Source organism: Phyllobates terribilis, unplaced genomic scaffold (assembly GCF_046119375.1).
Source record: "Phyllobates terribilis strain yellow unplaced genomic scaffold, ASM4611937v1 Scaffold_1__5_contigs__length_1240528914, whole genome shotgun sequence".
NCBI classification, from domain to species: domain Eukaryota; kingdom Metazoa; phylum Chordata; class Amphibia; order Anura; family Dendrobatidae; genus Phyllobates; species Phyllobates terribilis.
In genome coordinates, this window is record NW_027362761.1 from 198,072,521 (window position 1) to 198,216,699 (window position 144,179).

Consider the following 144,179-nt stretch of genomic DNA (forward strand, 5'->3'; position numbering starts at 1 on the left):
TGTATCTGCATCTAGCTCTGAAAAAATATTTCAGCTTGTAGCAGTGTGTGGGACTTGTTCTATTAGTCCATCTATACTGACCTCCTTCAGGTTGCAAATTGAATATAATTTTTTTCTGCATCTAGCTCTGAAAAAATATTTGGGCTTCTAGCAGTGTGTGGGACTTGGTCTATTAGTCCATCAATACTGACCTCCATCAGGTTTCAAATTCAATATAATTTTTTTCTGCATCTAGCTCTGAAAAAACATTTCAGCTTGTAGCAGTGTGTGGGACTTGTTCTATTAGTCCATCTATACTAACCTCCACCAGGTTGCCAATTCAATCTAATTTTTTTCTGCATCTAGCTCTGAAAAAATATTTCAGCTTGTAGCAGTGTGTGGGACTTGTTCTATTAGTCCATCTATACTGACCTCCATCAGGTTGCAAATTCAATATCATTTTTATCTGCATCTAACCCAGCCAATGCTTTTGGCCTAATACCACAGTTTGGCCACTCAGCTCTGCTCGGTTCCCATCCATTGTTTTTTTGTGCAAACAACTCCAGAGTTGTGAAATAGTTAACCACCAAAATGAGTGGAAAAAGGCCTGCTGCTGGTGGAAAGGGGAATAGGCGTGTTGGGAAGGGGAAAAAAGGTTGTGTCCGTGGGGTAGGTGTTAAAGCAACAGTAACATCTGAAGAAGAAAGACCATCTTCCAGCCAAACTAAAATGTCTACTTCTTTTAGCGGACAATGTGATATGATCCCTTTCTTACGGCCACGCCAATCGCTACAAATTCCAGATGAGGCACAAAAACAGCAGGTGCTTCAACGGATATCAAGTGCTCCTTTAAGTGGACTCTCCTCCACCTCAACTTTAACATCACAAATACTCCAGTCCTCAGAGGTGTCACCCCAATCGCACTTGCTTCCTCACAGCTCCCAAATCTCCAGCTGCCCGTCTGAGCATGGGGTAGAACAGATGGTTGAGTCTGCAGAGCTGTTTACTCATACTATAGCCTGGGAATCAGAGGTCGGCTCCAGAGCTTCTGTGAATCCAGACGAGGAAATGATCTGCACTGATGCCCAGAATCTTTATGAGTCGGATCCAGGACCAGACGCAGAAGGTTCTGACCATAATGTAGACCCTCATTCCCAAACTGTAACTCCTGTTGGTGGAGACAATGAGGAAGACGATGATGAGACTCAAATACCTGATTGGAGCGACAACTTTAGTTTTTTGTCAGGGCAGGAACAGGTTGGCTCTGAGGACGACGGGTGTGATAACACACAGGGTGATGATGATGAGGTTGGAGATCCCACTTACTGTCAACCCACAGTCAGCCAAGAGATGAGGTCAGCAGAGGAGGTGGAGGAGGATGCTAGTGACGACGAGGTCAGGTTGCGCCTTCCTGGACAGAGACGTAGTACTGGAAGCAAGTCAACAACTGCATCCTCAAACACAACTCTGCCTCTGACCACAAGTCGTGGTGGCTCTTCAGGTCGCATGGGTGCTAAGCCTTGCATAGCCTGGGCATCTTTTCAGAACGATAAAGATGACCCAACGCGTGTTATCTGTAACATTTGTCAGCAAAAGCAAAGTAGAGGCCAAAAAATGCATAGTTTGAGTACTTCATGCATGAACCGGCACATGGACATGAAGCATAAGTTGCAGTGGGAAGCTCACTGTGTTACAATGCGGCCTAGCCGGCCGGGCCAACCACCGTCTACCACATCTTGTGCATCCGTGGCCTCTTCATCCTCTGTGACTGGGGGGACAGCAGTCACACCTGTTTTGGGACGCAGACCTGCCACTTTTTTACCCGCAACAGCCAGCGTGATTGGCATGTCATCATTTTCTTTGGAGGTGGTAACACCAGCTGGTGTTGAGCGCTGTCCGACATCGATAGCACCACCTTTGGATCAAGGCAACTTAACATGTCCGCCTGCATCTTCCTCACAGACTGGCAGTTTGCCGGGGACACCCTTCTCAAAACCGTCTAAGCACAACAGCCAGCCCTCGGTCCCTCAGATGTGGACAAGTAAAAGACCATTTTCTCCTAGCCATGAGAAAGCTAAGAGGTTGAATTTCACCATCTGCAAGCTCTTGGCTACAGAAAAGCTGCCTTTCCGCCTGGTGGACTCAGAGGATTTTCGAGACCTTATGTCCGTCGCAGTGCCCCAGTACCAGATGCCCAGTCGGCACTACTTCTCAAAGAAAGGTGTGCCTGCGCTCCACCAGCATGTCACACACAACATCACCGCTTCTTTGAGAAACTCTGTGTGTGACAGGGTGCATTTCACCACAGACACTTGGACGAGTAGGCATGGACAGTGGCGTTACATGTCGCTGACTGGGCACTGGGTAACTATGGTGACAGCAGGACAAGGGGCTGCTGTCCAAGTCTTGCCGTCCCCACGAGTTGTGCGTCAATCCTCTTTATCTCAAAGTTCCTCCACTGCTTCTGCCTCCTCAACCTCCTCTCGGTCCTCCACCTGCACCCAAAGCCTGTCTGGTCATGCCACAAGCTTTCTAACTCTGCAGAAGGGATCCTGCACACCTCCTTACTATGCTGGCAGTAGGGCTCAACGTCATCAGGCGGTTTTTACTTTGAAATGTCTGAGAAATGTGAGTCACATAGCTGAGAAGTTGTGGTCAGCTCTGGAGAACCAATTTCATGAATGGTTGTCTCCACTGGACCTGAAACCAGGGAAGGCCGTGTGCGACAATGCTGCAAACCTGAGTGCGGCCCTTCGCCGGGGCAATGTCACACACGTGCCTTGTATGGCTCACGTGTTGAACCTGGTTGTCCAGCAATTTTTAGCCCACTATCCCAGACTAGAGGTGGGGCAAGTTACGCTGGAGGAGTGGTCTCAGATCAGGGACCTATGCACCCTTCTGCACAGTTTTGAAATGGCGATGAAGATGTTTAGTGCTGACGATGCCATTATCAGCATGACTATTCCGGTGATTTACATTCTGGAGCACATGTTAAACAGAATTCGGAGTCAGGTGGTGGCACAAGAGGAGGTGGAGGAAGTAGAGGAGGAGGAGTTGTATGCGGAAGGGCTAACATCTGCAAGGTCCAGACGGTCGGCAGCACCAAGGCGGCAGGCATGTGAGGGTGGGGGAGATGGTTTTACCAGGGCGCATGGTAGCAGCCAAACTAGTGAGGAAGGTGCAGGAGCCCAGGAAGTAGTGGAGGACGAACTGATGGAAGACTCATCAGATGAGGGAGACCTTGATCACATTTCTGTTGTGCGAGGTTGGGGGGAGAGGACAGAGGAAGGAAGCTTGATTGTTACCTCGCCACCAACACAACAGGGACTTGGTGCTCCTGGATGCGCAAGACACATGAGTGCCTTCTTGCTGCACTACCTGCAACATGACCCTCGAATTGTGAGAATTAGAAATAATCCTGACTACTGGGTTGCAACACTGTTAGATCCCCGGTACAAAAGTCAATTTGCAGAAATTATTCCTGCCATAGAAAGGGATGCATGCATGCAGGAGTATCAGCAGAGACTGTTGCAGAATCTTACATGTGCTTTTCCACAAAACACCAGTGGTGCACGTAGTGAATCTCACAGTTCCAACTTGCCAACCGTGGGACCGTGGAGTGTTCAGCACTCAAACCGTAACAGAAACACAGTATCTGCTGGTAACATCAATTTTGCGGAATCATTTCACCACTTTTTTAGCCCATCCTTTAAAAGGCCACAGGAGACAAGAAGTCTGACTCATAGTCAACGCCTAGAGACGATGGTACAGGAGTATCTCCAAGTAAACATTGAAGCCATGACTGTGTCACTGGACCCTTGCTCTTTTTGGGCTTCCAATCTGGATAAATGGCCGGAGCTCGCCACTTACGCCTTGGAGATCATGTCATGCCCCGCAGCCAGCGTTCTGTCTGAACGTGTGTTCAGCACTGCTGGTGGTGTGCTGACAGATAAGCGCACGCGGCTCTCCACTGATAATGTAGACAGACTCACTGTAACATACCTCACGGCGTCCTTGCATAGTGGTCCATCTCCCACTGTGCAAGAGCGCGCACTTGATCTCCAGTCCAGTCTGCTAGCCTGGCTTCCCTCCATGCTGTCTACTTGCCTCTGTTTCTGCTGCTTAAGGGCGGTGCCCGATCACTTCCTGTTTCTTGTACCTGCTGCGGGCACACCCCTTGTGGGTCCTCAGCCTATTGCTGTCTGTCACTTGGTATTTAACCCAGCTGCTCCAATGAATCCCTGCCTGAGCATTTTGTTTCATTCAGTGTACTCTTTCACTCTGAATGTGCCAGGTCCCCTTCTGTGTTTGCTTGCCTGCCCAACCTGGAGGCTTTATTTCCAGGCCTGTCTGAACACGCTCCTTGCCTGTTCGTTCCGCCTTCTAGGGGCCGCATACCTAGACCCGCTCCTGTATCTTGTCTGTCCTGTCTGAACACGCTCCTAGCCTGTTCCTCCCGCCTTCTAGGGGCTGCATACCTAGACCCGCTCCTGTATCTTGCTACTGTGTCTGTTCTTGTCTGTATACTCTTCTAGCCTGTTTCCTGTGTTTCTCTATGTCCGTACCTTTCCTTTTTCTGCAGTGTCTGAACTCGTACCTAACTCCTGCTCGTTGTCACTGTACTTCCGTTTGTGAGTTAGTGGTACACTCGCTACTTCACTGTAAGTACCCTGTGGGTATCTGGTTCTGCCTTTCCCTTCCTGCCTGTTCTGTGCGTACAGAGCCCTGTCCCCCCTGCTCTGCCTTGCTCACCGCTCCGGCGGTTCTAGCCTGCTCTGCCTTGCTCACCGCTCCGGCGGTTCTAGCCTGCTCTGCCTTGCTCACCGCTCTGGCAGTTGTAGCCTGCTCTGCCTTGCTCACTGCTCCGGCGGTTCTAGCCTGCTCTGCCTTTGCTCACCGCTCTGGCGGTTCTGGCCTGCTCTGACCCTTTGCTCACTGCTCTGGCAGTCTTGCTCCGCTCTGACCCTTTGCTCACTGCTCCGGCAGTCTTGCTCCGCTCTGACCCTTTGCTCACTGCTCCGTCAGTCTTGCTCCGCTCTGACCCTTTGCTCACTGCTCCGGCAGTCTTGCTCCCCTCTGACCCTTTACTCACTGCTCCGGAAGTCTCGCTCCGCTCTGACCCTTTGCTCACTGCTCCGGCAGTCTCGCTCTGCTCTGACCCTTTGCTCACTGCTCCGGCAGTCTCGCTCCGCTCTGACCCTTTGCTCTCTGCTCCGGCAGTCTTGCTCCGCTCTGACCCTTTGCTCACTGCTCTGGCAGTCTCACTCCGCTCTGACCCTTTGCTCACTGCTCCAGCAGTCTCGCTCCGCTCTGACCCTTTGCTCACTGCTCTGGCAGTCTCGCTCTGCTCTGACCCTTTGCTCACTGCTCCGGCAGTCTCGCTCTGCTCTGACTACTCTTGCTCACTGCTCCAGGCGGCCTCATCCTGCTCTACTCTTGCTCACCGCTCCAGGCGGCCTCATCCTGCTCTACTCTCACTCACCACTCCAGGCGGCCTCGTCCTGCTCTACTCTCGCTCACCGCTCTAGGCGGTCTCATCTTGCCCTGCTCTCGCTCACCACTCTGGGCGGCCTTACTCTGCTGTGTTTGTCCGCCACATCAGTGGTTCTGTTCCTGAGTCCCAGTGTGTACTGGTTCCTATCCCGCCTGTGTTCCCACCTGCTAGTGCCTCCCTGTCTGCACTCTAGCCGTGCTTGCCTGTACCCCCCCTGCCTGCATACCCGCCTGCCTGCATACCAGTCGTGCCTGCCTATACCCACCAGTCTGTGTGCCAGCCTAACCTGTCTGTTCCTGTATTCCCCTGTGTGGGTCAACAGCCGTGTCCAGGGTCTGTCCTGGAGTAGCACCTGGTCCCTCTGCTCGGTTCCTCCTTGGTGCACTGGCGTCGTATGCCGTCGTGCGACCCTGGTCGGATCGGGAGAATGCCTAGTTACGCCCCTCCAGGCATTCTCTCTCCGGCACGGTCCAGTGGAATCACACGCACACGCCGCTCAGCCCGGGCGTGTGCATTACACTCACGTTCATATAGATGAACAAATCATGGATCCGAAATGACTTTTCTACCCCTGTGTCATCCTGGGGAGAGTAAAAGCTTGATGACTGGTTAAAATCACCTCATCAACCGTTTTAAGCTTTCAAATTACTAATCATGTTTATCTGTATCTTGGCTGGAAAATAATTTGGGCTTTGTAGCAGTGTACAGTACTGATTCTATTAGGCCATCTATACTAAGCTCCACCAGATTTAAAATTACTAATCATATTTATCTATATCTTGGCTGGAAAATAATTTGGGCTCTGTAGCAGTGTGCAGTACTGATTCTATTAGGCCATCTATACTAAGCTCCACCAGATTTAAAATTACTAATCATGTTTATCTGTATTTTGGCTGGAAAATAATTTGGGCTTTGCAGCAGTGTGTAGTACTGATTCTATTAGGCCATCTATACTAAGCTCCACCAGATTTAAAATTACTAATCATGTTTATCTGTATCTTGGCTGGAAAATAATTTGGGCTTTGTAGCAGTGTGCAGTACTGATTCTATTAGGCCATCTATACTAAGCTCCAACAGATTTAAAATTAATAATAATTTTTAGCTGCATGTAGCCAGGAAAATAATTTTGGGGCTCCTAGATGCGCAAGACACATGAGTGCCTTCTTGCTGCACTACCTGCAACATGACCCTCAGATTGTCAGAATTCGAAGTAATCCTGACTACTGGGTTGCAACACTCTTAGATCCCCCACACTCTTCGATCAACCTTTTCATTTTAATAAAGAACAAAAAAATGGTCATTTTTGAAATTATAAGCATTGGAAGGTTATTAGAAACTGAAATTAAACAGTTTTCAACTTTATTCTAGGTGATGTTACATTTGCACATAGGACCCCTTGTTCAAAAGGAGCTTCTGAACTCTCTCATCCATTGAATTTGTCAGGATTTGGATGGTTTCTGCTTCAATTGTTTTGCATGAGGACAGAATACCCTCCCAGAGCTGTTGCTTAGATGTGAACTGCCTCCTGCCATCATAGACACTCCTTTTGATGATGCTCCAGAGGTTCTGAATGGGGTAGAGGTCAGGGGAGCATGGGGGTCACACCATAAGTTTGTCCCCTTTTATGCCCATATCAGCCAGAGATGCAGATGTGTTATGTGCAGCATGAGACGGTGAATTATCATGCATGAAAATGATCTTGCTGTGGAATACACGGTTCTTCTTCTTGAACCATGGCAGGAAGTGCTGTTTGAGAAACTCCACATACATTATGGAGTTCATCTTTACCCCTTCAGGGATCCTAAAGGGGCCGACAATCTCTCTCCCCATGATTCCAGCCCAAAACATTACTCCACCTCCTCCTTGTTGGCGCTGTTGCCGTGTTTGCGTGGGGTGTCCATCAACCAGCCATCCTCCACTCCATCCATCTGGACCATCGAGCGTTGCACGGCACTCATCCGTGAACAAAACAGTTTTGAAGTCAGTCTTCATGTATTGTTTGGCCCACTGGAGCCGTTTCTGCTTGTGTGCAGTGGATAGAGGAGGTCGACAGGATGGCTTACGCACAGCTGCTAATCTCTGAAGGAACCTGCATCTTGTTTTTCGGGGGACGTTGGAGGCACCAGCAGCTTCAAAAACTTGTCTGCTGCTATGACAAGGCTCTTTTAACCTGACGTAATTGCCTGTTGGAAAGAGTCCTCAATTTGCCCTTATCAGCAAGCACACGTGTGTACTGTGAATCAGCTACATACTTCTTGATTGTCAAGACACTTCATCCTGATCATCGCACAATGTTGATTGCAGTCATGCCTTGACCTAAACACTCCACAATTTGTGGCTTCTCAGCAGCCGACACATCCTTTTTCTTTCCCATTTTGGCAGAAAATGTAGGCTGCTTAATAACGTGGGACAGCTTTCTTAAGTAGTCTTGCCTTTCATTGGACACACCTGCCAAACTAATTAGCACAGGTGTCTGCAATTGCTTACAGTGATATAAAGAGCCCTAACACACATCACCATCAATGAGTTTAACTGACAAACAAACAAATTCTTCCCTTATCACTCCTAAACACTTTTTGCATAATAATTTGGAACACAGTGTACATGTTCTTTTCCACAAAACACCAGTGGTTCACGTAGTGAATCTTACAGTTCTAACTTGCCAACCGTGGTCTGTATGGAGTTGTTCAATAAAGGGCCCAAAATTAAGATAACATAGATGGGAGAGGTCTCTATGAATAGGAATTCCTAAGTATTTGATACCCTGTGAGGGCCAGGCAAAGGGAAAGTTGGACTGGATAGAATCCTGTACGGATTTGGGGAGGGAGACATCGAGGGCCTCAGACTTCGCTGCATTGATTTTAAAATTTGACCATGTAACAAAGTGATCTATTTCAGCCATAACAGCAGGGATGGATATATGTGATTGAGTGATATATACTAGGACATCATCAGCAAATAGAGAGCACTTGTACTCGGTGCCTCCCACCTCAATCCACCTAATATTGGGGTTATGGCAAATTGATGAGAGCAGGTGCTCCTTCACTAGGATGTATAAGAGAGGGGACAGTGGACATCCCTGCCTTGTCCCATTGGTGATTATGAAAGGTGATGAAGACGTTCTGACGCGCCCCCTGGGCCTTGGGACACCCGGAGCCGGACCCTTTTTGGTGGATGCTGGTGGTTGTAGTCTCCGTGGTGGCGACCCGGTTCCGTGGCTCAGGGCGGTCAAACCAGTGGCGGAACTATTTATGTGGTTTTGATGTTTAAATGTCCGACTACGCCACCCGTGGATTGCGGTCAAATTGAACCGCCGCTGCAGGGCAGACCGCTGAGGCTGGTGTTGTGGGTGCAGCAGAGCGTAGTATAATTTCCATGGTAGGAGTATAGCCTCAGGGCAGTGTATGCGGAGGATGGGGGTGATGATGCAGGGCAGCAGCAGTAACGACACGGAGTCAGTGATGCAGTCCAGGGCCTTTACTCACAGTTCTTATTATCCAGACCACTTCTGCAGGTAACAGCTGCCCACGTCGTACTGTGCTCACCAGGTGAGGGGCTCAGACAACTCCCAGAAAACTTTGGAGCGCTTCACAGGACCCCCTTTGTGTGTCCTTTGTCTCGCCTTTCTTACCAACGCTTCTGTCCGGCTGCCTCGGGCCTCCTCTTGCTAAACTTGGCGCCAGTTTCCCTGACCCTATGTGGTGCCTTCCTAGCGGGTGTAGCGAGGGGCTGCGCCAAATAAAATGTCACAGCCTCCGGTTTCTAGCTGAGGGTCGTTTCCCTCCACTAGTTTCGGAGACCGGTCTCCCCCTTTGGCTTGACCCCTCCACGCAGGTGGATTCGGGCGTGCGGTGGCGACTCGCCCGTCCGCACCCCTGGGATCCCTTCGTTCCTCGTTCCTGGAGCCTTCTCCGCTCCTCTTCCTTCCTTCTCCCTCTTCCAGGCCTGGGCCTCTGTTACTAGGCCTGCCTCCGGAGGAGAGCTCATGCAGAGCCCCTGCTCCCTGTCACTTCTGCTTAGACTTCTCTGCACTGAACTAAGATGGTGCCCACCTTTTATACTTCCTTCTCAATGCACCCAGGAACTGCTTCCTCCCTGCTCCTGAACTACAGGGTTCCCCTTCCTCAGTGTTCCCTCCCCCCACTCCAGCCAGGGACAGGGACTGTCGTGCCCATCTCAGGGGCATATTGGTCACCCTGCCCCACGGCAATGTGGTGTAATGCATGCAGGTGTCGGGGTCCTGATCCACACTTCATCCTTACCTGAGAGTGAGCTATCACACCTCTGGCTGAGGTGCAATATCTCTGTAGCAACCGAGCCCTCGGGGTGCTACAGTTCCATTTATCTTCAGCCTAGGTGACGTATTGCGATACAGGGCCGTGATTTGGGCTATAAACGGGTCCCTTAGACCCCTTACCCAAGCTTTTTAACACCACCTGTTGTTTGGACACTTAATTTTCTCAAAGGAAATGCTTCGGGACCCCGGGATACTCAGTGAAGAGCATCAGGAGGCACCTCAAGGCATAGGGGCTGGGACTGGCGGTAGGACGCCTTGCGGTGGACCACCGAGCTCGATCCTTAGAAAAGCTTTTTAACTGCAGCAGCTTTAGTGGACGCTACTGGAGCTGGAATTACGCGGCTGCTGGCATGAGACTTGCCCTCCAATAGATCCTTGTAAAAGGATTTAAAGTGTATTCATTCAAATTAGAGAGACAATTTAAATTTAAAAGCTTAGACCTGCCTCCACCACAGGTGGGCTCGCTCGACCCACCAGTGGACAGGCACCAGTATTGGGAGAGTGGGGCGGGCCGTCAGGGTCCACCGCGGCTCTGGCACAAACCCGGCGACACGGAGGTGGCACGGGCAGGAACGGACTGGCAGTGTCGGCTTCTTACTTTTTGGATTTTAGAAGGGCATGACATGCCTATATCTGTGTCTCCCCCTCCCTTTACTCCTCCACCTCTTTTCTTTTCGCATGACTATATGTACTTGTCACTTTTCTATGTGTTAGTTATGTCTTCTCAGCAGTTTGTCAGCTTTTGGACACCTTTGAAGGTGTTTTCTATGTGTTTCTATGTGTTTTTGTTTGCCTGCCATTGGTTTTAACGGTGTTCGAAGGTGTTCGACGAACAGTTTGACGAACACAAGGGTGTTCGACGAACCGAACCGAACTCGAACACTACGGGGGTGGCTCAACACTACAGCCAACCCAATGGATGGAGACACAATCAGAATTCTCCACATTTCCCAAAATTAGGGCCTAAAACCTGCAGCAGCAGCAGCAGCAGCAAGAGCAGGCACATAATCCATATTACAGACTGCAATTTTAAGAGATCAATGCAGCACACTCAAAACTACAACATTGCCTACTCTGTACAGTCTGCAATTGGGGTGCAAAAGTCTTTGGAGATCCATGACTTGTTCATCTTGATGAAAGTTAGGCGGTCTACACTTTCAGGGGACAGCTGGGTGCACTTATCCATCAAGACACTACCAGCAGCGCTGAAGACACATTCAGAGAGAACGCTGGCTGCCGGACATGATAAAACCTCCAAGGCGTGCGAGGCGAGCTCAGGCCATTCATCCATTTTTGAGGACCAAAATGTAAAAGGGTCCAAACCCTCCCTGATGGTATTGATATTGAACTCTAGATACTCCTGCACCATCCTCTCCAGTCATTCACCACGTGTCAGACTTGTACTCTGTTGTGCTGGTGCACGAGCTGGAGAAAAAAAATGTGTGAAAGGACTCTCAGAAATTGCTTCTGCCACTTACTCTGCTGCTGCAGCTAATGTTTTGGCGTTGACGAACTGACGTGCCGGAGATTGAAAGACTACCGCTGTGATGCACACTGTGTGCCTCACTGTTATTTTGGGGAAAACCTCTATTAAGGTTGCTTAAAAGCTTGTTTCGATACTCCAACATAAGCTGGTCCCTTTCCAGGGCGGGAAGCAACTAGAAAAATTGACTCTTATAACATGGATCTAACAGAGTGGCAACCCAGTAGTCAGCATTATTCCGAAACCTATCTATAATGGGATCATGTTGCAGATAGTGCATCAAGAAGGCACTCGTATGTCGGGCTCTTCCAGGAGGTCCAAAGCCAGGCTGTATTGTGGGCTGCGTAACACTGATGCTTGTTTCCTCCGTCCCCTACTGCTAACCACGTTCAAAATAAAGGGGATGATTATCCTCTTTATCCTCTGACAGCTGCTCACCCATCACTTCTTCCTCCTCCATTATTTCCGTGGCTCTTGCATCTTCACTAACAGCTTGCCTCGTATCACCAAATCCCCTCGATTGCTGTAATCCACCATCATTTGGCAACCGCCTGTGTGACGACAGTCTGGAAATTTGAGACATTGGTATCCCTTCCGCATCCTCCTCTTCTTCTGGGGCCACCACCTCCTGCTGCAGGTTATTCAAAGTTTGCTCCAGCACGTAGATGACCGGAATAGTGATGCTGATGACGGCATCGTCAGCGCTAACCAGTTTAGTAGCCATTTCAAAACCATGCAGAAGGGTGCAGAAGTCCTTAATCTGTTCCCACTCTGCAAACGTCATATGCCCCAAGTCCGTACTGCATTGCCCCAAGCTATACGTCATGACTAGAGATGAGTGGTGTTCGACTAGAACTGTTCGCCAATCTCAAATTCGAGCTGTTTTGGGCGATGTTCGAGTTGTTCGACGAACCCGAACGATTTGCAAAAAATTCGGCTGTTCGAGGTTATGTTCGATAACTGTTCGTGCACCAAAAGCGTGTCCTGCATGTCTGGCGCTATTTTGAGCACCAATCATGCAGGGATTGCCTGCCACTCACTGTAATGCCACAGCCATGGTGGTTGTGGCATTACAGTGATTGCCCAATTCGATGGGAACAGTGCCAACAGTGAAACATGAAAAGCGGCAATTCAGCAGCGGCATAGACCGGTACCCGACAATTTAGAACAGAAAGAATAGAGCATCACACATAGATTAGATAGATAGAAACAAGTCAGCCACATATATACGAAGTACAGTGACAGTGTTGCTTACTGTACTTGTCATTTAGTGTAAAGGATTTATCAAAAGAAATAATAGTGTTTTCATGCACCGTCTCTTTAAAAAAGCCGGCTGGCAATTCAGCAGCTGTACCCGACAATTTAGAATAGAAAGAATAGAGAATCACACATAGATTAGATAGATAGAAACATGTCAGTCACATATATGAAGTACAGTGACAGTGTTGCTTACTGTACTTGTCATTTAGTGTAAAGGATTTATTAAAAAAAATAATAGTGTTTTCATGCACTGTCTCTTTAAAAAAGCCGGTCGGCAATTCAGCAGCGGTACCCGACAATTTAGAATAGAAGGAATAGAGAATCACACATAGATTAGATAGATAGAAACATGTCAGTCACATATATATGAAGTACAGTGACAGTGTTGCTTACTGTACTTGTCATTTAGTGTTAAAATAAAGGATTTATTTAAAAAAAAATTGTCGTGGGGGTCCCCATAATTTTAGGCTCTAGCGGAGGTTAAGCAGACGGCTGGGGCAGATGTTTGAAGCCTGGGAGGGGGGTAATACCCATGGAGCTTCCCAGGCTACTAATATCAGCCCCCAGCTGAATACCTAGCCTTTACTAGCTATTAAAATGGGGGACCCCCCCCAAAAAAATGACGTGGGGTCCCCCCTATTTTAATAGCTAGCAAAAGCTAGGCAGACAGCTGGGGGCTGATATTAATAGCCCAGGAAGGGTGCCATGAATATTGGCCCCCTCCCAGGCTAGAAACACCAGCCGTCAGCTGCCCCAGAACTGGCGCATCCATAGGATGCGCTAATTCTGGCACTTAGCCTCGCTCTTCCCACTGCCCTGTAGCGGTGGCAGTGGGGTAATAGGGCTGGAGTTGATGTCAGCTTATAATGCCAGCTGACATCAAGCCCAGGTTAGTAATGGAGAGGCGTCTATAAGACACCCCCATTACTAATCCCATAGTCAAAGTTAAAAGAAAACACAAACACCCAGAATAAACTCCTTTAATTAAAATAAAGACACATTCCTTTATTGTTCTAAATTAAACCATACTTACCACCACGCCCATTCCAGCTGAAGCCAACGATCTTCTGCAATAAAAGTAAAATAATAAAGCAACATCATCTTTACCTTTCCATGGTTCCCACGACAGCTTCAGCTCTGCTACATCGAGATGACAGGCTGGACCGCAGCAGAATGCTGCCATCCAGCTTGCCATGCCGCGGACACTGAGAAGCGCAGGCATGCTTGCGCTCCTCAGTGTCTCGCTGTGACGGCATAAAGATGAGACGAGTTCATGTCCAATGATCTCAGCTCACCTCATGCACGTCACTGACAGCGTGGGAGAATTCTCACGCTGTAGCGCTGAGTGCAGGAGAATTTTCCCACGCTGTCAGTGACGTGCATGAGGTGAGCTGAGATCATTGGACATGAACTCGTCTCATCTTTATGCCGTCACAGCGAGACACTGAGGAGCGCAAGCATGCCTGCCCTTCTCAGTGTCTGCGGGATGACAGGCTGGATGGCAGCGTTCTACTGCGGTCCAGCCTGTCATCTCGATGTAGCAGAGCTGAAGCTGTCGTGGGAACCATGGAAAGGTAAGGATGAGGTTGCTTTATTATTTTACTTTTATTGCAGAAGACAATGGCTTCAGCTGGAATGGGCGTGACGGTAAGTATGGTTTAATTTAGAACAATAAAGAATTGTGTCTTTATTTTAATTAAAGGAGTTTATTCTGGGTGTTGTGTTTTTTTTAAATACTTTACTAGAAATTCATGGCGGTCATGTCTAATATTGGCGTGACCCCATGAATTTCGGGCTTAGGGCCAGCTGATAATGCCAAGCTGGCCCTAACCCCTTTATTACCCAGTGAGCCACCGCACCAGGGCCCTGGATGAGTTGGGTACAGCGCCAGAAGATGGCGCTTCTATGAACGCGCCATTTTCCGGGGTGGCTGCGGACTGCAATTTGCACCGGGGGGGGCAGAAAGCTTGGGCCTCCCTGCGCTGCGGATTCCAGCCCCCTGCTGCCTAGTTGTACCTGGCTGGACACAAAAATAGGGCGAAGCCCCACGTATTTTTTTTTTAAATTATTTCATGAAATTCATGAAATAATTAAGAAAAAAAGGGCTTCCCTATATTGTTGTGTCCAACCAGGTACAAATAGGCAGCTGGTGGTTGGGGGCAGCCCGTTCCTGCCTGCTGTACCTGGCTGGACACAAATATAGTGCGAAGCCCCACGTCAATTTTTTTTTTGATTATTTCATGAAACTAGATGGTGGCCCGATTCTAACGCATCGGGTATTCTAGAATATGTATGCGGCAGACCCGGCGCAATCAGCAGAGCGGTGTTTAAATTTGGCGCCAAAATCGCTGACTGGTCTTGGCCAGCAACCGCGACCAATCAGCAAAGCGGTGTTGAAATTTGGCGACTATATCGCTGATTGGTCACGGCCGGTGGTTGCGACTAATCAGCAGAGCGGGGTTTAAATTTTGCGCCAATATGGCTGATTGGTCGCGGTCGCGACCAATCAGCAAAGCGGTGTTTAAATTTTGCGCCAATAATGCTGATTGGTTGCGGTTGCGACCAATCAGCAAAGCGGTGTTTAAATTTGGTGCCAATAACGGTGATTGGTCACGACCGCGACCATTCAGCAGGGCGGTGTTTAAATTTGGCGGCAACAATGTTGATTAGTCGCGGCCGGCGGTCGCGACCAATCAGCAGAGCGGGGTTTAAATTTGGCGCCAATAATGCTGATTGGTCGCAATCGCCGGCCGCGACCAATCAGCAGAGCGGTGTTTCAATTTGGCGCCAAAATCGCTGATTGGTCGCGGCCGGCAACCGTGACCCATCAGCAGAGCGGGGTTTAAATTTGGCGCCAATACTGCTGATTGGTCGCGGCCGGCAACCGTGACCAATCAGCCGAGCAGGGTTTAAATTTGGCGCCAATACTGCTGATTGGTTGCGGACGGCGACCGCGATCAATCAGCAGAGCGGTGTTTAAATTTGGCGCCAATAATGCTGATTAGTCGCGGCCGGCATCCGCGTCCAATTAGCAGAGCGGTGTTTAAATTTGGCGCCAATAATGCTGATTAGTCGCGGCCGGCATCCGCGTCCAATTAGCAGAGCGGGGTTTAAATTTGGCGCCAATCTCACTGATTGGTCGCGGCCGCTATTTAAATGTGGCGCCCAAATCGGTGATTGGTCGCGTGCGGAGAGCGCGACCAATCAGCGAATCGTATTGATGAGGACCGGGGAGCGCCGCTGCCTGGTCGGATACTTCCGCTGCGAGAAGCCGGGAGATGAGCGATCCGCATGGTGTTACAAAGATCCGGACATTTGTGTTAAAAATCGCTGATTGGTCGCTGGCGCTGCCCGCGACCAATCACCGATTTGGGCGCCAAATTTAAATATCGGCCGCAACCAATCACCGATCTTGGCTCCACATTTAAACACCGCTTTGCTGATTGGTCGCCGACGCTGGGCGCGACCAATCACCAATTTTGGCGCCACATTTAAATAGCGTCCGCGACCAATCAGTACAGCGGTGTTTAAATGTGGAGCCAAGATGGGTGATTGGTCGCGGCCGATATTTAAATTTGGCGCCCAAATCGGTGATTGGTCGCAGGCAGCGCCAGCGACCAATCAGCAATTTTTAACACAAATGTCCGGACCTTTGTAACACCATGCGGATACTGTGGGGACATCAGCGGCTAGGGTGTGAAGGGAGGTCCCGGGTTCTCGCAGCGGAAGTATCTGCACAGGCAGCGCCGCTGACATCCATGCAGCTAGGGCGTGAAGGGAGGACCGGGGAGCGGCGCTGACATCCAATTGGTCGCGGCCGCTATTTAAATGTGCCGCACAAATCGGTGATTGGTCGCCGTCTTGACCGCGACCAATCACTGATCTTGCCGCCAAAGTTAAACACTACTGTGCTGATTGGTCGCGGACGCTGCCCGCGACCAATCACCGATTTGTGCGCCAAATTTAAATATCAGCCTCATGCACGTCACTGACAGCGTGGGAAAATTCTCCTGCACTCAGCGCTTCAGCGTGAGAATTCTCCCACGCTGTCAGTGACGTGCATGAGGTGAGCCGAGCTCATTGGACATGACCTCGGCTCATCTTTATGCCGTCACAGCCAGACACTGAGGAGCGCAAGCAAGCCTGCGCTTCTCAGTGTCTGCGGGATGACAGGCTGGATGGCAGCGTTCTGCTGCGGTCCAGCCTGTCATCTCGATGTAGCAGAGCTGAAGCTGTCGTGGGAACAATGGAAAGGTAAGGATGATGTTGGTTTATTATTTTACTTTTATTGCAGGAGATCGTTGGCTTCAGCTGGAATGGGCGTGATGGTAAGTATGGTTTAATTTAGAACAATAAAGAATTGTGTGTTTATTTCAATTAAAGAACTTTATTCTGGGTGTTTGTGTTTTCTTTTAACTTTGACTATGGGGTTAGTAATGGGGGTGTCTTATAGACGCCTCTCCATTACTAACCTGGGCTTGATGTCAGCTGGCATTATAAGCTGACATCAACCCCAGCCCTATTACCCCACTGCCACCGCTACAGGGCAGTGGGAAGAGCGAGGCTAAGTGCCAGATTTGGCGCATCCTACGGATGCGCCATTTCTGGGACAGCTGACGGCTGGTGTTTCTTGCCTGGGAGGGGGCCAATATTCATGGCACCCTTCCTGGGCTATTAATATCAGCCCCCAGCTGTCTGCTTAGCCTTGGCTAGCTATTTAAATAGGGGGGACCCCACGTCATTTTTTTGGGGGGGTCCCCCATTTTAATAGCTAGTAAAGGCTAGGTATTCAGCTGGGGGCTGATATTAGTAGCCTGGGAAGCTCCGTGGGTGTTACCCCCTTCCCAGGCTTCAAACATCTTCCCCAGCCGTCTGCTTAACCTCCGCTAGAGACTAAAATTACGGGGAACCCCACACCAATTTTTTTTTTAATAAATCCTTTATTTTAACACTAATTGACAAGTACAGTGATCAACACTATCACTGTACTTCTTATATATGTGACTGACATGTTTCTATCTATCTAATCTTTGTGTGATGCTCTATCTTTCTGTTCTAAATTGTCAGGTACCGAGGCTGAATTGCCGGCCGGCTTTTTTAAAGAGACGGTGTATGAAAACACTATTATTTTTTTAAATAAATCCTTTACACTAAATGACAAGTACAGTAACCAACACTGTCACTGTACTTATTATATATGTGATTGGCATGTTTATATCTATCTATGTGTGATGCTCTATTCTTTCTGTTATAAATTGTCGGGTACCGCTGCTGAATTGCCGGCCGGCTTTTTTAAAGAGACGGTGCACGAAAACACTATTATTTTTTTTAATAAATCCTTTACACTAAATGACAAGTACAGTAAGCAACACTGTCACTGTGCTTCTTATATGTGTGACTGACATGTTTCTATCTATCTAATCTATGTGTGATGCTCTATTCCTTCTTGTCTAAATTGTCGGGTACCGGTGTATGCCGCTGCTGAATTGCCGGCCGGCTTTTTTAAAGAGAGCGTCTTCTGAGCAGTTTGTCAGCTTTTGGACACCTTTGAAGGTGTTTTCTATGTGTTTCTATGTGTTTTTGTTTGCCTGCCATTGGTTTTAACGGTGTTCGACGGTGTTCTAAGGTGTTCGACGAACAGTTCGACGAACAGTTCCTCGAACATCCCGGTGTTCGACGAACCGAACCCGAACACTACGGGGGTGGCTCAACACTAGTCATGACATACCGGGTCAGAGCTTGTTGCTGCTGACACAGTCACTGCAGCATCTGCATAGTGTAATTTCACCGCCTCGGCACATCACAGATCAACCTGTTAACTGGCACGCACAAAGACCTCTGTATCGATGCAAGTCGATGACATGAGGGGTGCGAACGGAGAAAGTAAGCACACAGCTTCCGTACTTTGTGAAGCAGCTCATCCAGGTCAGGATAGTGGCGGAGAAATCTCTGAACCACCAGGTTGAAGATGTGAGCCATTCAAGGCACATGTGTGAGCTTGCCTCGGCCTAGGGCCGCTAACAGGTTTGCACCGTTATCGCACACGGCCTTTCCTAGCTCTGCAGTCATGGCCAAAAGTATTGAGAATGAGACAAATAGTAATTTTTCCAAAGTTTACTGCTTCATTTTTTGTAACGGCAATTTGCATATACTCCTGAATGTCAAAGAGTCATCAGCTTAACAGCAATTGCTGTATTTGCAAAGTCAATATTTGCCCAGAAAATGAACTTTAACCCCCAAAACACATTTCAACTTCATTGCAGTCCTGCCTTAAAAGGAGCAGCTAACATCGTTTTAGTGATTGATCCATTAACACAGGTGTGGGTGTTGATGAGGACAGGGCTGACGATCAATCAGTCATGATTAAGTAAGAATGACATCACTGGACACTTTAAAAGGAGGCTGGTTCTTGGTATCATTGTTTCTCTTCAGTTAACCATGGTTATGTCTAAAGAAACACGTGCAGCCATCATTGCACTGCACAAAAATGGCCTAACAGGGAAGAGTATCGCAGCTACAAAGATTGCACCTCAGTCAACAATCTATCGCATCATCAAGAACTTCAAGGAGAGAGCTTCCATTGTTGTCAAAAAGGCTCCAGGGCGCCCAAGAAAGACCAGCAAGCGCCAGGACCGTATCTTAAAACTGTTTCAGCTGCGGGATCGGACTACCAGCAGTGCCAAGCTTGCTCAGGAATGGCAGCAGGCTGGTGTGAGTGCTTCTGCACGCACTGTGAGGCGGAGACTCTTTGAGCAAGGGCTGGTTTCAAGGAGGGCAGCAAAGAAGCCACTTCTCTCCAGAAAAAACATCAAGGACCGACTGATATTCTGCAAAAGGTACAGGGAGTGGACTGCTGAGGACTGGGGCAAAGTCATTTTCTCTGATGAATCCCCTTTTCGATTGTTTGGGACATCTGGAAAACAGGTTATTCGGAGAAGCAGAGGTGAGCGCTACCACCAGTCTTGTCTCATGCCAACTGTAAAGCATCCTGAAACCATTCATGTGTGGGGTTGCTTCTCAGCCAAGGGAATCGGCTCACTCACAGTCTTGCCTAAAAATACAGCCATGAATAAAGAATGGTACCAGAATGTCCTCCAAGAGCAACTTCTCCCAACTGTCCAAGAGCAGTTTGGCGCCCAAAAATGGCTTTTTCAGCATGATGGAGCACCTTGCCATAAAGCAAAGGTGATAACAAAATGGCTCATGGAACAAAACATAGAGATTTTGGGTCCATGGCCAGGAAACTCCCCAGATCTTAATCCCATTGAGAACTTGTGGTCAATCATCAAGAGACGGGTGGACAAACAAAAACCAACAAATTCTGGCAAAATGCAAGCTTTGATTATGCAAGAATGGACTGCTATCAGTCAGGATTTGGTCCAAAAGTTGATTGAGAGCATGCCAGGGAGAATTACAGAGGTCTTGAAGAAGAAGGGGCAACACTGCAAATATTGACTTGCTGCATTAACTCATTCTAACTGTCAATATAACCTATTGGTACTCATAATATGATTGCAATTATATTTCTGTATGTGATATAAACATCAGACAAACACTAATAAAAAACAGAGGCCAGCAGATCATGTGAAAATATAATTTTGGTGTCATTCTCAAAACTTTTGGCCATGACTGTAGGTTCAGCGGAGACAGCCATTGCTCAAACTGAGCCTGGAGAGCTGCCCACAACGCTTCACCTGTATGACTGCAATCTCCAAGGCATATTAATTTGAAGACTGCCTGATAACAGTGAACTGAGGTGGTGTGTATCCGCTCTGCACCCTTGGAACGCGTGTCTCAGTAAGGCAGAGGTTGAGTGCGCAGGTGGAGGCCCTAGAGGAGGTGGAGGAAGTGTGAAATACAGAGGTTTGTTCTGCAAACCTTGGGGATTTCATGATTTGTGGAGCAGCCCATTCCCCGCCTGGCCCCACAGCTACCAGAGTCACCCAGTACCCAGTCAGAGAGATGTAACTCCCTTGGACATGCTTACTCCAGGTGTCTGTGGTGAAATGCACCCTGGCACACGTAGATTTAAACAAGGAACGGGTGATGTTGTCTGCGACATGCTGGTGTAGCTCAGGCACAGCTTTCTTAGAGAAGTAATGGTGACTGGGCAACTGGCACTGAGGGACTGCGATTGCCATCAGTTTTCAGAAACCGTCTGTGTCTACCAGGCAGAAAGGCAGAATTTCCATGGCCAACAGATTGGAAATGGTGGAGTTCAACCTCTTAGCTTTGTCATGCGTAGGATGAAACAATCTTTTACGTGACCACAACTGCGGGACCGAGGGATGGCTAAGGTGCTGAGAGAGGACGGAGGATGGTGAACCAGAAAAACTGGTGGAGCGTGAGTGAGGTGCAGATGTTACGGTGGATTGAGAAACATGCAGTGTGCTCGGTGAAACAAACACAGCAGGAGTGTCAGCTTCCGTTACAGCTGACGGGCTGTCACTCAGCCTGACTGGAGCAGGTAAAAAACTGGAGATTCTGCAATGGGAGACCTGTGTAACAATACTTGGCACAGTAACAGAGGAGGAGGAAGAAGCAGCAGATGTGTTTCATCTGGCAGATGATGTATGTTGAGATGCTCTGGTCCACATTTCATCGCAGTAAGATTCCCAGTGTAAAGAATGTTGTTTGCGCATGTGAACGTTCATGCATGTAGTAGTCAAATTATTGCAGTTTTTCCCTCTTCTGAGTTTTTTATCGCAAAGTTTGCAGATAAAGTGAGTTTCCTTTGCAGTGACAAAAAAGGCCCATGCTAAGCAACCCTTGCTGCTCCTGCTAGCTGCAGACCCGTGACCGCTGCTGGCCACAGCCACGGTTATGGCTAAAGATGCAGTGCTCCTCATGCTTGCATTACTCCGTGTCTAACCGTAGGGCAACATGTAGCCTCCTCATCTTTCTCCTCCACCTCCTCAGATTATCTACTCGGCTGCGTCACTCTGGCTTCATACCAAGTAGGATCTTCAACCTCGTCATCATCCAATGTGTTATCCCATTCCTCGCCCTCAGAGTGACCCCACTCCTGTTGTTGCCCTGACAGCACAGTACAGTCCACATGAGCCTCAGGTATCTCAGTCTCATCGAGAACACCTCCCCTGCGGTTAACGTCTGGTGATAAGAGTCAGGAACCCGCTCGGACCCTACTTTGTCCTGCCCCGAATCCAAGCTAAAAAAATTTTGGGCATCGGTTCAGATGCTTTCCTCCCCTTGACTCTGTGACTGTTTGGAGTACACTTCTGACACCCATGGTGTAGAATGGGTGAAGAGTTCTGCAGACTCGACCATCTGTGGTTTGCTACAGTCAGTTGGGCAGTTGGCCAGTTGTGACGCGGGGGGAAGCATGGGTAATTGGGATGCCACCTCTGTGGACCGTACTGTGTGTTATGCTGAGGTGGAGGAAGAAGAGGAAGGGCACTGGAAGCAGTGTTTGCCATCCACTGGAGCACCTGCTCTTTCTGTGCTTTATCTTATTGGTCAGATACAGTGGTAGGGGCACTCAATTAACTAAAGAAAAATATGTTTTTTTCCTGTGCAATAGCTCTGCACACACCTGAATTTCAGAGACACTAAATGACAAGGTAAGATATGGCCTGCCGTATAACTTTACTAACAGACAAAATTTGTTAGTGTGCATGAGGCCTATAAAACCTACGAGATATTCTCCAAACAATTTCAAACTGAGATGTCCCCTGTTGTATTACTTTAAGAACAGAAGAAATTTTTTTTTGAATGTGGATGAGATCAGTATGACATAAAATAAATGCTCCAAAATATTTCAAACTTAGATCTAGCCAGCTGTATCACTTTACTCAGAGCAAAAAATATTTTTGGGTTACTCTGCATAAGATCTGCGTCCAGCTGACTTTGACCGCCACTGATGTAGTAGTTGGCTTATAGCACTGTATGACTTTTGGCACAGGAAAAAATAGTTTTTGGACTGGGCATAGCAAGAGAAAAATTGTATTGTTTTACTCTGAAACCACCTGAAGTTCAACTCCACTAAAATAGTATCTGACACTAAAAAAATGCAGCTTTCAATATCACAATAGCAACAGAAAAAAAACTGATTTTGTGCTCTGCAATAAGAAGCCCTGCATACTTGTCAGAGCACAATTTCAACCCCACTAAATGAAAAGGTGCCCTGCTCTTGCTTGATCACATTAGCAAGTGCAAAAAAACATTCAAGATATACTGAGACTTGGAGCTCTATACCAGCGGTGCACAGCACTATTGTATGGCATGGGCCCTCTGTTTCTGTCAGAATCTCAGTACTTGCACAAGAACACCAAAAATGTGCTGCACCAGCGGTTGCAGAGGTATACAGGCCAGGAATTATCTACATTTTCTGACTACCATACAAGCGCCCATCTATCTAGCTAATATCTCTCATTACACAGGAGAACACTGAGCTGCGTCTGTCTCCAGTGACATGGATACAAAGGGAACATGACCGCTTTTTATATTGAGAGGACATGTGATTTCTGCAGCCAATTGCAGAAGCCCTTATTTCTGGACAGTGTAGATACTTCCTGCGCTATGATTGGCTGGCTGCGCTTTCCTCAGTTACCGCCCACAGGAAAAAAAAAAACAGTGCACCCCTGATCTGACCTGTTCTAAGCTCTCTCGTAGAGATTACGATTGCGCTATTGACTTCGTCCCTGATGCTAAGCTCCCTAAGAGCCGGTTGTTTAATCTGACAATTCCCAAGAGGGAGTCTTAGAAGGAGTACCTTCAGACTAGTTTAGCTGCAGGTCACATAAGACCCTCTAAGTCTCCTGTGGTGGTTGGGTTCTTTTTGTCAAAAAGAAGGATGGGCAATCCTTACCCGTTATCACTTATTCCGGATTTGTTTAACCAATTGACTGGAGCTAAATAGTTTTCTAAGATTGACCTTCGTGGGGCATATAATTTGCTGCGGATGAAGGACGGAGATGAATGGAAGACAGCTTTTAACACCCCGGAAGGACATTTTGAGTGTTTGGTGATGCCTTTTAAGCTTACTAACGCTCCTGCATTTTTTCAAAATTTCATCAATGACATTCTGAGACCCTTGATCGGTAGGAGTGTTATTGTTTATCTGGATAACATTTTGATTTATTCATCGGATATTGAGGCTCATTGGCAGAGAGTCCACGAAGTTCTTCAGATTCTGAGAGATAACACACTCTGCTAAATTGGAGAAGTGTCAGTTTGCTGTCCAGAAATGTAGTTTTTTGGGTTACTTTGTCTCTTGTGATGGTTTTGAGATGGATCCGGTGAAAGTTCAGGCTGTGCTGGAGTGGCCGAGACCTGAGGGTTTGAAGTCCGTACAGAGGTTTTTGTGGTTCGCCAATTATTACAGGAAATTCATAAAGAATTTCTCTGTCATCGCTAAACCCATTACTGATCTCACCAAGAAGGGTGCTAATACAGTCCAATGGTCCACTGAGGCTATTGAAGCTTTTGAGTATCTCAAGGAGAGGTTCAGCTCTGCTCCTCTTCTTATCCAGACGGATGAGACCAAGCCATTTTTGGTTGAGGTGGATGCCTCATCTATAGGCGTAGGGGCAGTTCTGTCCCAGGAGGGTGAGGATGGGGTGCATCCCTGTGCTTTCTTTTCAAAAAATTTTTCTGAGACAGAGCTCAACTATGATGTTGGGAATCGTGAGTTGTTGGCTATTAAACTCACGTTCGAGCATTGGCGACATTTTTTGGAGGGGGCTCGACATCCTATACAGGTTTTCACTGATCATAAGAATTTGATTTATCTGGATGCAGCTAAAGGTTTGAATGCCCGTTAGGCTAGGTGGGCATTGTTTTTTGCCCGGTTCAATTCTTTCGTAACCTTTGTCCCGGGGACAAAGAATGTTAAGGCTGACGCTTTGTCTCGTGGTTTCTCTCCAGCGGTGAATGCTGAAAGGGAGGAGTGTATTTTGCAGAGAGGGGTAGTGGTGGCCACATTGGATTCTGAGTTGGAGAATAGCATCCTAGGAGCTCAGAGTGCGGCACCAACTAACACTCCGTGTGGTAAATTGTTTGTGCCTAGAGCCTTGAGGAGAGCGTTGTTTGTTAAATGTCATGAGTCTCGGTTGGCGGGTCACCCAGGAATTTCGGAAACTAGGAAGTCTATTGGTCGGAGTTTCTGGTGGCCAGGGTGGCAAAGGGAAGTCATCAAGTGGGTGTGTCAGTGTTCTTTGTGCGCTAGGTCAAAGGCCTCTCACATTCCGGGTGCAGGGTTGCTATGTCCCTTGGAAGTTACTAGTTCGAAATGGACGCACCTTGCCATGGATTTTATCACCGATCTGCCTTTATCAGAGGGTTTTTCTGTCATCTGGGTTGTTGTGGACCGGTTTAGTAAGATGTGTCATCTAGTTCCGTTCAACAAGTTACCTTGCGCCAAGACTCTTGCTAAGGCTTTTGTGAAGGAGATTGTCAGGCTCCATGGTGTTCCCATGGACATTGTTTCCTATAGATGACCACAGTTTGTAGCTCGCTTTTGCAGTGCTTTTTGTGACAGACTGAAAATTAATTTGTCATTCTCGTCGGGGCATCATTCAGAGTCCAATGGACAGACTGAAAGGAAGAACCAGGATGTCGAGCAGTTTTTGAGTTGTTTTGTGGCAGACAATCAGGAAATGTGATCAGAATTTCTACCACTTGTGGAGTTTGCCCTTAATAATTATACTTCTTCCTCGGCTGGTTGTTCTCCTTTTTTTTGTTGTACTGGCAGGTATCCATCTTTTGGTCCATTTTCCAAAGTTGGGGCTGCTGTAGCGGAGGAGGACAATTTTTCTGGTGATTTGGAGAGGGTTTGGACTAGCCTTAAAGAGGCTAACAGGAGATCAAAAAGGTATTTTGACAAAAAAAGAAAGGAGTCCTTGTTTGCTGTTGGGGATATGGTTTGGATGTCCTCTAGGAATCTTCGTTTGAAAATTCCTTCTAAAAAACTGGGGCCTAAATTTGAGGGTCCTTTCAAAGTGGTTCAGATTGTCAACTTGGCAGCTGTGAGGTTGGGCATTCCCTCATCCTGGAGGATTAATTCTGTGTTTCATGCGTCGTTAATTAAGAAGGCGCACACGCCTGATAAGCAGGCAAAGCCTACTGTTCCTCCTGTTGATGAGGACGGTGAATTTGAGATTTCTCGCATTTTGGATTCCAGGTGGCATAGAGGAAGATTACAGTATCTTGTGTCCTGGGGAGGTTTCGGCCCCGAGGATAATTCCTGGGTGAAGGCCAAGGACGTCTCAGCCTCTAGGCTAATTAAGGTTTTTCACAGGAGATTTCCTGGTAAGGCTCATCCTAGAGGATCCGGAGGATCCTTGTAAAAGGTGAGGTACTGTTAGAATCTATGTTGTTTTACTATCGGCCATCTTGTTGTGGTTTGCTGGCTTCTAGTCTTTTCATCTGGTGCTGGGTTTCTTGGTCACGTGATCTCTGCACTCTGTATTACCCAGCACCTGGCCCCCATTCCCTGCTGGACATCAGTGTTGTAACGCTTGTGCTCTGGCTAAGTAGCCTGGTTTAGTTCTTCTTGCTTTGGACTATTGTTATCCTGGGACTTCTTGTTCCACCAGTTTTGCTTCCTTTAATTTTCGTTTCTGCAACTAACTTTTCTGTTAGGAGGTCTCCTGCTTTTGCTCCCAGTCCTTAGACCTTTTAGGGACCGCTTTCCCCGTCCTACAGGTCTTCGTTTGAGTTCAGTGCAGGAGTTTCGGTGGGGCTATTCATGGGGAATAGGGCACCCACCACAGCGTAGGGTAAAGCTGAGTCTCAGTGCAGGGACAGCTTTTCCCTCCTATTCCTTAGTTCTAAGTTGCAGAACATAACAGTATGTCTGATGGAAAACCATGGTTTTATAAAGCGGGCCTGTAGTTTACTAATACTATACTTCACAGCGAGCTTGCGTGAATTCCTTAATTGACACACTGCAACAAAATGGAAATGGAGGCCAATATTATCCAGTTCAGTTCAAATTTCTCGATTTTTATCGCTGTAATATAGAAATGATCTGGCTGTATTCTGCAGTGCTAACAAGCAAATGGAGCAGAAAAATGGTGTACTATGGACTGTTTTTTAAGCAAAGAACCAGGATTAAGATTAAAAAAAAAATTAGCCCTGGCCCCTGATATTTGCTGCTATGTCTACAAATATCTGTAACAACAGCAGCAGCAGCAGCAGACAGAATGTGCTATGGACCCTCTTGTGTTATATGCACTGTAGCCTGCCACATACCTTGCCTAACTCTTGCTATCACCACTGAATATGTGCAGCTGGATTAGTCCTCAGAAGGACTGTTAGTTCAGATGGCTATATAGATATGCTGTGGAATACCTATGCCAAATATAAACAAGCAAATCTCTCCCTGACTCAGCAGCAGTTCTCCCTACTCTGCCTGTTTCTGGGATAGACTGGGACGAGCATAGCATCACCAGGTCTTAAAATAGACCCGATGACCCGATGACGCTATGTGGCCAGCCAATCACTGTAATGCCACAACCAACATGGATACGGCATTACAGTGCATGACAAGCAATCCCTTCATGTTCATTGGCTCTCTAAAGACCACCAAACATGCAGGGCAGGGACCCAAGCTCCCGTCCGAACAACCCGGAAATACTCACCAAGTGCCAAGCTTGTCGAGCACAGTGATGCTCGGGCGACTACCGAGTAGTGGCGAGCACGTTCACTCATCACTAGTAGGTACGTATTTCCACTGTTCAAGTGAGGTAGACCTTCTGATTCTGAGCACCCTGTTACTGACCTAGACATAGAAGCCTCTCACTTCATTATGGATGTACCCTAGTACTCTCCTGTTGTCAGTGTAGAACTCAACGTCTTTAATCTCCAGGTCCATTTCCATAGTGACAAGTTCGGCCACCTCGACTGCTAACACAGCAGCACAAAGTTCCAGGCGTGGTACGGTGTTTTTACGGAGCGGTTTTAGTTTTGTTCTGCTCATGAAGAACCCTACATGGCATTGTCCACTAGTGTCTATCATATTGAAATAAGCTACAGCAGCAATTGCCTTGATTGAAGCGTCGGAGAACACACAAAGGGTTTGTGTCTCTATCTTGGTAGTAGGTACAGTTACATACGAGCGTGTTAAGACTTGATAAGGCTGTAAGCAAATTTCTCCGGGCCATCCACTTGATTTTCTCTTTCATGAAAAGAAGAGTATCCCAGTTTGACACCTCGTTGGTTAGGTCTCTTACATAGCCTTGCCCTCGATGATTACAGGAGTTGCAAATCCCAATGGGTCATGTAGACTGCTTATGGTCGACAGCACTCCTCTATGAATAAAGGGTTTATCTTCTCTGCTAACCTGGAAGGTGAAGGTATCAGCTTTTATCTTCCATAGTAGGGCGAGGCTCTGCTGCACTGGTGGGGAGTCTATGCCTAGATCTAAATTCTTCAAGTCATTCGAGTGATCCTCAGGAGGAAAGGCTTCCATCAATTCTTTGCTGTTAGAAGCGATCTTGTGTAACCTCAGGTTGGATAGAGGGAGCATGTCCTGGGCTCTTTTAAGAAGACTAATCGCGGTCTAATTTGTGGGTGTTGATTTCAAACAGTTGTCCACATAGGAATCCTTCTCTATAAAGAGTCTGGCATCTGTCCTGTACTTTACTTCAACCTCTTGAGCTGCACGTCTCAACCAGTAGATGGCTACTGCAGGTGAAGGACTAATTGCGAAAATATGTACCTTCCTATGATATTCTGTAACCTCTTTGGAAGGATCGTTATCTTAGAACTACAGGAACCTCAAGAAATTTCTGTGTTCTTTAACGAAGAAGCAATGGAACATGTGTTGGATATGTGATAGTCTTTACAAAAACAGAGAACCACTCCATGGAGCTTGTTCAGATCTGGGCCTGATAGAAGACATCATTCAAGGAGACGCCTTCACACTTGGCACTTGAATCAAATACTACCCTGATCTGACCTGGCATCTTCAGGTAATACACTCCAAACAGAGGCAAGTATCAGCACTCTTCTGAGTCTTGAAATGGAGGTGCTAACTCAGCATGACCATGCTTAAATATCTACTCCATGAAGGTAAAGAAATGGTCTCTGATCTTCTGGTTTATTAAGGCACCTGTGCCTGAGGGAGACAAATCGTTTATAAACTTATTCTCTGTTATTAGGCAAGCGTTGTCTTTGAGGCTTGAAGGGTAGAGGTACAATCCAGCTCTTAGTTTTGTCCTGCACCATTCCTTGCTCCATAATCTCTAGGAACAGTCTACCTTCAAATGACATTGCTGTACGATTGTCTTCTTTCGGCTTGCAGAAGATTGTGTACCCAAGGTGATCTTGGTCACCATCCCAAATGCAATCATCATAGGCAAGACTCTCTCTAATATACTTGGTGCTGAAGTGCTGTGTGGTAGTTCTTTTATGAAGACGTGATTTTCAAATGGTTGAAGGAGAGATGGGCGTCCATTCTCAAGCGTACTGGTAAGCGTGCTGTTGACAGCTGTTGGTTTGTGTGCACTTCCTAAACAGACTTCTCCTACAATGACCCATACTAGTTCAAGTCTCTGGACATATCAAGCATTGTGAGGGCTATTGATCTGCTGTCTAACCTTGTGGACTTGCAGGATCTCTCTCCCAAGGAGCAAGACTATCTGAGCTTCTGGATCAAGGTTGGGAATCAGGCGTTCTATAAACTTCAGATGAGGAAGATGCGATGTTACTTGAGGTGTAGGTATGTCTGACCTATTGTTGGGAATCTGATTACATTCCAGTATGGTTGGTAAGGGCAGACACATTTGGCCATCTATAGACTCGACTACGTAGCCTGCTGCTCTCCTACCAGCTGTCTCTACAATACCGGCACATGGTTTTAGAGAGTAGGGGGCACTGGGTCCTCTGATGTTAAAGCTATCAAAGAAGGCAGATTTTGCTAATGACTTGCTATTCTGATTGTCTAAAATGGCATATACTTTGATGGTTTTGTCCTTTTTGTTTGCTGGGTAAACTGTCACTAGGGAAATTTTAGAGCAGGACTCCTATAAGGTTTCCACAAACTTCTGTACACTTAGATGTAATTGCTGGAGCATCAGTGTTTGTTTCCTTTGGTTTCCCGCTATGCTCTTGGACTTGGGGCAGAGTCCCCATTTGTGGTCCAGGGTGTAGAGCCATGTTATGTACAGCACTGTCACATTCGACACACTTTGCACTAACTTCACAGTCACTGGCAAAGTGGGATGTGGAAGAGCAGCATTTGTAGCAGATGTGGTTCTCCTTAAGGAAGGCCTTCTTTCAATGACTATTCTCTGAAAGCTCTGCAATTAAGCACGGAATGTGGCTTCTTGTGTAAGGGACACTGTCTGCTTGGGTCCTTGAATTTGTCTTCTCCTTGATGGGAGCTGAACTCTTTGTGAACTGTACCTGTGGAGAAACGAGCATGCTCGTCACTGCTTGGTACTCTTGCGACCATCACCCTGCTCGACAAGCTAGGCGAGTATTTCTGGGTTGCTAAGGAGGGAGCTCGGATCCCCACCCTGCATGTTTGGTGCTCTTTAGAGAGTCAATGAACACGCAGGGATTGTTTGCCATGCACTGTAATGCTGTAGCCATGTTGGTTGTGGCATTACAGTAACTGGCTGGCCCATAGCATCATCAGGTCTATATAAGACCTGGTGATGTTAGGCCCGCCACAGTCTATCCCGGAAACAGACAGAGTAGGGAGAGGTGCTGCTGTTTGAGGGACAGAATTGGCGGTGTAATAGTTAGGCATAGGTATTGGTATTCCAGGAGTATACAGTGGTGGCCAAAAGTATTGGCACCCCTGCATTTCAGTCAGATAATACTCAGTTTCTTCCTGAAAATGATTGCAATCACAAATTCTTTGGTATTATTATATTCATTTAATTTGCTTGCAAGGAAAAAACACAAAAGAGAATGAACCAAAATCAAATCATTGATCATTTCACACAAAACTCCAAAAATGGGCCAAACAAAAGTATTGGCACCCTCAGCCAAATACTTGGTTGCACAACCTTTAGCCAAAATAACTGCGAACAACCGCTTCTGGTAACCATCAATGAGTTTCTTACAATGCTCTGCTGGAATTGTAGACCATTCTTCTTTGGCAAACTGCTCCAGGTCCCTGATATTTGAAGGGTGCCTTCTCCAAACTGCCATTTTGAGATCTCTGCACAGGTGTTCTATGGGATTCAGGTCTGGACTCATTGCTGGCCACCTTAGAAGTCTCCAGTGCTTTCTCTCAAACCATTTTATAGTGCTTATGGAAGTGTGTTTTGGGTCATTGTCCTGCTGGAAGACCCATGACCTCTGACGGAGACCCAGCTTTCTCACACTGGGCCCTACATTATGCTGCAAAATTTGTTGGTAGTCTTCAGACTTCATAATGCCATGCACACAGTCAAGCAGTCCTGTGCCAGAGGCCGCAAAGCAACCCCAATACATCAGGGAACCTCCACCATGTTTTACTGTAGTGACCGTGTTCTTTTCTTTGAATGCCTCTTTTTTTTCCTGTACACTCTATGTTGATGCTTTTTCCCATAAAGCTCTACTTTTGTCTCATCTGACCAGAGAACATTCTTCCAAAACGTTTTAGGCTTTCTCAGGTAAGTTTTGGCAAACTCCAGCCTGGCTTTTTTATGTCTCGGGGTAAGAAGTGGGGTCTTCCTGGGTATCCTACCATACAGTCCCTTTACATTCAGACGCCGACGGATAGTACGGGTTGACACTGTTGTACCCTTGGACTGCAGGGCAGCTTGAACTTGTTTGGATGTTAGTCGAGGTTCTTTATCCACAATCTTGCGTTGAAATCTCTCGTCAATTTTTCTTTTCCGTCCACATCTAGGGAGGTTAGCCACAGTGTCATGGGCTTTAAACTTCTTGACGACACTGCGCACGGAAGACACAGGAACATTCAAGTCTTTGGAGATGGACTTGTAGCCTTGAGATTGCTCATGCTTCCTCACAATTTGGTTTCTCAAATCCTCAGACATTTCTTTGGTCTTCTTTCTTTTCTCCATGCTCAATGTGGTACACACAAGGACACAGGACAGAGGTTGAGTCAACTTTAATCCATGTTAACTGGCTGCAAGTGTGATTTAGCTATTGGCAACACCTGTTAGGTGCCACAGGTAAGTTACAGGTGCTGTTAATTACACGAATTAGAGAAGCATCACATGATTTTTCAAACAGTGCCAATACTTTTGTCCACCCCCTTTTTTAGGTTTGGTGTGGAATTATATCCAATTTGGCTTTAGGACAATTCTTTTTGTGTTTCTTCATTGAAGACAAATTAAATGAAGATAATAATACCAAAGAATTTGTGATTGCAATAATTTTCAGGAAGAAACTGAGTATTATCTGACAGAATTGCAGGGGTGCCAATACTTTTAGCCACCACTATATATATACAGTACAGACCAAAAGTTTGGACACACCTTCTCATTTAAAGATTTTTCTGTATTTGCATGACTTTGAAAATTATACATTCACACTGAAGGCATCAAAACTATGAATTAACACATGTGGAATTATATACTTAACAAAAAAGTGTGAAAAAACTGAAAATATGTGTTATATTCTAGGCTCTTCAAAGTAGCCACCTTTTGCTTTGATGACTGCTTTGCACACTCTTGGCATTCTCTTGATGAGCTTCAAGAGGTAGTCACCGGAAATGGTTTTCACTTCACAGGTGTGCCCTGTCAGGTTTAATAAGTGGGATTTATTGCCTTATAAATGGGGTTGGGACCATCAGTTGTGTTGTGCAGAAGTCAGGTGGATACACAGCTGATAGTCATACTGAATAGACTGTTAGAATTTGTATTATGGTAAGAAAAAAGCAGCTAAGTAAAGAAAAATGAGTGGCCATCATTACTTTAAGAAATGAAGGTCAGTCAGTCCGATAAATTGGGAAAACTTTGAAAGTGTCCCCAAGTGCAGTTGCAAAAACCATCAAGCGCTACAAAGAAACTGGCTCACATGAGGACCGCCCCAGGAAAGGAAGACCAAGAGTCACCTCTGCTTCTGAGGATAAGTTTATCCGAGTCAGCAGCCTCAGAAATCGCAGGTTAACAGCAGCTCAGATTAGAGACCAGGTCAATGCCACACAGAGTTCTAGCAGCAGACACATCTCTACAACAACTGTTAAGGGGAGACTTTGTGCAGTAGGCCTTCCTGTTAAAATAGCTGCTAGGAAACCACTGCTAAGGATAGGCAACAAGCAGAAGAGACTTGTTTGGGCTAAAGAACACAAGGAATGGACATTAGACCAGTGGAAATCTGTGCATTGGTCTGATGAGTCCAAATTTGAGATCTTTGGTTCCAACCACCGTGTCTTTGTGCGACGCAGAAAAGGTGAACGGATGGACTCTACATGCTTGGTTCCCACCGTGAAGCATGGAGGAGGAGGTGTGATGGTGTGGGGGTGCTTTGCTGGTGACACTGTTGGGGATTTATTCAAAATTGAAGGCATACTGAACCAGCATGGCTACCACAACATCTTGCAGCGGCATGCTATTCCATCCGGTTTGCGTTTAGTTGGACCATCATTTATTTTTCAACCGGACAATGACCCCAAACACACCTCCAGGTGTAAGGGCTATTTGACCAAGAAGGAGAGTGATGGGGTGCTACGCCAGATGACCTGGCCTCCACAGTCACCAGACCTGAACCCAATCAAGATGATTTGGGGTGAGCTGGACCGCAGAGTGAAGGCAAAAGGGCCAACAAGTGCTAAGCATCTCTGGGAACTCCTTCAAGATTGTGGGAAGACCATTTCCGGTGACTACCTCTTGAAGCTCATCAAGAGAATGCCAAGAGTGTGCAAAGCAGTCATCAAAGCAAAAGGTGGCTACTTTGAAGAACCTAGAATATAAGACATATTTTCAGTTGTTTCACACTTTTTTGTTAAGTATATAATTCCACATGTGTTAATTCATAGTTTTGATGCCTTCAGTGTGAATGTACAATTTTCATAGTCTTGAAAATAGAGAAAAATCTTTAAATGAGAAGGTGTGTCCAAACCTTTGGTCTGTACTGTATATATATATATATATATATATATATATATATATATATATTTATCCATCTGAGCTAACTAGTCCTTCTGAGGACTAATCCGGCTGCATATAATAATCCTGATAGTAGGAGTTAGGCAGGCAGGCAGGGTTTGTGGCAGTGTTTACAGCACAAGAGGGTCCATTGCACATTCTGTCTTCTCCTACAGTTACAGATATCCATAGACATAGCCCCAAATATCAGGGACGAAGGCTATTTTTTTTTTATCTTAATAATGATTATTTGCTTAAAAAGCAATCCAGAGTACATCATTTTACTGCTCCATTTGCTTTTTAGCACTGCAGAATACAGTCAGATCTTTTCTATCATCAGACGTGATCCCATACTACAGTGATAAAAATGCAGAAATTTGATGTGAACGTGGAAAATATAGTCCTCCATTTAGAGTTTGTAGCAGTGTGTCAATAAAGCTATTCACACATGGTCTCTGTGAAGAATAGGAAATCACAAGCCCGCTATTTAAAATCGTGGGTGACAGTCAGACATATCACATAACTGCGGTACAAATCCAGCCATTTGTAGCGAGCATGGAAAATATTGTCTTCCATTTAAAATGGGCAAGGCGCATGGCAAGGGATGGGGAAGTGGACGTGATGCTGATGGTGCATACAGAGGCCGAGGCCCTGGGCAAGCTGAAATTGTGCCTCAACAAACACCCATATCTTGTTGCCTGACCTTCCTGTCCCAATTCCTAGGAGACCACAGCACACCACTACTGAACACAGAGTAGTGTCAAAAGGTTGTTGGTTGGATATCAGATAATGCTTCCAGTCACTTTGCCACCACGGCCCTGTCTTTCACACAGTCGATTCTCAGTAGCCGTGAATCTGGACCGCATATTCCTCACCCTGATCCTCCTTAATCCCACCATGGAGAGTGCCAAGAGACAACTGATCCCAAACTTGGAAACTCCGAAGAGCTGTTCACTTTTCCATTTATAGATTCGGGCCTCTTGTCTGGCCAGCTTTAAGCGGGGCAAGAGGAGAACGCGTGTAGAGATGCCCAAATATTTGAGCAGCCACGGTCACACAAAGGCGACGGTGGAAGAGTGCAATTACTGTCGCAAGAGGTGGATGATAATGAAATGCAATTGCCAGAAAGTCAGGGAGGAGGAACAGGTTGCGGAAGTGGAAGACGAGGTGGTGGATGATGAAGTCACTGACCCAACCTTGCAAAGTGATATACAGAGCGAGGGCAGCATCACACAGGGGAAGGGAGGTGTAGCACCACAACAGGCAGGAACAAGCAGTGTGCTGGCCACAGACACTAGGCGGGCAACAATTCCCCGGAACAGCAACATGACGGAAGTTGCCAGTACAACTGTTAGGTCTTCCCGAGACTGGTTCTTTTTCAAAGACTCTGCAGATAACCCTAAAATGACCATTTGCACCATCAACCAGGCCAGCATCAGCAGGGGTAGCAAAACTAGCAGTCTGACCACTACAAGCATGATCAGGCACATGATAGCAAAGCACACGACTAAGTTGGGCTGAATTCCAGGGTCCAGTAACAGTGTCTGTGGGTGACACCACTGCTTGTTCCCCTGTTGTGCGCGCACGCCAATCCTCTGTCCATGGCGCATGCGAAGATGCCTCCTAAACGGCACCTGTCGTTGCGTACTCTCAACTAGCACCATCAGCAACCACATCCATGTCCCAGCGCAGCATTCAGTTGTCCCTACCCCAGTCCTTGGAATGCAAGTGCAAATACGCAGCCAACGGCCCACAGGCCACACTACTAAATTCACACATTTTGCAAATGCTTGGCATCGAAATGTTGCCTTTTAGGCTCGTGGAGATGGAAACATTCCGCAACCTGATGGGGCCGGCCGTCCCTCGGTATTTGGTCTCAAGCCACCACTATTTCTCCCGGTGTGCTGTCCCCACATTATATAATCACGTGTCCCACAACATTAGCTGTGCCCTCAACAACGCAGTTGCTGGGAAGGTCCACCTAAGCACGGACACATGGACAAGTGCTTGTGGGCAGGAACGGTACATCTCACTGACGGCACACTGGGATAATATAATGGAAGCCGGGACCCAGTCAGACCTTGGGACGGAACACGTCGAAGATTGCGGGCCCTGGGTCAATAAGGGTTGCCCCCACATTCTACAGCTCCTGCACTTCCTCCTCCTCCTCCTCCTCTTCAGCTTCCATCTCCAAAATGCCCACATCACTCAGAAGCTGGAAGCATTGCCTCGGGCAAGCAGCAACAGGCTGTGCTGAAGCAAGTATGCATAGGTGACAAACCGCATACTGCTGAAGTATTGTGGACAGCTTTGAAAGAGCAGGCTGATCTCTAGCTGTCACCGCTGAAACTACAGCCAGTCATGGCCATGTGTGACAATGGCCGGAACCTGGTGGTGACTCTGAAGCGAGGCGGGCTCATACACGTACCATGCCTGGCCCATGTGCTTAACCTCGTAGTTCAGCAGTTTGTCAAAACCTACCCATATCTGCCGAATTTGCTTATCAAAGTACGCCGCGTGTGTGTCCATTTTAGAAAGTCAGCTCCTGCTTCCGCCGTCCTTGCCATGATTCAGCAGTGTTTACGGCTTCCAGCTTAACGACTGGTGTGCGATGTCCCCTCGTGTAACTCAGCCTTGCAGGAGTTGGGAAGGATTTGTGAGCAACACAGGGCAGTTGTTCTTTACAATCTTCAAAACGTCCGTTGGTATTCTGGTCAGCCTTCGCACATAAGAGCTGAGAAGTCGGCATGGATATCAGACATCTGTGCCATCCTCCAAAATCTTGAGGACTCCACCAAAATGGTGAGTGGTGATGATGCCATAATTAGTGTCACCATCCTGCTTCTCTGTCTTCTGAAATGATTGCTGCTCACAATTAAAGAGGAGGCATTGCAGGCAGAGCATGAAGAGATGGAGCAAGGAACTATACAGGGTGATTCAACACAGCCCAGCCTCATCTCATCCCAACGTGGTTTGGGTGACAATGAGGAGTAGGAGGAAGAACAGGAGCTAGTTTCCTGCACTATAGATGGTACTACCCGCACAACTGTCACATCGTCTGTTCAGCGTGAATGGCCTGAGGACAGGGAGGATGAGGAGGAGGTTGAGGAGGAGAGCATGGTCAGTCGTCCTCTTGTTGAGGACATGGAAGTCTTGCCTGTTAGCAGTCTGGCACACATGGTTGACTTAATGTTACGCTGCCTTTCCCATGACCCTCGCGTTCTCCAAATTTTGGGTGACAGTCATTACTAGTCGATGACACTTCTAGACCCATGCTACCTCTTATTCCGGACAGGTCTAATAAAATGGGGCAGTACCAGAAGGCCCTTGTTGCAGAATTATTAAAAAAATTTCCATCTGAAAACACTGGCGGCAGTGGTCGCACTTCCTTGGACAACCAAGGAGTACAGGCGAGAGAGACACATGAATACTATCCAGCAGAGGCAGGGGAACACTGTCAAGGTTATGGGACAGTATTCAAAGACTCTCCCATCGCACAGGCCCTGATGCGCGGGGTAGTCTCTCAAGGAGGGATAATTTTACGAAGATGCGAAAGGAGTACCTTGCCGACCATACCAATGTCCTCCATGATTCCTCTGTGCCTTATAATTATTGGGTAGTCAAGCTGGACACGTGGCATTAACTTGCTCTCTAGGCCTTGGAGGTCCTGGCCTGCCCTGCAGCTAGCATTTTGTCACAGCGGGTTTTTAGTGCCGCCGGGGGAATTATAACTGATAGGTGTATCCGCCTATCAACTGATAATGCTGACAGGCTGAATCTTCTCAAAATGAACAAGGGCTGGATTGGGCTAGACTTCTCAACACCACCAAATGATAGCAGTGTAACAAACTCAAATCCAGTGTCTTTTTTTTGGGGAGGTCTATTCCCATGCACCTCTTCACACCCAAACATGGGTATACTCATCCTGGTTTTCTTTTTTTGCTGTTGTCCTCCCCCTTCTCCTCATCCTCTTCCTCCACTACCATATCACTACCATATCTTGCAAGGGGCATTGGAGTGCCTCCAAATTTTTGGCAGCCCTTGCATTCACTGCATAGGCAATAACAGTATGGGAGACTCATTTCCTAATAATGAGAACATTTTTTTCATGAGGCCCTTCTCTACGTCTCTTGCAAGGGGCATTGGAATGTCTCCAAATTTTTGGAAGCTCTTGCGTTCACTGCATACGCAAGAACAGTATGGGTGACCAGCTCCTTTATAATGGGAACATTTTGTTACTGAGTCCCACCTCTATGTGTCTTCAAATTGGTATTGGGGTATTTCGCAAATCTAGGCAGCCATCGTACTCACTGCATACGCAATAACTGTATAGCAGAACCGCTCCTTTCTAATGGGAATATGTTGTTACGGAGGCCCTCCTCTCTGTGTCTTTAAATTGGTATTGGAGTATTTCCCAAATTTTGTCAGCCCTTGCAGTCATTGCATGGGCATTACCACTATAGGAGACCCACTCCTTTATAATGGGAACATTTTTTTCTACTGAGGCCCTCCTCTATGTCTCTTCAAAGGGGTATTGGGGTGTGTCCAAATTTTTGGCAGCCCTTGCAGTCACTGCATACGCAATAACAGTATAGGAGACCCACTCATTAATAATGGGAACAACAAAGCATAGCCGGCTGATGGCTCTCTAACAATAGCGAGGGCCGGCTGCCGACTGCATCAAAAATGCTACAAGTGAACATAGCCCATGGAGGAGCATTTTTGTCTTTGGTTTTTTATTTTACCTTATATTCAAGTCATTACCCTTGAAAGGATGTTCCTTAACATTTTTCCCAGGAAAATCCATTTTAGTTTCATTTTTGTATGTTTTATTGTGAGCCTGTAAAAGTGGCTTAATACTCTGACAACATTATTCACAGCACTACCTGGGAATCAGAGATGCTTCCAGAGGTCTTCCACCATGCAGTTCCCATGTGATTTGAGCACTGTTCCCATTGATTTCGGCAATTTTTAGTCCCTTTGCAGACCTCCGGGGGAAGCTGCCTGAAAAATGCTCGAGTTTCCCATAGACTTACATTGGGCTCATTGCTCGGATCGAGCACTCAATGATTCCAATTTGCTCGACTAAAGCAATGATTACCTGAGCATTTTAGTGCTCGCTCATCACTAGTTCACACCTCTAGCAGTGTCAAGAAATGTCAACCCCATCAGATTCCTTCTGCTTTTGCTACAGACAACTCCAGTAACAAGTCTCTAAGCTTTGAATAGTTAGCTAGTCCTTCGCTAGTTAGTCCTTGTTCGCTATTTTAAGAAAGTCTTCTATTCTCTTAAACAAGGCACTTTCTATAACCTCTACTGAGCCTTAGCATTCATTATGTCTATTCCAAATTCTTTTGAGACCGACATCTGGACAATTTAAATTAATGTCTCCGATTCTCTTTTTGTGCTCGGCAGACTCACTTTCTAGCCATTTTACCAGAAGATACACTTCTTCACTACATGATTGACCTATGTCTCTGATGGCATTTTGTAAGGAGGCTCGCCACGCTCTGTAGTTTTCAGCGTTATCACTGAACTTTACAAGTCCCTTAGTGACCAACTCACATCGAGCAAGGAACTTGGCAAAGTCTATTGTAGCTTGATTGGCCCTGATACCAGCTGATAGTGTGTTGTCAGAGTACATATTTGCTGTTAGATGTCTCTGGTCAGTCCAACTGGTGTAGTACCTTTCTGAAGTGAAGGGAGCAGATTCAGGATCTTCTGTTCTGGAGAAATATTATTGTAGTCAGTCTTACCCCACTGTGTATTTTCTTGTTCATGTCAGGGCAACTGATAGCTGGCTTTCTGATGGTCTGAATAATCTGAATGGCTTGACTTATTGACAAAATGTTCTGTCTCCGGCTGTAGGTCTGGGTAGTCGTCTGATTTGGATGTTGATGGACGTATTCTGAAGTGCGCTGCAGTGAGTCGTGGGGAGCTTTCTGTAGGCCTAGTACACTGCCGTGTCAGCTGTGTTCGCCGTCAGAAGATATGGCAACCTCTATTGCGTCAGCTTTCGCTAAGGCTGCTGCTGTTTCTTTTTCGATAGCAAGCTTCTGTAATGTTGCTTCTAGGCGTGCCTTTTCTATTTCTCTTTCTGCATCCAGGGATGCATGCTGCAATTTCAGTTGAATGTCTTGCTCAGCAAAGGCGGCTCGTGCTTTCCCTGCTTCTGCTTTTGCGCGGGCTATGGCTGTGGCATTACTGATGGATGTTGCTTTGGAGGAATCAACTCGTGATCTTGCCTTGATAGAGGATGCTTGTCCTTCAGACATGATGTGATCATTAGGAGACCGCTGCAATATCTGTATGCTGGCTCTGCGTGGATAATGGCGGGCTCCGTATGGTAAGACAATTCAGTATGACCGTTAGGAGGCTGTTGCAATATCCTTTGCGGGCTCAACGTGGATAATAGCAGGCTTCATAAAGTCAGATCTTCTGAGCTTGTTCTTAGAGGTTGCTTCACTATACTGTGCTCACACGTTAGCACTGTTTGCAGTGAGACATATAGCGAAACTCCCTGTCTACTTTAAGAAAAAAAGACTGTGAAGTTGTAAACTTATTTTATTCATTGTAGATTGTCAGAAAAGGATAAAACTATAGGGTATAATAACAGGGGTATTTCAAAACATATATCTGTACAATACATAGATACGGGTGATCTACAATACAGTATAACATAACATGAGATAATATTCAAGCTGATGTTTACCTATCTAATACATCAATACTTGCAGCAACATTGCATTAAACACATAGACAATAACTTACCAACTATGCTTAGAACAAGCTATTTTGTAAGGAACAAGACAGAGCAACGAGTGATGTGGTTTCTCTTCAGTAGAATGCAGGAAATGTCTGCTGCTATTTTCACAGTGTCATAACAAGACCAGAATGCACCAGGAAAACAATCCCACAATACATTGCCAACTGAAACTAAAATGCATACATTAAATCACCAGCAGATGGTGCTGTTACCAAACAACAAAAATAGAGTTCAATACACAGGAACTCATAAAGAACATAAAATATGACTAAACTTTTCAGGTAGCAGAGTTTTGCTGCTAGACAGAACATATGGCTATACAGTACTGCTTAGCCACACGGCGAGACTCGGGAGAGATGGAGCTCTATTTGCCTCCTGGAGTGCAGATTTTTCTGAAAAAGTTTGCAGACTATATATGTCACGCTGTCTCGGCATTCAGGAGGTCAGGAGCCTATGCTGACCCTACACTGAGGCCCTGCCTAATCCCTCTACCTGGAGGTACTGTTGATGGTACAGAGGTCCAGGCCGCCAGCGTAAACCTATCTCCTGAGAATCCCTGAACCTCAGTAATCTAGTCCTGAGAAGGACCCCGATCACAACAATTGGGGACAGGTCCGTATATGCAAAACACAGTACAAGACGAACGAGACAGTACAAGGGGCAAACCAAAAACCACCTCGCATACAAAAACTTACACCACTACAATGGAGGGAACACCAACGGGTAAGGGGATAAAGAATAAAGCGAGGAAGGGAAAAAACCACACCGAGTACACTTCACTCCTAACTCAACAATACCACGTATCGCTCTGATAGTCTGCATGAGAAGCTTTCACCCACAACTACCATATCAGAATGGCAGGTATTTGAAGGAGTCCCAATAATGCAAAATTAACTGCAGCTGGGCGAGGCTGGGCCTCGTCTAGCACAGAGAGAGAGAATTAACTCCTTCCTGCCAAAAAACACCAAGCACCAAAAACTCAGCTGCGAGAAGACAGCCTGTGTAATCGCGACGATCTTCGTGGTGACACACCCGTGACAGTACCCCTCCTTCTACGAGGGGCCTCCGGACCCTCAGGGCCAGGTTTATCTGGGTGAGTCGTGTGGAAGGCCCGAATTAATCGGTCTGCGTTAATATCCGATGCAGGAACCCACATCCTCTCCTCAGGACCATACCCCTTCAAATGAACCAGGTACTGAAGGGACCGGCGATTAAAACGTGAATCGATGACTTTCGATACCTGAAACTCCAAGTTACCATTGACCACCACAGGAGGAGGCGGTAAAGGTGACGGTATCACCGGCGCCACATACCTTTTAAGCAAAGATCTGTGGAACACGTTGTGAATTTTAAAAGTAGAGGGGAGGTCAAGACGAAATGCCACCGGATTAATTATAGAGCAGATGCTATATGGCCCGATAAACCTGGGACCCAGTTTCCAGGAGGGAACCTTAAGTTTTATATTCTTGGTAGACAACCATACCCGATCGTTCACACTTAGGTCCGGACCAGACACTCTCTTCCTATCAGCCATACGTTTGTATCGGTTCCCCATAGTACTTAGATTAAACAGCACCCCTTTCCATATCGAAGCGAGTGATGACGAAAATCGTTCCTCCTCAGGAACCCCCGAAGAGCCCCCCCTATTGAAAGTACAAAACTGGGGGTGAAAACCATATGCCCCAAAAAACGGGGACTTACCAGTGGACTCACTCCGCCTATTATTAAGAGCAAACTCCGCCAGAGGTAAGAAAGAAGCCCAGTCCTCCTGGTTCTCTGACACAAAACACCGGAGATATGTCTCCAAACTCTGGTTCAGACGTTCCGTCTGACCATTGGTCTGAGGATGAAAAGCCGAAGAAAACGATAAATGCATCCCCCGCCGTGTACAAAATGCCCTCCAGAATTTGGACGCAAACTGAGACCCCCGATTTGACACCACATCAGAGGGTACACCGTGAAGCCTTACAATCTCCCCAATGAACACCTGCGCAAGAGTTTTAGCATTAGGAAGAGCAGGAAGAGCGATAAAATGTGCCATCTTGCTGAATCTGTCCACTACAACGAGTATGACCGTTTTACCCGAAGATGGCGGGAGATCCGTAATAAAGTCCATAGACAGATGAGTCCAAGGACGCTCCGGGATCTTCAAAGGTAAGAGAGCCCCAGACGGACGGGTACGTGGGGTGTTAGAGCGCGCACAAACCCCACAGGACGCAACAAAAGTTCCCACCTCCCTATGTAAATTAGGCCACCAAAACCGACGCGAAAGTAGATCCTCAGTTGCTTTACTCCCTGGGTGTCCTGCCAAAGCTGAGTTATGGTGTGCCTCGATCACCTTTTGTCGCAACTGATCTGGAACAAACAGTCTCCCAGGAGGTCCAACAGGGGCGTCCCCCTGAGCCTCCAATACTTCCTCCTCAAGTTCAGAGCATACTGCCGACACCACCACCCCCTCCTGAAGGATAGGAACCGGGTCATCCGTATTCCCGGCCCCAGGGAAACTACGAGATAAGGCATCCGCCTTTACATTTTTTGATCCAGGAAGATATGTGACGACAAAATTAAACCTGGTAAAAAACAATGACCACCTAGCTTGTCTGGGATTCAGACGTTTTGCGGACTCCAGATATAGCAGGTTCTTGTGATCGGTGATGACGGTGACCGGATGGATAGCCCCCTCCAGAAAATGGCGCCACTCCTCAAAAGCTAACTTAATGGCCAAGAGCTCCCTATTGCCGACATCGTAATTCCTCTCAGCGGACGACAATTTTTTAGAGAAAAAAGGGCACGGACGCCATTTACCAGGAGACGAACCTTGTGATAATACTGCCCCTACCCCTACCTCAGAAGCGTCTACCTCTACAATGAATGGCTGTGACGCATCAGGTTGAATGAGTATGGGTGCCGAGGCAAAACATTTTTTCAAGGAGGAGAAAGCTTGACAAGCCTTGTCAGACCACCTAGAAAAATCCGTCCCTTTTTTTGTCATGTCTGTGAGAGGTTTAACCATGGACGAGAAATTACGAATGAATTTCCGGTAATAATTAGCAAACCCCAGAAAACGTTGTAGTGCCTTAAGATTCTCTGGCAGATCCCACTCAAGAACTGCCCGCACTTTCCCAGGGTTCATACGAAAACCAGACGCTGACACCAGGAAGCCTAGAAACTGGAGTTCCTGAACGGCGAACACACACTTTTCCCACTTGGCGTACAGTTTATTATCCCGCAAGATCTGTAACACCTGCCTAACATGCTCCTGATGAGACACAAGATCAGGCGAGTAAATTAAGATGTCATCCAGATAAATAACAACAAACTGACCCACCAGGCAGCGAAAAATGTCATTAACAAAGTGTTGGAACACCGCCGGGGCATTAGTCAGACCAAATGGCATGACAAGGTTCTCATAATGTCCCTCCGGAGTGTTAAAAGCCGTCTTCCACTCATCCCCCTCCTTCATCCTAATCAGATTGTACGCCCCCCTGAGATCCAGTTTAGAGAACCATTTGGCGCCCACGATCTGATTGAAGAGATCCAGGATAAGTGGGAGCGGATATGGATCTCGGACCGTAATCCGATTAAGTTCACGGAAATCCAGGCAAGGGCGTAGGCCTCCATCTTTCTTCTTCACAAAGAAGAACCCTGCGGCCACCGGGGAAGATGAAGGTCTAATATGCCCCTTAGCCAGACTCTCTGAAATATAATCCTTCATGGCCTGCCTCTCCGGACCAGACAAATTATACAACCTAGATTTAGGTAACTTGGCCCCAGGAAGCAGATTTACCGAACAGTCATTCACGCGATGAGGAGGTAGTTCCTGGCACCCTCTTTCCGAGAACACATCCTCAAAGTCAGCCAGAAATGGGGGTAAGACCCTAGGAGCGACCGTACCGATGACCGTATTCATGCAGTTTTTTTTACAGAATTCACTCCATTGGCTTATCTCTCTAGATTGCCAATTAATAACCGGGTTATGCTTAGTTAACCAAGGAAGGCCCAACACAATAGGAGTGGGAAGACCCTCCAACACGTAACAAGACAACAGTTCTTTATGTATCGCCCCCACTTGAAGATTTATGTTATGCACCGCTTACGAAAAACTTCCCTGACCGAGAGGCCTGGCGTCGATCGAGAATATGGGGATGGGTTTAGCCAACACACTCAATCGCATACCTTGAAACCGAGCAAACCGAGCGTCCACCAGATTAGCCCCGGCCCCACTATCCAGAAGAACAGATAACCTCTCAGTTCTCGTACCCACCACCACCTCCGCCGGTACAAGAAACTGAGACGAACCTAGGGACGAAATACCTACTCCCAGATTGCCGTCCACCACACAACCTGGGATCAATAGTTTTCCGATGACTCTTTGCTCTGCAAAGGACGGGAAGGACACCCCCCAATAAAATGTCCCTTTCTCCCGCAGAAGAAACACCTTCCTGTCTTGTGGCGCACCGCCGGTCCCCTCCCCCGAAAGGATGTCCCTCCTAACTGCATAGGCTCCTCTGGACTGACCAGGGGAACCTCCATATAAGGGACCCTTGTAGAAGGTGGAGTCATCACAGGGGGTGGAGTTATCCCGCACCTCTCCCGAAGCCGTCTGTCAATGCGAATAGCAAGGGCCATAGCGACTTCCAGCGACGCGGGAGAGTCATACTGTGCCAACATTTCCTTTAATATGTCAGATAAACCTTGACAAAACTGGCTCCGAAGAGCCGGGTCATTCCACTGGGTGTCCGTGGCCCACCTACGGAACTCGGAACAGAATTCCTCCGCTGGACGATCTCCCTGCTGGATCCTACGTAACTTAGATTCAGCAAGGGAGATCCGATCCAGGTCATCATATACAAGACCCAGAGCAGAGAAAAACCCATCCACTGACCGGAGAGCCTGGAGGAAGAGAGAACGCCCAAGATTGGGGGTCCCCTTGAAGGAGCGAGATAACTATTCCCACCCTTTGTTCTTCACTCCCCGATGACCGAGGCAGCAGCTGAAAGTACAACTTACATGCCTCCCGGAAAACAAAAAACTTGTCCCGCCCCCCGTGAACCTGTCAGGGAGAGCTACTTTGGGTTCTGATCCGGCTTGCTCCAGGGGATACAAAACCTTGGACTTAACGTCCGCCTGCTCCAAGGACAAACTCTGCAACTGCCGAGCTATATTGGCTACTGGATCCATGGAGGCTGGAGAGAATTTTTTAGTTGGTCGGTGAAAATGTCACGTTGTCTCGGCGTTCAGGAGGTCAGGAGCCTATGCTGACCCTACACTGAGGCCCTGCCTAATCCCTCTACCTGGAGGTACTGTTGATGGTACAGAGGTCCAGGCCGCCAGCGTAAACCTATCTCCTAAGAATCCCTGAACCTCAGTAATCTAGTCCTGAGAAGGACCCCGATCACAACAATTGGGGACAGGTCCGTATATGCAAAACACAGTAAAAGACGAACGAGACAGTACAAGGGGCAAACCAAAAACCACCTCGCATACAAAAACTTACACAACTACAATGGAGGAAACACCAACGGGTAAGGGGATAAAGAATAAAGCGAGGAAGGGAAAAAACCACACCGAGTACACTTCACTCCTAACTCCACAATACCACGTATCGCTCTGATAGTCTGCATGAGAAGCTTTCACCGACAACTACCCTATCAGAACGGCAGGTATTTGAAGGAGTCCCAATTTTGCAGAATTAACTGCAGCTGGGTGAGGCTGGGCCTCGTCTAGCACACAGAGAGAGAATTAACTCCCTCCCTGCCGAAAAACACCAAGCACCAAAAACTCAGCTGCGAGAAGACAGGCTGTGTAATCGCGACGATCTTTGTGGCGACACACCCGTGACAATATACAGAGCCCTTAAGTGCTAGAAGATCAGAATCTCCCCTCAAGTGACCCCATTTTGGAAATGATATCCCTTTTGGAATTTATCTACAGGTGTAGTGACGATTTTGACTCCATGGGTGTTTTCCAGAATCAAGCAGCAGTGGATGTTGCTGTGTAGAGATGAGCGAATGTTTCAATATTCGGTTCGGTTTACGATTGTCGAATTTGCAATATTTGCCGATTTTTTTTCACCGAATATTCGCTGAACCCCATTGGATTCAATGGGGGGCAAAAACAAACACATACACAACACCTTCAAATGGCCCTAAAAGCTGCCAAAACACATCAAATTAGGGGTAGACACCAGGAAAGTTCCATCAATTGACCCAAAGTACAAGTAGTATAATTATTATAGCAACCTTTATTCCATAGTGCTTTACATGTGAAAGGGGTCACTGACTGGTACAAGAGGAGACAGGACCCTGCCCGTGAGGACGCACAAACAATCTACAATGGATGGCTGAGGATACAGTAGGTGAGGGTACAGCTGGTCATGCAGAGGTAAGGTGAAGCAAGGGTAACTGCAGATTGTACGTTTGTCAGAAGAAGTGGGTCTTCAGTTTCCCTTTTAAGGTTTCCACGGTAGGCGAGAGTCTGATGGGGTACAGAGTTACACAGTAGTGGAGATGCACAGGACAAATCTTGTAGACAATTGTGGCAAGAAGAGATAAAAAGGAAGTAGAGAAGGAGATCTTAGAAGGATGGGAGGTTGCGTGCAGGTAAGTACAGGGAGACTATGTCACAAATGTATGGAGGAGACAGGTTTTCGATCGGTTGGTATGCCACAGTTGGGCTTTTCAACTGGAGTCTCTGAGCAACAGGGAGCCAGTGCAGGGATTGACAGAGGGGAGAAGCTGGGGAATAGCAGGATGACAGGTGGATTAGTTGGCCAGCACAGTTTAGGATAAATGGAGGGGTGCGAGAGTGGTAGAAGGGAGGCCACAAAGCAGGAGTTTGCAGTAGTCGAGGCGGGAGATGATGAAGGCGTGCACTGGTGTTTTGGTAGATTCATGGTTGAGGAATGTGCAGATACAGGAGATATTTTGGTTTTGGAGTCAGAAGCAAGTGTAGTGAGCAGCCATTGACTTTTATGGATGGGTTAGTTGGAGGGGTGAATGAGATGGTGGAAAGATGATGAATTAGTTTTTTATCCATGTTAATTTGTACAAATCTAGCAGAGAAGAAAGTTGAAATAGCGGACACAAATTGTGGAATTCTGGTTAGTAAAGAGGTAATATCAGGTTCAGAGAGGTAGATCTGTGTGTCATCAGTAGAGATGAGCGAATTCGTCAATATTCGATTCGGATTACGATCGCCGAATTTGCGATATTCGGCAAACGTTACCGAACACCATAGGATTCAATGGGAGGACAAAAAAAATGCATACGCAACACCTTAAAACCGACCCAAAAGCTGCCAAAACACATCAAATTAGGTGTAGACACCTGGAAAGTGCCATCAATTGACCCAGAGTACAAGTACTATAATTATTATTACTATTACAGCAACATTTATTCGGTGGCGCGTTACATGTCAAAAGGGGTCACCAACTGGTACAAGAGGAGAGAGGACCCTGCCCGCCAGGGCGCACAAACAATCTCCAAGGGATGGGTGAGGATACAGTAGGACATGGTACAGCAAGTCATGCAACGGTACGCTGGAGCGAGGGTTACCGCAGATTGTATGCTTGTCACAAGAAGTGGGTCTTCAGCATCCTTTTCAAGGTTTCCACGGTAGGCGACAGTCTGATGTGTTGGTGTACAGCGTTATCACAGTAGGGGAGATACACGGGATAAATCTGTTGGGAGCCTAAATCACGTTAACATTCCAGGAGCTCACAGTTGAGCTGATTAACCTGTGCACCGATTAATATGTAGGCGTAAGGCTTCTTTTTAATGACTGCAGGAGTGGGAGGAATCAGATGCTGCAGTCTTCTGGCTCATCTCTATCACGGTAAGCCCGTGACACCTTGCAATCTTCAACACAATGTTCACAAGGTAGACAGCAGCGGTGGTCAGTCTCCTAGATAACGAGCTAACTCCTTTATGATGAGGACAACTGTGGCACCCTGCTACCACAGGTACCACAGGACCCAAAAGGGTGCATGGAAGGACTTCTCCACAAGAGGCCCTCATTACATGCAGACACTTCCACCCTTCCACCTCAGACCACCAGAGGGAGCCCTGTTAGGGATATATATATGGAGGGTGCAGTTAGGCAGTGAGGGAGAAGCGTGCTGGCGCTGAGACCAGTGAATGAGCAGAACGTCTGCTGCTGTGTTCTGAGGGCCCCGAGTGTGGCTGGAGGCAAAGAGGTGAGGAGAAAGGAGTTGAGGGGGCAGAGGAGCATCACAGGCTCACCCCAGAATACATAATCCGGACACCGGGTCCGCACCTACAGGGTCCTCTATACCCAGAAGGGACTACCGGCATACCAGGAGGATTACAGATCCCTGGTCGACCTGAAGCTAAACCCTTTACAGGACTAGGAACCATGAAAGGCCCCAGCGTTCAGGGATAGTGGTTGCCAGAGAAAGGTCCTACTACCAAGCGACACAACACAGAAGCTAGGCCCAGTTGCAGGCTGGCAAGGAGCTTAGAGAGAGGGAGAAATGGACTAGGAGGCGTTATACCCGCTCACTGGGGAGAGTCCTGAAGTGCACCCTTCCTACAGAGCACTCTGGACCGTACCTGACATCTGCACCAGTAAAGGTACTGAAGTGAATCTCCTGTCTCTGTCAGTTACTCCTTCTGCGCCATCTCTTCTGCACTACAACGCCCAGCATCACCATTTGCACCTACACTGCCCCGTGGGCCTGCTCTTCCTGTGGGGAGCAGAAACATCCCAGCTGCCATCCCATCACCCCCGGAGGTCTGCAGCAGCGCCGGTAACCGTTACCGGGAACCACAGGTGGCGTCACGAGACAAACTGTACACTAAAACCCCTTTTTCAAGAGAGACCCCAGAGTACGGGCCCGGGAGCCGACTGCCGTGACATCTTAAACAAGGTAAAAGGCCCAGGTACCGAGTCCCCTATATCCCCCTGGGTGACACACAACATCTGCAAGTAGTTTGTATGTTCTCCCTGTGTTTGCGGGGAGAACATTCAAACTTCAGTAAAAAAGCAGCCAGACAGGAGTTTTCACAAATCAAAAAATTAGGGCCTGACAACACCATTTCCGTGGCCAACAGATTGGAGATGGTGGATTTCCACCTCTTAGATTTCCACAAATGCGGGACCAAGGGCTGGCTGTGCCGCTGAGAGAGCGGAGTATGGTGAAATGAACAAACTGCTGGACTGTGAGTGAGGTGCAGGGGGACATGTTATGGTGGATTAAAAAATGTGAGGTGTGCTCGGTGAAACAAACACAGCATGCATGTCCGCTTCCGTTACAGTTGACGAGCTCTCACTCAGCCTGACTGGAGCAGGTAGAAAAGCAGAGGTTCTGCAGTGGGGTGGGAGACCTGCATGTCAATACTTAGCATGGTAACAGAGGAGGAGAAAAAAACAGCGGATTCGGTTGAAGGGTCAGCTGATGGTTGTTGAGGTCCGCTGGTCCACATTTTATCGCAGTGAGATTGCCAGAGTAACGCATGTTGATTGCGCATGTGAAAGTTCATGCATGTAGTAGTCAAATTATTGCACTTTTTCCCTCCACTGAGTTTTTTATCGCAAAGTTTTCAGATAACGTGAGTTGGCTCATCCTTTGCGGTCTCAAAAAAGGCCCAGGCTATGCAACCCTTGCTGCTCATACGAGCTGCAAACCAGCAACCGCTGCTGGTCACTGCAACAGTTGTGGCTAAGGATGTAGTTCTCCTTGTGCTTGCATCACTCCGTGTCTGCGCCATAAGATGCAACATAACCTCCTCGTCTTCCTCCTCCACCTCCTCAGATGAGCTATTCAGCTGCGTGCCTCTGGGTTCACACCAAGTTGGATGTGCAACCTCATCATCATCCAATGTGATATCCCATTCCCCGCCCTCAGTCACCCTCCTCTTCTTCTTAACCTGACAGCACAGTACAGTCGAAGGTCAGGAAGCTGCTCGGACCAAAGCTTTTTTTTTTCCCCTGTGTGGAGAAGAATATCTGCCCCAAATGATTTTAAGCTGAGATTCAGTCTGCTTTGTATACCCATGTTGAGTTTATCAGGTCTGTGTACCCCTATGTCGAGATCAATATCTGCACCAAAAATAATTTTCACTAGAGTATAACTATTGTAAAGGAGACCAAAACCTCTTCCACTGTAGCAAACCCTGCACATGGAGACCCAATCAGGAGTGTTCACATTTCCTTAAATTAGGGCCTAATACCACCGAAGTGGCATCAATTTCAGTACAATAGAAATTGTACAATTAGGAATGACACCTCTTCCCCTACAGCCAACACAGTAGATGGAGACCCAATCAGGACTGTTATCATTCCAAAACATTTGGGCCTAAAACCATCAAAGTGGCATCAATTTCACAAAAGTATATGTAGTATAATGGGGACAGACACCTCTTCCACTAAAGCCAGCCCAATAGATGGAGACCCAACCTGGATTCCCCATATTTTCAACAATTAGGGCCTTAAACCAGCAGCCGCAGAAAGAGCAGGCACACAAGCCATATCACAGACTGCAATTCCGCAAGATCAATGCAGCACACTAAAAATTACAACATCGCCAACTCTGTACAGTCTGCAGTTGGGGTGCAAAAGTCCTTGGAGATCCATGACTTGTTCATGTTGATGAAAGTTAGGCGGTCAACACTTTCATGGGCCAGATGGGTGCGCTTATCTATCTGGACACCACCAGCAGTGCTGAACACACGTTCTGAGAGAACTCTGGCTGCCGGCCATGATAAAACCTCCAAGGTGTGAGAGGCGAGCTCAGGCCATTCATCCATTTTTGAAGACCGAAATGTAAAGGGGTCAAAATCCTCACTGATGGTATTCGTATTGAGCTTTAAATAGTCCTCCACCATCCTCTCCAGTCATTCTCCACATGTCAGACTTGAACTCTGTTGTGCTGGTGCACAAGCTGGTCTAAAAAATGTGTGAAAGGACTTACAGAAATTGCTTCTGCCACTTTCTCTGCTGCTGCTAATGTTTTGACATTGACGAACTGACATGCCGGAGATTGAAAGACTACAGCTGTGATGCACCCTGTGGCCTCACTCCTATCTTGGGGAAAACCTTTATTAAGGTTGCTTAAAAGCTTGTTTCGATACTCCAACATTAGCGTGTCCCTTTCCAGGGCGGGAAGCATCTGGCAAAATTGACTCTTATAACGTGGATCTAACAGAGTGGCAACCCAGTAGTCAGTATTATTTTGAATCCTAACTATACGGGGATCATGTTGCAGAAAGTGCAGCAAGAAGGCACTCATATGTCGGGCTCTTCCAGGTGGTCAAAAGCCAGACTCTATTGTTGGCTGAATAACACTGATTATTATTATTATTATTATTATTATTAATTTATATAGCGCCATTGATTCCATGGCGCTGTACATAAGGGGTTACATACAAAATGAGAATATCACTACGGTAGACAAACTAACAAAGATAGACTGGTACGGGGGGAAGAGGACCCTGCCCTTGCGGACTTACATTCTACGGGAATAGGGAGGAGACAGTAGGTTGTTGGGTTGCAGTAGTAGAAGCTTCAGCGTTGTTGAGGAGGCAGCGGGGTCATTGCAGGCTGTAAGCTTTCTTGAAGAGATGGGTTTTCAGGTTCCGTCTGAAGGATCCGGATGTGGTGGATAATCGGACGTGTTGAGGCACAGAGTTCCATAGGATGGGGGATATTCGGGAGAAATCTTGGAGGCGATTGCGTGAGGAACGGATAAGTGTGGAGGAGAGAAGGAGGTTGTGGGAGGACCGGAGGTTACGTGAGGGAATATATCAGGAGATTAGTTCAGAGATGTATGGAGGAGAGAGGTTATGGATGGCTTTGTAGGTCAGTGTTAGTAGTTTGAATTGGATGCGCTGGGCAATTGGGAGCCAGTGAAGCGATCTGCAAAGGGGGGTAGCAGAGGAGTAGCGAGGTGAGAGATGAACGAGTCATGCTGCAGAGTTGAGGATGGACTGGAGGGGTGCAAGAGTGTTAGCAGGGAGGCCACAGAGGAGGATGTTGCAATAGTCGAGGCGGGAGATGATGAGGGCATGCACAAGCAGTTTAGTAGAGTTAGGGTTGAGGAAAGGGCGGATTCTTGAAATGTTTTTGAGCTGGAGGCGACAGGAGGTGGCGAGAGCTTGGATGTGGGGTTTGAAGGACAGGGCAGAGTCAAGGGTTACTCCGAGGCAGCGGATTGTCGGTACAGTGGAAAGAGTGATGTTGTTTATTGTGATAGATAGATCAGGTGGGGAAGATATGTGAGATGGGGGAAAGATAATGAGTTCAGTTTTGTCCACATTGAGCTTGAGGTAGTGGGAGGAGAAGAAGGAGGATATGGCTGCTAGACATGCTGGGATTCTGGACAGCAGAGAGGTGACATCTGGGCCAGAGAGGTAGATCTAGGTGTCATCAGCGTACAGATGGTACTGGAAGCCATGGGATTTTATGAGCTGTCCCAGGCCAAGGGTGTAGATTGAGAAGAGTAGGGGTCCTAGGACAGAGCCTTGAGGGACTCCAACAGAGAGGGGGATGGGTGAGGAGGTGACGTGGGAGTGGGAGACGCTAAATGTGAGGTTAGCAAGGTATGAGGAGATCCAGGATAGAGCAAGGTCTTTGACGCCAAAGGAAGAGAGGATCTGCAGTAAGAGGCAGTGGTCAACTGTATCGAAAGCAGAAGACAGGTCAAGTAGGAGGAGTACAGAGAATTGTCTGTTAGCTTTGGCTGTAAGTAGGTCATTGGTGATTTTGGTAAGTTCAGTTTCGGTGGAATGGTGGGGGCGGAAGCCGGATTGTCGGTTGTCGAAGAGAGAGTTAGATGAAAAGTGGGAGGAAAGTTCAGCGTGAACGTGTTGCTCAAGGAGTTTGGAGGCAAATGGGAGCAGCGATATGGGGCGATAGCTGGACAGGGCGGTTGGGTCGAGGGATGGCTTTTTGAGGATGGGTGTGATTGTGGCATGTTTGAAGGCAGCAGGGAAGCTACCAGAGGATAGTGATAGGTTGAAGAGATGGGTTACGGATGGGACGAGTGTGGGGGTGATGTTAGGGAGGAGGTGGGATTGGATGGGGTCGAGTGCACATGTGGTGAGGTGTGATTTGGAGAGGAGACGAGTAAGTTCTCTTTCCGTGATGTTGGGAAGGGAGGTTATAGGGGTGGGGAAGTGGTGTTGAAGACAGAGGGGTTGTGGTGGTCGGACGGTAAAGACTTGCCGTGTTTGGTCAATCTTGTTTTTGAAGTGTGTTGCAAACTCCTCAGCGGAGATGATGGAGGTTGGAGGGGGCAGTGGAGGGCGAAGGAGAGAGTTGAAAGTGTTGAATAGTTGTTTGGGGTTATAGGATAGGGAAGATATGAGGGTTATGAAGTAGGCCTGTTTAGCAGAGGTGAGTGCTGATTTGAATGCGAGCGTTGCTTGTTTGAATGCAGTGAAGTCATCTTGAGTATGTGTTTTCTTCCAACGCCGCTCCGCAACCCTGGACGCTTGTCGAAGCTGTTTAGTGAGGTTGTTGTGCCAGGGTTGCCTGTTGACTCGTCGCGCTCTGCCATGCAGAAGAGGGGCGACCGAGTCGATAGCTGATGCATGTTTCCTCCATCCCCTCCTGCCAGCCACGTTCAACAGAGAGGGAATGAATATCCTCTTCGTCTACTGACTGTTGCTAGTCCATCACCTCTTCCTCCTCCATTTGTTCCTCGGCTCTTGCACCTTCACTAACAGTATGTCTGGCATCACCAAACCTCCACGAGCACAGGAGGCCACCGTCACCTGGCATCCGCTTGTGTGACGACAGTCTGGAACTTTGAGACATTCTTATCCCTTCTACATCCTCCTCTTCTTCTGGGACAACCACCTCCTGCCGCATGCTATTCAAAGTCTTCTCCAGCATGTATATGACCGGAATAGTGATGCTGATGACAACATTGTCAGCGCTAACTAGTTTAGTAGCCATTTAAAAACTGTGCAGACGGGTGCAGAGGTCCTTAATCTGTTCCCACTCCGTAAACATGATATGCCCCACATCCGTAGTGCGTTGGCTTAGGCTATATAACATGACATACTGCGTCAGGGCTCATTGCTGCCGACTCAGTCACTGCAACATTTGTAGAGTGGAATTCCACAGCGTCGGCACATCGCATATCAACCTGTTAACTGGCATGGAGAAAGACCTCTGTATCGATGCAAGTCGATGACATGAGGGATGTGAACGGCAGAAGTGAGCACACAGCTTCCGTATTTTCTGAAGAAGCTCATCCAGGCCGGGATAGTGGCAGAGAAATCCCTGTACAACCAGGTTGAAGACGTGAGCCATGCAAGGCATGTGTGCAAGTTCGCCTCGGCATAGGGCCGCAAACAGGTTCTCACCGTTATCGCACATGACCTTCCCTGGCTCCAGGTTCAGCGGAGACAGCCATTGCTGAAACTGAGCTTGGAGAGCTGTCCACAACTCTTCAGCTGTATGACTGCGATCTCCAAGGCATATTAATTTGAAGACTACCTGATTGCAGTGAGCCCTGGCTGCACAGTACGGAGGTGGTGTGGATTCGCTCTGCACTGTTGGAACGTGTGTCTTCTTAAGGCAGAGGTTGATTGCGCAGGTGGAGGCCCTAGAGGAGGTGGAGGAAGTGTGAAATTCAGAGGTTTGTTCTGCAAGCCTTGGGGATTCCAAGATTTGTGGAGCAGCCTCTTCCCCGCCTGTCCCCACAGCCACCAGAGTCACTCAATGCCCAGTCAGCGAGATGCAATGCCCTTGGCCATGCTTATTCGTCCAGGTGTCTTTGGTGAAATGCACCCTGGCAGATATAGATTTAGTCAAGGAGCGAATGATGTTGTCTGCAACATGCTGGTGTAGCGCAGGTACAGCTTTCTTAGAGAAGTAATGGTAACTGAGCAACTGGTACTGGGTCACTGCGACGGCCATCAGCTTTCGGAAACCATTTGTATCTACCAGGAAGAAAGGCAGCATTTCCGTGGCCAACAGATTTGAGATGGTGGAATTCAACCTCTTAGCTTTGTCATGTGTAGGATGAAACAATCTTTTATGTGACCACAACTGCGGGACCGAGGGCTGGCTGCGGTGCTGAGAGAGGGCGGTAGTACGATGAAACGGACAAACTGCTCGTCCATGAGCGAGTTGTACGGCAGATGTTACGGTGGATTGAAAAACGTGTGGTGTGCTCAGTGAAACAAACACAGCAGGCATGTCCGCTTCCATTACAGCTGACAGGCTCTCTCTCAGCCTGACTGGAGTGGGTAGAGAACAAGAAGCTTTGCGATGGGAGACCTGCGTGCCAATACTTGGCACGGTAATAGAGTAGGAGGAAGAAGCAGCAGATGCGGTTGATGTGGCAGCTGATGGTTGTTGAGGTGCGCTGGTCTGCATTTTAGCGCAGTGAGATTCCCAGCGTAACGCATGTTGTGTGTTCATGTGAAGGTTCATGCATGTAGTAGTCAAATTATTGCACTTTTTCCCTCTACTGAGTTTTTTTCTTACAGAGTGTGCAGATAACGTGAGTTGGCTCATCCTTTGCGGTCTCAAAAAAGGCCCAGGCTAGGCAACCCTTGCCACCCAGCTGCAACCTTAGGTATCTGAGTCTCATCAGGATTACATCCTCCCGGTGGTTAACGTATGGTGACGAGGGTCAGGAACCTGCTCGGATCCTACTCCGTCCTGCCCTGAATCCAACGTAAAAAAAATTTGGGCATCAGTGCAGAGGCTTTCCTCCTCTTCTTGTGAATGTTTGGAGTACACTTCTGATGCCCATTGTATAGAATGTGTGAATAGTTCTACAGACTCATCTGTAGATCGCTACAGTCAGTTGGGCGAATGGACAGTTGTGACTCGGGGTGAAGCTAGGGTAATTGGGGTGCCACCTCTATGGACTGTACTATGTGTGATGTTGAGGTGGAGGAAGAAGAGGAGAGGCCACTTGAAGCAGCGTTTGCAATCCCCTGGAGCACCTGCTCTTTCTGGCCCTTATCAATAAGGCATATCGCTGTGAGACTGCGAAAGAAAGGGAGTGGAGTAGCCCGTCCAGTAACCAAAGTTGTTAGTTGTCTTTGGATAGGACATGACGGTGTTGATTCACTATTGCTTTCACTAAGATTACCACCTACCCCACGTATACCTTGAACACCAAGCCTATTCTCCCTTCCACCATGACCTCTCTTTATCCCACTTATGTTGCTCAGATACTGTAGTAGGAGCATGCTATAAGCAAAACAAAAATAGATTTTTTCCTCTGCAACAGCTCTGCAAACACCTGAATTTCAGCGGCACTAAATGACAAGGTAAGATATGGCTTGCTGTATAATGTTAATGACCAAATTATTTTTTTTTTACTGTGGATGATGCCTATAAAACATAGGAGATATTCTCCAAACTATTTCATATTGAGATGTCCCTGCTGTATACCGTTAGGAACCAATGAATTTTTTAACTGTGGATGACATAGGAGATATTCTCCAAACTATTTCAAACTGAAAATCTAGGCTGCTGTATAATGTTAGAAACAGCAAAAAATAGATTTTTTTGACTTTGCACAAGCTCTGAATATAGCTGAATTTCACCGCCACTAAAATCACTAGGTGGCTTATAGCAGAGTTTAGCACGTCTGCGACACAAAAAAAACCTTTGGTGGACTGTGGCTAGTAACAGAAAATCTCAATTTTTTTACTCTGAAAACTGCTGAATTTCACCACCACTAAAAGCACTTGGACTGTGGCTGCCAACGAAAAAAAAAATATTTGTTTTACTGTGCATAAAGCTGAAGTTCATCCACCAAAAAAATTATAAACTGGGCTAACACAGCTTGCACTATCATATTAGCAAATGAAAAAAAAAAATTTTTTGTGCTCTGCACTGACAAGCTCTGCAGATAGCTGAATTTCAACCCCACAAAAACAAAAAGTGGCCTACAAGGGCTTGCTTTCTTTATCACATTAGCAAGTGCAAAAATAGATTGAAGGTCTGCATGGAGCACAGTACAACCGATGTACAGCACTGTTCTGAACCATAGACCCTGCTCTTTCTGTGAGAATTTCAGTAATTGCACAAAAAAAAAGGCTGGCTACAAGGTCGATTGAACAGGTACACAGCACAAGACTTATCTGCACTATCTGACTTCCACAGAAGCATCTATCTACCTAATATCTCTCATTGCACAGGACAGAGCACACTCTGCAGCGTCTATCTCCTTCAGTGTTATGCATAAAATGGCTCTGAGGGAGCATTTTATATGGAGAGGACATGTGATTTCAGCAGCCAATTGCAAAAGCCCTTGTATCTGGGACACTGTGGATGCTTCCTGCACTCTGATTGGCTAGCCGCACTTTCCTGACTTAAAGTTACCGCCTACATAAAAAAAAAAAAAAAAAAGCAGCACGCCGCTGATCTGCCTTGTTCTGAGCAAAACTGTAAAAAACGTTACAGATTTTCCTGAATCTTACAAATTTTGCTCGCCTTTCCGATCAATGTGCCACATTCGTGTCGAACTTAAGTCTGGAGATCGAATTTGAAACATATTCTCTCATCACTAGTTAGGAACCGAAAAAAGTATTTTTTTAGTGTGGATGACGTCTGTATAACAAAAAAGATATTCTCCAAACTATTTCAAACTCAGATCTAGCCTGCTGTATCTTGTTAGGAACAGCAAAAAAATAAAAATAAATAGATTTTTTTACTCTGCATAAGCTCTGCATACAGATGAATTTCACCGCCACTAAAAGGACTAGGTGGCTTATAACATGTTTGTGAAAGAAAAAAATATTTTTTTGGACTCTGCCTAGCAACAGAAGAAATCTTTTTTTTTACTCTGAAAACAGCTGAGGTTCACCGCCACTAAGATAGTAGGTGGCTTTTTGCAAAGTGTATGTCGTTTGCTACAAACAAAAACTTTTGTGGACTCTGCCTACCAACAGAAAAAATATATTTGTTTTACTGTGCACACAGCTGAATTTCACCCATCAAAAAAATGACAAACTGGGCTAACACAGCTTGCACTATCACATTAGCAAATTAAAAAAAAAAAGGTTTTTGTGCTTTGCACTCAGAAGCTGCACTGGCAAGCTCTGCAGATAGCTGAATTTCAACCCCACAAAATCAAAAAGTGGCCTATAAGGGCTTGTTTGCTTTATCACATTAGTAAGTGCAAAAATAGATTGAAGGTATACTGCTGCATGGAGCGCAGTACAACCGGTGCACAACACTGTTATATGGCATGGGCCCTGCTCTTTCTGTCAGAATCTCAGTAATTGCACAAGAAAAAAAAAAGTGCTGCAAGGTCGATTGAACAGGTACACAGCACAGGACTTATCTACACTATCTGACTTCCACACAAGTGCCCATCTATCAAGCTATTATCTCTCAGTACACAGGCGCACACTAAGCAGTGTCTGTTTCCAGCAATGTGACATGCATAAAATGGCGCTGAGGAAACATGGCCACTTTTTATATGGTGAGGACATGTGATTTCAGCAGCCAATTGCAGAAGCCCTTGTGTCTGGTCAGTGTGGATGCTTCCTGCGCTCTGATTGGCTTGCCGCACTTTCCTGACTTAAAGTTACCGCCTACAGGAAGAAAAAAAAATTAAAAGCGTGCCGCTGATCTGACTTGTTCTGAGCTATCATCAGCCTCCTCACTCATTTACCATGTCCCCCTGCTCATCATACACAAGTACTATGCTGGCAAAAATGTTAAAAATGCTGTAGTTTCCCAGCAATCACGTTCCCGCGCAAATTCGCCAAACATTACCGTATTTTCCAGAATTTGCTTGCATTTCCGATCACGAATTAGAATGTGCCACATTCGTGTCAAACTTAAGTTTAGAGATCGGATTTCGAACATATTCGCTAATCACTATTCCTCATCGTCAGAAGAATTGATAAATGAAAACATTGTTGAACCAGAGATCCTTGAAGAAGTAATGCCTCCTCAAAATAATCGCTTATTAATATCACCATCTTTTGAAGATGTGTGGCGCCCCTGAGGGTTCAACCGCCACAGGAATGCTGCACTTCTTCAATGGAATGTGGTGTTCCTCCTCTGAGGTAAGGCCGGTGTGATGGTAGTGACCTAACCTTTTGCATCCAACACCACATTTCCACCAGAGGGAGCTAGCATGCACTAGGTGCTGCTCCCCTGGTTACAGGGAGACTGGGGAACACAAAGTACTAGGAACCAGTTAGTGGGTGTGGGTGGAGGAACAACTAGTTGGTTACACTTCAAATCTAGTACTTAATAGAATGCCATCTTTGATCTTGGTTTTTTTCTCTGGTCCTTAGTCTAGCCTTTGCTAGTCTGTCGGCTGTCACTGTGCTGTCAAACTACTGTGTGTAATGTGACATCCCTCCGGGAGCGTAGATCCTGTGTGGGCCTGCACCGGAATGGGACACAGCCCTCGTACCCTGATATTGGGACGAGTGGTAGGTTGCAGACAAGGAATGTCTCAACCCGGCCGAGGACCAGGATCAAGAAGGCCCGGGAGCTTTAGACTGTGGCTCCCTAGCAAATGGGTCCCGGGGAGGATGCAGACGGAGCGGAGTACGCCACCTGTCCTCACCTACCTGATCTATTCAGAGGGATTCCGGCTGCAAGAGGGGTACCGGCCCCCGACACCCGACCTTGTAATCTACATCCTGGACGGGAAAGCCCGGTTAGGCCCTGAGGATCCCATAGGGCGTCGGATGGAGAGGAATTGCCACCCGACCCCTCGTCCTGAGAGAAGCTCAGAGGGAGTCCCAGCCTATCCACACACGCACAGATTGGAAAGGGTGAAGTCCGTAGTGCAGGAACACTCTGGTGAAAGGTCGCTACCGAACACTGGACTTCCTCGGAGGTAGTCGGACCCCCGTCCCTGGTGGCCGCAGAACTCCGCGAGGAGCAGGGAGTCGCCTTCCCGCTAACATCTCTGAGTGAGTAAAGCCTTGGAAGTTCACCCTTATGGCCTCCAGACTGTTCATTACCCGCCATACCACGCGACGCGGTGCCCATACTCCCCGCGCTACTGCTACCCCCCTTCGTCCTCTTTGACTGCCCTGAGGCCTTGCTCCGCCTGTGGGGAGCGGTAATAACTTTAGCCGCCATGACATCGGGCCGCAGCGGACTGCTAGCGGTGCTGGTGAACCTTCATCAGACACTAGAGATGAGCGTTGTTTGACTCGAACTGTTTGCCAATCTCAAATTCGAGCTGTTTTGGGCGGTGTTCGAGCCGTTCGGCGAACACAAACGATTTGAAAAAAATTCAGCTGTTCGAGGCTATGTTCGATAACTGTTCGTGCACCAAAATCATAACTGGATTTTTTCTCAGTAATGATGAAAATTAATGTTAATACGCAGTTTGAGTGTACAGCGGGGCGGGGGGAGGGGCAGGGGATGGATCTCTGCAGGAATAATGAAGATCTCCATTTTTTTTTCTCTTTCCCGCATTTACAGTGGGGAGGTGCAATCTGTCAGCCTATCAGCAGCGCACACACGGAGCGAAGTGCTTTTTTTCACACAAGCAAGGGCATGTGTCATTGGCAGTGTATGTCACATGTCCTTGCCCTATAAGACCCAGACATTTTCCCTGTCACCACCATTTTCTCACTGCTGCAGCTGCGTGTTAGACGGTACCGCTGTTGCTGTGTGCGCTATACCTTGTTAATTTCAAGCCAATTTTCGCACAAATCTACAGATAGCTTGGGAGTAGGGAATAGTTATGATTGCAGTCCTTTTAAGGACTAGGTTACAGCATTTCATACGACTTTTATCAGGCAGGTCTGTGCTCTTAAATAGATAGGTTGGGAGTAAAGACTAATTGTAATTGCAGTCCTTTTCAGGACTAAGTTACATCAGTTCCTATCAGTTTTTGCCAGGCAGGTCTGTGCCAGTGCTGTGCAAGTTTTATTCAAAGCATTTCGCTAAATCTAGCAAAGCTAATCCTTTCTGGCCTATTGCAGAGTGTGTTAGTCAGTGGAGTAGCCTATCTGTGTTGCAAGCTACACCACCTGTGTATAGAATACGAATTTTTTTACTGCACCTAGTGAAGTAAAACCTCTTGGGCATAGCATCATTCTATTAGTCCATCTATACTGACCTCCACCAGGTTGCAAATAGTATATCATTTTTTTCTGCATCTAGCTCTGAAATAATATTTGGGCTTCTAGCAGTGTGTGGGACTTGTTCTATTAGTCCATTTATACTGACCTCCACCAGGTTGCAAATTGAATCTAATTTTTTTATGCATCTAGCTCTGAAAAAATATTTGGGCTTCTAGCAGTGTGTGGGACTTGTTCTATTAGTCCATCTATACTGACCTCCATCAGGTTGCAAAGTGAATATAATTTTTTTCTGCATCTAGCTCTGAAAAAATATTTGGGCTTCTAGCAGTGTGTGGGACTTGTTCTAATAGTCCATCTATACTGACCTCCATCAGGTTGCAAATTGAATATAATTTTTTTCTGCATCTAGCTCTGAAAAAATATTTGGGCTTCCAGCAGTGTGTGGGACTTGGTCTATTAGTCCATCTATACTGACCTCCATCAGGTTGCAAATTGAATATAATTTTTTCTGCATCTAGCTCTGAAAAAATATTTGGGCTTCTAGCAGTGTGTGGGACTTGTTCTATTAGTCCATCTATACTGACCTCCATCAGGTTGCAAATTGAATATAATTGTTTTCTGCATCTAGCTCTGAAAAAATATTTGGGCTTCTAGCAGTGTGTGGGACTTGTTCTAATAGTCCATCTATACTGACCTCCACCAGGCTGCAAATTGAATATAATTTTTTTCTGCATCTAGCTCTGAAAAAATATTTTGGCTTCTAGCAGTGTGTGGGACTTGGTCTATTAGTCCATCTATACTGACCTCCATCAGGTTGCAAATTGAATATAATTTTTATCTGCATCTAACCCAGCCAATAGTTTTGGCTTAATACCACAGTTTGTCCACTCAGCTATGCTCGGTTCCCATCCATTGTTTTTTTTGTGCAAACAACTCCAGAGTTGTGAATTAGTTAACCACCAAAATGAGTGGAAAAAGGCCTGCTGCTGGTGGAAAGGGGAATAGGCGTGTTGGGAAGGGGAAAAAAGGTTGTGTCCGTGGGGTATGTGTTAAAGCCACAGTAACATCTGCAGAAGAATGACCATCTTCCAACCAAACTAAAATGTCTACTTCTTTTAGCGGACAATGTGATAAGATCCCTTTCTTACGGCCACGCCAATCGCTACAAATTCCAGATGAGGCACAAAAACAGCAGGTGCTTCAACGGATATCAAGTGCTCCTTTAAGTGGGCTCTCCTCCACATCAACTTCAACATCACAAATACTCCAGTCCTCGGAGGTGTCAACCCAATCGCACTTGCTTCCTCACAGCTCCCAAATCTCCAGCTGCCCGTCTGAGTATGAGGTAGAACAGATGGATCAGTCTGCAGAGCTGTTTACTCATACTATAGCCTGGGAATCAGAGGTCGGCTCCAGAGCTTCTGTGAATCCAGATGAGGAAATGATCTGCACTAATGCCCAGAATCTTTATGAGTCAGATACAGGACCAGACGCAGAAGGTTCTGACCATAATGTAGACTCTCATTCCCAAACTGTAACTCCTGTTGGTGGAGACAATGAGGAAGACGATGATGAGACTCAAATACCTGATTGGAGCGACAACTTTAGTTTTTTGTCAGGGCAGGAACAGGTTGGCTCTGAGGACGACGGGTGTGATAACACATAGGGTGATGATGATGAGGTTGGAGATCCCACTTACTGTCAACCCACAGTCAGCCAAGAGATGAGGTCAGCAGAGGAGGTGGAGGAGAATGCTAGTGACGAAGAGGTCAGGTTGCGCCTTCCTGGACAGAGACGTAGTACTGGAAGCACGTCAACAACTGCATCCTCAAACACAACTCTGCCTCTCACCACAAGTCGTGGTGGCTCTTCAGGTCGCATGGGTGCTAAGCTTTGCATAGCCTGGGCATTTTTTCAGATCGATAAAGATGACCCAACTCGTGTTATCTGTAAAATTTGTCAGCAAAAGCTAAGTAGAGGCCAAAAAATACATAGTTTGAGTACTTCATGCATGAACCGGCACATGGACATGAAGCATAAGTTGCAGTGGGAAACTCACTGTGCTACAAAGCGGCCTAGCCGGCCGGGCCAACCACCGTCTGCCACATCTTGTGCATCCGCGGCCTCTTCATCCTCTGTGACTGGGAGGACAGCAGTCACACCTGTTTTGGGACGCAGACCTGCCACCTCTTTACCCGCAACAGCCAGCGTGATTGGCAGGTCATCATTTTCTTTGGAGGTGGTAACACCAGCTGGTGTTGAGCGCTGTCCGACATCGATAGCACCACCTTTGGATCAAGGCAACCTAACATGTCCGCATGCATCTTCCTCACAGACTGGCAGTTTGCCGGGGACACCCTTATCAACCCCGTCTAAGCACAACAGCCAGCCCTCGGTCCCTCAGATGTGGACAAGTAAAAGACCGTTTGCTCCTAGCCATGAGAAAGCTAAGAGGTTGAATTTCACCATCTGCAAGCTCTTGGCTACAGAAATGCTGCCTTTCCGCCTGGTGGACACAGAGGATTTTCGAGACCTTATGTCCGTCGCAGTGCCCCAGTACCAGATGCCCAGTCGGCACTACTTCTCAAAGAAAGGTGTGCCTGTGCTCCACCAGCATGTCGCACACAACATCACCGCTTCTTTGAGAAACTCTGTGTGTGACAGGGTGCATTTCACCACAGACACTTGGACAAGTAGGCATGGACAGGGGCGTTACATGTCACTGACTGGGCACTGGGTAACTATGGAGACAGCAGGACAAGGGGCTGCTGTCCAAGTCTTGCCGTCCCCACGAGTTGTGCGTCAATCCTCTTTATCTCAAAGTTCCTCCACTGCTTCTGCCTCCTCAACCTCCTCTCGGTCCTCCACCTGCACCCAAAGCCTGTCTGGTCACGCCACAAGCTTTCTAACTGCGCAGAAGGGATCCTGCACACCTTCTTACTATGCTGGCAGTAGGGCTCAATGTCATCAGGCGGTTTTTACTTTGAAATGTCTGGGAAATGTGAGTCACACAGCTGAGGAGTTGTGGTCAGCTCTGGAGAACCAATTTCATGAATGCTTGTCTCCACTGGACCTGAAACCAGGGAAGGCCGTGTGCGGCAATGCTGCAAACCTGGGTGCGGCCCTTCGCCGGGGCAATGTCACACACGTGCCTTGTATGGCTCACGTGTTGAACCTGGTTGTCCAGCAATTTTTAGCCCACTATCCCGGACTAGATGGCCTTCTGCAGAGGGCACGGTCGCTGTGTGCTCACTTCCACTGTTCGCATCCCGCAGCTCAGTGACTTACATCTCTACAGAAATCGTTGGGCCTGCCACTTCACCGGCTAAAATGCGATGTGCCTACCCGGTGGAATTCAACTCTGCACATGTTGCAGCGACTGTGGCAGCACCGACAAGCCCAGGTGCAATACGTTCTGACGTATAGCCTGGGCCAACGAGATCCAGAGGTGGGGCAAATCACGCTGGAGGAGTGGTCTCAGATCAGGGACCTATGCACCCTTCTGCACAGTTTTGAAATGGCGATGAAGATGTTTAGTGCTGACGATGCCATTATCAGCATGACTATTCCGGTGATTTACATGCTGGAGCACATGTTAAACAGAATTCGGAGTCAGGTGGTGGCACAAGAGGAGGTGGAGGAAGTAGAGGAGGAGGAGTTGTATGCGGAAGGGCTAACATCTGCAAGGTCCAGACGGTCGGCAGCACCAAGGCGGCAGGCATGTGAGGGTGAGGGAGATGGTTTTACCAGGGCGCATGGTAGCAGCCAAACTAGTGAGGAAGGTGCAGGAGCCCAGGAAGAAGTGGAGGACGAACTGATGGAAGACTCATCAGATGAGGGAGACCTTGATCACATTTCTGTTGTGCGAGGTTGGGGGGAGAGGACAGAGGAAGGAAGCATGATTGTTACCTCGCCACCAACACAACAGGGACTTGGTGCTCCTGGATGCGCAAGACACATGAGTGCCTTCTTGCTGCACTACCTGCAACATGACCCTCGAATTGTGAGAATTAGAAATAATCCTGACTACTGGGTTGCCACACTGTTAGATCCCCGGTACAAAAGTAAATTTGCAGAAATTATTCCTGCCATAGAAAGGGATGCACGCATGCAGGAGTATCAGCAGAGACTGTTGCAGAATCTTACTTGTGCTTTTCCACAAAACACCAGTGGTGCACGTAGTGAATCTCAAAGTTCCAACTTGCCAACCGTGGGACCGTCGAGTGATCAGCACTCAAACCATAACAGAAACACAGTATCTGCTGGTAACATCAATTTTGCGGAATCATTTAACCACTTTTTGTAGCCCATCCTTTGCAAGGCCACAGGAGACAAGAAGTCTGACACATAGTCAAAACCTAGAGACGATGGTACAGGAGTATCTCCAAGTAAACATTGAAGCCATGACTGTGTCACTGGACCCTTGCTCTTTTTGGGCTTCCAATCTAGATAAATGGCCAGAGCTAGCCACTTACGCCTTGGAGATCTTGTCATGCCCCGCAGCTAGCTTTCTGTCTGAACGTGTGTTCAGCGCTGCTGGTGGTGTGCTGACAGATAAGCGCACGCGGCTCTCCACTGATAATGTAGACAGACTCACGTTCATAAAGATGAACAAATCATTGATCCGAAACGACTTTTCTACCCCTGTGTCATCCTGGGGACAGTAAAAGCTTAATGATTGGTTAAAATCACCTCACCAACCGTTTTAAGCTTTCAAATAACTAATCATGTTTATCTGTATCTTGGCTGGAAAATAATTTGGGCTTTGAAGCAGTGTGCAGTACTGATTCTATTAGGCCATCTATACTAAGCTCCACCAGATTTAAAATTACTAATCATGTTTATCTGTATCTTGGCTGGAAAATAATTTGGGCTTTGTAGCAGTGTGCATTATTGATTCTATTAGGCCATCTATACTAAGCTCCACCAGATTTAAAATTAATAATAATTTTTAGCTGCATCTAGCCCGGAAAATAATTTTGGGGCTCCAAGATGCGCAAGATACATAAGTGCCTTCTTGCTGCACTACCTGCAACATGACCCTCAGATTGTCAGAATTCGAAGTAATCCTGACTACTGGGTTGCCACACTCTTAGATCCCCCACACTCTTCGATCAACCTTTTCATTTTAATAAAGAACAAAAAAATGGTCATTTTTGAAATTATAAGCATTAGCATGTTATTAGAAATTGAAATCAAACAGTTTTCAACTCAAAACTTTATTCTATGTGATGTTACATTTGCACATAGGACCCCTTGTTCGAAAGGAGCTTCTGAACTCTCTTGTCCATTGAATTTGTCAGGTTTTGGATGGTTTCTGCTTCAATTGTTTTGCATGAGGACAGAATACCCTCCCAGAGCTGTTGCTTAGATGTGAACTGCCTCCCACCATCATAGACACTCCTTTTGATGATGCTCCAGAGGTTCTGAATGAGGTAGAGGTCAGGGGAGCATGGGGGTCACACCATAAGTTTGTCCCCTTTTATGCCTATATCAGCCAGAGATGCAGATGTGTTATGTGCAGCATGAGACGGTGCATTATCATGCATGAAAATGATCTTGCTGTGGAATACACGGTTCTTCTTCTTGAACCATGGCAGTAAGTGCTGTTTGAGAAACTCCACATACATTATGGAGTTCATCTTTACCCCTTCAGGGATCCTAAAGGGGCCGACAATCTCTCTCCCCATGATTCCAGCCCAAAACATTACTCCACCTCCTCCTTGTTGGCGCTGTAGCCATGTTTGCGTGGGGTGTCCATCAACCAGCCATCCTCCACTCCATCCATCTGGACCATCGAGCGTTGCACGGCACTCATCCGTGAACAAAACTGTTTTGAAATCAGTCTTCATGTAATGTTTGGCCCACTGCAGCCGTTTCTGCTTGTGCAGTGGATAGAGGAGGTCAACAGGATGGCATACGCACAGCTGCTAACCTCTGAAGGACCTTGCATCTTGTTGTTCGGGGGACATTGGAGGCACCAGCAGCTTCAAAAACTTGTCTGCTGCTATGACAAGGCTTTTTTGCCGCTGCTCTTTTAACCTGACGTAATTGCCTGTAGGAAAGAGTCCTCAATTTCCCTTATCAGCACGCACACCTGTGTACTGTGAATCAGCTACATACTTCTTGATTGCCAAGACACTTCATCCTGATCATCGCACAATGTTGATTGTAGTCATGCCTTGACCTAAACACTCCACAATTTGTTGCTTCTCAGCAGCCGACACATACTTTTTCTTTCCCATTTTGGCAGAAAATGTAGGCTGCTTAATAATGTGGGACAGCCTTCTTAAGTAGTCTTGCCTTTCATTGGACACACCTGCCAAACTAATTAGCACAGGTGTCTGCAATTGCTTACAGTGATATAAAGAGCCGTGACACACATCACCATCAATGAGTTTAACTGACAAACAAACAAATTCTTCCCTTATCACTCCTAAACACTTTTTGCATAATAATGTGGAACACAGTGTACATGTGCTTTTCCACAAAACACCAGTGGTTCACGTAGTGAATCTTACAGTTCTAACTTGCCAACCGTGGTCTGTATGTAGTTGTTCAATAAAGGGCCCAAAATTAAAATAACATAGACGGGAGAGGTCTCTATGAATAGGAATTCCTAAGTATTTGATACCCTGTGAGGGCAAGGCAAAGGGAAAGTTGGACTGGATGGAATCCTGTATGGATTTGGGGAGGGAGACATCGAGGGCCTCAGATTTCGCTGCATTGATTTTAAAATTTGACCATGTAACAAAGTGATCTATTTCAGCCATATCAGCAGGGATGGATATATGTGATTGAGTGATATATACTAGGACATCATCAGCAAATAGAGAGCACTTGTACTCGGTGCCTCCCACCTCAATCCACCTAATATTGGAGTTATGGCGAATTGATGAGAGCAGGTCCTCCGTCACTAGGATGTATAAGAGAGGGGACAGAGGACATCCCTGCCTTGTCCCATTGGTGATTATGAAAGGTGATGAAAATGTTCTGACTCGCCCCCTGGGCCTTGGGACACCCGGAGCCGGACCCTTTTTGGTGGATGCTGGTGGTTGTAGACTCCGTGGCGGCGACCCGGTTCCGTGGCTCAGGGCGGTCAAACCAGTGGCGGAACTATTTATGTGGTTTTGATGTTTAATTGTCCGACTAAGCCACCCGTGGATTGCGGTCAGAGTGAACCGCCGCTGCAGGGCAGACTGCTGAGGCTGGTGTTGTGGGTGCAGCAGAGCGTAGCATAACTCCCCACGGGAGGAGTATAGCCTCAGGGCAGTGTATGCGGAGGATGGCGGTGATGGTGCAGGGCAGCAGCAGTAGCGACACGGAGTCAGTGATGCAGTCCACGGCCTTTACTCACAGTTCTTATTATCCAGACCACTTCTGCAGGTAACGGCTGCCCACGTCGTACTGTGCTCACCAGGTGAGGGGCTCAGACAACTCCCAGATAACTTTGGAGCACTTCACAGGACCCCTTTTGTGTGTGCTTTGTCTGGCCTTTCTTACCAACCCTTCTGTCCGGCTGCCTCGGGCCTCCTCTTGGTAAACTTGGTGCCAGTTTCCCTGACCCTATGTGGTGCCTTCCCAGCGGGTGTAGCGAGGGGCTGCACCACATAAAATGTCACAGCCTCCGGTTTCTAGCTGAGGGTCGTTTCCCGCCTCCACTAGTTTCGGGGACCGGCCTCCCCCTTTGGCCTGACCCCTCCACGCAGGTGGATTCGGGTGTGCGGTGGCGACTCGCCCGTCCGCACCCCTGGGATCCCTTCGTTCCTCGTTCAAGGAGCCTTCTCTGCTCCTCTTCCTTCCTCCTCCCTCTTCCAGGCCTGGGCCTCTGTTACTAGGCCCGCCTCCGGAGCAGAGCTCATGCAGAGCCCCTGTGTTATGTTCTGCTACCAGAGCTAAGGAAAGAGAGGAGATCTGTCCCTATGATAGAACTCAGCTTAATCCCTACGATGTAACAGGGGACCTGATCCTGCGATCAGACCTGCTAAAGTCCTAAGCTAGTCTGTACGGAGACCTATAGATGTGGGGAAGGAATCCCTACAAGTACTAAGGACTGGGAGGAAAATGGGACACCTCCTAACAGAAATAGTAGCAGACAGACGAACAAACAAAATATATAGAACATAGAGGTCCGTAGACCAAGCAAACTAACAGAGTTAGATACAGAGCACAGGCTAGCTAGAAAGTAGTTATACAATGAAGTCCAGCAAAGCCAGAAGGGCGGAGCAGGATAAAATAGGCCAACAAGGTCATGTGACCAGCAAAGGAAAAACCTAAGAGCAAGGTTCTAACAGTACCCCCCCTTCTAAGAGGATCCTCCGGATCCCCTAGGACCAGGCTTATCAGGAAATCTCCTGTGAAACGCTCTGATAAGTCTGGACGCGGAAACATCATCCGACGTCACCCAAGAGTTATCCTCGGGTCCGAAACCTTTCCAGGCCACAAGATACTGCAAACTACCTCTATACCGTCTAGCGTTAAGGATGCGAGAAATTTCATATTCCCCGTCCTCCACCACCGGAGGAACAGAGGCAGAGGCGTCACAATCCGATACAACAGCTTTTTTCAACAGAGAGACATGAAATACCGGATTAATTCTACAGGAGGTAGGAACCTCCAACCTAACAGCAGATTGGTTGACAACCTGAAGCACCTTAAAGGGCCCTACAAACTTGGGACCCAATTTCTTAGAAGGAATCCTCAACCGCAGATTCCTAGAGGACAACCAAACCATGTCACCAACAGCGAACAAAACCTCCTGTCGTTTCCTATCAAAGTAGTCTTTAGATTTTCTGTTGGCCTCCTGAAGATTACCACGCACATCCGTCCAAACTCTCTCCAAATCACCGGAAAAATTCTCCTCCTCAGGCACGGCAGATCCCAACTTGGAGAACGACCCAAACGACGGATGTCTCCCAGAACAACAAAAAAAAGGCGAACAACCAGCAGAAGAAGATGTATGATTGTTCAGAGCAAATTCAGCAAGTGGCAGAAACTCAGACCACCCCTCTTGATTGTCTGCCACAAAACAACGCAAGAACTGCTCAACATCCTGGTTTTTCCTTTCTGTCTGGCCATTAGATTCAGGATGATATCCGGACGAGAACGACAAATGAACTCCCAACCTGTCACAAAAAGCACGCCAAAAACGAGCCACGAACTGAGAACCCCTATCAGAAACAATGTCAGTAGGAACGCCATGAAGTCTGACAATTTCCTTGACAAAGGCCTTAGCGAGAGTTTTAGCGCAGGGCAGTTTGACGAAGGGAACCAAGCGACACATCTTGCTAAAACGGTCCACGACCACCCAGATGACAGTAAAACCCTCAGAGGGGGGAAGGTCAGTTATAAAGTCCATAGCCAAATGTGTCCAAGGAGCACTGGGAACCTCCAAAGGACAAAGCAACCCCGCAGCAGGAGTATGTGAGGACTTAGATCTAGCACATATAGTACATTGACGCACCCACTTAATGACTTCCTTCTGCCATCCAGGCCACCAAAAACTGCGACCCACCAGTCTCTTGGTCTCAGAGATTCCGGGATGACCTGCCAATCGAGATTCGTGACACTCAACAAACAAATCTCTCCTAAAGGTCCCAGGCACAAATAACCTCCCATGAGGAGTGTTAGATGGGGCATTCTCCTGTGCTTTAAGAATCTCATCTTCCAAAACGGAGTCCAAAGCAGCTATCACAACACCTTCTTGTAAAATGTTCTCCTCTTTCTCAGCACCGACTATGGGAGAAAAACTGCGAGACAAGGCATCCGCCTTAACATTCTTAGTACCAGGGATGTAAGTAACGGAGAAATTAAACCGCAAGAAAAACAGTGCCCACCTAGCCTGACGGGCATTCAGGCGCTTGGCAGCATCAAGATATATCAGATTTTTATGATCCATAAGAACCTGAACGGGAAATTCCGCACCTTCCAAGAAGTGGCGCCAGTGTTCAAATGCGAGTTTAATAGCCAATAATTCCCGATTACCAATATCGTAATTCAGTTCAGTCTCCGAAAATTTTTTTGAAAAAAAGGCACAGGGATGTAATCCATCCCCGTTATCCTGAGACAATACTGCGCCAACCCCCACAGAGGAAGCATCAACCTCAACCAAAAATGGTTTAGTCACATCAGGCTGCATAAGGATGGGAGCAGAGCTGAACCTCTCCTTGAGATACACAAAGGCTTCAATGGCCTCAGAAGACCACTGAACCGCATCAGCACCTTTCCTGGTGAGATCGGTCAGAGGTTTGACAATACTTGAAAAATTTTTTATGAATTTTCTTGAATAATTGGCGAAACCTAAAAACCTCTGTATCGATTTCAAACCAATAGGCCTAGGCCATTCCTGTACAGCTTGAACTTTAACCGGGTCCATCTCAAAACCTTCGCTGGAGATAATGTAACCCAAAAAACTAATTCTCTGTACAGCGAACTCACATTTCTCCAGCTTAGCAAAAAGCGAATTGTCCATTAATAACTGTAACACCTCACGTACGCTCCGCCAATGAGACTCCAGATCCGGCGAATAAATCAAAATGTCATCCAAATACACAACCACATTTTTGCCGATCAAAGGTGTAAGGATGTCATTAATAAGATTCTGAAAAAATGCAGGAGCATTAGTAAGACCAAAAGGCATAACCAGATTCTCAAAATGACCCACAGGAGTGTTAAAAGTAGTGTTGAGCATTCCGATACTGAAATATCGGGTATCGGCCGATATTCGCGGTATCGGAATTCCGATACTTAATTCCGATACTATTGCAATATCGTATACCGGAATCGGAAGTTCCCATAATGCAATGAGACATTTTCATTTTATTCAGCCAATGAGGATCCTAAGAAGTGTGGGCACATCCTGTTAGGCATGTAGGCATCTTAACTAATGGCATGGCTGTGATTGGCTGCTGAAATGATGTCATGATGCACTATAAAAGCCACCGCCGCCATTTTGAGCTCACTCTGCTGTGAATTCAGTTAGGGATAGGACGCTGTTGTTCTGAGGGACAGTTTTAGCTACCTATTTGCTCTATACTGCTTTACCCAAGCTACTTTCTAAATCACTGTGCCTTGCAGTGCTAGTGCACAGTTCCCTGTGCTGTTCACCGCTATCTGCAAGGTCTGTGTGTGTGAGTGCAGCTCACCCTGTAGTGTGTGCTTCAGCCAAGTCTGGTTGTAGTGCACTCAGTGTGTGTCACTGCCTCATACATTGTCCTTTTTTGCCAATTCATAATTTTTCCTGATATCTCCTATTAGTGTGGTGGTTCCATCTGTATTCAGCTAAATTGGTTCCAAACACACTATATAGGAGTAGATAGAGAAATTTTTTTCCGTCTTGCAGCACTAGTGCACAGTGCTCTGCATCTGTACTGTTCACCGCTGTCTGCAAGGTCTGGTGTGTGAGTGCAGCTCACCCTGTAGTGTGTGCTTCAACCCCGTCTGGTTGTAGTGCACTCAGTGTGTGTCACTGCCTCATACATTGTCCTTTATTGCCAATTCATAATTTTTCCTGATATCTCCTATTAGTGTGGTGGTTCCATCTGTATTCAGCTAAATTGGTTCCAAACACACTATATAGGAGTAGATAGAGAAATTTTTTTCCGTCTTGCAGCACTAGTGCACAGTGCTCTGCATCTGTACTGTTCACCGCTGTCTGCAAGGTCTGGTGTGTGAGTGCAGCTCACCCTGTAGTGTGTGCTTCAACCCCGTCTGGTTGTAGTGCACTCAGTGTGTGTCACTGCCTCATACATTGTCCTTTATTGCCAATTCATAATTTTTCCTGATATCTCCTATTAGTGTGGTGGTTCCATCTGTATTCAGCTAAATTGGTTCCAAACACACTATATAGGAGTAGATAGAGAATTTTTTTTCCGTCTTGCAGCACTAGTGCACAGTGCTCTGCATCTGTACTGTTCACCGCTGTCTGCAAGGTCTGGTGTGTGAGTGCAGCTCACCCTGTAGTGTGTGCTTCAACCCCGTCTGGTTGTAGTGCACTCAGTGTGTGTCACTGCCTCATACATTGTCCTTTATTGCCAATTCATAATTTTTCCTGATATCTCCTATTAGTGTGGTGGTTCCATCCATATTCAGCTAAATTGATTCCAAACACACTATATAGGAGTAGATAGAGGAGCCTTTCTGCAGCATTGGGCCCTGCAGCCCCAGCCAGATTAGTATTAGCCTATTTTTTGCAGCCTCATCTATTGCATTGTAGGTTACCTTCCTACATTGTAATAGCTACAAAAAGTTTGTGATACTATCGTTATTACATCTTTAGGCACATCCAGTGTCTTTTTGTGACAAAAAAAACCTAAATAAAGTTCACCAAACACTCCACTTTACAGTTGTGTAGGCCACATTAGCTCATATTAAAGTCTAGTCCACACTTTATAAAATTAGTGTTTCTTATACCTGTTAGCAGCTGTTCAGGAATAAGCACACTAAGCCCTTAGTACTTTTCTGCCTATCTTTATCAGTCTACCAAGATGAAGAAGGCAGGGAGTAAGGCATGTGGTCGTGGTCGTGGGCGTGGGCGTGGAGTTTCTGCAGGGAGAGGACGTGAGGATTCTGTGCCTGCAGGGAGAGGACGTGGGGATTCTGTGCCTGCTGCGGGCACCAGTGACTCAGCATCCCCCAGTTTTACCAGGGAACAGTCCTTTATGCGCAGCTTTGTAGGAGCTAGCCGTACCCCACTGCTGCGCGAGGACCAAATTGAAGCCGTTGTCGGATGGATGGCAGCTAACGCATCGACTTCAATTAGTTCCAGATCCTCTCAGGTCCTGAGCACTGAAGAGCACCCATCTGTCTCTTCACCACCTGCCAAATTGCCCAGGCAGTCAGAGAGCCCTGGACAGGAGCCATCTCTACTTCTGTTCTCTGAATCTCTTGGCTTGGAAAGAGGGGGCCAGCCAAGCAGAATTCGAGAATTTGAAGAAGAGGTAGTATGCAGTGATGCGCAACCGTTTTGTCTCTCTGAATCTGAAGAGGCGGGTGGGCCAGTGCCTATGGTCAGCAGCACACCTCAGTACGCATCTGATGATGAGACTCAGGTGCCACTTTCTGGTGCGTACTGTGCTGTCGAGACTACCCAGGAGAAGCAGTTGTTTGAAGAGGGTGGTGTAGATGATGAGGTCCTTGACCCATCATGGCGTGAGGGACAGGAAGGTGGTGGGAGCAGCTCTGAGGAAGAGATTCCCCGAACGGCCCAAAAAGGAGGGAGAGGGAGGGGGCAGACTTGGTTGCCTGTAGCCTCCACTTCGGCACCCATTAGGAGCATGGCTCTTCCAAAATCCAAAGCGGGCGCTCCCAAGACTTGCAGTGCCTGGTCCTTTTTTGACACAGTTGCAGATGACATTTGCTTTGTCAAATGCAAGCTGTGTAATCAGAAGGTGAAAAGAGGGAAAAGTGTCAGCAACCTCAATACCACAAATATGTGGAAACATGTGCGGACCAAGCACGTGGTGGAGTTACACAAACACACTGAAGACCTAGGCCAACCTACAGCGCCACCTACCACCTCTTCAGCTCGTGTTGTAGCCTCTTCCTCCAGCTCACACACAGCTGGTTCGGCTTCCTCACAGGATCGCCATGGAAGAATCTCTGGCACTGTTGTACAGAGACACAGTGTAATTCCACCCACAGCACCACTTTCCCAGTCATCCTCACACTCCCAGGCCAGTCTACAGCCATCGTTAGCACAGGCATGGGAGAAAAGGCGCCCATACTCGGCAAACCACCCCCGAGCACAGGCTCTGAATGCTGGCATTGCTAAACTACTGGCCCTTGAAATGCTATCATTCAGGCTGGTGGAGACTGACACATTCCGTAACTTTATGGCATTGGCAGTCCCACAATACAACGTGCCCAGCCGCTTTTATTTCAGCAGGCAAGCCGTCCCTGCCCTGCAACATCATGTGGAGGGAAAAATTAAACATGCGCTACAAAACGCCGTCAGTAGCAAGGTCCACCTGACCACTGATGCGTGGACCAGTAAGCATGGACAGGGACGATACCTTTCCCTCACTGCCCATTGGGTAAATGTTGTGGAGCCGGGTACAGATCTTGAGAGTGGCGCTGTACGTGTTCTGCCAACTCCAAGGATTGCAGGAATCCAGTCTGTACACATTGACTCCTCCTCATACTCCAGTTCCTCTGAATCAGCGCTGCAGGAGCCGTCACGGTCTACCTCCACATCGACCCGTGAACGGTTACCTGTTATGATGACCGATATGAGCACAGCCGTGGCCAAACGTCAACAGGCCGTATTAAAATTAATTTCTTTGGGGAATCGAAGCCACACAGCGCAGGAGCTCTGGAATGCCATCAAGCAGCAGAGTGACGTGTGGTTTGTGCCAGCGAATCTCCAGCCAGGCATGGTAGTGTGTGACAATGGCCGAAATCTGGTGGCAGCTCTGGGCCTAGGCAACCTCACTCACATCCCATGTCTGGCACATGTGCTCAACTTGGTCGTGCAGAGTTTTTTGAGGGACTATCCGGATCTTGATGCACTGCTTCACAAGGTCCGCATAGAGTGCGCTCACTTGCGGCGTTCCAGCAATGCAAGATCACGCATTGCAGCTCTGCAGCGCCGATTATGTCTTCCGGAACATCGCATCATATGTGACCTACCCACCAGGTGGAATTCAACGTTACATATGTTGGAGAGGTTGTGTGAGCAGCAGGCAGCAGTAATGGAGTACCAGCTGCAGCAGGCGCAAACAAGTCGCAGTGCGCGCCGTTCACACTTCACCACCACTGAGTGGGCCTCTATGAAGGACATTTGCCACGTTTTGCGTGCCTTCGATTATTCCACGCGGATGGCGAGTGCAGATGATGCACTAGTCAGCATGACTATCCCCCTTATCTGCCTGCTTGAAAAAACACTGCAAGCACTAAGGGACGAGGTTTTGGAAGAGGTGGAGGATGAGGAGTCACAAATGCCATCTGCTTCTCTACAGTCTGCGCAATGTGGTTCCTCACAAAGGCCTAGGCAGGGGACACTTTGTGAGGAGGATGAGGAGGAGTCAATGGATGAGGAAGACATCTGTCCAGAGGAGGGAGGTACACAATGCTCTAGTAGTCAGTATCTAGAGCGAGGGTGGGGTGATGCAGAGCAGGCAGAGATCACGCCTCAAGCAGGGGACAGCGTTTCTTGGCCAGTTGGCAGTCTGCAGCACATGGTTGATTTCATGCTGCAGTGCCTCAGAAACGACCGCCGCATCGCCCACATTCTCAACACGGCTGATTATTGGGTGTCCACCCTCCTAGATCCTCGCTACCGGGACAACTTACAAAGCCTCATAACACCATTGAACCGGGAGCGTAAAATGCGGGAGTACCAAGACGCACTGGTGCATTCCATCATGTTCTCCATTCCAACCGAGAGCAGTGCTGCTAGTGCTTTACAAAGCAGCTCAGTGCGTCGAGGCAGTGGAGGAAGCTCTGCACAAAGAGGGAGCAGAAGCAGCGCCTCAGCACAAGGCAAGACCAGTATGGCCGAAATGTGGCAAAGTTTGTGTCCCCGCCGCCACAAATGTCTACACCATCACAGACAGCTCCAGTCAGCAGGAGGCAACGTTTCCGTCAGATGGTGACAGACTACATGTCTTGCCCTCTTAGTGTACTCCCAGACGGCTCTTCTCCCTTCAAGTTTTGGGTCTGTAAGCTGGATACATGGCCAGAGCTTAGTCAGTATGCACTGGAGGTGCTAGCTTGCCCTGCTGCTAGTGTATTATCGGAACGCGTCTTTAGTGCCGCAGGTGGTGTACTAACAGACCGTCGCATGCGACTATCCTCTGATAACGTTGACCGGCTTACTTTTCTCAAAATGAACAAGGCCTGGATCTCTCATGAATTTGCCAGTCCTCTTCCAGAATAAATAATTGGTTGGCAACAGTATCCAGGTCTCCTGTTCTGTTCATGTTTCTACCACCTGAACTGTAATCCCTGAGCTCCAACACCGCCAGTTGGCGCTCGGAAGTGCCGTCTGCACAGTCAACACTTGCTGCCGTGTTATTGGGGTTCAGTAACGTCAGCTGTTCTCCTGCTGTGCGGACGGCAATTTCTCCTGATTTGTCCACATCCACTGTACTACACATTTTAAAGTTGCTCCAATTACTCCTCTGGCTCCTCTGTTTTCATTCTTATCCCTGGGCTCCAGCACCGCCAGTTGGCGCTCGGAAGTGCTGTCTGCACAGTCAACACTTGCTACCATGTTATTGGGGTTCAGTAACGTCAGCTGTTCCCCTGCTGTGCGGACGGCAATTTCTCCTGCTCTGTCCACATTCTCACTACTACAGATTTTAAAGTTGCTCCAATTACACCTCTGGCTCCTCTGTTTTCAGTATTATCCCTGAGCTCCAACACCGCCAGTTGGCGCACGGAAGTGCCGTCTGCACAGTCAACACTTGCTGCCGTGTTATTGGGGTTCAGTAACGTCAGCTGTTCTCCTGCTGTGCGGACGGCAATTTCTCCTGCTTTGTCCAAATCCACTGTACTACACATTTTAAAGTTGCTCGAATTACACCTCTGGCTCCTCTGTTTTCATTCTTATCCCTGGGCTCCAGCACCGCCAGTTGGCGCTCGGAAGTGCCGTCTGCACAGTCAACACTTGCTGCCGTGTTATTGGGGTTCAGTAACGTCAGCTGTTCCCCTGCTGTGCGGACGGCAATTTCTCCTGCTCTGTCCACATTCTCACTACTACAGATTTTAAAGTTGCTCCAATTACACCTCTGGCTCCTCTGTTTTCATTCTTATCCCTGGGCTCCAGCACCGCCAGTTGGCGCTCGGAAGTGCTGTCTGCACAGTCAACACTTGCTACCATGTTATTGGGGTTCAGTAACGTCAGCTGTTCCCCTGCTGTGCGGACGGCAATTTCTCCTGCTCTGTCCACATTCTCACTACTACAGATTTTAAAGTTGCTCCAATTACACCTCTGGCTCCTCTGTTTTCATTCTTATCCCTGGGCTCCAGCACCGCCAGTTGGCGCTCGGAAGTGCCGTCTGCACAGTCAACACTTGCTGCCGTGTTATTGGGGTTCAGTAACGTCAGCTGTTCTCCTGCTGTGCGGACGGCAATTTCTCCTGATTTGTCCACATCCACTGTACTACACATTTTAAAGTTGCTCCAATTACTCCTCTGGCTCCTCTGTTTTCATTCTTATCCCTGGGCTCCAGCACCGCCAGTTGGCGCTCGGAAGTGCTGTCTGCACAGTCAACACTTGCTACCATGTTATTGGGGTTCAGTAACGTCAGCTGTTCCCCTGCTGTGCGGACGGCAATTTCTCCTGCTCTGTCCACATTCTCACTACTACAGATTTTAAAGTTGCTCCAATTACACCTCTGGCTCCTCTGTTTTCAGTATTATCCCTGAGCTCCAACACCGCCAGTTGGCGCACGGAAGTGCCGTCTGCACAGTCAACACTTGCTGCCGTGTTATTGGGGTTCAGTAACGTCAGCTGTTCTCCTGCTGTGCGGACGGCAATTTCTCCTGCTTTGTCCAAATCCACTGTACTACACATTTTAAAGTTGCTCGAATTACACCTCTGGCTCCTCTGTTTTCATTCTTATCCCTGGGCTCCAGCACCGCCAGTTGGCGCTCGGAAGTGCCGTCTGCACAGTCAACACTTGCTGCCGTGTTATTGGGGTTCAGTAACGTCAGCTGTTCTCCTGCTGTGCGGACGGCAATTTCTCCTGCTTTGTCCACATCCACTGTACTACACATTTTAAAGTTGCTCGAATTACACCTCCGGCTCCTCTGTTTTCATTCTTATCCCTGGGCTCCAGCACCGCCAGTTGGCGCTCGGAAGTGCTGTCTGCACAGTCAACACTTGCTACCATGTTATTGGGGTTCAGTAACGTCAGCTGTTCCCCTGCTGTGCGGACGGCAATTTCTCCTGCTCTGTCCACATTCTCACTACTACAGATTTTAAAGTTGCTCCAATTACACCTCTGGCTCCTCTGTTTTCATTCTTATCCCTGGGCTCCAGCACCGCCAGTTGGCGCTCGGAAGTGCCGTCTGCACAGTCAACACTTGCTGCGGTGTTATTGGGGTTCGGTAACGTCAGCTGTTCCCCTGCTGTGTTCACGGCAATTTCTCCTGCTCTGTCCATATTCACTGTGCTACTTATTTAAAACTTGCTCCAATTACACCTCTGGCTCCTCCGTTTTTAGTATTTACCCTGGGCTCCAATACCGCTAGTTGCTGCTCAGAAGTGCCGTCTGCACAGTCAACGCTTGCTCCAGTGTTATTGGGATTCAGTAACGTCAGCTGATCCCCAGCTGTGTGTCCGGCAAATTCTCCTGCTTTGTCCACATCCACTGTAGTACGGATTTAAAACCTCCTCCAAATACACCTCTGGCTCTTCTGTTTTTAGTATTTACCCTGGGCTCCAGCACCGCCAGCTGGTTCTCGGCAGTTCCATTGGCTCTTGTACCTTCTGCTACCCATCCGGGTTCCAGTACCGTCAGCTGGTTCTCGGCAGTGTCTTTGGCACGGGTACTCCCTCCTGCCCAGCCTGGTTCCAGCACGCCAGCTGTTTCCGGGTAGTGTCAACGTCACTTTGCCTCCAATGCGTTGTCCTGTCGTGTTGCGGTCGGGTTAGCCGACTCTATGGTGCCTGCAGTTTAGGTGACTCCTATGTGGGCTGCGGGATCTGGCAATGAAGGCTGGTTCCATAGTGCCAATAGGACAAGCACCCTCTGTAGGACTGTGGGTTTTGGTAACTGCGGCCGGCTCGCGGCCTTGAACTTTTTTTTTACATGGGTACCTTCTGCTACCCATCCGGGTTCCAGTACCGTCAGCTGGTTCTCGGCAGTGCCTTTGGATTAGGTGCCTCCTTCTCGGTATCCAAGTTCCACCAACGTCTGCTGGTCCTTGGTAGTGCTTTCTGGCACAGGTACCTCCTGCTTAGTAACCGAGTTCCAGTAACATCAGCTGGTCCTCGGTAGTTCCATTGGCTCTTGTACCTTCTGCTACCCATCCGGGTTCCAGTACCGTCAGCTGGTCCTCGGTAGTTCCATTTGCTCTTGTATCTTCTGCTACCCATCCGGGTTCCAGTACCGTCAGCTGGTTCTCGGCAGTGCCTTTGGATTAGGTGCCTCCTTCTCGGTATCCAAGTTCCACCAACGTCTGCTGGTCCTTGGTAGTGCTTTCTGGCACAGGTACCTCCTGCTTAGTAACCGAGTTCCAGTAACATCAGCTGGTCCTCGGTAGTTCCATTGGCTCTTGTACCTTCTGCTACCCATCCGGGTTCCAGTACCGTCAGCTGGTCCTCGGTAGTTCCATTTGCTCTTGTATCTTCTGCTACCCATCCGGGTTCCAGTACCGTCAGCTGGTTCTCGGCAGTGTCTTTGGCACGGGTACTCCCTCCTGCCCAGCCTGGTTCCAGCACGCCAGCTGTTTCCGGGTAGTGTCAACGTCACTTTGCCTCCAATGCGTTGTCCTGTCGTGTTGCGGTCGGGTTAGCCGACTCTATGGTGCCTGCAGTTTAGGTGACTCCTATGTGGGCTGCGGGATCTGGCAATGAAGGCTGGTTCCATAGTGCCAATAGGACAAGCACCCTCTGTAGGACTGTGGGTTTTGGTAACTGCGGCCGGCTCGCGGCCTTGAACTTTTTTTTTACATGGGTACCTTCTGCTACCCATCCGGGTTCCAGTACCGTCAGCTGGTTCTCGGCAGTGCCTTTGGATTAGGTGCCTCCTTCTCGGTATCCAAGTTCCACCAACGTCTGCTGGTCCTTGGTAGTGCTTTCTGGCACAGGTACCTCCTGCTTAGTAACCGAGTTCCAGTAACATCAGCTGGTCCTCGGTAGTTCCATTGGCTCTTGTACCTTCTGCTACCCATCCGGGTTCCAGTACCGTCAGCTGGTCCTCGGTAGTTCCATTTGCTCTTGTATCTTCTGCTACCCATCCGGGTTCCAGTACCGTCAGCTGGTTCTCGGCAGTGTCTTTGGCACGGGTACTCCCTCCTGCCCAGCCTGGTTCCAGCACGCCAGCTGTTTCCGGGTAGTGTCAACGTCACTTTGCCTCCAATGCGTTGTCCTGTCGTGTTGCGGTCGGGTTAGCCGACTCTATGGTGCCTGCAGTTTAGGTGACTCCTATGTGGGCTGCGGGATCTGGCAATGAAGGCTGGTTCCATAGTGCCAATAGGACAAGCACCCTCTGTAGGACTGTGGGTTTTGGTAACTGCGGCCGGCTCGCGGCCTTGAACTTTTTTTTTACATGGGTACCTTCTGCTACCCATCCGGGTTCCAGTACCGTCAGCTGGTTCTCGGCAGTGCCTTTGGATTAGGTGCCTCCTTCTCGGTATCCAAGTTCCACCAACGTCTGCTGGTCCTTGGTAGTGCTTTCTGGCACAGGTACCTCCTGCTTAGTAACCGAGTTCCAGTAACATCAGCTGGTCCTCGGTAGTTCCATTGGCTCTTGTACCTTCTGCTACCCATCCGGGTTCCAGTAACATCAGCTGGTCCTCGGTAGTTCCATTGGCTCTTGTACCTTCTGCTACCCATCCGGGTTCCAGTACCGTCAGCTGGTTCTCGGCAGTGCCTTTGGATTAGGTGCCTCCTTCTCGGTATCCAAGTTCCACCAACGTCTGCTGGTCCTTGGTAGTGCTTTCTGGCACAGGTACCTCCTGCTTAGTAACCGAGTTCCAGTAACATCAGCTGGTCCTCGGTAGTTCCATTGGCTCTTGTACCTTCTGCTATCCATCCGGGTTCCAGTACCGTCAGCTGGTCCTCGGTAGTTCCTCAGCTTTCTTGTACCTTCTGCTACATTTCCAAGTTCAAGCTTTTTGAAATGGTTCTTGGTAATCACTCTGGATCTCCCTGACGAGGACCCTGAAGACGAGGACCCTGAAGACCAACCCTAAGAAGACGAGGACCCCGAAGACAATGACCCTGAAGACAAGGACCCTGAAGACCACCCCGAAGAAGACGAGGACCCTGAAGACCACCCCGAAGAAGACGAGGACCCTGAAGACCACCCCGAAGAAGACGAGGACCCCGAAGACGAGGACCCAGAAGACCAACCCGAAGAAGACGAGGACCCCGAAGACGAGGACCCCCGAAGACGACGACCCTGAAGACCACCCCGAAGAAGACCAAGAAGATGACCCTGAAGAAGTTGACCAAGAAGACAAAGAAGAGAAGACAAGCACCAAGATACAGAAAAACAAGAGACAGAAAACCAAGAAGCAGAAATACAAGAAGCTGCAGAACAAAAAGCGGAAGAACATTAAGCATAAGACTAAAAATCAGAGCAAAAGATAATATCTAAATTATAAGCAGAAGATGACTAAGCAGTGTATGGGGGTGAGTCCGTTCCTCCTCGTGGTGCCCCTGGAAAAGACCTGCTGCTGCAGGCCAAACTGAACGCGGACAAATCCTGTTGTAAATCTTTTGTGACGGGCAGAACGAAAGGTGTAATGTCCAACCTTTTATAGATAACAACTACAGGAATGCCTGTCACAAATAAGAATATGATGAAGAAGAAGAATATGAAGAAGATGAAGAAGTAGAATATGAAGAATGTAAAAAAAAGAATAATACGAAGAAGGTGAAGAAGAAGAAGGTGAAGAAGAAGTGGATGAAAAAGATGCTGAGGATGATGAAGGAGAAAGTGTGGGAGAAGTAAAAAAGAAGGTGAAGAGCATGGAAGTAGTGAAACATAAATATCTGACAAAATATAAAAATACTTAACATAGTTAATATTTCCGTAACTCAGAACATAATAAAAAAATATTAATTCCTGCTATTCCATTTGACTGGGCTAAACCTCTATGCCTTTATTGTCTCCCCCACCTCCCCCAATACATTCTACATTATTCTTAGTTGTTTTCCTTCATGTAGAAATAACCTACAAGGAAAGAAAGGGTTTATTTTAATTCCGATATTTATGTCCCATTGACTTGCATTGGTTTCCGGTATCGGAATCGGCGATATCCGATACTTTTTCGGTATCGGTCCGATCCAATCCGATCCGATATTTCCCGATATCGGAAGGTATCGCTCAACACTAGTTAAAAGCAGTCTTCCATTCGTCACCCTCCTTCATGCGCAACAGATTGTATGCCCCCTTAAGGTCAATTTTAGAGAATCACTTGGCCCCCATTAACTGGTTAAACAGATCAGGAATCAATGGCAGTGGGTAAGGATTGCGTACAGTAATTTTGTTAATCTCACGAAAATCCAGATAAGGACGTAAACCGCCGTCCTTTTTTTTTACAAAAAAAAATCCAACCGCCACATGAGACTTAGAGGGCCTAATGTGACCGGCGGCCAAACTTGTCTGTATGTATTCCTCCAAAGCCTTTCTCTCAGGAATAGTAAGGTTAAATAAACGACTTTTAGGAAGAGTCGCTCCAGGGACAAATTCAATAGAACAATCATAGTCTCTATGGGGAGGCAAAACCTGCGATTCCTTCTCAGAAAAAAATCTCCAAAAATCCTGAATAGGAACAGGCAATTCTCCCCTATCCAAAGCTGCAATACGCCCGTTACAACACTTGTCATAACATTTATGGCTCCAGGATTTAATTTCACTGGTAGACCAATCCAGTACAGGATTATGAAATTTTAACCAGGGCAATCCCAATATTACTGGAGAAGGCAAGTTATTCAAAACTACCAAATCCAATTTCTCATGGTGAACACCATTAATAGTGAGAGGAAATTCACAGACCTTGAGAGTAATATTCTTCAAAGGGGAACCATCCACAGAAACCACAGCAATGGGGGATGATAAAGGTTCGGGTTTTAAATTGAGTCTTTCCAAGAATCCCCCATCAATTACATTCAGAGTAGACCCACAATCAACAAACACCCGAAATTCCATTAATTTTTCCTGAGCAATCGTGGAAGCAGCTAAAAATACACCCTTGGAATTTAAACAGGCAATACGGGCATGACTGACCATTTTTTTTTCTTTCTTCATACGAAGCTCACAGCCTTTAATCAAATGACCAGATTTTCCGCAATAGAAACACAAGCCTTCAGAAAATCTGCGATCTTTTTCTTGAGAGCGAGGTGCCATCGCTCCAATCTCCATCGATTCACCACTGTTAGTACACACATTCTCATAACCAGAAAATGACATAGCAGAGGATTTGCTCTCATTAACCCTTGCACGCAGTCTCCTATCCACCCGTATAGCTAATTGCATAGCCTGTTGCAAATCTTCAGGTGTAGGATAAGCAATTAGCAGGTCTTTAACCCTTTCATTGAGCCCAGCAAGAAATAGACTTTTCAGAGCAGAATCGTTCCACCCTGTTTGAGTAGACCAACGACGGAAATGAGTACAATATTTTTCCACATTACCTGATCCCTGTTTCAAACGTCTCAACTCAGTCTCAGCTGATGAGACACGGTCAGGATCATCATATAATAGCCCCAAAGCAGAAAAAAAACTATCCACTGATCTGAAGAATGTATCACTAGGTTGCAAAGAAAAGGCCCACTCCTGAGGCTCTTTGCGCAAAAGTGACATTATGAACCCTATGCGCTTGTGATTCATCCCCAGAGGACTTGGGTCTCAAACGAAAATACAATAAGCAAGCATTTTTAAATGAAAAAAATTCTCGGTGTTCACCAAAACATAAATCCGGCAAACATACCTTAGGCTCAAAGAAATGTGCTCCAGGACAGTTACTCACGTGCTGACGGAGCTCGGCCACCTCCAGAGAGAGTCCCTGCAGGCGATGAGCCAAATCCTGAACCGACACCTTGATGGAACAGAAAAATCTTTCCTTAGAGAATTTGCAGGCTGGACTTACTGTTATGTTCTGCTACCAGAGCTAAGGAAAGAGAGGAGATCTGTCCCTACGATAGAACTCAGCTTAATCCCTACGATGTAACAGGGGACCTGATCCTGCGATCAGACCTGCTAAAGTCCTAAGCTAGTCTGTACGGAGACCTATAGATGTGGGGAAGGAATCCCTACAAGTACTAAGGACTGGGAGGAAAATGGGACACCTCCTAACAGAAATAGTAGCAGACAGACGAACAAACAAAATATATAGAACATAGAGGTCCGTAGACCAAGCAAACTAACAGAGTTAGATACAGAGCACAGGCTAGCTAGAAAGTAGTTATACAATGAAGTCCAGCAAAGCCAGAAGGGCGGAGCAGGATAAAATAGGCCAACAAGGTCATGTGACCAGCAAAGGAAAAAACCTAAGAGCAAGGTTCTAACACCCTGCTCCCTGTCACTTCTGCTCAGACTTCTCTGCACTGAACTAAGATGGTGCCCACCTTTTATACTCCCTTCTCAATGCACCCAGGAACTGCTTCCTCCCTGCTCCTGCACTACAGGGTTCCCCTTCCTCAGTGTTCCCTCCCCCCACTCCAGCCAGGGACAGGGACTGTCGTGCCCATCTCAGGGGCATATTGGTCGCCCTGCCCCACGGCAATGTGGTGTAATGCATGCAGGTGTCGGGTCCTGATCCACACTCCATCCTTACCTGAGAGTGAGATATCACACCTCTGGGTGAGGTGTAATACCTCTGTAGCAACCGAGCCCTCAGGGTGCTACAGTTCAATTTATCTTCAGCCTAGGTGACGTATTGCGATACAGGGCCATGATTTTGGCTATAAAAGGGTCCCCTAGACCCCTACCCCAAGCTTTTTAAGAGAATAATATATGGCGTGCCAGGAGAATCTATGGAATGCTTTCTCAGCATCCAACGAGAGTATCTAATTACAAATTTTTAACTGCATCTAGCCCAGGAAATACTTTATGCCTAGCAGCAGTGTCTGCTAGTCAGCGGATTATCCCGGCTGTTAAGCAAGCTAAACCACCTGTAGTTTGGACACTTAATTTTTTCAAAGGAAATGCTTCGGGACCACGGGATACTCAGTGAAGAGCATCAGGAGGCACCCCAAGGCATAGGGGCTGGGACTGGCGGTAGGATGCCTTGCGGTGGACAGCCGAGCTCAATCCTTATAAAAGCTTTTTAACTGCAGCAGCTTTAGTGGACGCTACTGGAGCTGGAATTACGCGGCTGCTGGCATGAGACTTGCCCTCCAATAGATCCTTGTAAAAGGATTTAAAGTGTATTCATTCAAATTAGAGAGACAATTTAAATTAAAAAGCTTAGAGCTGCCTCCACTACAGGGGGGCTCGCTCGACCCACCAGCGGACAGGAACCAGTATTGGGAGAGGGCGGCTGGCCGTGAGGGTCCACCGTGGCTCTGGCACATACCCGGCGACACGGAGGTGGCACGGGCAGGAACGGACTGGCCGTGTCGGCTTCTCACTTTTTGGATTTTAGAAGGGCATGACATGCCTATATCTGTGTCTCCCCCTCCTTTTACTCCTCCACCTCTTTTCTTTTCGCATGACTATATGTACTTGTCACTTTTCCATGTGTTAGTTGTGTCTTCTGAGCAGTTTGTCAGCTTTTGGACACCTTTGAAGGTGTTTTCTATGTGTTTCTATGTGTTTTTGTTCGCCTGCCATTGGTTTTAACGGTGTTCGAAGGTGTTCGACGAACAGTTCGACGAACAGTTCGACGAACAGTTCGGCGAACACACGGGTGTTCGACGAACCGAACCGAACTCGAACACTACGGCGGTGGCTCAACACTATCAGACACCACAGGTGGCGTAGTCGTTAATCAGCCACTCAACCCGGACAAGCCCACACCATCTCTTTCTAATATGACGGCCCTGAGCACGGGTCGGGCCCGGGCCACGGCTGCATCCCATCTCTCCAACAGGGCCCGACTCCGAGACACCCAACACCCAGGGTAAAACACGGGCTTTCTGAGTAGAGGCGTCACAACCTGGCGTAGTCGGCCTTATATCGTGCCCGCAGCAACGGAGAAGAGTGCCCATTGCTATCGGATACTGTTTGCCTTACACCTTGAACTGTTGTTTTACACTTAAAATGGCGCCCGCCCAAGAAGAACAGGCGCCACAATGCTGTGAAAAGACTGTCTTTGAATGCCTCCCATCGTGGGCTGGGCTCCCGCTTGGCACCAAAAATGTGGACTCCCCCTTCCATCAGAGACTGTCCGCGGGGTAATGCCCGTCAAACCGGATGGGTTGAACGAAGGCGGGCCTGTCAGCGTTCCGCCCAGGAACCGCCCCGAAAGAGGAGGAAGAAGAAAAGCAACAAGGAGTGGCCATGGCAGTTGGAGCTTGGCAGTCAACAGAGGCAGACATGGATGCCTCTGGGGAACAAGACCATGCGTCTATTTAACCCGGTTCAGGCCCTTCACCCGGCAGAGAGCAAGGCGGCAGCGTGTTGACCCCGGGAGATATTGCATTTCTCCAGCAAGAAGCTCCGGAACTCCTAAGAATGCAGAGAGAGGCCCAGGAGGCGGCGACGGCTGCGTGGCTGGAGGAGATGCTGCTGCGTATCCGGGAACGCCGCCAAGTAGTTGAGGTGCCAGTACAAGTCGACTCGGTGACAGAGGTCGAGGGTGACCTCGAGGCGGGTGAGTGTGCAACCCCTGCCCCGGCTGCAGAGTCTACCGTAACTATCCTGGACCTCATGTCGGAGTACTTAGTTCCCCACGCGGTCACCTGGGAGCAAGCGTTAGCTCCAGAGCTGCAATTGGCAGCCATCGGTGGGGACCTGCGATGCCACCCAAATCCTGATTCGGAGGTGCCTGAAGCTGCGGAGGAGACTACCGGTTCCAATCCTGACTGGTCCGTGTCTACAGAGGACTCGCAGCAACCCGTTCTTACCCCGCTACCCGCACCAGCAGTAACCTGGCCCGAGGCTGAGGAGTGGGCCTGAGAAAACCAGGGGGGCGACCTAATGGGCTTCCCTCGGGAGACCAAGGGCTGAAGCGCGAAGGAGGAGCCAGTGGTGCAGCGATCAGATATTCCAGCTCGCATGGGAGCAGCGTCGGCGGGAGCAGCGCTGCGAGCGCCTCGAGGTCAGGACCAAAGCTGCAAAGACTCGGGCGCGACAGGAAGAGGCCACCCGTCCCAGTCCCCGGTACGAAGGCCAAGTCGTCCGCTTTCATCATGAGGCGGGGTGGGGGTTCATCCGGTGTCCCCAGTTCCAGGACGATGTGTTCGTCAGCTGGCGGGACGTCGAGCCGCGCCTCAAGAAGGGACACCCCGGTCGGAACCCCCTCCCGGGCGACACAGTGATTTTCTCTCGCCACCAGGGAGAGCGTGGGTGGTACGCCCTGGACGTCCACAAAGTGTCTGGGAGCGACACCACCCTGCCCTCAGCTCTCTTTTCCAAGAAGAGAGGCCGAGGTCTAAAGCAGCCCCCGGCTGCTGCTGTTGTTAAAGTTTTAAGATCAATGCTGCTATTTTATGTTTTCCCCCTGTTTACAGAGACTTTGGTCCCTGCGGACTATGGCAGGCGGCGGACTGCGTTTGTATATAAATATGCATCTATTTAGGTGCTTCCTATTGGTTTTATGTAAAACCGTGCCTCTTCTTCTACCTCAGACCTCAGAAGCAAAACCTGTCTGGAGTGGCTTTTGTGGAGGTCCAACTCCGGATCTTCATGCCCTGCAGCCACCCCAGGGCCCACGTAGAGGGTTTAGGGCAGGTCCCTCTTGCTACTGAACTGACCGTCGCCACTTCTAACAAGTCTGCTGCCATTGTCAAAAGTCTCTTGTCCTAATTTATGCTTTATACTTTTAGAATTTTGTACTTTTGCACTTTTACCCTTTTATACCTTGTTATGCAATGTTTAACAAATGTGCCTCCCATAAAGGGATGATAGTTTTGTTATTATAAAAAGAAAATTTCCTGGGTGTTACTTCCTTTGCAGCCCGCGGATGTGCTGTGTTTTACCACGGGGGAATGTGGCGCCCCTGAGGGTTCGACCACCACAGGAATGCTGCACTTCTTCAATGGAATGTGGTGTTCCTCCTCTAAGGTAAGGCCGGTGTGATGGTAGTGACCTAACCTTTTGCATCCAGCACCACATTTCCACCAGAGGGAGCTAGTATGCACTAGGTGCTGCTCCCCTTGTTACAGGGAGACTGGGGAATACAAAGTAGTAGGAACCAGTTAGTGGGTGTGGGTGGAGGAACAACTAGTTGGTTACACTTCAAATCTAGTACTTAATAGAATGCCATCTTTGATCTTGTTTTTTTTTCTCTGGTCCTTAGTCTAGCCTTTGCTAGTCTGTCGGCTGTCACTGTGCTGTCAAACTACTGTGTGTAATGTGACTTCCCTCCGGGAGCGCAGATCCCGTGTGGGCCTGCATCGGAATGGGACACAGCCCTCGTACCCTGATATTGGGACGAGTGGTAGGTTGCAGACAAGGAATGTCTCAACCCGGCCGAGGACCAGGATCAAGAAGGCCCGGGAGCTTTAGACTGTGGCTCCCTAGCAAATGGGTCCCAGGGAGGATGCAGACGGAGCGGAGTATGCCACCTGTCCTCGCCTACCTGATCTATTCAGAGGGATTCCGGCTGCAAGAGGGGTACCGGCCCCCGACACCCGACCTTGTACTCTACATCCTGGACGGGAAAGCCCGGTTAGGACCTGAGGATCCCACCGGGCGTCGGATGGAGAGGAATTGCCACCCGACCCCTAGTCCTGAGAGGAGCTCAGAGGGAGACCCGGCCTATCCACACACGCACAGACGGGAAAGGGTGAAGTCCGTAGTGCAGGGACACTCTGGTGAAAGGTCGCTACCGAACACTGGACTTCCTCGGAGGTAGTCGGACCCCCGTCCCTGGTGGCCGCAGGACTCCGCGAGGAGCAGGGAGTCACCTTCCCGCTAACATCTCTGAGTGAGTAAAGTCTTGGAAGTTCACCCTTATGGCCTCCGGACTGTTCATTACGCGCCATTCCACGCGACGCGGTGCCCGTACTCCCCGCGCTACTGCTACCCCCCTTCGTCCTGTTTGACTGCCCTGAGGCCTTGCTCCGCCTGTGGGGAGCGGTAATAACTTTAGCCGCCATGACATCAGGCCTCAGCGGACTGCTAGCGGCGCTGGTGACTCTTCACCAGACACCACAGGTGGCGTAGTCGTTAATCAGCCACTCAACCCGGACAAGCCCACACCATCTCTTTCTAATGTGACGGCCCTGAGCACGGGTCGGGCCCGGGCCACGGCTGCATCCCATCTCTCCAACATGGCCCGACACCGAGTCCCCCAACACCCAGGGTAAAACACGGGCTTTCTGAGTAGAGGTGTCACAGATGTATCTGATGGCATTGAGCAGAATGCATCTCCAAAACTTCCTGATATTTGTGACGCGCCCCCTGGGCCGTGGGGTACTCGTTGTCAGGCCGGTCGTTGCCAGGGGAGATGTACTGGCTAGAAGTGGAAGTCCGGGCAGCCTGGAAGCAAGTAAGGAATGCACCTCACCAGGTGAAGTTGGAGGCTTTCCCTTTCCACTAATCTCTTTGGCCCTGCTGCATGTAGCTGTGCGGTGGCCCTCATCCCTGAGTGCAATGTCTTTGTGCTCACCTGTATGGAAGGCAGCTCAGGCCTTGCTGATGCATCGCTCCCATATGGCAGTGCTGGGCCCTGCAGTGCTGCTGAGCCTCCGGGCGTTTGGTGGGGCCAGGAGACCTGCAGTCTACTGCCCTCCGGTTTCTGCTGCTGGGCCTTCAGTGCCCCACAGCCTCGGACTCCCGTGTCTGGTTCCTCTGTGTTGGTTCCTTCTGGGGTGAACTGCCGCGCAGCTCCACTCCCCAGCTCCTCTCTCGTCGACGTCCTCACTTCAACTCCTCACACTAAGTCTAGCTAACCCTGTCCCCAGCTCCCAGTTGCCAAGGGTAGTGGCTCCCCTTGCTGGTCTCGAGCCAGGAATGTGTTGCATGTTAGTATACCTGACTAGGGGACCCCTGCTTGCTTCCAGGCATGGCATCACCTCTTGTGAGGGAGGCAATGCCACTGTGGCAACCGGACCCCTGGGGTGCCACATTTCCCCCTAGTTAACTTCAGTACTCCCGGACTGAGGATACCTTTTAAAGTTAACAAATAACAATTCATATTACAAACAGGTTACAAAGTAAAAAATTACAAAAAACCCAACAAAAATTGAAAGCAGTCACTGCGGCGCTTAGTGTTTACGCCACAATCCGGGGATTGTCTTTTTTTCCGGATAACTGAAATTTGGCTGGTGGGAACCGCATCAACCCACTTTGTGCATCTTTCATTGGGCCTGGTCTTCAGCTACTCCTGCGGTTTATTTTCTAGGCCGATTATTAACTATTTCCAAGATTGTCCTGACCACACCTAGTCCTGTGGTCCAATTGTCCATAAATTTAACAAATATACATTTCCAAGACTATTTAACGGGTACAACTATATACAACATACGCTTTAATTCTCTTATACTTTAGTTCCTCCAGCGGGCAGGAAGCTGACCTTTTGTACTCCGGGTCGACCTACGTAGCACATTTGTTGTCACTGTCCAACCCTGGTCCCTATTGTCTATCCCTGGTGTGGTGGGTTCACTATCCTCTACATTTCTCTTGGACCTACTCCGTACTGGTATACCGGACTGCCTTCTCCGGACTCCTAAACCCACCATGGGACTGACAGGTTCACTGCTAGCAGAGGGTAGATTCCCCTGATCTGCTACTGATGAAACATCTGTCTCTGGGGTCGGCTGGTCTTCCAGATGTTCTGGAGCCTCTGCAGCTTCTGGTGAGGCCGCTTGGAGAAAGGTCAGGACCGGTACCACAAACGCTTTGTTCACCTGCGTCCAAGACCGGGGAAATTCTCCGAGGACTGTCTGAACCATTTCCTCCACTTTTTCTGTGGGCCGAGGGCTGTCTTGATCTTCCTCTGTGTGTTTCAACTGTTCAGGACATATCTTCAAGTGGTCTCTTGAGACTGCCACTGAAGTTTCCCCTCCATCTTTACTGATGAGGCACACTTTGGTGTTGTCTAATTCAAGGGTAGGATGGTGTATGGCTCAACCTCCCACTGGTAATCTAACTTGTGGACTCGTCTTTTCCTCTTAAGTACCTGTTCTCCAGGTGATAAGGGAACGGCAGGTGCGTGCTGATTATAAGTTTTCTCTTGCTTCTGTCTCGCCTGGGACAAATTTTTCTCAACACACTCTTGCACCTTGCGGTAATGTTGCTGCCGCTTTGTATCCCAATCTGCATCTGGTGATGTCGTCTCTGGTGTTAAGACTCCCATGTCTAAGTCAATGGGTAGCTTACCAGGTCTTGCTCTCATCAGGTAAGCGGGTGTACAGTTGGTGGAGTTCACCGGGATGTGGTTATATAGGTCCACCAATCTGTTAACCTCTCTGGCCACAGGCTACGTTCTCTTATCTTTACTGGCGGTGATTAGGCAAACCGGGACTAGGGTACTGGCTAGAAGTGGAAGTCCGGGCAGCCTGGTAGCAAGTAAGGAATCCACCTCACCAGGTGAAGTTGGAGGCCTTCCCTTTCTTTGGCCCTGCTGCTTTTAGCTGTGCGGTGGCCCTCGAGCCTGAGTGCAACGTCTTTGTGCTCACCCATATGGCAGGCAGCTCGGGCCTTGCTGATGCGTCGCTCCCACATGGCGGTGCTGGGCCCTGCTTTGCTGCTGAGCCTCTGGGCATCTGGTGGGGCCAGGAGACCTGCAGTCTCCTGCCCTCCGGTTTCTGCTGCTGGGCCTTCAGTGCCCCACAGCCTCGGACTTCCGTGTCCGGTTCCTCTGTGTTGGTTCCTTCTGGGGTGAACTGCCGCGCAGCTCCACTCCCCAGCTCCTCTCTCATCGAAGTCCTCACCTCAACTCCTCACACTAAGTCTAACTAACCCCGCGCCAAGATCCCAGTTGCCAAGGGGAGTGGCTCCCCTTGCTTGTCTGGAGCCAGGAACGTGTTGCATGTTAGTATACCTGACTACGGGACCACTGCTTGCTTCCAGGCATGGCATCACCTCTTGTGAGGGAGGCAATGCCACTGTGGCAACCGGATCCCTGGGGTGTGACATTTGCTTTATAGTAAATACAGGAAGTATAACTAGAAAGAACAGTATGATCGCTGGTCTGAAACTTCTGATGACGATATTGAATATATACTGTAGGGATTTGTACTCACTCAGCCATGTTAGACACAGGTTCACACAGTGATGCAGTCCACAGGTTCAAACAAACTGGGGGTTTATTTAGTGTCCATAAACCTGTCAGAAAACAAAATTTAACTGCCTCTTCCCAGCACAAAAATATATAACAAAACAAAACTCAAAATAACCTGTCCATACAGCACAGCCTCAGCCATTTAAATGAATTCTTTGCTCTGCCTTCAGCAAGGTCTGAGCAGCACTTGCAAGCCTGCTCACCTTGCATAACACACAGACAGACTGAGACAGGTGAAAGCAAGAGACAAATGGAGCTTTTCAAATGCAAATAGAAAAATTCTTTATTGAACACATATTTTAATTGTAAAAAGTCATATTGAATGCATTAAAATACAGTGTGCTCAGGATAGAACAGACACCCTAACGAGTAACCACCCAAGGATAGTGAATATATAAATATATTTAAGTACAAAATGGTATTAAAGTTTGTAAATGCACAAGTCCACATATAGAACAAACTGGCACAAGGATAACCTTTTAGATATATATAATCTATTGAAAGGGGCAGACAATGCTGCTATAATACTCCAAAATTGGCCAGAGGAAAGGAACAGGACTAGTAACTAGAGATGAGCGTTGTTCGACTCGAACTGTTCGCCAATCTCAAATTCGAGCTGTTTTGGGCGGTGTTCGAGCCGTTCGGCGAACACGAACGATTTGAGAAAAATTCGGCTGTTCAAGGTTATGTTCGATAACTGTTTGTGCACCAAAATCATAACTGGATTTTTTCGCAGTAATGATGAAAATTAATGTTAATACGCAGTTTGAGTGTACAGCGGGGTGGGGGGAGGGGCAGGGGATGGATCTCTGCAGGAATTATGAAGATCTCCATTTTTTTTTCTCTTTCCCGCATTTACAGTGGGAAGGTGCAATCTGTCAGCCTATCAGCAGCGCACACACGGAGCGAAGTGCTTTTTTTCACACAAGCAAGGGCATGTGTCATTGGCAGTGTATGTCACATGTCCTTGCCCTATAAGACCAAGCCATTTTCCCTGTCGCCACCATTTTCTCACTGCTGCAGCTTCGTGTTAGACGGTACCGCTGTTGTTGTGTGTGCTATACCTTGTTAATTTCAAGCCAATTTTCGCACAAATCTACAGATAGCTTGGGAGTAGGGAATAGTTGTGATTGCAGTCCTTTTAAGGACTAGGTTACAGCATTTCCTACGACTTTTATCAGGCAGGTCTGTGCTCTTAAATAGATAGATTGTGGGAGTAAAGATTAATTGTAATTGCAGTCCTTTTCAGGGCTAGGTTACATCAGTTCCTATCAGTTTTTGCCAGGCAGGTCTGTGCCAGTGCTGTGCAAGTTTTTTTCACAGCATTTGGCTGAATCTAGCAAAGATAATCCTTTTTGGCCTATTGCAGAGTGTGTTAGTCAGTGGAGTAGCCTATCTGTGTTGGAAGATATACCACCTGTGTATAGAATACCAATTTTTTTACTGCACCTAGTGAAGTAAAATATTTTGGGCATAGCATCATTCTATTAGTCCATCTATACTGACCTCCATCAGGTTGCAAATTGAATATAATTTTTTTCTGCATCTAGCTCTGAAAAAATATTTGGGCTTCTAGCAGTGTGTGGGACTTGTTCTATTAGTCCATCTATACTGACCTCCATCAGGTTGCAAACTGAATATAATTTTTTTCTGCATCTAGCTCTGAAATAATATTTGGCCTTCTAGCAGTGTGTGGGACTTTCTCTATTAGTCCATCCATACTGACCTCCATCAGGTTGCAAATTAAAAATAATTTATATCTGCATCTAGCTCTGAAAAAATATTTGGCCTTCTAGCAGTGTGTGGGACTTTCTCTATTAGTCCATCTATACTGACCTCCATCAGGTTGCAAATTAAAAATAATTTTTTGTCTGCATCTAGCTCTGAAAAAATATTTGGCCTTCTAGCAGTGTGTGGGACTTTCTCTATTAGTCCATCTATACTGACCTCCATCAGGTTGCAAACTGAATATATTTTTTTTCTGCATCTACCTCTGAAAAAATATTGGGCTTCTAGCTGTGTGTGGGACTTGATCTATTAATCCATCTATACAGACCTTCATCAGGTTGCAAATTGAATATAATTTTTTTCTGAATCTACTTCTGAAAAAATATTTGGGCTTCTAGCTGTGTGTGGGACTTGTTCTATTAATCCATCTATACAGACCTCCATCAGGTTGCAAACTGAATATAATTTTTTTCTGCATCTACCTCTGAAAAAATATTTGGGCTTCTAGCTGTGTGTGGGACTTGTTCTATTAGTCCATCTATACTGACCTCCATCAGGTTGCAAACTGAATATAATTTTTTTCTGCATCTAGCTCTGAAAGAATATTTGGCCTTCTAGCAGTGTGTGGGACTTTCTCTATTAGTCCATCTATACTGACCTCCATCAGGTTGCAAATTAAAAATAATTTTTATCTGCATCTAGCTCTGAAAAAATATTTGGCCTTCTAGCAGTGTGTGGGACTTTCTCTATTAGTCCATCTATACTGACCTCCATCAGGTTGCAAATTAGAAATAATTTTTTGTCTGCATCTAGCTCTGAAAAAATATTTGGCCTTCTAGCAGTGTGTGGGACTTTCTCTATTAGTCCATCTATACTGACCTCCATCAGGTTGAAAATTCAAAATAATTTTTTGTCTGCATCTAGCTATGAAAAAATATCTGGCCTTCTAGCAGTGTGTGGGACTTTCTCTATTAGTCCATCTATACTGACCTCCATCAGGCTGCAAATTAAAAATAATTTTTATCTGCATCTACCTCTGAAAAAATATTTGGCCTTCTAGCAGTGTGTGGGACTTTCTCTATTAGTCAATCTATACTGACCTCCATCAGGTTGCAAACTGAATATATTTTTTTTCTGCATCTACTTCTGAAAAAATATTGGGCTTCTAGCTGTGTGTGGGACTTGTTCTATTAATCCATCTATACAGACCTCCATCAGGTTGCAAACTGAATATAATTTTTTTCTGCATCTACCTCTGAAAAAATATTTGGGCTTCTAGATGTGTGTGGGACTTGTTCTATTAATCCATCTATACAGACCTCCATCAGGTTGCAAACTGAATATAATTTTTTTCTGCATCTACCTCTGAAAAAATATTTGGGCTTCTAGCTGTGTGTGGGACTTGTTCTATTAGTCCATCTATACTGACCTCCATCAGGTTGCAAACTGAATATAATTTTTTTCTGCATCTAGCTCTGAAAAAATATTTGGCCTTCTAGCAGTGTGTGGGACTTTCTCTATTAGTCCATCTATACTGACCTCCATCAGGTTGCAAATTAAAAATAATTTTTATCTGCATCTAGCTCTGATAAAATATTTGGCCTTCTAGCAGTGTGTGGGACTTTCTCTATTAGTCCATCTATACTGACCTCCATCAGGTTGCAAATTAAAAATAATTTTTTGTCTGCATCTAGCTCTGAAAAAATATTTGGCCTTCTAGCAGTGTGTGGGACTTTCTCTATTAGTCCATCTATACTGACCTCCATCAGGTTGCAAATTCAAAATAATTTTTGTCTGCATCTAGCTCTGAAAAAATTTTTGGCCTTCTAGCAGTGTGTGGGACTTTCTCTATTAGTCCATCTATACTGACCTCCATCAGGCTGCAAATTAAAAATAATTTTTATCTGCATCTACCTCTGAAAAAATATTTGGCCTTCTAGCTGTGTGTGGGACTTTCTCTATTAGTCCTTCTATACAGACCTCCATCAGGTTGCAAACTGAATATAATTTTTTTCTGCATCTACCTCTGAAAAAAGATTTGATCTTCTAGCTGTGTGTGGAACTTGTTCTTTTAATCCATCTATACAGACCTCCATCAGGTTGCAAACTGAATATAATTTTTTTCTGCATCTACCTCTGAAAAAATATTTGGGCTTCTAGCTGTGTGTGGGACTTGTTCTATTAGTCCATCTATACTGACCTCCATCAGGTTGCAAACTGAATATAATTCTTTTCTGCATCTAGCTCTGAAAAAATATTTGGCCTTCTAGCAGTGTGTGGGACTTTCTCTATTAGTCCATCTATACTGACCTCCATCAGGTTGCAAATTAAAAATAATTTATATCTGCATCTAGCTCTGAAAAAATATTTGGCCTTCTAGCAGTGTGTGGGACTTTCTCTATTAGTCCATCTATACTGATCTCCATCAGGTTGCAAATTAAAAATAATTTTTTGTCTGCATCTAGCTCTGAAAAAATATTTGGCCTTCTAGCAGTGTGTGGGACTTTCTCTATTAGTCCATCTATACTGACCTCCATCAGGTTGCAAATTCAAAATAATTTTTTGTCTGCATCTAGCTCTGAAAAAATATTTGGCCTTCTAGCAGTGTGTGGGACTTTCTCTATTAGTCCATCTATACTGACCTCCATCAGGCTGCAAATTAAAAATAATTTTTATCTGCATCTACCTCTGAAAAAATATTTGGCCTTCTAGCTGTGTGTGGGACTTGTTCTATTAGTCCATCTATACTGACCTCCATCAGGTTGCAAACTGAATATAATTTTTTTCTGCATCTAGCTCTGAAAAAATATTTGGCCTTCTAGCAGTGTGTGGGACTTTCTCTATTAGTCCATCTATACTGACCTCCATCAGGTTGCAAATTAAAAATAATTTTTTGTCTGCATCTAGCTCTGAAAAAATATTTGGCCTTCTAGCAGTGTGTGGGACTTGTTCTATTAGTCCATCTATACTGACCTCCATCAGGTTGCAAATTGAATATAATTTTTTTCTGCATCTAACCCAGCCAATAGTTTTGGCCTAATACCACAGTTTGGCCACTCAGCTCTGCTCGGTTCCCATCCATTGTTTTTTTGTGCAAACAACTCCAGAGTTGTGAATTAGTTAACCACCAAAATGAGTGGAAAAAGGCCTGCTGCTGGTGGAAAGGGGAATAGGCGTGTTGGGAAGGGGAAAAAAGGTTGTGTCCGTGGGGTAGGTGTTAAAACAACAGTAACATCTGCAGAAGAAAGACCATCTTCCAGCCAAACTAAAATGTCTACTTCTTTTAGCGGACAATGTGATAAGATCCCTTTCTAACGGCCACGCCAATCGCTACAAATTCCAGATGAGGCACAAAAACAGCAGGTGCTTCATCGGATATCAAGTGCTCCTTTAAGTGGGCTCTCCTCCACATCAACTTCAACATCACAAATACTTCAGTCCTCAAAGGTGTCACCCCAATCGCACTTGCTTCCTCACAGCTCCCAAATCTCCAGCTGCCCGTCTGAGTATGAGGTAGAACAGATGGTTGAGTCTGCAGAGCTATTTACTCATACTATAGCCTGGGAATCAGAGGTCGACTCCAGCGCTTCTGTGAATCCAGACGAGGAAATGATCTGCACTGATGCCCAGAATCTTTATGATTCGGATCCAGGACCAGACGCAGAAGGTTCTGACCATAATGTAGACCCTCATTCCCAAACTGTAACTCATGTTGGTGGAGACAATGAGGAAGACGATGATGAGACTCAAATACCTGATTGGAGCGACAACTTTAGTTTTTTGTCAGGGCAGGAACAGGTTGGCTCTGAGGACGACGGGTGTGATAACGCACAGGGTGATGATGATGAGGTTGGAGATCCCACTTACTGTCAACCCACAGTCAGCCAAGAGATGAGGTCAGCAGAGGAGGTGGAGGAAGATGCTAGTGACGACGAGGTCAGGTTGCGCCTTCCTGGACAGAGACGTAGTACTGGAAGCACGTCAACAACTGCATCCTTAAACACAACTCTGCCTCTCACCACAAGTCGTGGTGGCTCTTCAGGTCGCATGGGTGCTAAGCCTTGCATAGCCTGGGCATTTTTTCAGATCGATAAAGATGACCCAACTCGTGTTATCTGTAACATTTGTCAGCAAAATCTAAGTAGAGGCCAAAAAATACATAGTTTGAGTACTTCATGCATGAACCGGCAAATGGACATGAAGCATAAGTTGCAGTGGGAAGCTCAGTGTGCTACAATGCGGCCTAGCCGGCCGGGCCAACCACCGTCTGCCATATCTTGTGCATCCGCGGCCTCTTCATCCTCTGTGACTGGGGGGACAGCAGTCACACCTGTTTTGGGGCGCAGACCTGCCACCTCTTTACCCGCAACAGCCAGTGTGATTGGCAGGTCATCATTTTCTTTGGAGGTGGTAACACCAGCTGGTGTTGAGCGCTGTCCGACATCGATAGCACCACCTTTGGATCAAGGCAACCTAACATGTCCGCCTGCATCTTCCTCACAGACCGGCAGTTTGCTGGGGACACCCTTATCAACCCCGTCTAAGCACAATAGCCAGCCCTCGGTCCCTCAGATGTGGACAAGTTAAAGACCATTTCCTCCTAGCCATGAGAAAGCTAAGAGGTTGAATTTCACCATCTGCAAGCTCTTGGCTACAGAAATGCTGCCTTTCCGCCTGGTGGACACAGAGGATTTTCGAGACCTTATGTCCGTCGCAGTGCCCCAGTACCAAATGCCCAGTCGGCACTACTTCTCAAAGAAAGGTGTGCCTGCGCTCCACCAGCATATCGCACACAACATCACTGCTTCTTTGAGAAACTCTGTGTGTGACAGGGTGCATTTCACCACAGACACTTGGACGAGTAGGCATGGACAGGGGCGTTACATGTCGCTGACTGGGCACTGGGTAACTATGGTGACAGCAGGACAAGGGGCTGCTGTCCAAGTCTTGCCGTCCCCACGAGTTGTGCGTCAATCCTCTTTATGTCAAAGTTCCTCCACTGCTTCTGCCTCCTCAACCTTCTCTCGGTCTTCCACCTGCACCCAAAGCCTGTCTGGTCATGCCACAAGCTTTCTAACTGCGCAGAAGGGATCCTGCACACCTCCTTACTATGCTGGCAGTAGGGCTCAACGTCATCAGGCAGTTTTTACTTTGAAATGTCTGGGAAATGTGAGTCACACAGCTGAGGAGTTGTGGTCAGCTCTGGAGAACCAATTTCATGAATGCTTGTCTCCACTGGACCTGAAACCAGGGAAGGCCGTGTGCGACAATGCTGCAAACCTGGGTGCGGCCCTTCGCCGGTGCAATGTCACACACGTGCCTTGTATGGCTCACGTGTTGAACCTGGTTGTCCAGCAATTTTTAGCCCACTATCCCAGACTAGATGGCCTTCTGCAGAGGGCACGGTCGCTGTGTGCTCACTTCCGCCATTCGCATCCCGCAGCTCAGCGACTTACATCTCTACAGAAGTCGTTGGGCCTGCCACTTCACCGGCTAAAATGCGATGTGCCTACCCGGTGGAATTCAACTCTGCACATGTTGCAGCGACTGTGGCAGCACCAACAAGCCCTGGTGCAATACGTTCTGACGTATAGCCTGGGCCAACGAGATCTGGAGGTGGGGCAAATCACGCTGGAGGAGTGGTCTCAGATCAGGGACCTATGCACCCTTCTGCACAGTTTTGAAATGGCGACGAAGATGTTTAGTGCTGACGATGCCATTATAAGCATGACTATTCCGGTGATTTACATGCTGGAGCACATGTTAAACAGAATTCAGAGTCAGGTGGTGGCACAAGAGGAGGTGGAGGAAGTAGAGGAGGAGGAGTTGTATGCGGGAGGGCTAACATCTGCAAGGTCCAGACGGTCGGCAGCACCAAGGCGGCAGGCATGTGAGGGTGGGGGAGATGGTTTTACCAGGGCGCATGGTAGCAGCCAAACTAGTGAGGAAGGTGCAGGAGCCCAGGAAGAAGTGGAGGACGAACTGACGGAAGACTCATCAGATGAGGGAGACCTTGATCACATTTCTGTTGTGCGAGGTTGGGGGGAGAGGACAGAGGAAGGAAGCATGATTGTTACCTCGCCACCAACACAACAGGGACTTGGTGCTCCTGGATGCGCAACACACATGAGTGCCTTCTTGCTGCACTACCTGCAACATGACCCTCGAATTGTGAGAATTAGAAATAATCCTGACTACTGGGTTGCCACACTGTTAGATCCCCGGTACAAAAGTAAATTTGCAGAAATTATTCCTGCCATAGAAAGGGATGCACGCATGCAGGAGTATCAGCAGAGACTGTTGCAGAATCTTACATGTGCTTTTCCACAAAACACCAGTGGTGCACGTAGTGAATCTCACAGTTCCAACTTGCCAACCGTGGGACGGTCAAGTGTTCAGCACTCAAACCGTAACAGAAGCACAGTATCTGCTGGTAACATCAATTTTGCGGAATCATTTCACCACTTTTTTAGCCCATCCTTTGCAAGGCCACAGGAGACAAGAAGTCTGACACATAGTCAACGCCTAGAGACGATGGTACAGGAGTATCTCCAAGTAAACATTGAAGCCATGACTGAGTCACTGGACCCTTGCTCTTTTTGGGCTTCCAATCTGGATAAATGGCCGGAGCTAGCCACTTACGCCTTGGAGATCTTGTCATGCCCCGCAGCCAGCGTTCTGTCTGAACGTGTGTTCAGCGCTGCTGGTGGTGTGCTGACAGATAAGCGCACGCGGCTCTCCACTGATAATGTAGACAGACTCACGTTCATAAAGATGAACAAATCATGGATCCGAAATGACTTTTCTACCCCTGTGTCATCCTGGGGAGAGTAAAAGCTTGATGATTGGTTAAAATCACCCTACCAACCGTTTTAAGCTTTCAAATTACTAATCATGTTTATCTGTATCTTGACTGGAAAATAATTTGGGCTTTGTAGCAGTGTGCAGCACTGATCCTATTAGCCCATCTATACTAAGCTCCACCAGATTTAAAATTAATAATAATTTCTAGCTGCATCTAGCCCGGAAAATAATTTTGGGGCTCCGAGATGCGCAAGACACATAAGTGCCTTCTTGCTGCGCTACTTGCAACATGACCCTCATATTGTCAGAATTCGAAGTAATCATGACTACTGGGTTGCCACACTCTTAGATCCCCCAAACTTTTCGATCAACCTTTTCATTTTAATAAAGACCCAAAAAATGGTCATTTTTGAAATTATAAGCATTAGCAGGTTATTAAAAACTGAAATCAAACAGTTTTCAACTCAAAACTTTATTCTAGGTGATGTTACATTTTCACATAGGACCCCTTGTTCGAAAGGAGCTTCTGAACTCTCTCGTCCATTGAATTTGTCAGGTTTTGGATGGTTTCTGCTTCAATTGTTTTGCATGAGGACAGAATACCCTCCCAGAGCTGTTGCTTAGATGTGAACTGCCTCCCGCCATCATAGACACTCCTTTTGATGATGCTCCAGAGGTTCTGAATGGGGTAGAGGTCAGGGGAGCATGGGGGTCACACCATAAGTTTGTCCCCTTTTATGCCCATATCAGCCAGAGATGCAGATGTTTTATGTGCAGCATGAGATGGTGCATTATCATGCAAAAAAATGATCTTGCTGTGAAATACATGGTTCTTCTTCTTGAACCATGGCAGGAAGTGCTGTTTGAGAAAATCCACATACATTATGGAGTTCATCTTTAGCGCCTTCAGGGATCCTAAAGGGGCCGACAATCTCTCTCCCCATGATTCCAGCCCAAAACATTACTCCACCTCCTCCTTGTTGGCGCTGTAGCCGTGTTTGCGTGGGGTGTCCATCAACCAGCCATCCTCCACTCCATCCATCTGGACCATCGAGCGCTGCACGGCACTCATCCGTGAACAAAACAGTTTTGAAATCAGTCTTCATGTAATGTTTGGCCCACTGGAGCCGTTTCTGCTTGTGTGAAGTGGATAGAGGAGGTCGACAGGATGGCATATGCACAGCTGCAAACCTCTGAAGGACCCTGCATCTTGTTGTTCGGGGGACGTTGGAGGCACCAGCAGCTTCAAAAACTTGTCTGCTGCTATGACAAGGCTTTTTTGCCGCTGCTCTTTTAACCTGACGTAATTGCCTGTAGGAAAGAGTCCTCAATTTGCCCTTATCAGCACGCACACGTGTGTACTGTGAATCAGCTACATACTTCTTGATTGCCAAGACACTTCATCCTGATCATCGCACAATGTTGATTGTAGTCATGCCTTGACCTAAACACTCCACAATTTGTTGCTTCTCAGCAGCCGACACATCCTTTTTCTTTCCCATTTTGGCAGAAAATGTAGGCTGCTTAATAATGTGAGACAGCCTTCTTAAGTAGTCTTGCCTTTCATTGGACACATCTGCCAAACTAATTAGCACAGATGTCTGCAATTGCTTACAGTGATATAAAGAGCCCTGACACACATCACCATCAATGAGTTTAACTGACAAACAAACAAATTCTTCCCTTATCACTCCTAAACACTTTTTGCATAATAATTTGGAACACAGTGTACATGTGCTTTTCCACAAAACACCAGTGGTTCACGCTGTGAATCTTACAGTTCTAACTTGCCAACCGTGGTCTGTATGGAGTTGTTTAATAAAGGGCCCAAAATTAAGATAACATAGATGGGAGAGGTCTCTATGAATAGGAATTCCTAAGTATTTGATACCCTGTGAGGGCCAGGCAACGGGAAAGTTGGACTGGATGGAATCCTATATGGATTTGGGGAGGGAGACATCGAGGGCCTCAGACTTCGCTGCATTGATTTTAAAATTTGACCATGTAACAAAGTGATCTATTTCAGCCATAACAGCATGGATGGATATATGTGATTGAGTGATATATACTAGTACATCATCAGCAAATAGAGAGCACTTGTACTCGGTGCCTCCCACCTCAATCCACCTAATATTGGGGTTATGGCGAATTGATGAGAGCAGGTGCTCCGTCAATAGGATGTATAAGAGAGGGGACAGAGGACATCCCTGCCTTGTCCCATTGGTGATTGTGAAAGGTGATGAAAATGTTCTGATGCACCCCCTGGGCCTTGGGACACCCGGAGCCGGACCCTTTTTGGTGGATGCTGGTGGTTGTAGTCTTCGTGGCGGCGACCCGGTTCCGTGGCTCAGGGTGGTCAAACCAGTGGCGCAACTATTTATGTTGTTTTGATGTTTAAATGTCCGACTACGCCACCCGTGGATTGCGGTCAGAGTGAACCGCCGCTGCAGGGCAGACCGCTGAGGCTGGTGTTGTAGGTGCAGCAGAGCGTAGCATAACTCCCCACGGGAGGAGTATAGCCTCAGGGCAGTGTATGCGGAGGATGGGGGTGATGGTGCAGGGCAGCAGCAGTAACGACACGGAGTCAGTGATGCAGTCCAGGGCCTTTACTCACAGTTCTTATTATCCAGACCACGTCTGCAGGTAACGGCTGCCCACGTCGTACTGTGCTCACCAGGTGAGGGGCTCAGACAACTCCCAGATAACTTTGGAGCGCTTCACAGGACCCCCTTTGTGTGTCCTTTGTCTGGCCTTTCTTACCAACCCTTCTGTCCGGCTGCCTCGGGCCTCCTCTTGGTAAACTTGGCGCCAGTTTCCCTGACCCTATGTGCTGCCCTCCTAGCGGGTGTAGCGAGGGGCTGCGCCACATAAAATGTCACAGCCTCCGGTTTCTAGCTGAGGGTCATTTCCTGCCTCCACTAGTTTCGGGGACCGGTCTCCCCCTTTGGCCTAACCCCTCCATGCAGGTTGATTCGGGCGTGCGGTGGCGACTCGCCTGTCCGCACCCCTGGGATCCCTTCGTTCCTCGTTCCTGGAGCCTTCTCCGCTCCTCTTCCTTCCTTCTCCCTCTTCCAGGCCTGGGCCTCTGTTACTAGGCCCGCCTCCGGAGCAGAGCTCATGCAGAGCCCCTGCTCCCTGCCACTTCTGCTCAGACTTCTCTGCACTGAACTAAGATGGTGCCCACCTTTTATACTCCCTTCTCAATGCACCCAGGAACTGCTTCCTCCCTGCTCCTGCACTACAGGGTTCCCCTTCCTCAGTGTTCCCTCCCCCCACTCCAGCCAGGGACAGGGACTGTCGTGCCCATCTCAGGGGCATATTGGTCGCCCTGCCCCACGGCAATGTGGTGTAATGCATGCATGTGTCGGGTCCTGATCCACACTCCATCCTTACCTGAGAGTGAGATATCACACCTCTGGGTGAGGTGCAATACCTCTGTAGCAACCGAGCCCTCAGGGTGCTACAGTTCCATTTATCTTCAGCCTAGGTGACGTATTGCGATACAGGGCCGTGATTTTGGCTATAAAAGGGTCCCCTAGACCCCTACCCCAAGCTTTTTAAGAGAATCATATATGGCGTGCCAGGAGACTCTATGGAATGCTTTCTCAGCATCCAACGAGAGTATCTAATTACAAATTTTTAACTGCATCTAGCCCAGGAAATACTTTGTGCCTAGTAGCAGTGTCTGCTAGTCAGCGGATTATCCCGGCTGTTAAGCAAGCTACACCACCTGTAGTTTGGACACTTAATTTTTTCAAAGGAAATGCTTCGGGACGACGGGATACTCAGTGAAGAGCATCAGGAGGCACCCCAAGGCATAGGGGCTGGGACTGGCAGTAGGATGTCTTGCGGTGGACAGCCGAGCTTGATCCTTATAAAAGCTTTTTAACTGCAGCAGCTTTAGTGGACGCTACTGGAGCTGGAATTACGCGGCTGCTGGCATGAGACTTGCCCTCCAATAGATCCTTGTAAATGGATTTAAAGTGTATTCATTCAAATTATAGAGACAATTTAAATTAAAAAGCTTAGAGCTGCCTCCACCACAGGGGGGCTCGCTCGACCCACCAGCGGACAGGCACCAGTATTGGGAGAGGGGGGCTGGCCGTCAGGGTTCACCGCGGCTCTGACACAAACCCGGCGACACGGAGGTGGCACGGGCAGGAGTGGACTGAACGTGTCGGCTTCTCACTTTTTGGATTTTAGAAGGGCATGACATGCCTATATCTGTGTCTCCCCCTCCTTTTACTCCTCCACCTCTTTTCTTTTCTCATGACTATATGTACTTGTCACTTTTCCATGTGTTAGTTGTGTCTTCTGAGCAGTTTGTCAGCTTTTGGACACCTTTGAAGGTGTTTTCTATGTGTTTCTAAGTGTTTTTGTTTGCCTGCCATTGGTTTTAACGGTGTTCGAAGGTGTTCGACGAACAGTTCGACGAACAGTTCGGCGAACACACGGGTGTTCGACGAACCGAACCGAACTCGAACACTACGGGGGTGGCTCAACACTATATACGAGTAATTTCATATTCGCCGTCTTCTAGATCTGGTGAATAAATCAAAATGTCATCCAAATACACAACCTCATTCTTACCAATGAGAGGTCTCAGGATGTCATTAATAAGGTTCTAAAAAAATGCAGGTGCATTGGTAAGACCAAAAGGCATAACCAGATTCTCAAAATGACCTACCGGAGTGATAATAGCAGTTTTCCATTCATCACCCTCCTTCACACGTAACAAATTGTATGCCCCCCGGAGATCAATTTTGGAGAACCACTTGGCTCCCACTAACTGATTAAACAAGTCAGGAATTAGCGGTAATGGGTAGGAATTGCGCACAGTAATCTTATTAATTTCACGAAAATCCAGACATGGACGTAAACCGCCGTCCTTTTTTTTTTAACAAAGTAAAATCCAACTGCCACAGGCGACTTAGAAGGTGTAATGTGACCAGCAGCCAGGCTAGTCTGTATGTACTCCTCCAAGGTCTTTATTTCAGGGATAGTCAGATTAAACAAGCGACTTTTGGGAAGAGTAGCACCCGGAACAAACTCAATGGCGCAATCATAATCCCTATGAGGAGGTAAAACTTGCGACTCCTCCTCCGAAAAAACCCTCCAAAAATCTTGAATAGGTACCGGTAATTCCCCTTTTTCCACAGCCGCAATGCGACCATTACAACATTTATCATAGGACTTCGGACGCCAAGACTTAATCACATTAGTAGACCAGTCCAATAAAGGATTGTGCAGTCTTAACCAAGGCAATCCTAGAACAACTGGAGAGGGCAAATTATCCAAAACAACCAAGTCCAAAATTTCTTGGTAAACTCCATTGATAGTGAGAGGAAATGCAGCAGTCTTGTGAGTAATACATTTCAAAGGAGTGTTATCAATTGCAACCACAGAAATAGGTGATGACAAAGGTTGGGATTTCAATTTAAGGTTTTCCAAAAACCCTTTATCAATCACATTAAGTGTTGAACCACAATCCACAAATACCTGAAATTCAATCAAATCTCCCTGCAGAGTAGTACTCCCAGAAAAAAACACTCCTGCAGAGCGTAAACAAGCTATACGGGCGTAACTGACCTTTTTTTTTCTTTACTTAAACTTCGCTCACAATACTTAATCAAATGGTCAGTTTTACCACAATAAAGACACAATCCCTCGACGAATCTCCGGTCTTTTTCCTGAGAGCGGAGTGACATCTGACATCCCCCCAACCTCCATCGGTTCCCCACCGTCAGAGCAGATTTTCTGGGGACTAGGACCTGACATTACTGGAGTCTTTACCTCATTGAGCCTGCACCTCAGCCTCCTGTCTATACGAACAGCTAACTGCATAGCTTCCTGCAGAGTCTCAGGTGCAGGGAATGCAATTAGCAAATCCTTAACCCTTTCACTCAGACCAGCAAGAAATAAACATCTCAGCGCCGAATCATTCCACTTAACTTCTGAAGCCCATCTCCTGAAGTGTGTGCAATAATTTTCAGCATTATGTGACCCCTGATTAAAACGTCTAAGTTCTGATTCAGCAGATAAGATTCGATCAGGATCGTCATATAATAGCCCCATTGCAGAAAAAAATCTTCAACAGACCTTAAACACGGATCATTAGGCTGGAGAGAAAAGGCCCACCCCTGTGGTTCATTGAGCAAAAGTGACATAATAAAACCAATGCGCTGTGATTCATTCCCAGAGGATCTTGGTCTCAAACAAAAATATAACAAACAAGCATTTTAAAGGAAAAAAAATCTGTCTGTTTACCATAAAAAACATCAGGCAGTCCTACCTTCGGTTCGACAAAATGCGCTCCAAGATAGCTACTCACGTGTTGCTGGAGCTCGGCCACCTCCAGAGACAATCCCTGCAGGCGTTGAGCCAAATCCTGGACTGAAACCATACTGATCCTCAAATTTCTTTCCTTTTGTTTTTTTTTTGGGGGGGGCTGGACTTACTGTTATGATTTGCAACATGTACTAAGGAAAGATAGGGGAAAGCTGTCCCTACAGTAATACTAAGCTGAATCCCTACGATGTAGCGGGCTGCCTGTTCCTTGTGAACAGAACCGCCTTAGTCCTTGGCTAGTCTGAACGAAGACCTATAAAATTAAGGGAGGGGTCCCTAAATGAACTAAGGACTGGGCCAAAAATGGGCCACCTCCTAAACAGAAGTTGTTGCAGAGCACAAAAAGACAAACTGACAAAAAGTACTAGAGGTCCCAGAGGACCAAGAGAACTTGACAGAGAAAGGCACAGAAGCACCAGGCTAGAGAGACAGGAGAACACTGAAGTCCAGCACAGCCAGGAGGGCGGAACTGGAATACAAAGGCGGATGGTCACATGACCGCAAACCACAAGATAGAAAAACAAACAGGAGGGTTCTAACACCTATACTCATTGCAAAACTGCCATTCTCCATCTGGTTTTGGCACCAAGACTATGGGACTGGACCAGCCACTCTTGGACTCTTCAATGACTCTCAGGTTAAGCATCCGCCTTACTTCTTTTGAGATCACATCTCTGTGGGCCTCTGGGATCTGGTACGATTTTAGGTTGACGTAAACATGAGGCTCTGTGAGTAGCTCATGCTCTATGACCTGAGTGAGTCCTGGCAACTCCAAAAAAAGGTCTTTATTTTGCTGTAGCAACTCTTTGCACTGTTGCTATTGGGCACGTGACAGCGATTCTGTCACCTTGACCTCTTTCATATCGGCGTCGGCCTCAGCCACTAAACATGGAGCTTCCACGAGTTCCCTATTTCGCCATGGCTTAATCAAGTTAACATGGTCAATTTGGTAGGGCTTTCTCTTCCCCGGTTGGTGGATTTTATAGTTGACTTCCCCAACTTTCTCTGCCACCTCATAGGAGCCCTACCACTTGACAATGAACTTGCTCTCCACTGTGGACACTAGCACAAGCACTCGATCTACTGGATTGAACTGTCTCACCCTGGCTGACCTATTACACACCCTGGACTGTGCCTCTTGTGCCTTGATGAGGTGCTCCTTCACAATGGGCATCACGTTGGCAATCCTGTCTTGCATCTTGGCAATGTCCTCCACCACGCTCCTAAAGGGAGTGGTCTCAGCTTTCCAGGACTCTTTTGCCACATCCAGGTGTCCTCGAGGGTGTTGGCCATAAAGTAGTTCAAACGGGAAAAGCCTGTTGAAGCTTGGGGAACTTCCCTGATGGCGAACAATAGATAGGGAAGCAGATAGTCCCAGTCTCGGCTATCCTTTTCCCCTGCTTTTCTCAACATTGCCTTGAAGGTTTTGTTAAACCTCTCGACCAGTCCGTCCGTCCGGGGATGGTACACAGAGGTTCTCAGTTGTGCAATCTGCAATGTCTTGCACAATTCCCTCATGACCTTCGACATAAATGGAGTTCTTTGGTCTGTTAGGATCTCCTTAGGCAACCCCGTTCTGGAAAATATGTAGACTAACTCCTGGGCTATACACCTGGTGGAGAAGTTTCGTAGTGGTATAGCCTCCGGATACCATGTAGCATAATCTAACACCACTAGGATATACTGATTCCCTCGGGCGGACTTTACCAGGGGCCCCACTAGATCCATTGCTATGCGTTCGAATGGGACCTCGATGACAGGTAGCGGTACTAGGGGACTGCGGAAGTGGCCACCGGGGAGGTTAGTTGGCATGTGGGGCAGTAACGACTATAACTCTTTATTTCTCTGTAGCAACCTGGCATGTAGAATCTCTGGAGGATCCGTTCTTGTCTGCACCCAGGTGACCACCCAACACATGGGAATGAGCCATGTCTAATACCCTGCGTGTATAGGGCCTTGGCACCAGCAACTGCTCTATTACCTCAACCCTTGGCTTGGTTACTCTCTACAGCAAATCGCCATTCACAGCAAAATGAGGGAACCAACTGGCGGTCCCCGGCCCCTGATGCACCCCATTTAACACAGTAACATTTTCAAAGGCCCCTTTCAGAGTTAAATCCCTGAATTGGGCAGTTCAAAAGTTTCCCTCGGACACCTCCAGCTCAGGGATATTGGCCTCAGGGGATGCTGACTCATCTTCATCGTCCAAAAACACACACATGGGAAACTCATCTACTATGGTCTGCGGCAAGGTTTCCTTAGGGGTGATCTGGCTGTCGCCCAATCAACCAGGTGTCCCCATTTTACCCCACATTCCCCAGAATAATGCAAAGTCACGTCCAATTATTATGAGATGCAATAAGTCCTTAACGACCCCCACTTCATGAGATGTGGTGCCACAGTCCGTGTTTACATCCACTCGGGTCACAGGATAGTTTTTAGCGTCCCCATGGATACACCGAACACCCACCACCTTCCCAGGGACCAGTCAATGAGGAAGTGTGGCCCTTATCAGGGTCAACAAACTTCCTGAGTCCAATAGTCCAGACACTTGCACCCCGTTTACGGACACTGAGCATGCCTGAGGGCCCTCGCCATGTTGAGGAACCGCGCTGCAGGCGGGGTAGGCAAAATAGGAGCAACTCCAGCCTATGTTGCAGTCCATTGGCTCAGAGTTCATGGGACGCTGGGCGGCTATATGGCCAAGGGCATAAAACCTCCAACAGAGGATGAAATGTGCTTGATTATCCAGCTGCGATTCAGCTGCCTCTGGGGACTTTTGGTGAACACCCAGTGAAGATTTAGTCCCCTTCTTTTGGGAGCCCCAGAAAGGTGACCTAATCCCTGCTTGACCACCCAGGGAACCCTCTACCGCCTGGTACCTCTCCACTAGGCCCACCAGGTCGTCTGCATTTTGGGGATCTCCCTGGGCAACCCAGGACTGAATCGGCTTCAGCAGAGAGTGGATAAACCAATCCATGACCACTCTCTCGACCATCTGGGCTTGGGAACAAGTCTCTGGCTGCAGCCACTTTTGTACCAGGTGCAGAAGATTAAACATTTGTGACCGAGGAGGTTTGTCCCTGTGGAAGTCCCAGAGGTGGACTCGTTGTGCTCTGACTGCAGGGTTACGCCCAGCCGCGCCAGGATCTCAGCCTTAAGTTTGCTATACTCCTTAGCGTCCTGCAGGGACAGATCAAAATACATCTTCTGTGGTTGCCCTGTCAGATATGGTGCTAGAACCTCCACCCACTGGTAGTCTCTCATGGTCTGCCACCCTCTCAAACACTGCCAGGAAGGCTTCAACGTCATCCCCCGGAGTCATCTTTTGCAATGCCCCTCTCACAGTTTTCCTCACCTGGGTCTTGTCGCTTCGGCCTGGAGGTGGTGCACCTTCTCTGACTCGAAGGTGCTGCTGCTGCATCTGTTGCTGTTGAAGATGGAATTTTTGTACTAATAATTTGTTGGTCTCCTGTTGAGCTTTCTGCTGCATATTCTCCTACACCAGTTGCTTTATCAGCTCCTCCATGCTGCCGGACGAACCTTGCTGGCTGGCGACCTTCACCCAGGACATATACGTTTTCCTGTAGCAGTCACACTGCCCCTTGGGATTACTGCCCACATTCTCCACCAATTGTAGGAATTTTTACTCACTCAGCCATGTTAGAGGTAGGCACAGGTTCACACAGTGATGCAGTCCACAGGTTCAAACAAACTGGTGGTTTATTTAGTGTCCATAAACCCATCAGAAAGCAAAATTTAACTGCCTCTTCCCGGCACAAAAGGTATAACAAAACAAAACTCAAAATAACCTGTCCCTAAAGCACGGCCTCAGCCATTTAAATGCATTTCTTTGCTCTGCCTTCAGCAAGGTCTGAGCAGCACCTGCAAGCCTGCTCACCTTGCACAACACACAGACAGACTGAGACAGGCACAGGTGTCTTAAATCAAGCCTTCCAAGACCTAGACTGGAATTAAGTGAGCAGCTGATCCCCCCCCAGCTCTTTCAGCTGCTCGTAAAACCCGGCCCTTTAATCCGGGCCCATTAACTACCTCTCAGCAGTATGTGTGCTGGAGCCTGCTTCTCCGAGTCCTACATCACCGAAGCTTGGCACCTCGGGGACACATACCTCCCGTCCACAACCTGTCCAGCTGCAACCTTACAGTACATTCATATACAGAACCTCTCTCACATCAAAATGATTTCCAGGAATATATTCCTGAGTCTCCCAGATTATTACCAGAGGAAGTGAAACATCTTCATGAACTGACTCCCGCAAATAGGGCAAAAAAGTCCTTTAGAAAGCACTCTGGTTCAAATAGTGGTCTATATGAAGCTGGTGAAAATATGTTACGGCATCTAAAGGATCATGAATACAACTGTAGTAGAGGGCAATGAAACATCAGGAGAATTCTTGCAGGATGTGCCAGAGATGAGGAAAGATTGCCATCTGCTAGCCAGGTGAAATGAAGTGGAACTAAATTGTGCTACAAGAGTTGAAATGGGAGCAAATTCAGATGCTGGACCTGATCAGGTGACCCCCAGGAAGGATTTCCTGGATATAAAAGTCCAGCGCGCCAAGACACAGACAGATTTGGTGCCAGGCTGCAGAGTGGAGCAGAGTGACCACAGAACCCAGAGCAACAGGCCTCAGCCGGAGGCCTGCACTGCACCAGAGTCAGACACTGACTGAGAGGATCCGGACTCTTCACGGAAACGCCCTAAGCCCTCCGCAAGTTGGACAGAGTCAGGACCTGCGCCCCACACTGAGTAAGTTCACGGGAACTGACGTCGCCTGTCAAGAGCCGAGGTCTGGATCCCCTTACCCCAAGAATAAGAGACTACCGTCGACGGTCAAGCTGAGAAGAGCTGAGAAAGCACTGCGACAGGAGAGACGCACCAGCAAGAGCGGAGGAATTGACATGGAAAATGTAAGGTTTACTTGTAATTTAAAGGAGATTTTATGAAAGTCATAGAAAGAAAAGTACATACTGTATATGGACCTTGTTTTCAGACTATGTTCGACTCCAGGAGGATTCCTAGTTGTTCACATTCTACAATGAAGTATAGAAATCCTTTGCTTATCACTGTGCGTTGCCCATACCGCAGGACAGACTTTAGGAGACCTGATAGCAGACACTCTAGCACATACAATAATTTACCCTACTATGAGGATGAATTATGGGATGAACCGGTTACCTATTCAAGGACTATAAGAAAAGTTAGAACTCTAAGATATTCTCCCTTTCACTTCTGTCGATTAAGGTATGAAATGCCATCAGACAAATCAAATTCTTACATCTCTGTCATCCTTAATGAGTGTGTACAATCCAATCACTTAAAGTTGAGTAGTGTTGTCTTGGATAACGCTGTAGTAGATAGAACTTCAGCCAGTCAGCTCGCAGAGGAGGGTGGCCATCAGGCAAGAACATCTGTACCAGTTTCCTCCAAGTTTAAATGAGGCCCTCCTCTATGTTTCTTCAAAGGTGTATGGGTTTTTGCTCCAAATTTGGGCAGGCTTTGCAGTCACTGCATATTCAATAACAGTATAGGAGACCCGCTCCTTTATAATGGGAACATTTTTTTAACTGAGGCCCTGTAATACAGATACTTTAGATGCAGTGACACAGAAACACAGAGCAGCCAATACAGGGTTCATAAACAGGGGAGGTTTATGATAACAGGGTAAATCTCCACGCAGGGAGTAACAGGGGAAAATATGAGGAAAAACAAGGGAAATAGCAGGGGAAGTCTATAACTGACAGTTCACAGTTTAACTTGATGTAGCAGAGTCAAACCGGTTGTAAACGGCAGTTTTTACACTTAGCTGACTTTTATCCTCCACAAGGCAGTTGCTAGCTGATGCTGGTGACGCTTTCTTCGGGCTTCCCCACCCAAACAATGCTCCGTCTTCTGGTGGCAGCGGGCGGTCTCTGGTTTACCCGCTGAGCCCCTAGTCCATAACAGTGCACCTCACGTGCTCGGCTCCACGGACCCTGCGTCTCTTCTCCCTCTAGTCAGCTTGACTCCTCCAGTCCACTGCACTCGGATCTTGCTCCCAGGACTGGAGCCAGGAGCCTGGACCCTCTCACACTACTCTCCTGAGCAGAACTCTCTTGCCGCTTTCCCACGCAAAAGTCCTCGTCTCCCCCTCTCTCTAGCCACACCACCAGTTTCCCGGTCACCTGACCTCCCAGGTCTCACTCTGGACACGCCCCCAGCTTCCCAGTCACCTGACTCCTGTGCTCGCAGTCTGTCCTCCCCCTGCAACCAGAGGTACGGCCCCAGCTGTTCCGGATCCCTACTTCTGAAAGTACTTACACAACAATTCTTCTTCGTCCACATCGTGGCTTGGGGCAACTGTGACAGGACCCTCTCTAGAAGCAGGTGATTCTTCTCCATCCTCGTCATCTTTAGACAGACAGGGTCGCAGCATACAATGATGAACCACTATGGTAGGGGCTCCTTAAGCCCCCTCGGGTTGAACTTCATACACAGGTCCTTCAGCGCCAATCCTGCGCTTCACTCGGTGCGGGGTCCATTCCCACCGCCTACTCAATTGGCCCCGGGGTCCCCTGTCCCGATCCAACACCCGCTCTCCGGGCCTCAGAGCTGTCCCTCGAAGAGGCAATGTCTCATGATGTTTGAGCTCCTGAAACTTATTTTGTACCAACCGTCGGAGGGTCTGCAGTCGATGCCGATGTTCCCGGACCCAGGAAGACATCCCCATCTGTGGGTAGTCCTCCTCGAGGTCCAGCTCTAACTCGATAATCTCTCGCCCCTTTCGCCCGAACAGCAAGGTATAAGGAGTGAACCCTGTCGTACTATTCACTCTGTTGTTGTAGACCCACACCAGCTCGGCCACAAACTCAGGCCATCGTACCTTCCGATCTTCCTTCAACGTGCGGAGCATTTGGATCAGTGTCCGATTAAAGCGTTCACAGGCCCCATTTCCTTGAGGGTGGTAAGGTGTAGTCCGTGACTTCTCAATCTTGTACAACCGGGGCAGCTTTTCCATCACCCGGCCTTGGAAGCAGGTGCCTTGATCGGAATGGATCCTCTTTGGCCAGCCGTACACCCGAATGAATTCTCCGTAGATGGCCTGCGCAGCTGACTCGGTGGTCTGGTCTCTGGTCGGGGTCACTACCGCAAACTTGGTGAAGTGGTCTGCCATTACCAGGCAATGTTCATACCCGAGATGCGCCGGTCCAACAGTCAAATAGTCGTTCATCAGCACCTCCAAGGGGGGCAGAAGTCACAATGGTTTGTATGTGGACCCTCTGTTCCAGGGGCTTAACCAGCTCACAGCTCTGACATCTTCGACAAGTGTCTTCTATTGTTGCCTGCAGTCAGGGATGATACACCAGCCTCTGCAACCACTGAAACGTCTTCTCTGGTCCGAACTGAGCCCCTCGTTCATGAGCCTCCATAGCCACTACTCCGATCAACTTCTCTGGGATCACCACTTGCCAGGTGGTCCCGTCGGTACAGCAGCCCGTCTCGCAAACACGGTCTCTCCCATTGTCCCAGCATTTTCAGTGCTCCTGGGGACAGGGTACTCCTCTCTTCTCAACTGGGGACTTGCCGCAAAGCCACCCATTGACGTAATTGAGCAACTTCTCTGTCAGTCTGTTGAAGTCGGATCCAGTCATCTCTTGGCCGCCCTACCACTTGTTCTTCCGATGTCTCTCCGAACTGTTCCTGCGCCGCGGCCAGCGGTCCCACAAAACTTCGGAAGCTAGGGGTCTCATTCGCCTCCAAATCTTCATCGCAGTCATGATCAGGCCATTCATATGTCACTCTGGAGAGGGCGTCAGCGTGAGTATTCTCTGCCTTAATCCGGTAGGCGATCTTATACCGGTACCTGGCCATGCGGGCAACCCACCACTGCTCCAGGGCCGCGAGGGTCACCGGGGGTCCACTTCTGGTTCCCCCTGCGGCCAGGACGACTCCTTTTTTTCCCACATCTTTTCCACACACTCGGATCTTCATCCACACCACCCCTGTGACCAGGATGGGTAATTGATTAGCTGCCGTGAGTCTAATTACTGGTCCCCATTCAGGCGGTGCTATCACTGGAAATCGCTGCTGAAAGTAGGCTTCTGTCATTGTAGTCACCTGGGAGCCCGTGTCAATTAGGCAGTGAACAGCCCGACCGCTTATTTCGGCCCAGACAGTCGGGCTGGTGGAAACCAGGTCCTTGGGACTTCCTCTTTTTCTTTCCCCTTCCTCAGGCTCCGGGCTGTGTCCCCCAAACACGGAGCCTACTAGTTTAACGGCTGCCGCGACAGGGGCCGCCCTCGGCAAGCACAGCCCCTCGCGTAATGTCCTGTGCCTCAACACTTCCAGCAGGTTGTGTTTCTGTCTGTGTAGGGCTGCCTCACTCCTTTACGGAACTGTCCTGCAGGGGGGGGGCCTTCATTTCTGGTGTCGGGGTAGGGGTCTTTTTGAGACTGGACCATTCATCCCGCATCTCCTGGATCTCCTTTTGCATCTCTCAAGCCCATTCCGGTTCAGCTGCAGATGGGGTGGGTACCTCGTTACTCCGGACCATCCCTGCCAGGGCCATCCCCCCCATGTCCTTCTCTCTCACACGTGACTTTGCCCCCACTTCTAGAAAAGTCATACGTGGGTTGGCGCACAGGCGTTCCCACAAGGCCTGCTTCAGCTGCACATCCCTGAGACCTGCCACAAACTGGTCCCTTAAGATCACGTCAGGGGGGTCCATTCCCAAATCCCCCATGTCGTCTTTTCTAGTGATATAGGCATGCACCTGTAACATACCTGGTGGCGTCCTTGCATAGTGGTCCATCTCCCACTGTGCAAGAGCGCGCACTTGATTTCCAGTCCAGACTGCCACTTTGGCTTCTTTCCATACTGTCTGCTTTTCTCTGCTCTGGCTGCTTAGGGCGACGCCCGCTGAACTTCTTGTTTCTTGTAGCTGCTGCAGACACACCCCTGATGCATCCTCAGCCTATTGCTGTCTGTCACCTGGTATTTAACCCAGCTCCTCCCTGGAATCCTTGCCTGAGCATCTTGTTCTTTCAGTTGGCTTCTTGTCACTGATGTGCCAGGTCCTGTCTTTGTTTTCTGCCTTGCGGTATCAGTTCCCATGTCTGAACTGTGTCCTGTCTGTGTACTCTAGCCAGCTGCCTTTCCTGGAGGCTGTAATTCCAGGCCTGTGTGAACACGCTCTTAGCCTGTTCCTTCCGCCCTCTAGGGGCCGCATACCTAGATCTGTTGTCTGTATCATTTCCGAGTGTCTGGTCCTGCCTTAACTATCTTCAAGCCTGTTTCCCGTTTCTCTCTACGCCCTTATCTCCCCTTTTTCTGCAGAGTCTGAACTCGTACCTACTCCTGCTCGCTGTCACTGTACTTCCGTTTGTGAGTTTGTGATCCACTCGCTACTTCACTGCAAGTACCCTGTGGGTATCTGGTTCTGCCTTTCCCTTCCCGTCTGTTCCGTGTGAACAGAGCCCTGTCCCCTCTGCCCTGCCTTGCTCACCGCTCCGGCGGTTCTTGCCTGCTCTGCCTTACTCACCGCTCCGGCGGTTCTTGCCTGCTCTGCCTTGCTCACCGCTCCGGTGGCTCTTGTATGCTCTAACCCTTTGCTCACTGCTCCGGCAGTCTCGCTCTGCTCTGACCCTTTGCTCACTGCTCCGGCAGTCTCGCTCTGCTTTGACCCTTTGCTCACTGCTCCGGCAGTCTCGCTCTGCTCTGACCCGTTGCTCACTGCTCCGGCAGTCTCGCTCTGCTTTGACCCTTTGCTCACTGCTCCGGCAGTCTCGCTCTGCTCTGACCCTTTGCTCACTGCTCCGGCAGTCTCGCTCTGCTCTGACCCTTTGCTCACTGCTCCGGCAGTCTCACCTTGCTCTGACCCTTTGCTCACTGCTCTGGCAGTCTCGCTCTGCTCTGACCCTTTGCTCACCGCTCCAGGCGGCCTCGTCTTGCTCTGCTCTTGCTCGCCACTCCGGGCGGCCTCATTCTGCTGTGTTTGTCCACCGCATCTGTGGTTCTGTTCCTGAGTCCCAGTCTGTACTGGGACCTATCCACTCTGTGCTCCAACCTGTCGTACCTGCCAGTAACTCCCTGCCTGCATACCAGTCGTGCTTGCCAGCATCCCCCCGTCTGTGTGCCAGTCTAACCTGCCTGTTCCTGTATTCCCTGGTGTGGGTCAACAGCCATGTCCGGGGTCTGACCTGGAGTAGCCCCTGGTCCCTCTGCTCGGTTCCTCCTTGGTGCACTGGCGTCGTATGCCGTCGTGTGACCTTGGTCGGATTGGGTGGATACTTAGTTACACCCCTCCAGGCAATCACTCTCCGGTACGGTCCAGTGGAATCACTACATATACAAGCACATGCCAGTCTGTCCGGGCGTGTGCATTACAGCACCCTCTGTAAGGCATTAACATACTGCGTCACAGTCTCCCCCTCCTGCTGCACTTGGTGAAACAGCCGTATCCTCAGCTCTCCTACATTGGTGGGATCCCCATGCATCTCCTCCAGTATCCGCACCACTTTTTCTACAGTATCTCGGTCATGGGGAGGGCGGTACATCACGGATTGTCGGGCCTCGCTGTCCAGGGCCAGTAAGGCTATTTTGGCTTGCATAGCTGAGGTCATCGGATGCATACTTAACATACTCCTAGCTCTCTCAATCCAGACCCACTGCATCATATTGTCCCCGGTGAACTTTGGGAGATTGCTGAGCATGGCCTCCAGCGGCAAGCTAGATTTAGGGACTCCCAGGATGGACTGCTCTGCAGTGTCTGTGCCTAACGACTGCATCCTGCCGACTACACCAAATTTAACACGGGTACTTTAGATGCAGTGACACAGAAACACAGAACAGCCAATACAGGGTTAATAAACAGGGGAGGTTTATGATAACAGGGTAAATCTCCACGCAGGGAGTAACAGGGGAAAATATGGGGAAAAACAAGGGAAATAGCAGGTAGAAGTCTATAACTGACAGTTCACAGTTTAACTAGATGTAGCAGAGTCAAACCAGTTGTAAACAACAGTTTTTACACTTAGCTGACTTTTATCCTCCACAGGGCAGTCTCCTGTTTTACCCGCTGAGCCCCTAGTCCATAACAGTGCACCTCACGTGCTCGGCTCCACGGACCCTGCGTCTCTTTTCCCTCCAGTAGGCTTGACTCCTCCAGTCCACTGCACTCGGATCTTGCTCCCAGTACTGGAGCCAGGAGCCTGGACCCTCTCACACTGCTCTCCTGAGCAGAACTCTCATGCCGCTTTCCCACGCAAAAGTCCTCGTCTCCCCCTCTCTCTAGCCACGCCACCAGTTTCCCGGTTACCTGACCTCCAAGCTCTCACTCTGGACACGCCCCCAGCTTCCGAGTCACCTGACTCCTATGCTTGCAGTCTGTATTCCCCCTGCAACCAGAGCTATGGCCCCGGCAGTTCTGGATCCCTTCTTCTGAAAGTACTTACACCCCGGTCTTCCCCCTTACAGCCCTCCTCTATGTCTCTTCAAAGGGGTATTGGGGTTTTTCCAAATTTTAGGCAGGCCTTGCAGTCACTGCATATTCAATAACAGTATAGGAGATCCGCTCCTTTATAATGAGAACAATTTTTTTTTACTCAGGCCCTCCTCTATGTGTCTTCAAAGGTGTATTGGGGTTTTTCAAAATTTGGGCAGGTCTTACAGTCACTGCATAAGCAATAACAGTATAGGAGATCCACTCCTTTATAATGGGAATATTTATTTAAATGAGGCCCTCCTCTATGTCTCTTCAAAAGGGTATTGGGGTGCGTCCAAATTTTGGGCAGGCCTTGCAGTCTCTGCATACGTAATAACAGTATAGGGAACCCGCTCCTTAATAATGGGAACAACAAAGCACAGCCAGTTGATGGCCCTCTAACAATAGTAAGGGCCGCCTGATGGCCCTACCAAAATAGGCTTTTTGACTTTCAGAGTCCCTCCTTCATAAATGAAGCAGGATGTGTCTGATCATGTCTCACATACCACATGGGCAGATAAGGTAGTAAAATGTTAAAATGACATTTACTGGTGAATGTATTGTTCACGGTTGAAAGCAATGCAAAAGCGGGATATTTATTTAGCCTTATATGCAAGTTATTACCCTGGAAAGAATGTTCCTCAACATTTTTTCCAGGAAAATTAATTTTGGTTTCGTTTTTGTATGTTTTATTGTGAGTCCGTAAAAGTGGCGTAATACTCTGACAACATTTTTCACAGCAGTGACCTGGGAGTGAGAGATGCTGTTCCCATCGATTTTGGCAATTTTTAGGCCTCCTGCAGACCTTCGGGGGGGAGGGGGGGCGCCAGAAAAATGCTCGAGTTTCCCATTGACTTACATTCGGTTCGTTGTTTGGGTCAAGCACTTGAGCATTACAATTTGTTCAACCCTAGCAATGAGCACCCAAGTATTTTAGTGCTCACTCATCACTAGTTAGTATGATATTGGATCAAGCTGGCAGTCTTCTGTGAGGCTTGCTACCGGCAGTCCAGTTAAAAATTTTACCCACAGATCATGTGGGCAGAGTACCCCCACAGAACTTTATTAAAAATTTCACCCACAGATCATTTTTTCACAGTTCACCCAAAGAGCCAAACTTTTACCTACAGTAGCATACAGTAGAGCTACCTCAGATAAAAGCTTGTAGATTGTTTCTGTGTTAAGGTGGCGGTTCACTGCGATGCCTGCTATAAGCAATCCCAGCCACTTTGCCTTGGAACGCCTCCCCAATGCTGTTGCCTAAAGGTCCCGGGGGTGTGTTTATCTTGAGAAAATTATTGTGCAACGCAGGTAACCACGCATGAATACTCTAGCAAGGAATAATGGAATAGTACTCTGTTTCTATTTTCTTGTTTGTTGGAACTTGGGCCATGATGAAGAGGGGACCCAGTGGAACACAAAGCCTTGGCTAGAATGTGGATCCAGGTGAATGTGTGAGCCAGGTAGTGGGAACAGTAAGCTTGATCAGGAGCTCCCTTAATTCAAGGTTCCAAGGAAACTGAGTTACTTTAGGGCTGAAACACTCTGCAGTGATCTGTAGTGTAAGAACTGTATCTGAGTCCATCATCACCATGAAAGTGCCGTTGCCTGTGAAATAACATCAAGGAAAATGTGTTACATGCTACTTCCTGTATCTGAATGTGTTGATCAGTAAAGAGAACTTTGCCAGTACAAGCTGGTGTGGCTGTCTCATTCTGAAGACCAAAATAATTTGCATTGCAGAAGCAAATCAGAAGTGAGCATGAAAATTGACCTCTCTGAAACACTGCACTTTCACACACCGAGGGACCCAAAGGTCCTCCTATTTCGTTAGCGGGCTGGGGTACTGATTATACAACACTTGCCCATGACTACCACCCTGGGATCCGTTACATTTGGAGTAGTCGGCAGGATACATATTCCTCGTATGTAGAAATCAGGGTGAAGAATGCCCATGGTGCAATTGAAGAAGTGCCTGAAAATGAACAAAGTTAAATGGTACAGCATATAAATTCCGAAATGGTGGACAGTGATGCAGATGGATTTCAAGATAGAGGCGACCTGTGGTTTGAGGTGGAGAAGTCTGGCCCATCATGGGAGAGGACAGCGCTCGAGGACGTCAAAAGGTGCTCTGCCTATTGGAGGTTCGACACAGAAAAGGGGATATGCTGAAGCCAAAGTTCGGCTCAGAATGGAAGTCATGTTCTAGAAAAGGCGCGTTTCAAAATTAAGTACAGCCCATCTAGTAAGAGACGATGAGTGAAAGAGGTGTGTCCAAAGGCGGAGTGACGAGTAATGTGGTGAGTGCGTCAGGAGGATGGCCTCCGGAAGGATGGTCTGAAGAGAAGAAGACGGTGCGGAAGCCATCATCGGGGACATTATGCAATGAGGCATGCAGAAAGCAGCAGTGTGAGCACATGAGAGCGAAATTAACAGTCATCACGGTTTCCAGCAGTTCAAATGGTACCCACAGAGCAAATGAGGGCCTGAAATTTTCTGCTGTAAAGAGTAGATTTATATTTTTTGCCACACTACTTGTATAGACATAGCGGTACCGTAAAATGATTTGTTTAGCCTAGAAATGGCAAAGAGACGGCTGCGGAGTAGAATTATTTTTAAGCACATTGCTCGTACAGACATGGCTGCAGATACACAGCTTTTGACACAGTACTCCCACAGATATGGGTCGCAGAGTACACACAGTGGCTTTTGGTACAGTACTATCACAGACATGATTGCAGAGTACACACAGCGGCTTTTGGCACAGTACTCCCACAGATAAGGGTTAAAGAATAAACACAGTAGCTTTTGGCACAGTACTATCCCAGACATGGTTGCATAAGAGTAGAAAAATATGTTTAGATGCACATCACTCCCACCGACACAGTTGAAGATTATAAAATCTTTTGATTACGCACGGTACTTTCACAGACACGGATGTATAGTACACATAGAGAGTGTTTTTTGAAAACTGTGCACATGCAAAACCTAATACTGTTCCTCACTACAGCTGCATCCTGTAACTATGCTAAGCAGAGCAGAAATAAAAAATAAGAATCTTGAACCAAGAGGAACAGGTCCAAATGGAGGAGGAGGTGGATGTGGCTGTATAGGTATAAGAGGCAGGACAGCATGATGGCTCAGTGGTTAGCACTGCAGCTTCATAGTGCTGGGGACCTGGTTTCAAATCCAACCAAGGACAACATCTGCAAGGAGTTTGTGTCTTCTCCTTGTGTTTGCATGGGTTTTCTCCCACAGTCCAAAGATATACTAATAGGGAAATTAGATTTTAAGCCCCAATGGGTACAGTGCCAGTAATGTCTGTAAAGCTCTTTGGAATTAATGGCGCTAAAACTGAGTGAAAAAAATAAAGGTTCAAGGGAGGAGTAATCCAACACAGTTTTTTTTGCTTTTTGATATTTTTGTATTTTTTTTTTTTTTTTTTTTCTTTTCTTTTTTTTTTCCTTTTTTCTTTTTTTTTGTTTTATGGACCTGACCTAAAACAACCTAGAATTTACAAAACTAAAACTAGCAATCTATAACAAGGAGGTGTAGGTCCAAGTGGAGGAAGAGGTGGACATGGCGGTATAGCTGGAGGAGTCAAGGAAGGAGCAATCCAACATTTTTTTTGTCCTTTTTTTGCATTTTTTTATGCAACTGACTTAAATCAGCCTAGATTTTACAAAACTAAAATTAGCTATCTTAAACCACGAGGCATAGGTCCAAGTGGAGGAAGAAGTAGACACAGCAGTAAAGGTGGAAGAGGCAAGGGAGGAGTAATCCAACGCTTTTTTTTTTAAAAATTTTTAGGGAACTTACTTCAAAGAACATAGAATGGCCACAAACCAAGGGGCGCAGGTTCCAATGGAGGAGGAGATGGATGTGGGGGTTTAGGTGGAAGAGGCAGAGGAGGAGGTAGCCAACACAGCTTTTGTGTTTTTTATTTGGGGAGGAGGCAACCAAATGAAACGAATGGTAAATAGAGTTGAAGACTGGCTGGGTGCAGCTGTTATAGTTTTGTTTAGTCATCCAAAGGTATGGACAAGTCCAGTGGGATCCACGCCTGGTTCATTTTAAGGAATGTTAGATTCCACACATTGGATGTGGTCGGCGGTTATTGCGTAGGCACTGCAGCATGTATTGGCTCATGTGTTCCAGGCTGCCCAGAGGTAGCGACAAGCTGTCCTTGGTGGGAGGTATATCGTCTGGGTACTCTGTATCCCCTCAGCCACGCTCAAGTGATGCCTATGAGCTGATATGAGTGCCACTCTGCTGTGAACACAGTTGTTCGTCCTCAGCCGCCTCCTCATCATCATCATCATCCTCCCAAACTGCCCCCCCGCCTGTACAGTTGGGTACCTGGCCGATGCTGGGACAGTAACAAACCCTCCGAGCCATGTGTGGACAACAGGCCTGATAACGGTGAGAATAGGCTCTGCTACTCCTCCTGTTCCTCCTTTTCCTGTGCCACCACCTCATCTACTGTATCATGACCTGAATTTTTTCCAGCAGGCGTATAAGTGGTATAGTAATGCTGATGATGGTGTCATCATCAGCGCTAGCCATATTGGTGGAATATTCAAAGCAGTGCAACATGACACACACATCCTGCACCGATGTTATGCACAGCGACTCAACCAGGTATGTTGCAGCTGAAACTCTACTGTTGCCTCCTGCTGCTCACAGTCTCTCCAGCATTTGCAGAGTGGAGTTCCACCTTGTTGATAAGTTGCATATCAGCCAGTGAGCGGGAAGGCAGAAGTGACGCTGCAGTGCAGACAGGTGAGTTGCAGCAGGATGATAACAATGAAAGGGCACACACACTGCCCACACTTTCAGCAGCAGCTCCGACATTTGTGGGTAGCTTTACAGGAAGCTCTGCACCACCAAGTTCAGCACATGCACCAGGCAAGGGATATGCATCAAACCGGCTTAGCCCAGAGCTGCTATGAGATTTTGCCTGTTATTGCACACCACCACACTGGGCTTGAGGTTCATCAGCACCAACCACTCACCGGTCTGCTGTTTGATCCCCCTTCCACAGCTCCTGCATGTTGTGGGATTTGTCCCCCAAACAGAAGAGTTTAAGAACAGCCTGCTGTCGTTTCCGCCAGGCTATGCTCAAGTTGGTGGTGCAGGCCTTCCTGTGACCGAATGCGGAGGTGGTGGAGTATACGGAGTAGGATGAAGAGGCAACCTGAACAGATAAATGTCCAGCAATACGTGATGGTAGGACATGAGCTAGAATGCCTTTCATCTCTGCCCCAGCCGCCACTACATTTACACAGTGAGCAGATCTGTCATACTTTTTAAGGTGTGTTGTCCACTGCTTGGCAAAGAGTGCAAGCCACTTGTTGCTTGTCGGGAGCACATTCCCTGAAGAAATGCCATGCCAGGTAGCTCTTTTGACCTGTCTTTGGTTTGCTTTTTTCAGTGACATGGTGGGCAGTAGCAGCCGACTTACTGGCTAGGGGCCACACTTTTGCTGTGCTGCTGTGGCAGCATGGACACCTACTCTTCTTCCAAATTGCTCACATCACTGGGGTGGCTTCTGCTTCATGTGGGTTCTGGGACGTCATAATCCTCTGCATCATCTTCCACTGACTCCTCAACCCTGCTATCCTTCCTCGTCTGCACACTGCAGAAAGACGCTGCAAATGGCAACTGAGTTTCATCATCATCTGACATGTCCTGTGGTGGCCCAGTGACCGTGTGCTCTAGCCTTCCCACATACTCATCCTCCAACATAAGAAGTGGTTAGACATTTAGTCTCTTACACTTCTGGGGCAGGGCTAGGTGGATGGGCCACGAAGCGGCCAGTGGAGATGACTAGCCCAGGGGATGGGGATGACTCGGTACTCGGGCCTTTGCCTGGCTTTGGGGATGTCGCGGTGGTCGGCTCCCGGGCCCATACCCTGGGGTCACTCTTTGAAAGGGTGGATATTTGTTAATTCTATAAGAGTTCGTGACGCCACCTGTGGTTTCTGGTGAGAATCACCAGCGCTGCGCAGTCCAATGAAGCTGGTGATAAGGCAGCTTGATGGTATAGCTCCCCACAGGTGGAGCTAGGCCTCAGGGCAGCGTTTGAAGGGGATGCAGGACAGGTGAGACCCAGCCGGGTCAGAGCAAGAACAGGGACAGACACGATAGTCACTTCAGTACCTTTTACTGATGGAAATTCAGGCACATCCCGGAGCACTGTAGGGTGAAGAGTGCATATCAGAATCCTCCCAAATGAGCGGGTGTAGGGCCTCCTGTTACTTGCCTCTGCCTAGTAAGTTTCTGACCTGCCTAGAGCTAGGCCTAACTTTGTCTCTGTCCTGCGCTGGCTGACGTAGTGGTTGGGCCTTCTCTTGGAGTGCACGCTCTCAGCTTACGGGGCCTATGTGTCTCCTGGCTCTGTTACGTATCAGCACTTTAGCGATCCTGGGACTTGCAGTTCTCCAGGGATTCCGGTTATGCCTTACTGGGTCATAGAGATCCCGGTAAGCTCGGACCCGGTGTCCGGTTACTGCCTCGGGGTGAGCTAGTTAAGCTCCTCTGCCCCCTATGTACTAACTCTCCACTCGCCTTCGGCCTACTCGGGCCCTCACTAGGCTATACACTCTAACGGCAGCTTGCCGCGCTTCACCGATAATATGGCGCCGGCACACCTTAAGCTCTAACTGAGCTACAACTGACCTGAGCTCGACTCTGTATTCAGACCTGTACTTGCTGAACTCTCTAGAGGAACTGCTAAATCACTGAGCTCCACTGCAGACTGACCTCTCTTTGGCTCATCTCTTGCAGGAACTAAACTGCCTGGCTCCACCTTCCCTATTTATATCCCTAACGGGCTCCCTCTGGTGGTCTGAGGTGGAAGGTGGAGATGTGTGAATGTTTATGGGTCCTCTTGTGGAGGAATCCATCAATGCACTCTTCTAGGATCTGTGATACCAAGCGCAGCTGGGCGTCACAGAGTTATCAAAAATCATAAGAGACTGCTGCATGACTTGGGGCTCAGACTGCTTGGCTATTTTGCAATAGGGTGAGGTAGAAGGCAAATGACCATGGTCCTGAGGTGCCAACTGTGCACTTTCTGCAGTGGACTGGGTAGAAGTAAATTTGAAGGAACTGGAGGCACTCTCAACCATCCAGTCTAACACCTTTTGAACATCTTATAGCCTCACCATTCATGCAGCGGTAGCCAATGAAAGGATGCAAAATGACCTGTCTCCTGTGTGCAGCAGAGAAAGGTGTTGTATTTGGGCACCTAGCAGGTGCAGAACAACCATGTCCTCTCCCTGCATCAGCTACACCATCACCATCAGCAGCTACACCAGGACCACCACGGCCATGTCCCCGTCCCCTATTTGATGCTCTCCTCATTTTTGGAAGTGTTTTTTCTAAACACTACTCACAAAGAGATGGCGGAAGAGTAGATTTATTTATTTGCTAAACTACTAGAAAACACACAGCATTCCTGAAAATTATTTATTTGGCCTACTAACGGCAATGAGATGGTTTATGCCAATTATTTATTTCTCAGACTACTAGGAAACACACAGTGGCTTAAAGGAACATTACTCCCACAGGTAAGGGGTGCAGAGTACACATATTGGCTTAAAGGAACAGTACTCCCACAGGCGGGGGGGTGCAGAGTACACACAGCGGCTTAAAGGAACAGTACTCCCGCAGGAGGGGGGTGCAGAGCATACATAGCAGTTTAAAGGAAAGTACTCCCACAGGAGGGGGGGTGCAGAGTTCACACAGTGGCTTAAAGGACAGTACTCCCACAGGCAGGGGGGTGCAGAGTACACACATTGGCTTTTAGCACAGTACAATCACAGACAGGTTTGCAGAGAACACACAGCGGCTTTTAGCACAGTACTACCAGAGATATGGGTTGCAAAGTACACACAGCATTGCTTTTGCAGAGTGCGCAGTCAGAATCTGTCCATTACTGCAGCTGCGTCCTATCCTTACACTAATGAGAACATAATGGCGGTGGCACTCGTGATCCAGCCTTTATACAGGCCAGGTCAGGTGCTGCACTGGCCAATCACAGCCATGCCAATAAAAAATATTTAGCTGCACTCTAGGTTGCTAGAATGGTAAATTTAGGCAATTGGAACAGCATTCCTGCCATGAAAAATTGATTTGTGCTACATTATGTACATGTGGAATTTTGGAAAAATAGAACCGCAATATTGCTTTAGAAAAATTTACAGTAGAACGAAGGTACTTACCACATAAATTGGCCAATGTATCTGAGCCCAACAGCTACCATCAAAGCGTACCTTGTTATTGGGTCCCTGTTATGATGAAAAACCTCTCTTGGTCTAAAAAGCCTACAATTTATGCAGCAGGAGCGAACCAGCTAATAAAAAACAACTATGGCTGATGGGAATAGGAGTGCACATGCCACAGGAGTTTGCTACAAATAGAAAAACTGACCAGCACCTCCTAGCTAGTGTGAACAGGTGCCAGCTAAGACAGTTATAAAAAATATATAGCTGCACTCTAGGTTGCTAGAATGGTAAATATAGACAGTAGGAACCGCATTACTGCTATAAAAAATAGATTAGTGCTATATTATGTGCATGTGGAATTTTGGAAAAATGGAACCACAATATTGCTCTAGAAAAATTTACAGTAGAAAAATTACCACAAAAATAGCCCATATAGGGGTTGCAGAGTGTACACAGCGTTGTGTTTGAAGAGTACGTGTAACACAGGTACTTTAGATGCAGTGACACAGAAGCACAGAGTAGCCAATACAGGGTTAATAAACAGGGCAAGTTTATGATAACAAGATGAATCTCCACGCAGGGAGTAACAGGGGAAAATATGGGGAAATAGCAGGTATTAGTCTGTAACTGACAGTTTACAGTTTAACTAGATGTAGTAGAGTCAAACAAGTAACAAACGACAGTTTTTTCACTTAGCTGACTTGTATCCTCTACAAGGCAGTTGCCAGCTGGTGCTGGTGATGCTGTCTTCAGGCTTCCCCGCTCAAACAATGCTCCGTCTTCTTGCGGCAGCGGGCGGTCTCCGGTTTTACCCGCTGAGCCGCTAGCCCATAACACGGCACCTCGCGTGCTCAGCTCCTCGGACCCTGCGTCTGTTCTCCCTACAGTCAGCTTGACTCCTCCGGTCCACTGCACTCGGATCCCTTGCTCCAAGTCCTGTAGCCAGGAGCTTGGAGCCTCTCACACTGCTCTGCTCCACAGGACTCAGCTCCGCTTTCCCGCGCAAACGTCCTCGTCTCTCCCTCTCTCTCGTCACACCAGGAGTCCCTCTGTCACCTGACCTCCCAGCTCTCTCTCTCAACACACCCCCTTCTTCCTTGTCACATGACTCCTTTGCTTGCAGTATGTCTTCCCCCTGCAACAAGGGGTATGGCCCCTGCAGTTCCGAATCCCTTGCTCTGAAAGTACTTACACCCGGGTCATCCCCCTTACACTCCCGCTCTCCTTTAACTAACCATTCCACGGACGAGAGTTCCTTCATCAAACGTTCACATTCTTGGACTTCCTGAACGATGCGATACCATATGAATTAATCTTGTTCGTAACGGTGAGGAGGCACTCCTGCTGTTGTCCATTCTGACCGGCCTAACTCAGTTTGACAGATGGGGGGTGCAGGGTCACTCAGATTTCCAATCTCCGCCTGCCCGGTGGCTTCAACCGATGTTGTTCCCTTGCCGTCTGCACTGGGGACTGCAGGTAATCGAGTGCTGGGGCTCGGAGGTAGAATCAACAACTCTTCTTCGTCCACATCATTGCTTGGGGCAACTGTGACAGGTCCCTCTCTAGAAGCAGGTGATTCTTCTCCACCCTCGTCATCTTTAGACAGACAGGGTCGCAACATACTACGATGAACCACTCTGGTAGGGGCTCCTTCAGCCCCCTCGGGTTGAACTTCATACACAGGTCTTTCAGCGCCAATCCTGCACTTCACTCGGTGCGGGGTCCGTTCCCACTCCCTACTCAATTTGCCCCAGGGCCGCCTGTCCCGAACCAACACAAGCTCCCCGGGCCTCAGAGCTGTCCCTCAAAGAGGCAATGTCTCATGATGTTTGAGCTCCTGAAACTTTTGTTGTACCAACCGTCGGAGGGTCTGCAGTCGATACCGATGTTCTCGGACCGAGGAAGACACCCCCGTCAGTGGGTAGTCCTCCTCGAGGTCCAGCTCTAACTCAATGATCTCTCGCCCCTTTCATCCAAACAGCAAGGTATAAGGAGTGAACCCCGTCGTACTATTCACTCAGTTGTTGTAGACCCACACCAGCTCAGCCACAAACTCAGGCCATCGTACCTTCCGATCTTCCTTCAACGTGCGGAGCATTTGGATCAGTGTCCGATTAAAGCGTTCACAGGCCCCATTTCCTTGAGGGTGGTAGGGAGTAGTCCGTGACTTCTCAATCTTGTACAACCGGTGCAGCTCTTCCATCACCCGGCCTCGGAAGCAGGTGCCTTGATCGGAATGAATCCTCTTTGGGCAGCCGTACACCCGAATGAAGTCTCGGCAGATGGCCTGAGCAGCTGACTCGGCGGTCTGGTCTCTAGTCGGGGTCACTACCGCAAACTTGGTGAAGTGGTCTGTCATTAACAGGCAATGTTCATACCCGAGATGCGCCGGTCCAACAGTCAAATATTCGATCATCAGCACCTCCAAGGGGGCAGAAGTCACAATAGTTTGTATGGGGACCCGCTGCTCCGGGGGCTTTACCAGCTCACAGCTCCGACATCTTCGACAAGTGTCTTCTATTGTTGCTCGCAGTCGGAGATGATACACCAGCCTCTGCAACCACTGAAACGTCTTCTCTGGTCCGAAGTGAGCCCCTCATTCATGAGCCTCCTTAGCCACTACTCCGACCAACTTCTCTGGGATCACCACTTGCTAGGTGGTCCCAAACTCTCACAGTAGCACAGTCTGCACAGTCTCTCCCATTGTCCCAGAATTTTCAGTGCTCCCGAGGACAGGGTACTCATCTCTTCTCAACTGGGGACTTGCCGCAAAGCCACCCATTGACGTAATTGAGCAACTTCTCTGTCAGTCTGTTGAAGTCGGATCCAGTCATCTCTTGGCCGCCCTACCACTTGTTCTTCCGATGTCTCTCCGATCTGTTCCTGCTCCGCAGCCAGCGGTCCCACGAAACTTCGGAAGCTAGGGGTCTCATCCGCCTCCAAATCTTCATCGCAGTCATGATCAGGTCATTCATATGTCACTCTGGATAGGGCATCGGCGTGAGTATTCTCTGCCTTAGGCCGGTAGGTGATCTTATACCGTTACCTGGCCATGCGGGCCACCCACCGCTGCTCCAGGGCCCCCAATTTTGCATTCTCCAGGTGGGCCAGTGGGTTGTTATCTGTTCTCACCAGTACTTCGGACCCGGAAAAATACTCCGCAAACTTCTCGGTCATTGCCCAAACCAGAGCCAGCAGCTCTAATTTGAAAGAGCTATAATTATCTGGGTTCCTCTCGGAGTCGTGAAGGGAGCGGCTGGCGTACGCAATCATGCACTCTTTCCCCTCCTGTGCTTGGGATAACACGGCTCCCAGACCATGTAGTTTCCCACCAGTGTGGGGTATGAAGTGTTGGGAGAAATCCGTATAGGCAAGTATTGGGGCCTCGGTCAGGGCCATTTTTAGGGCACGGAAGGCCTCTTCCTGGCTGCTTCCCCACCGAATCGCCTGATTCTTGGAGCCCGCTGGCACTCCCTTAAGTAGCTCCAGAAATGGGTTGGCTATCCGGGTGAAGTTCTTCACGTATCTTCGGTAGTACCCGGCAAGTCCCAGGAAGGCCCAAATGTCCTTCACTGTCTTCGGGGTAGGCCACTCCTGTACAGCGGCCACCTTTTCCTGGGTGGGCCTGACTCCTTCACCGGACACAGTATGACTGAGATATTCAATCTGTTTTTGGAACAGGTGGCACTTCTGGGGCTTCACCTTTAGGCCATGGATCTGTAGGCGACTCAGTACCTGCTCCAGTCGCTGGAGGTGCTCCTCGAAGGTGGCAGCATAGACAATTATGTCGTCAAGGTAAATCAGTGTCGCCTCGAAGTTCAAATCGCCCAGGCACCTCTCTATAAGACACTGGAACGTCCCGGAGGCATTAGTCAGGCCGAAGGGCATCCGATTGAACTCAAACAGTCCCATGGGTAATATGAACGCCATCTTCACACGGTCATGTTCGGCCACAGGCACCTGCCAGTACCCACTGGCCAGATCCAAGGAGGAGAAGTATCTTGCCTTCCCTAAGGCCGACAGGGACTCTTTGATTCGGGGTAGTGGGTAAGCGTCCCGTACTGTACAGGCATTCAGTCGTCTGTAGTCCACACAGAACCGCAGGGTCCCATCTTTCTTCTGGACCAGGACAATCGGGGCTGCCCACGGACTCTGACTCTCCCGTATCACACCATTCTGTAACATATGGGCTAGCATCTCTTTAACCTCTTTATACATCTGGGGAGGTATCAGCCGGTATCTCTCCCGCACTGGGGCAGCGCTCCCAGTAGGAATCTCGTGGGTAATGGCTTCGGTGCAACCAAAATCATCCTCATGGCGAGCAAAGACTTCCTGGTACCGCTCCAGCACATCCTCAACCTGCTGCACTTGTCGAGGTGTAAGTCCCGTCAATTCAGCCCGCATTCGTTCTAGGATTCTTCGACCCCCCTTCGCACTAGCCCGGTGAGATTCCTGCGGCACAGTGACCGCCAGAGTCCAGGGGTCTCCTCGTACAGCGGACAGCTGTACCACATCAGATCGCACCAACTTCTCTGGCATTCCCAGAATCTGGGCTATTTCTGCCCTGGGAGGGAGTGTGAGATCATCTTCGCCCAGATTAACACACCACACTATAACATTGCCACCCTGGACGGTGGCCAGTGTCCGAGCCTCCAAGAGTCCAGGGGATACTTTGTCCATCGATGTTGGTTCTATTTGAACTTCGACCCCCTCAAGAGGTGTGCAGGCCAGTGCAGGTAATGTGAGTACATTTTGTCCGGGCGGTAAGGTGAGCGCCGTAGCTGCTGGCACTATTATTTTCCACAGGATCTTCCCTTCACTCGACGTCTCCTGAGCCTGGGCAGCTCAGATTAGTTGTTGAAAGACCCTCCTTTGAAGAGTTCACGGGTCCCACTGATCTAGAGGAATCTCCTTCGGCTCACTAAGCAGAATTTTCCCAATCTCTTTCAGCACATTCATTCTGAGGGTCACTGGGGGTCCACTTCCGGTTCCCCCTGCGACCAGGACAACTCCTTTTTTTCCCACATCTTTTCAACACACTCATATCTTCATCCACACCACCCCTGAGACCGGGTAATTGATTAGCTGCCGTGAGCCTAATTACTGGTCCCCATTCAAGACGCGCTATCTCTGGAAATAGATGTTGAAAGTAAGCTTCTGTCTTCATAGTCACCTGGGATCCCGTGTCAACCAGGCAGTGAACAGCCCGACTGCTTATTTCGGCCCAGACAGTTGGGCTGCTGGAAACTAGGTCCTTGGGACTTCCTTTTCTTCTTTCCCCTTCCTCAGGCTCTGTGCTGTGTCCCCCGAACATGGAGCCTGCTAGTTTAACAGCCGTCGCATCAGGGGCCGCCCTTGGCTAGCACAGCTCCTGCCGTAATGTCCTGCGCCTCCACACTTCCAGCAGGTTGTGTCTCTTTCTGTGTAGGGCTGCCTCCCTCCTCTATGGAACTCTCCTGCAGGGGGGGTCCTGAATTCAATTCTTTCCATAACTGGGGCAATCGATCTGGGTATCTCTGGTGTCGGGGCAGGGGTCTTCTTGAGACTGGACCATTCATCCCGCATCTCCTGTATCTCCTTCCGCATCTCTCGATCCCATTCCGATTCAGCTGCAGGCAAGGTGGGTATCTCATTACTCCAGACCATCCCTGCCAGGGCCGTCACCCCCATCTCCTGCTCTCTCACACGTGCCTCCGCCCTCACTTCTAGAAAAGTCATACATGGGTTGGCGCTCCCGCAAGGCCTGCTTCAGCTACACATCCCTGAGGCCTGCCACAAACTGGTCCCTTAAGATCACGTCAGGGAGGGCCCATTCCCAAATTCCCCATGTCGTCTTTTCTAGTGATATAGGCATGCAGCCTCTGTAAGGCATTAACATACTGCGTCACAGTCTCCCCCTCCTGCTGCACTTGGTGAAACAGTCGTATCCTCAGCTCTCCTACATTGGTGGGATCCCCATGCATTTCCTCCAGTATCCACACCACTTTTTCTACAGTATCCCAGTCATGGGGAGGGCGGTACATCACGGACTGTCGGGCCTCGCCGTCCAGGGCCAGTAAGGCTATTTCGGCTTGCATAGCTGGGGTCATCGGATGCATACGTAACATACTCCTAACTCTCTCAACCCAGTCCCACAGCATCATATTGTCCCCGGTGAACTTTGGGAGATTGCTGAGCATGGCCCCCAGCGGCAAGCTAGATTTAGGGGCTCCCAGGATGGACTGCTCTGCAGTGTCTGTGTCTAACGACTGCATCCTGCCGACTACGCCAAATGTAACACAGGTACTTTAGATGCAGTGACACAGAAGCACAGAGCAGCCAATACATGGTTAATAAACAGGGAAAGTTTATGATAACAAGATGTATCTCCACGCAGGGAGTAACAGGGGAAAATATGGGGAAATAGCAGGTATTAGTCTGTAACTGACAGTTTACAGTTTAACTAGATGTAGCAGAGTCAAACCGGTAACAAACGACAGTTTTTTCACTTAGCTGACTTGTATCCTCTACAAGGCAGTTGCCAGCTGGTGCTGGTGATGCTGTCTTCAGGCTTCCCTGCCCAAACAATGGTCCGTCTTCTGGCGACAGCGGGCGGTCTCCGGTTTTACCCGTTGAGCCCCTAGTCCATAAAACGGCACCTCACGTGCTCAGCTCCTCGGACCCTGCGTCTCTTCTCCCTACAGTCAGCTTGACTCCTCCGGTCCACTGCACTCGGATCCCTTGCTCCAAGTCCTGTAGCCAGGAGCCTGGACCCTCTCACACTGCTCTGCTCCGCAGGACTCAGCTCCGCTTTCCCACGCAAACGTCCTCGTCTCTCCCTCTCTCTCGTTACACCAGGAGTCCCTCTGTCATCTGACCTCCCAGCTCTCTCTCTCAACACACTGCCTGCTTCCCTGTCACCTGACTCCTCTTCTTGCAGTCTCTCTTCCCCCTGCAACAAGAGGTATGGCCCCGGCAGTTCCAAATCCCTTGCTCTGAAAGTACTTACACCCTGGTCTTCCCCCTTACATGCGCAGTTATAATCTCTCTCTCACTCCAGCTGCGTCCTACCCCTACACTACAGTCCGGGTTACGTCCTGCGCTGGCCAATCACTGCTGTAATGGTTCCATAAGTGTCCACAGTCAAAAATCATGTTGATTGGCTGTGCTGCAGCCTTTCAATAAGCTTTATTAGACTGGCGAACCCGAACAGGAAGCCGGACTGTGACAAGGCGGTATTCTGTAAAGTTATTATTATTTGTCAGGCTTGACTATTAATAACCAATATCCGGATAATACCTCGCCTGTTACTACTATGATTCCCTTGCAATATAACTAAGGAACGGCAACTAACTGAGACAAAACCGTGTATCAATAAAACATATTTATTACACAAGTCTACAGTTAATATACAAATTACCACACTAACACCAAATATTACAATAATAACAATAGCACACAATATTAATATACAATTAGTCCCACAATATGACCTAATTATGCTTCCCACCTACTTACCTAAAACATACACACATCAATACTTATAGCCCTCCCGCCTATCACTCCACCATCCCTATAGCAATATTAATAGTGATACTTAGCCACTTGATGGGGAGGATGATCCTGGGCTCTTTGGTACTTGGTCTGGCTTAAGATCTTGAGGGAGAAGCTTATGGTAGGAGAGGGTGTGCTGCAGCTAGAGAGGACACTGTGTGGAGCTGTATGGAGGGCAAAGCATGGGACAGCAGGCTGGGTGGGAGAAGAAAGAAGGGGCAGAATCAGGACAGGAATGAGTAGCCAAAGATGCTCTTCGGCTGGCAGCTGCACACGGAACGGCCCAGTCTTTTGATGATGGGGCAAGTGATGGGGCACTGAGGAACAGTGTAGGAGAGGGTTGATATGAAAAGATATGGTTGAGAGGGAGAGAGAGCAGGGCTGAGAAGGACAGCTGCGGTGCGGGCAGAGCAGTGCAGGACGGCTGAGGTGAGATAGAGGAAGTGGACCACTAGGGGGCTGTCACGGCATGGAACACGTGGGGATGAGGCAGGGGACACCGAGGGGAGCAGGACAAGTGGGGCTGAGGCGGAGGTAGAAAGCAAAGTTAGGGCTGAAAGGGGACACAATGTGGCAAGATCATTACTAAAGGGGGCAGAGAGAGGCAAGAGAGCTAGCGCTGCCACCACCGGATATTTAAATACGACAGGGCGCACTCCCCTTTGGCCACGACCCCCCCCACCTCCTGTATGTGTGCATGCAGGGTGCCGGAGCCTGACACAGCAAAATGCACTCACATCCCTGCACGCACCCATGATATGATTATATCAGTGCTGGCTTTAGGACCCCTGCAGGCAGTGTCTACTGCCTGAACAAAGGTTCATGGTAATTAACCATGTCAGCAGATAGCCAAAGACAACAGCATCTTCTTTTGATATGCCCAAACTTTTCTTGTCCTGGGCATGTCTGGACAGTGGGGGCATTCTTAAGCATGGGGACATTGGACATGGGGGAATAATATGACATACAGGTGGATGGACAACTATATATTTATGTGCATGGGGACATAGGCACACAAGGCAATATATGCACATGCACACATACATGCACTCGCATACATGGTAGTATGCAAATGCCTATATATATTGCATATACAGTATATATACATATGCATACATATTTTAAAACACTTTCCTTTATGCAGACATACAGTAAAAAGTCCGGTACAGACCCCCAACTTTCCTATTCGAGTTCGCTCATCCCTAGTCACAACACCTCAGACCAAGCCAGCACCTTAGTGAATGTACAGTGATGTCACAATATATGCTGCACCTTCACATTGCACTGTTGTCAGAGACCTAGTTGAGCTGTAAGCCATGGCCCAGTGCAGAGGGTCGCAGAAAATGTGCCTGATGGCGAAAGGTGAAAAGAATAGGTGGGATAAATGAGTGACAAGGTGAATATTCACTTTTTTTTACGTTTTGCCATGTGGCCGTCATTTTGCTGAACTTGTGCATAGCTATACAAGTTTAAAAGTAGCAAACATTTAATAAATGATAGACATTGTTGACTCTAAAAGAAACTGTATATCCAAGCATTATTTTATACTTTTTTATACTTTAATTGGCTTTATTGTAAAATGAAAGTATTCAATTTAGTTTAATATCTCAAAACATAATTTTTTTTACCTTTATATACATCCCATGGTATCTGTTCTTTAAATATGTAATAAATCTGTGGTATTCCTCAAAGAAAAGTGAAATCTTGATAATCTTTTCTTCTAGTTCTTACTGTAATTTGAGAACATATTATTAACTTGATTAAATATTTACTTGGTAGATGGCAGTACTTCAGATTTCTGATTAGCTTGCAGATAAATTAAAGTAGGATATCAGTATTATATTGCTGATTTTATTCAACATTATATGAAATGAATGTGGTGGCTATCTCATTTCTTTGCATGAATTCTAGAAGCTGAACTATTGTTTTAGGCTGCATGATGAATTTCAACATTTTATGCCTTATTTGAGTTGTTTAAGTCAGAGCTTTACATTGGAAATAATTTATTCTCCTCTAGAGATGAGGGGACTGTTTGCAATTTGAGTTTGCAAACTTTGCGGGGTTCACTGAATTTTCCCCTCTAAATTTTATTCTTTGGTGAATAAGTTTGATGCAATCCACAATGCTTTTTAATGTACACAATCTTTGCAATCAAGTTTTCTTTTATGTAGTTGAAGGTGCTTTCAACCATGTCATTTCATGAACAAACTGATACACGTGGAATATTTTTAAACGCTTCCTTACATACTGTATTTCTAATCTGGTTCAGAATAACAAGCAATAATAGGACATCCTATACTACAAACGTATAATACTACAAACGTGTAATCAGTATAGTGCACTTCATAACGATGATTATTTCAGCTCATATCTTTGAGCTCAAGAGCTAGCAGAGACACTGAAGTTACGTACAAGCATTCACAGCTGTAGCAACCACTCGAGATAATCCCCTTTCTCAAGCTTGTGGTTCCTCGTTCATTGTGGGTTTAAAACATGTAAATCACGTGACATCCTCCACCAATGTTACAATGAGTCACTTATAGTATACGTATAGAATATTATACTCCATACAATACATTGTAACAATGGAGATACCTTTGGAGCAGCAATATATTGTAATTAACTTACTTATAATGTAAACTTATTTTATTTTTTATTGTTTTTTTTAAATAACTTCTATCAGTTTGTATATATTATCTATTTTAATATTGCTGATCATTAAATAGCTCATATCTTCATATAACACTGAATGATATAACAATATCTTTAATATCTTATATGTCAAAAGTAAAGATTCAAAAAAAAAAAAAATCTAAATGATCTAGAGAAAAAGCATGGAGAAACATGCCAGACATTTTTTTAACATAAACATCAGGTATGTGAGTTAAGATGGATGAGAAATAATAGGATTCGCTCTTTAATAATTAAATCTCCACTTCCTCTTGATCTCCTCCTATTGAATGCATACATTTAATACAATTAATCCCTAAAGTTTGAATTAAAAACTGAATATGAGTGTGTTCCTGCAGATTTTTAACTCATATGATAGCTTGCAAATGGTCTTTGGCATATAATATATTGCTGCTCCAAAGGTATTTCCATTGTTACAATGTATTGTATAGAGTATAAAATGTGTATGTATGTTATGTGACTCATTGTAACTTTTGTATTGGTGGAGAAAATCACATGATTTATGTTTTAACCCCACAATGGACTAGGAACCACAAGCTTGAGAACCGGGAGTATTCCAAAGCATCGCTACAGCTGCGAATGCTCGTATTTCCTTTCTGCGTCTCTGCTAGCTCTTGAGCTCAAAAGATATGAGCTGAAATTATCATTGTTATGGAAGTGCACTATGTTGATTATACATTTGTACTATAGAATGTCTTGTTATTGCTTGTTATTATAGGCATGCTTAGAGATATATAAAGAATAGTGATGGGCAAGCACTAAAATACTCGGGTGCTTGTTGCTCGGGTCGAGCAAATTGGAATACTTGGGTGCTCGACCCGAGCAACGAGCCCAATATAAGTCTATGGAAAACTCAAGCATTTTTCTGACAACTCCCCCCAGCGATCTGCAGAGGGCCTAAAAATTGCCCAAATCGATGGGAACAGGGCTCAAATGACATGGGAATAGCATGGGGAAGATTGACTGACTCCCAAGTCACTGCTGTCAACAATGTTGTCAGAGCTATTACACCACCTTTACGGACTCACAATAAAACATACAAAAATGAAACCAACCAAAATGGATTTTCCTGGGAAATATGTTAAGGAACATCCTTTCCAGGGTAATGACTTGTATATAAGGCAAAATAAATAACCAAAAAAACAAAAATGCTTCTCCATACCTTGGGCTATGTTCACATGTAGCGTTTTTGATGCGTTTTTGCACTTTTGCATTGCTTTCAACCAAGACAAATGCATTCACGGGGAAATGTCATTTTAACATTTTACAACCTTATCTGGCCATGTGGTATGTGACACATCATCAGACACATCCTGTTTCATTTATGATGGAGGGACTCTGAAAATCACAATGCCTATTTTTATAGGACCATCAGGCAGCCCTTACTATTCTTAAAGGGCCAGCAGTTGGCCCTCGCTATTGTTAGAGAGCCATCAGCCAGCTATGCTTTGTTGTCCCCATTATTAACGAGTGGGTCTCGTATTCTGTTAATGCGTATGCAGTGACTGTAAGGGCTGCCAAAAATTTGGAGGAACTCCAACGCCCCTTACAAAAGACATATAGGTCAGAGAGCCTCCTAAAAAGAATGTTCACATTATTAGGAATTGGTTCTCCCATAGTGTTTGTCTATGCAGTGAATGCAAAAGCTGCCAAAGATTTGGAGGCACTCCAATGCCCCTTGGAAGAGATATAGAGGGCCTCATGAAATTTTTTTCCCATTATTAGGAAGTGGGTCTCCCATAGTGTTTGCCTATGCAGTGAATGCAAAAGCTGCCAAAAAATTTGGAGGAACTCCAATGCCCCTTGAAAGAGACGTAAAGGTCAGAGAGCCTCCTAAAAACAATGTTCCCATTATTAGGAAGTGGGTCTTCCATAGTGTTCCCATCATGTCTAGCAAGTTCTGACAAATTTATCATACCTTGTGATAAATTTGGGTCAGTTTCTGGCTATCTTGTCTAATTGTACCCTGTCTAACTTTAGAACAGTAATAAAAATATTTATGCTTGAGAGTCCTCAGTGGTTGATACCTTTTAATGGCTAACTTAAAAGATAACAGATTGCAAGCTTTTGAGGCTACTCAGGCCTCTTCATCAGGCTGGTTTAACCCAATATCTGAAGAGTCACATATTTATACACATTAGGACACAGAAATAATGCAATAGATGAGACAGGTAACGTTAAGCAGAGCATTTACTGTGGGAGAAAGATAAACAGTTCTGGCAGTAAATATTGGATTGGATCATAGATAAGGACTGTTATGATGACCCCAAAGTTCTGAGGACCACATTCCTTAATTGATGTAGAATGACATAAATCCATAAGACACATTCATTCCTGCTCTGAAGGTGTCAAAGGTCATCAACAATTTATATTCCCAAACCTTTCTGTCTCTCTGAAATTTGAAGTTACCTTTTAATACCAATAATTTCATGTCTGTGATGTTGTGATCAGGTGAACAAAAATGCTAGGCCACAGGTAGATCTATTTTTTCTTCTTTTATTGTGTGGTGATGATGATTCATCCTTATCCTAAGTTTTTGCCCATCTCCCCTACATAGAAACCACCTTATGGACATTTGGTGCATATAATTAAGTACACTACATTAGATGTGATGCAGCTGAAAGTACCTGGGCACTTGTGGTCCTGATGTGATTTGGGGATCTTTATTTTGTCTGTGGTCATTATTAGAGATGAGCGGTATTCGACTAGAACTGTTCGCCAATCTCAAATTCGAGCTGTTTTGGGCGGTGCTCGAGTCGTTCGACGAACGAGAACGATTTGCAAAAAATTCGGCTGTTCGAGGTTATGTTCGATAACTGTTCGTGCACCAAAAGCATGTCCTGCATGTCTGGCGCTATTTAGAGCACCAATCATGCAGGGATTGTCTGCCACTCACTGTAATGCCACAGCCATGGTGGTTGTGGCATTACAGTGATTGCCCAAATCGATGGGAACAGTGCTCACAGTGAAACATGAAAAGCTGGCAATTCAGCAGCGGCATACACCGGTACCTGACAATTTAGAACCGAAAGAATAGAGTATCACACATAGATTAGATAGATAGAAACATGTCAGTGACATATATAAGAAGTACAGTGACAGTGTTGGTTACTGTACTTGTCATTTAGTGTAAAGGATTTATTAAAAAAAAATTAGTGTTTTCATGCACCGTCTCCTTAAAAAAGCCGACCGGCAATTCAGCATCGGTACCCAACAATTTATAGCAGAAAGAATAGAGCATCACACATAGATTAGATAGATAGAAACATGTCAGTCACATATATAAGAAGTACAGTGATAGTGTGGATTACTGTACTTGTCATTTAGTGTTAAAATAAAGGATTTATTAAAAAAAAAGATTGGCGTGGGGTTCCCCGTAATTTTAGTCTCTAGTGGAGGTTAAGTAGATGGCTGGGGCATCTACTTTGAAGCATGGGAAGGGGGTAATACCCACGGAGCTTCCCAGGCTACTAATATCAGCCCCCAGCTGAATACCTAGCCTTTACTAGCTATTAAAATGGGGGACCCCAAAACAAATGACGTGGGGTCCCCCCTATTTTAATAGCTAGCAAAGGCTAGGCAGACAGCTGGGGGCTGATAGTAATAGCTCAGGAAGGGTGCCATGAATATTGGCCCCCTCCCAGGCTAGAAACACCAGCCGTCAGCCGCCCCAGAAATGGCGCATCCATAGGATGCGCCAATTCTGGCACTTAGCCTCGCTCTTCCCACTGCCCTGTAGAGGTGGCAGTGGGGTAATAGGGTTGGGGTTGATGTCAGCTTATAATGCCAGCTGACATCAAGCCCAGGTTAGTAATGGAGAGGCGTCTATAAGACACCCCCATTACTAACCCCATAGTCAAAGTTACAAAAAAACACAAACACCCAGAATAAAGTCCTTTAATTGAAATAAAGACACAATTCTTTATTGTTCTAAATTAAACCATACTTACCATCACGCCCATTCCAGCTGAAGCCAACGATCTCCTGCAATAAAAGTAAAAAAATAAAGCAACATCATACTTACCTTTCCATGGTTCCCACGACAGCTTCAGCTCTGCTACATTCACATGACAGGCTGGACCGCAGCAGAACGCTGCCATCCAGCTTGCCATGCCGCAGACACTGAGAAGCGCAGGCATGCTTGCGCTCCTCAGTGTCTGGCTGTGACGGCATCCAGATGAGCCGAGTTCATGTCCAATGAACTCAGCTCACTTCATGCACGTCACTGACAATGTGGGAAAATTCTCCTGTGCATGCGATGAGTGCAGGAGAATTTTCCCACGCTGTCAGTGACGTGCATGAGGTGAGCTCATGTCCAATGAACTCAGCTCACCTCATGCACGTCACTGACAGGCTGGATCACAGCTGAGCGCTGCCATCCAGCATGCCATCATTCATAGACACTGCAGAGCGCAGGCATGCTTGCGCTCTGCAGTGTCTCTGAAGGATGACAAGCTGGATGGCAGCGCTCAGCTGTGATCCAGCCTGTCATCTCAATGCCATACCAGCGTGGGAGAATTCTCCTGCTCAAGCGCTGAGCGCTGAGAATTTTCCCACGCTGTCAGTGAAGTGCATGAGGTGAGCCGAGTTCATTGGACATGAGCTCACCTCATGCACATCACTGACAGCGTGGGAAAATTCTCCTGCACTCACCGCATGCACAGGAGAATTTTCCCACGCTGTCAGTGACGTGCATGAAGTGAGCTGAGTTCATTGGACATGACCTCGGCTCATCTTTATGCCATCACAGCCAGACACTGAGGAGCGCAAGCATGCCTGCGCTTCTCAGTGTCTGCCGCATGGCAAGCTGGATGGCAGCGTTCTGCTGCGGTCCAGCCTGTCATGTGAATGTAGCAGAGCTGAAGCTGTCGTGGGAACCATGGAAAGGTAAGTATGATGTTGCTTTATTATTTTACTTTTATTGCAGGAGATCGTTGGCTTCAGCTGGAATGGGCGTGATGGTAAGTATGGTTTAATTTAGAACAATAAAGAATTGTGTCTTTATTTCAATGAAAGGACTTTATTCTGGGTGTTTGTGTTTTTTTGTAACTTTGACTATGGGGTTAGTAATGGGGGTGTCTTACAGACATCAACCCCAACCCTATTACCCCACTGCCACCGCTACAGGGCAGTGGGAAGAGCGAGGCTAAGTGCCAGAATTGGCGCATCCTATGGATGCGCCATTTCTGGGGCGGCTGACGGCTGGTGTTTCTAGCCTGGGAGGGGGCCAATATTCATGGCACCCTTCCTGGGCTATTAATATCAGCCCCCAGCTGTCTGCCTAGCCTTTGCTAGCTATTAAATTAGGGGGGACCCCACGTCATTTTTTTGGGGGTCACCCATTTTAATAGCTAGTAAAGGCTAGGTATTCAGCTGGGGGCTGATATTAGTAGCCTGGGAAGCTCCGTGGGTATTACCCCCTTCCCAGGCTTCAAACATCGGCCCCAGCCCTCTGCTTAACCTCCGCTAGAGACTAAAATTACGGGGAACCCCACGCCAATTTTTTTTTTAATAAATCCTTTATTTTAACACTAAATGACACGTATAGTAATCAACACTATCACTGTACTTCTTATAAATGTGACTGACATGTTTCTATCTATCTAATCTATGTGTGATGCTCTATTCTTTCTGTTATAAATTGTCGGGTACCGATGCTGAATTGGCGGCTGGCTTTTTTAAAGAGACGGTGCATGAAAACACTAATATTTTTTTTAATAAATCCTTTAACACTAAATGACAAGTACAGTAACCAACAATGTCACTGTACTTCTTATATATGTCACTGCCATGTTTCTATCTATCTAATCTATGTGTGATGCTCTATTCCTTCTTGTCTAAATTGTCGGGTACCAGTGTATGCCGCTGCTGAATTGCCGGCCGGCTTTTTTAAAGAGAGTGTCTTCTGAGCAGTTTGTCAGCTTTTGAACTCCTTTGAAGGTGTTTTCTATGTGTTTCTATGTGTTTTTGTTTGCCTGCCATTGGTTTTAATGGTGTTCGACGGTGTTCAACGGTGTTCTAAGGTGTTCAACGAACAGTTCCTCGAACAT